Genomic DNA, 137312 nt, shown 5'->3' with positions numbered 1-137312 from the left:
GCGCTCCCTGTGGCTCTGCTGCCTGCCTTTGGCGTGTATTGCTTCTCTGGGGTGGCCATGCCTGGGGACAGTGCCGCCTGAAAGCGCTGGGACGGGAACACATGGCTTTCTTAGGGTCCCTGGCCCACCAGCAGCCAGCCTACCAGGTGGGAAGAGGCAGGCATGGCTTTGGGGAAGGGAAGGGAAGGGGCCCGCAGCACTGCGTCAGGAGCTCCCAGAAGCTCTTGCTGTCTGCTCCCCCCTCCATGTCCTGCTCTGGGCCTCTCAGCTGCCCTGCAAGGCCCAGGGCCTGGCTGGCCGGAGCTTGGAGCTGCTCCTGGACTGTGTCCCAACAGCGACTGCCTTTAGTGCTCAGGGTTGCAGGCAGGCTTTGGCCCTGGGAAGGCCGAGCCACCCAGTGGGGAGCAGGGAGGGGGAGGGGGGCTGCAGGGGCGGGTGGAGCAGTGCAGGCTCTGCAGGCTGCCGCCTGGGGCCCTGCAGTGCAGGCGCAGAGTCTCAAGGGCAGGGACCAGAGGGCCACCTCAGACAGCCTGGCAGCTGCTCCTTAGGTAGAGACTCAGGGCGGCAGGGTCAGCAGGGTGGGCACCGCAGAGGGGCCGTCTCCGTGGGCACTTGCACCTCGGACTGATCCACTCCGATTCTCAGGTGCTCAACTGAGTCTCAGGCCAGGTCTGCTTCCTGCGCTAAGGGGGGAGGGGTTCAGTTAGGTGCGCATGATGGTGAGGGCCAGGGACACGGCACAGAGGCACCGCCCTGGCCCCCGGTGTCCAGCCCAGAGACAACAAAGGATGGAAGGTCCCACTGCACCGTTCTGAGTGGAAAGGTCGCTGGATGATCCCATCCAGAGGCCAGATACTCAAAGGACCTGCTGGTTGAGAGGGTGGGGTCCCCCACCATGGGGTCAGTGAGGCAGAGCCAGTGACAATGCTGGGGTCAGAGTGTGTGTGTGCACACGTGCAAGTGCGCCCATGCATGGAAGGCAGGTGAGGGACGTGAGGGACAGTGACCCAGAGTATTTTTAAACAGCAGGGAGGGGAGAAGGCAGCTGCTCCAGAACCTGTCGTGGGGGCGGGGGGGGGGGCGGGGGGGCGGGGAGGGGATGTCAGTGGGGACTTGTGAAGTTGAAGGACACCCAGGCCAGATGCATGGTTTGGGCCCTTGTGCCCCTGGCAGACCTGCGTGCCGTTGGTCATGCCCACATATGGCGACCGGGCTGCCTGTCTCTCCAGCCGCCTGCCCGGCGCGGCCGGTATAAATAGTCCACGTTCTCAGCTGTCCTGTTGGAGACGCTGAACGCGGATGACTCCGGGCTGGGGGAGGCCCAGGGCGGCCCCCTCACGCCCTGCCTGCCGCCAGACTGCCCAGAGTCACAGCTGCAATGGCAACAACAGGAGAGGCCAGGGGGGCTCCGAGCTCTGTCCCCTCACCTGCCTACTTCACAGGCGTCGGATCCAGGAGGGACCTGGAGACCTCCTGCTGTCCACTTCCAAGGGCAGGGCACGGACTTTGCCCACCGAAGGGGTGAAGAGCGCCAGGACCCCAAGCCGGGGTTGAGGGCCGTGTGTGCGCTCTCCTACCGGCTCAGTCTTATAGTAAAAGCTGTCACCAGGGTCCCCTGTCCCCCTCCTGTCAGTGTTTCCTTGTCTGTCCCTGGCCATGGCCTCCTGTGCCGGACACAGCACTATGTTCCGGAGGTCACACAGCTGTAGAACAGCAGTTTGTCACCCCCTTTGCAGGGGAACTAACAAGTGAATCTCTAATGGTGGAATTTCAAACCGCCACCAAGGCCTGAGAGCAGATGACATTGAAGCAGGGAATAAAAGGGCGGGCTGAGCAGCCCCCATGCCTCTGCGTACTGAAGACCTCACTGAGCTGGAGAGCAGGGGACTCTAGGGACAGGTCAATGCATCCTGTCTGTGTGTGCACCTCTGGCTGCCCTGTGGTGGCCTCACCAGGTCCCCTGCTAATTTACCTGATGCGGTAACACCCCTGCGCTCTGACCTGCTTCTCTGCTGGTGGTTGGGTGCCTAGTGGCTTTTCCTTATCTCCGGGTCCATCAGCCATTAATTGTTCCCAAGCTGCCATCCCCTCCCCTGACCTCCTGGCTCTCTGATCTGGTCCTCAGCCAAGCAGCGTTCTGTCGTCAGATTAGACCAGCTTCTGCCCCGGCCCTGTCTTTGAGATAATAAGACACAAAAATCTATCTTGCCTTTTTTGCAAAGAACAGCAAAACAATCGGGTGCCCCCCCCGCCCCCACCTCCCCCTTGCCCTGTCCCCCTGCTCTTTGGGTCTATTTGAAGTGGAATTTATCTCTAGGAGGGGTCCCCATCAATTTGGCATACTCCTTTGTTGACAAGTTTATTAAAAACCTTTGCAACTCTGTATTAAACTTTTATCAGTGTTGAGAAATAATATACTTTTGTTGTGAATAGTCAGGAAAGTCATGGCGTTGGGCTGAGCGGGTCCTGCTCGGCATCTGCCTGGGTCAGCATGGGTGGTGATAAGAAACAGGGTTGTTTCGGGGGTGCTCCTTTAACCTCTTAATGGGGTTTCCCTTGAGACCCCCAAGCAGACCCCAGGAAGGCTCCTTCCGCAGGGCCCTGGTCAGAGCTGCTCATGCTCTCGGGGTAACCGTAATTCCTTGCTGTTTATTTTAATAATTAACCAAAATCTAGAATTAAAAATTAATTTGGTGGTGAATCTGAGTGCTAATAGGTAACCTTGCTGCTGGAGAAATATTGGGTTATTGATGTTTAAATTGTAAAAGCTCCATCGTAAAACACAAAAGGCACCCAGATGTGAGTTGGTGACACTCTCCCAGGGAGGGCAAGGGAACCTGTCATCGGGATGGGCGCTGCCCAGCCCGTGCGTGTGAGTGGGGCTGGGTGGGGGAGGGGGTGGCACGCGCTGGCACTCCCTGGCCTTCGTCTTGGGGACTGTGTCTGTGATGACTGGTGCGCGTGCAGCTTCGTCCCTACCCCGTGGTCTCAGAAGGCAGGTGTTCTGCTGTATGTGTGTCCAGGCTGTGGGTTGTCCTTGAGGAGAAGGTGGTACATGCTGGTCGTGGCTCAGTGACACTTTCCCCTGGGTAGTTTTTGCCCAAAGCGGATGCCGTTCCCTGAGGTCCTGGGTGACATGCTGCCCGCAGCCCTTGAGGGGCAAGTGGCCAGGGGCTCCCTGCTGAGCTGGGACAGTGGCAACAGGGGCATGGAGTGACAGCCGCCAGAGGCTGCATGGGGCTGGCACTGCCATGCAGGAAACTGAGGCTCAGGCCGAGGAACCCCCAAGAGCCCCCGTCTGGGCGTGTGGTGCTCCAGAGCCTGGGTCACCCTCTGCTCCACCAAAGGTAAAGCCTGGGGACAGCCAGGGGTGAAAGGTCGCCTGGCCAGCTTGTGTTGAATTTAGAGTCTTCTCGTTGTGTCTGAATTCTGGCTCTGGGGCCCTTATCAAATGTAGGAGGGCTTCCTGGATGCAGTGGTGCTGCTGGCAGCTTGGGCCCCAGGGCTGTTTGGGGCCAGCACCAGCGGCACCATCGCCTTCTGGCCCCCGTGCCAGCGTGGGGGCCTCTCAGGGTGATGGTGGCGGAAGGGCCCAGAACCGTCATCTGCAGGCGGGTGTCTGGGAGAACGCCTCCTGCTCCGGCTTTATCTACAATCACTGTTTTCTCCAATTATAACTAATTGGACACATATTGCATTTTCATAGCATCTAATTTTCTATCGATTTTAACAGGGCGGCTGGTGTTTTCAGCAGCGAGTCTCTGCGTCTAGTATCAGTTGCTGTTTAAAAATGCTGAGTGTACTTCCCATGTGGGGTGATTCCATCAGCAGATGTTTTCAAACCTAGTTAATTGTTTGGTTCATGAAATGCACAAACTATATTCACTGCAGCCTCACTCCTTCGTACTTGAGTGAGAAGAGAGGCGGGGGGGAGGGGGGAGAGGTTTGCAGAACCATGCGGCCAGCGGAGAGCAGCCAGGAGTAGGCCTGCCCTGGGCCAGCTTCCCTTCTGGCCGGACGTTGCTCCTGTAAATGCAGTTTGTGACAGGCTTGCAAGTCACAGTGAGGGCCTGAGGTGGCCCTGCTGCTTTCTCCAGAGCGCTCTATGCTCAGCCCTCTTTGAGTTTTTATCTGGCCTTCGGGTCAGAGGCCCTGGGAGCAGACAGGAGTGGCCGAGGTGGGAGCAGGACAGCCCGAGGTCCTTGGGGAGGTGAGTGCAGGGAGGGAGAGCTGCTGGGAGGGGCACTTGGGAAGCATCTGGCCTTCGCGCTCTGGGGCTAGTCAGGAGATGGGGGCTCCACAGCCAGTGGACCCCACTGTGGACACAGGTCCATGTGCCCTTCAAGTCCACAGTTGAGTGTGGTGACCATTTATTTGGCAAGGAATTGCTAGAACCTCCCAAGCCCTTGCTGGGCAAGGGCTATGGGGTGAGAGGAGTGAGAAGCTGGACATCCACTGTCCCCAGGAGAGCAGCATGGGGCTGACAGACGTGCTGTGCCCTGGGCTGGGGCAGGCGACGCCACCCAAGCCCTCATGCCCCGCTGACTGGGTGACATGGGGTTGCAGGCAATAGCGCCCGCAGTGCAAAGACCCCTGCCTGGTCCTCAGGGCTCAGTGTGAGCTTGGCCACGGCTCACTGCCATCCTCAGAGGCCACATGGCCACACCTCCGAGTTCTGCAGCCAAACCACTTGTGCAGGGTCCGCGGCTGAAACGCCTTAACCACTTGCTGTGCACCTGGGCAACGCCGACCCTCCAGCTCCTCACCGGAACTCGTTGGCCCTGGGCTCCAGCCCCCGCCTGGTGAGCCGCCTCCTTTTGCTTTGGTTTTCCGATGGCCTTGAGCAGGACCCAGCTGGGCCATAGGTGGACGGGAATGTTCGAGGGCGTGTTGGGACAGTCCCAGGAAAGCAGAGGTCTTGATGAGGAAGCAAAGGTCTATAATCTGGGGGCAGCTCCTCCAGACGTAGGGACACGTGGCATCAAAGAGCAGTGAGGGGTTAGAAGGGAGTGGCAGCGCCAGTCAGTGGGCCACGCTGCCCACGCTGGTGTTGGCTGAGGTTGGGTTTGGGAATGACAGTACCGGGTGCAGCTGCCCGGGGGTGGGTTCAACATGAGGCTGTTCGTGTGCTGTGAAATCTTCTGCTTCGTTAGGAATATGATAGGTGGTATCCAGTCACCCATGTCACTGTCTTCAGTGGGTGCCGAGAGGGGCAGCTCTGGGGGTGTCAGGTCTGCCCTCCTCCCTCTGTGGTACCAGGGTCAAAACAAGAGAGGTGTTTGCAGAGTTGGGTCCAGCCGCCCCCTCTGTCCTGCTGGGCCACCTGGCTGGTCAAGGGATGTGAGGCTGGGAGGGCTGGAGCCCACGCTGGGCTCCTGGTGAACTTTGGGGCGCTTGTCTTGAGGTAAAAGGCCACCCCCAGAGGAGGACCCTGTGCTGCAGCCCAGCTCAGCTCCTTGTGGAGAGGGCACCGCAGTGGGGCCAGGTGGGGAACGCAGGGGGCCGAGGTCACTCCTGCAGCAGCTGTGGAGGGTGGGCGTGAGGCTGTGCTGTGGTCTCCAGTGCCCGAGTGTCTGTCCCCACAGCCTCCACAGGGCAGGACAGAGAACAGCAAGCAGAGGGGTGACGCCTCGCGGAGGGTGCTGCCCCCACTCTGTGCGCTTGCCCCTCACCAGTCAGGCCCATCTGGCTCAGAGGGACGTCCACACACAGGACATTGTGTCCCCACCCTGCTAAAGCTTCTGTCCCCCTTGTCCTCGCTCCTGATGAATTGGGTGTTGGCAGGAAAGCTAATTGTCTAAAAAGGAATGTGTTCCCTCTGAGTCAGTGAGGGTGATCGGGCAGATGTGACCTCCACCAGCGCCATGCTGTTACCACAGTGACCGCAGGGTCACTCCTGGGAGCCGAGGGGACCGTCTTCACATTCCCTGTAGACTTAGGGGACAGGGCCCCAGACCCCCTCCTGCTTCACCTCCCACAGCCACACAGGAGGGCTTCCCCACAATATTCTGGCCTCTGCCCACCCAGAGCCGCCACAGCGTGTCAGAGCCCTGCCCCCCTCTGGGTTGGCTGGGTTGAGGCCACTGCAAGCTGGGCTCACAGCCAGCCAGGGCCGGAGGTGGCACTCAGGGAGACTGTCCTGCCCTAGCTCCAGCTGAAATATGATCAGGCTGGAGTGGGGTGCAAGGGCCCACAGCTGGAGATTCCCACCCGACCAGGGCGCAGGCCCTTGAGGGCAGGACCTGATGGTCTTGGCTGTGCCCTGGGGCTGAGACTAGCGGGTGCAGTGAGCACCAGACAGAAGGCAGGGCTGTTGAAGAATCAGTGGACAAGTGACAGGCAGGGTGGGCGGGGTGTCAATGCCAGGGGGCGGGGCATCTGCCCTCCACACCCTCCCCACATCCAGTGCTGAGTCCCAGTGGGGGAGAGGGAGGGTCCTGGGAATATGTGTGTCTGTGAGCGCGTGTGCGTGTGTCTGATGGTCTGTGTGTATCTATGCCTGTGCGTGTGTATCTGGGTGTGTGTTCCTGGTGTGTGACCCCTCACACCCCCACCCTGGGCGTCCCTCTCACACCAGTTCCTGCAGAACTCCAGGGGCCGCTCTGCAGGTGGGCTCTGCAGGGGAGCGTGGGGTGCATGGCCTAGGCACCTCCCTGAGGTCATTTGCTGTCACACCGGAAGCCCCCTTCATCGTCAGCAGCGCTGTTTCCTGTGGATCCGGGAGCCAAATGCTTTGCTAAAGCTGGTAAAATGGAACCAAATCAACTGTTCAATGGATTTGGTCCCCTTCAACCAGCTGTAGCTGCGCATTGATTGCACCAACACCCGGCTGGAGGAGCTGGCGGGCTCGCGGGGACCACGCGAGGCCACACGGAGGCCCAGCAGGGCCAGGTCAGCTCCAAGTAAGCGAACCCCGCCCCCTGCCTAGGCCCCTGACCGGTGACTGCAGGACCTGGACAGCCGCCTGCCCCCCTCAGAGACTCCCTCCCCACGTCCTCACCAGCTTATGGAGAAAATAAACGTTCGTTTTCACACCAGAGCGTTACTGGAGAGTGTGTGTCCTGGAGCCTGCCCCCAGCAGGCAGGGTCCTGGGAGGGGTCTGCAGCTGCCTGTGCCCAAGAGGTCGGCCCTCGCCCCTCCCGCCTTGGCTGTGCTTTGTCCTTCAGAGTGACCTTGGCCCCAAGAGCCCTCCACAGTGGTGGGCGTGACGTCATGCTGATGCCCTAGAGAATGTCACAGGGTCTCCGTGTGGTGGCTGGGAGGCTCAGGCAGGCGGCCCGCATGTCTGTGTCACTTCAGCCAGCCGGGTCCTGGGACGGCTGGCGGGTGGGGCTCCCGGATGGACAGGAGAAGCCGGACCTAAGCCTCTCGGGCACCCACCCACAGAGCTGCATGGGGAGGCCAGGGTGGGGTTCTGTGAGGGAACAGCCATCTGCTGTTAAGTGGTCATGAGAGGGCCACTGGGAAAACAGGCCTCGCAGAAGACAAGGTGGCCTCCATGTTCTCAGTTTTGGGGTGCTGGGCTTGAAGGACACCCTTATGAAGCACCAGCAAACAGGAGCCCTGGCCATGGCCCCTCGGTGGGGGAGGATCCAGAGAAGGCCATTATGTGCCAGGGTCCCATGCAGCCGGAAATGGCACCAGCCAGCGCTCTGTAATCAGCTGAGCTTTAAGAGGTAGCTGCAGGCATGAGCGGGGGGCATTGAACTTATGAATGGGGACCCCTGACACACGTGTCCCCATCCTACGCAGAGCGTGGCACTGAGGGCAGGGCGGCTGAAGCTCACGGGGTCCCCGTGGGCAGCCTCTAGGCATGGGTTTCTGAGGCCTGCCAGGAGTGACCCCAATTTCCTCCAGGAATGGTAGGGTTGGAGTCCCTTACCCCTGGGATCACCAGCTCTCACAGCACTTCCCTGCTGCCGCTGCCCCCAGCACTAGGGGAGAGCAAACCCCCAGGACCACTGTCCACCCTGAGGTCTGCCACTGGGGATATCTGTCCTGTAGGCACCCTAGGCGTGTCCCCAAGGGAGCGTGTGGGAGTCCCCTAAACCAGGAGCTGGGGGAGGCCTGGTCTGCCCAGCCTCCCGCCTCCAGTCTTGTGTGAAATGTGGCACCTGGCCAAAACTAAGATTGAAAGGACAACAACTTGACTTGGCCCAACCCCCCTCTGGTCCTCAGGAAAGGAGAACCCCGGCCCTTTTGGCAGTGTGCTCCCCCCGCCCCAAGCTGGTCTCCACTAGAAGCTGATCAATTAGCTTTACAATTGATTAGATGCAGTTCACATCCATCTCAATGGTGGCCAGAGCTGTCACAGCCCAGGCACCAGGACCTGTCCCTGGGGGTGCTTTTGTGCAAATACCACCCCCAGACCAGGGCCAGTTCTGGCTGGGCAGCCACGCACGAAGCCCTGAAACTGGCAGAGGCCCTTCAAATATGAGCTTACGGTTTGAGTCAAGACATGACCTGGCTGAGGACGGGGACACCTGCCTCCTCGGGCCTAGTCTGCCCCTTCCATCTTGTCCATGCCCCATGCAGCCCATCTCCAGCTTGGCACCCGTGGTCCTGATTCTGACCAGTGGGGATACTTGCCAGTGGGATGGCTGGGTGGCTGAAAGGGGACTCTGCCCAGCAGGCAGGGCCTCCGAGCATCCCATGATGCTTAGGACAGGAAGGGGGGACCCAGCTTCTGCCCAAACTAGCCGGGTACCCGAGGCCTCCCTGTTCCTGGCCTCAGCTCCCCCTATACATGAAGCATGACCCCACCTGAGACCTCCACCCAGGCCGTGGACATCAGCTCCTGAGTTGCCGGGAAGGACCACCCACCTGGGGCCTTCTGTGGGGTCCCCAGTGAGGCCCAGCGGTGTTTCTGCTCTGTTCACCATGGTGACCACACAGAGGCTGTGGGTGCAGTGAGTGGAAACACAAAACCCAAAGTGTGCCTGGCAGGCTGTGGGGGACCCGAGGGCTGGTCGAGCACCACAGGCCACACGTGAACCAATGGGCTGGAGCAGGGGGTCCAGGACAGACCTGGGACTTGAATCCCATAAAATTCCCACAGGTCACAACCTGTTACTCTTCCTGTGACTGCCCCTCACCCCAGTCCTTTGGAGGTAAAAGCCATGCTCCGCTCTCTGGCGGCATAACTGGCTGGGGTCTGGCCCTCGGGTAGGAGTTTGCCGCCTGGGCCAGCGTGAGTGGGTGAGTGAGCAGCAGACACGTGCTCAGTGCCCACACACAGTGTGGCAGAGGACTTGTGTGTCACAGCTATTAGCTGCGTGGTAGACTTTGCTGAATGGAAGCCCCTCACCCACCTAGCTTTCACAATGCCAGGACAGCCCCCCAGGGGTCTCTCAGAGGCGAGGAGGGGGGCTGAGCACGTCTGGAGGAGCCGGGCCTCCCAGAGCTGCCTGTGGACGAGGTTCACCCACAAGCAACATGCTTTCCTGGGGAGGAGGTTTTACAGTCACCCCATTACTCAGGAAATTGTTTCAGCCAGGGTCCCCATCCTCCTGAGGGTGGCAGTGGGGTGTGGGGACAGGCAGGAGACGGCTCCCCAAGTTGGTAGGTGAGACAGAAGGGGAATGAGGCAGACGGGTCACAGCTCTGCTTGAAGACATGGGGATGGCGTCCCTGAGGGGCTGGAAGCGTTGGTTGGAGAAAGGGGCCGGAAGCGTTGGTTGGAGAAAGGGGCCAGTGAGGACTCCAGGCCCAGCCCCAAGGCCCTCCTCCATCCCCCTTATTTGAGGGAGACACGAAAGACAAAGGTGCGCTGATGTCAGCAGTGGTGGCAGGGCTGGTGGGTCGGGGGCCAGCCCAGGCTGGTGTCCACTGCAAAAACGGAGCACCAAGGACACCTGACCTTTGTCACAAAACAGAGTGAAGGGCGCCGGGTCCCCAGCTCAGTTTGCTCAGGGAGGCTGGCTGTTTGTGGAGCTGCCCACATAGCAAACCAGCATCCCCTTGGAGAGTTGTTTTAATTCCTGGAAACAAGAAGAGGGGAAGTTGCCCCGAGGAGCGGGTTTCTCACATGCTCGCTTATTTGTGCCTGTGTGGGCCTCGGATAGCGGGAACCTTCTCTGGCATGAATCGCACAAACTGGAGCCTGACAGCCAGCAGGAGCTCATGGGGTGGGGTGCTGCGACGACTGCCCGCCTTGTCCACCCCAGGAGCTGCAGGCTGGGCCTCCGGCCTGAGTCTCAGTGCAGAGGCGGCCCCTTCACGGTACGTATCCATTAAAACTGAGACTCAGGGCAGTGCCGTGAGCCTGCCTGCCCAGCCTCCACTTGTAAGGGAGGCTTGTGCAGCCCTGAAGCCGCCTGGGCGTGTGAAGGTCTCCAGCAAAGTCCTGGTCTGGGACCTTGGGGAAGATGTCCCCAAGTCTGCTCTTATCTATAAATCAGGGCCACCTTGCACGCCTCCTTATGAGAGAGTAAAGGGAGCAAAGGTGCAGCGTCTGGGGTACACAGCCTGTATCCCCGTGTGGGTCACCTCCATTTCCCATCCCTGCTCTGTCCTATGCAGACTGACATGCAGCAGTCATTGAGGAATCTGGGAGCAGAGGGATTTGGGGAGCCCTTGGGGTCAGGATGTGCTATCTCCCATACTCAAATTCCCCTTGGGACTTGAGTCCCAAAGAGCCCTGTGGACACGGTTCTCTCACTACCTGAACACTGACCTTGGTCTCTTGAGCGTGCCTTGCTCCTGCCTGCCTGGAGGCCACCTAAGCTTTAAGCACCTCTATCTGCCCCCACCTCCCCGAAGTCTCTCAATGACTCCAGCCATCCCTGGGTGACTCCTTCCCCACCCACAGCACCGACCTTCTGGCCACTCTCGGTGAAGGTCACGTCTGCTGTTAATTTGGCACAGTTTCTAATCAACCCTGTCTGTATAATAATCACACAGAAACAGCAGCTGCATTTGTATGTCACGTGTGTCGGCGCCCCCGAGTGGGAAGTCCTCCCATGGCTCCACCAGGAGCTCCTGGAGTGGGAAGAGACTGCTCGCCGACTACATGGGGCACTGATGAAGGCTCGGGGCCGGGAAGGCTGGTGACCGTCTGTTTCAGAACTGGCTAGTGGTTCGCCTAGGGACCCTGGGTCCCTGATTAGCCATCTGCACCTGTGCGAACCCTGCCCAAGAAGGCCAGCCCTAGTTGGGTCAGGGAAGGAGGCATAGCGCTGTGTTAAACAGAGCGGTAAAAATGCAACCGAAAGTGCCTTTTCAGGACCTGTGTGCGGACAGCTCCCTGCAGCCACCCTGCTGCCAGCTCCAAGGTCAGCCCTGTGCTGGTGGCAGGCAGGACAGAGGTGCAGGGACACCCCAGAAAGGCAGGCTTGCAGGAACCCCGACTGACGGCGCCCGGCGGCCACAGGTAAGGCTGCCCTCCTTGTGTCCCGGTCCCCAGGAAAGGAGCCTCTGACGAACCCTGGAGCTAGAAGACGAAGGCCGCTAATGTGCGTCTCGGCAAGTTAATTAAAATGCTTTGCTAATGGTTCCCAGCACAGCTTGGAAGGAGGGTGTTAGCACAGACTCCGTAGGTTTGGGGACTCCCTGGTCTGAGCACAGGCCTGACAAACTTCCAACGTGCTGTCCGCAGCCCAGAGCTCCAGCACATGGATTATTCATGCAGCGCTGGATTAATTGTATTGATATATTAATAATTAATAACAACACGCTAATAACCGCCGTTGCGGCTAGCCTACTCACTCGTCCTCCCCTGCTGCCCTGCCCCGGGATGAGGGCAGTACAGAGTACAGCTCCAAGGGGCCGGCAGCTCACTGAAGGGCTAGTCACTGAACAGGGCCACCCCACAGGAGGGGTGCAGAGAAAGTGCCAATGGCATCATGACTGGGCCCTCCTGAGGGCGTGTCCAGGAGGGAGTCCAAGGCACAGCCTGTGTCGCCCTGAGCAGAGAACCAGGGACCACAAAGACCGTTTGCACAGATGTCCCACCTTCAGCTGTGAGCTCCGTGCTGTCAGGGCAGGCCCGTGGGGGGACGAGCTCCCGGAGAGGCCGGGTCCCATCAACTCCTCTCCTCCTGGCCATGAGGCTGGAGCAGGTATCTTCTGCTCCCCAAGTCTCCGTTTGGCCATCTGCAGGATGGGTATAGTAGTTGTGTCATCTTGTGGAGGGTTCAGACCCGGCTGGCGGCCACCAGCTGTCAGAAGCAGGCACTTAGAGTAACTGTAGTAGCCCCTGAGGGTTCTGCCTAATTTCTTTCCTTGGAAAGCACTAGAGTAAATTCTAGAAATCGCGACATTTCCCAGCATCACTACCCCCTCCTGGCTTGGAAAGGGGGTGAGGGCAGATGCATACCGTGTTTCCCCCAAAATAAGATCTAGCCGGACCATCAGCTCTAATGTGTCTTTTGGAGCAAAAATTAATGTAAGACCAGGTTTTATTTTACTATAATATAATACTGGCTCTTTATAATATAATATAATATAATATAATATAATATAATATAATATAATATAATATAATGTAATATAATATAAAAGAGTGGGTCTTATATTAATTTTTGCTCCAGAAGACACATTAGAGCTGATGGTCTGGCTAGGTCTTATTTTCAGGGAAACACAGTAGGTTTGTTTTAAAAGTAAAGGTCTGGAGGCTGTTTGGAGAACACATGATAGCCCCGCTGGAAACACCAGGGGACCCATAAAAATCCTGGCTCCCATGGCCCAGGCCCAGGCAGGTGCCAGGGGTCCTCCTGACGCCCATGGTGTCTGTCACCTTCATGGCCACACCACCCAGGCCACTGTCATTCGTCCCATTTTATAGGGCGGGCAAGTTAAGTAACTCGCCAAGGTCACTGTCCATGGAACAGCCAAACTGGGTTTCCCACACAGACAGGAGATTCCAGAACCAGAGAGCACAGTCCCGAGGTGCTCCAGTTGGAGAGGCTGGCACAGTGGGCTGTCCTGATGCCCCCAGCCCAGCTTCCCTCCCTCCCCTCCCTTCCACCCTCCTTCTTCGCCTCTCTCTCTCTCTCTCTCTCCCCCCCCCCTCCCCTCCTGCGTCTCTCTCCCCTCTATAATGATGGTTCCAGGATGGCTAAGGAGACGGTCCCTGAGCATGTGAAGCCTTCCTTTATGGGGCATGTACAAGGCATGCCCCCCAACACGTGTGGGGATGTCAGCAGCCCCCACCCTGCCCTATGCTCTTGTCCTTGACCTTCAAAGCTGGCTCCCCTGGGACAGCGTGACTTGGACCAGAGCTGGGTACATGAACAAAAGCCATGGAACTTGCTTTTGACAACTTATCCCAGCACGGGCTTCTCACCCAGCAGTATCCCCTTGGGGCAGGGTCATCAAGGACGCCATGAGGACGGAGAGGGGCTCAGTTAGAGAAGAACGTCTCCTTGGAGGCTCGCTCTTAGCCCAGCCAGGAAATCTGCTGAGCCCATACGAGGGCGGGGCTTCTGCCCAGAGTGGTCCAAGGAAGGGCCCACGGGCAGCGTCCATCCACCTGCATGGCTGCTGCGAGCCTCGAGCTGTGCTGGCACCACAGCGACCACAGGACTGGCTGGCAAGGCCCCTGTTTGGTGGCACCTCCCCTGGGGCTCAGCAACCATGCTGGGAAATGGATATGTGAGCAGGTGGGGTTTTCTGTGGGAGAGAAGTGGAGAGGGGCCTTGACGAGCACCATGGAGGGGAGCGGTCATGGTGGGGGGGCAGCGGGATGTTGAGAAATTCCAGACATTGTAGGTCTGTGATCTCAGAGAAAAGGGAGGTGGGGGGCCAGCCTGTGGCTCAGGTGGTTGGAGTGCTGTGCTCCTAACGCCGAGGTCACCGATTCGATTCCCACATGGGCCAGTGAGCTGCGCCCTCCACACACAGCTAAGATCGTGAACAATGGTTCTCCCTGGCTGCCGTGTGCTGCCCTGAGCAGCCAGTGGCCAGCGAAAACTGCCGTGAGCTGCTGTGAGCGGCCAACCGACAGGACAGTACCCGTCGGGCTTCCAAGCTGCCATCTCCAAGGACAGGTGGGATGAGAAGGGCCTGCCTTTGAGCCAGCTCTCAGCTCTTTTCTCCCTCCAGATTCCTGTGGTGCTTTTTGGGACCCAAGGAAACTGAGATTTGCAAAGCTGGGGACAAGGCTCTCAGGAGAAACAGACTTGAGTGTCGGTATCTGTGTCTGTATACAAGTCTGTCAGTCTATCTATCATCTGTCTGTCATCTATCACATCTATCTATCACTTATCTGTCTGTCTGTCTGTCTGTCTGTCTATCTATCTATCATCTATCCATTCATTTGTCCCAGGGGAGCCTGCAGGCATGGGTACTGCCCAGCTCTGCACCCACCCTCACCTTAACTCACCCAGGAAACACCCACAGAGAGAAAACCTGCTGCCCTGAGGCTCATAGTCCAGTGGGGTCAGGGCACATGGGGAGCCCACAGCAGAGCCCACACCCTAAATGCACACACCACACACACATGTCCCCTGTAGGTGACGGGTCAGCCACACCAACAAGGTGGTTGGCTGTCCAGCCAGAATTGATTGTGGGTGGGTCTAGTGCAGTGTCAATGGGACCAGAGTCTGCGGACATCCAGAATTTTCCTGGCTCAAGGTGGCCAGCAGGTAGCCTGCCCAGAGCTGTGTCTCAAGCTCAGCTCAGCCAGACTCTCAAAGGCAGAGTGAAGGGAGTGGTCTGGGGCTGAGGGCCTGGGGACTCAGATGGACCCTGCTTGTACTGTGCCACCTGGGCAAGTTGATACCTCTCCCCGGGCCTCAGTTTTCTCATCTGTAACACGGGGTGGCAGAGCAGCAGCACTCCATTGGAGCATGGAGCACACTCAGCAACTGTGAGCTCCATGATGACGGCCAGCCGTGGTCCAGCCAGTGCTGGGTGGAGAGATGACCAAGGCCAGTGCCTCTCAGATCCTGCCCGCCGAGGGTCTAGCTTCTAGGTAGGACCTGGCACTATGCACACCATCCTTGCAGCCGACACAAACTGGGTTGCTCGGGGTGGCTCTGGGAACACAAACAAGGGTGACGCTTTGCTCCTGCTCCCAGGATTTCACGGAGTGTGAACTATGTGTTCCCAGGACTGAGTGTGGAAATTGAATTTGGTGACTTCACACTATTTAAATGCACTAAGGAAATCCACCTCTGAGAGTACATCCAATCAATCCTTTGGTGAGCAGATTGCCGCTGGGAAGCACAGGCTCTGGGTGACGGGCTCACAGGGTGAGCAGAAGCAGGGTTTCCTGGTGAGTTTGTCCAGGAAACACCTGGCACTAAAATCACATGGCTCCTTGCGCTGGCACCTTGCACCTCAGCTGGCAGGGGCATCTCTGGGAAGCAATGTGCCAGGGATCTCGCCACACAGCTAGGTGCCTCTGGTGGGACCAAGTGTCCTGGGGACACAGTCTGGAAAGAGCTGCTTCCATGAGACTTTGACCGTGGGAAAACTGGCAATGTCGGCAGAGCCGTGGGGACTGTGAGCCTGCAGGCAAAGGAGGGAGTCTCCTGCATGCAACACTCAGTGTGATACCATCAAAGCCTGGTCTGGAATCAGGTTGTCACAGTGGCAGCACTGTGTGGGGTCCCTGGGCAAAGGTTTGGGGCACATAGTTAGTTGGAGGTGATATCAGCAAATGTGTTCCAGAGCTGAGAGGTGAAACTAGAGGGGAGGAAAGGCAACAAAGGGTGAGTTAGTGAGCGGTGACCACATTGGGCACCTGGGCTCAGGTCTGCAGAGGACCTTGTGATGCGCTGTTGAACATACTCGGAGCTGCCCCCCGAGTGGGAGGTGCTAGGTGTCTGTCTACCAATCTTGTGTCCCTGGTTGGGGACCTCTCTTGTAGGTGTGGACTTCCACACTCTCAGCCTGCCCCACACGCCATCCACTCATGGCCAGAAATGTTCTCGGGCAGCAGATGCCAGAACTGTCTGAGGTGGACTCTGGGTGGGTCATGGGGAGATCCACCGTCCCCTCCCCTTTGAAAGGCTCACTTTCAGCACCGAGGACAGCGGCCTCCGGGCCTGCGGCTGGTCCCACACTGGGGTCTGTGTTTCCCCTGCCACCCCCAGGCAGGCAGCGGCTGGCCTAGCCTGGCTTTGTAAATCACTCAGAAGGCAGAGTTTTATGCCGCTGGCCTGCCAGGCGGAACGTGCTGCTGCCACCGCGGGTAACAGCTTCTTAGACAGTGACTTATGTGGAGGCAAGATTTACTTTCCTTTTGGGCATGAATAACCAATTTCCTACAAATTTGCCAGGTCTTTTGAGTCAGATTTCCCACTAAGAATGACCAAACCAAATCTCTCTTCTGGGCCTTTTATAGGGACTCTCACTGCCATTAGTGGTGTGAGGTTGACGCAGCAGGCACCCGAGTGGGCTCCCTGGAGCTGGGGGAGGGAGGCTGCTCATGGGACATGGCCCCACCCCGGGAACCCACCATGCAGCCCAGGCTCAAACACTCGAGCCCCCTCCCAGTGTGCCTCTGTGTCCCAGGGGTCCTGAGTCCCTAGCTGTCACCAGAAGTGGGGGAGATGGGTCTGCAGAGGTCAGTGTGGGGGGCTTGGTGGAGGGGCAGGCACAGAGGGTGGCTCCTGCCATGCACGTGTGGGGGGCGCTCACAGCCTCTACCTGGCACCTGTTTGTTGGGGAATCGGGGACGGGACCGAAGGATGAGCTGCTTTAGGTGTCTGGGTCTCCCTGCTGTCCTGAATCACCCCCTGCTCCCACACCCCCTCTCATCACAATCAAGTTCAGGCTTGAGGTCACCCCCTCTGTGAAGCCTTCTGTGTCTGCACCTCCTTGGGCTCCCAAAGTACTTTCTTCGTGCTACTGTCATGGCTAAGCTCGGCACTCAGTGGCTGGCTGTTTGTATACTGGCTTTTATGGCTTGGGTCTCTGGCTTTGCTGGTGGAGAGGTGACCCCAAACCTGGCGTGTGCCAGCAGTCACCTCACTTTGTCCTCACCATGGCCCCACTGTGTTAGGTCGGCTTCCCCAAACCACAGATGGAAGTAATGGCTCAGAGAAATTGGGCAGCTTCCCAGGGCCACACAGCACGTCCGAGGCAAAGCTGGGGTCTGAACTCCGGCTGAGGGTCCGGCACAGGTGGCCTTGTGATGTCAGGAGCCTCAGGTGGGTACCTGGGTCTGCTGGGCTCAGAGAAAGGGTATGGGAGCCTCAGGGGTCCTGGTTCTGGTAGGGGTGTCTGCTGTTCTCAGCACCACATGCCCCTCACATTATCCCAGCACAGGCCTCGGTCACACAGCAAGAGAAGTGGCAGGGTTCTTGTGGCTCAGTCCACAGTCCACACCAAGGGCTTGAGGTGGCGTGGCCAGCAAGCAGCTGCACAGGTGACCATTAGGGTTTTATAATCGCGTCCACCACACTGGGAAAGGGACCATAGAGCAGGTGGTCTCCTGGCCTCGTGTCTCATGAGTGGACCACAGAGAGCCAGCTCTACCAGGGTCAGACCTGGTGGGGTTCTGAGCATGTCTAGCCAGTGGGAAAATGGCCAGTGGCCAGGGGCCATGTAAGGGAGTATCTGCCACACACAATCCAGTGCCTGGGATGGCTGGTCGGACGCGGACACAGCCAGGACTCGACCCCACTGCAGCCCCTGCCCCACTGTGCAGGTGGGGGTGGCCCGGGACCCCGTCCAGGCCCTCACCCTTGCCCACTGCAGCCCCTGCCCCACTCAAGAGCCGCCCAGCAGCGGCCTGAGGCTCAGGCTTCTGAGAGGCCAGTGGGGGCTCCTCTCCTCCTCTGCTCCCCCTTGTCGCTCTGTTTAAGGGAACCTCAACTCGCAGATGAGGAGGGGGTTCTCCCTGCAGAGCGTCCACATGAGGCTTCTTTTCACAGAACATCCGTGAGCAGCCCAAGACGGAGACAGCCCCAGGCTGGGTGGGGAGTCTGTAGCTGGGCTCTCCCTCTGGGGGCGCCGTGGTCCCACGACTGGGTCTCCAAAGGCTGTTCTGTGTCTGCCCAGAGTCCCCTCACACACCCTCCTGCCAGCCTGAGACAAGCTGGCGGAGGCCCATGCTGGAGTGGGGACGAGCTGTCCCTGAGGGCCCCTAGCAGGGGCGCCATGGCTCTCTTGGCAGACAGACCTTCTCCTCGCTTTCCAGGGCAGCACAGGGCTGGCAGGGGCTGAAGGGGCATGGGGCCCTTCTCTCAGCAGAGCTGATGCCAAAGGCTTACAGGGACCCACATATTGGCAGGGGTTTCTGGGAACCCCAGAAGGAACTGGCAAGTGAACATAGACCCCAAACCAAACCTGGGTGTACCAAGGCTGACCAGGCTGCAGCACACAGAGCTGAGCTCCAAATCCTGCTCCAGTGCGGCCTTTGCACACGTGTGTGTGTGTATATACGTGGAAGTGCACATACGTGTGCACACGGGAGTTAGGGCGAGGGAAGCCAGGTTGGGTGCAAAGTATTGCACACATGACACATGTGCACTATACACTCACACATACATATGCACACACACACCCCAAAGCAAACTTTCAATTGTCCTTTCTAAGCCCCTGGGAAACACTCTTTGAGAAAACAAGGCAAAACCAACAACAGTTCCAGCCCTGGGAGACTCACAGTCCGTTTCGTCCCGAGTCCTGGCCTGGTTGACAGTGGAGTGTGGGGTCAGTGAGTCCTGGCCTGGTTGACAGTGGAGTGTGGGGTCAGTGGGGACTGGCTGGCGGCTGTGTGTAATGCTGTGCCGGGTGCAGTGAATGTAGCCTTTTCTCCCAGAGCCAGCATGCAGAGGGCAGGACTCGGGCCAACTTGGGCTGCAGAAAAGGGAGGCGCTGGTCTGGCTGTGGCCGTGGGGGAAGGGGCCTGTGCTGAGGTTCCATTAACAGCACGGACGGAGGCTCTGAGCTGGAGCCAGAGATGGCTAAGAGCGCCGAGGGATGGACGCAGTCCAGGAGGACGCTCACCCTCCCAGGCCAGCCAGGGCCTGCCCCATGCCGAGTGAATAATTCAGCAGCCGACCCAGACAGGAAGTGGGCAGGCCTGGCTGCAGGCTGGACTCCAGGCCGGTCCAGTGAAGGGCAACCAGGGCACAGGTGGGAGGGGTGCATCTGCTCTGTGGGTTTGGTGTCATGCCCACGTCCCTGGCGACAGCTGTGCTTGTTTTAGAGTTGGGGAAATTGAGGCCTATGGGGCTCCCCCACGCAGCCCCTGGGCTGGCCCCCTGACCCAGGAGGGCTGCTCTGTCAGTGGCCGGAGCAAAGTGCCTAGTGGAGGCGAGCAGGCTCCCTGCAGATGTGGTGGCAGCAGCTGCACATCAGGTGCCCATGGCCCCAGGAGCACAGTGTACTTCCTGGAAGCTGCCTGGCCGGGACCCAATGGGGTGGGGGTTTAAATAGAGCTGTGTTGTTTCAGTGAAGATCAGTGCTTCATCCTTCCCTGGCCACAGCTCCTCTGACTGGCCCCTGACTTAGCTAGAGGACACCCTGAGCCCCTCGGAGACCTATAACACCCCTGAAGCCAGCCGCCCAGATACTCTCCAGGGCCAGGCAAGAGGGAGGGGGTGGGGCTGGGGGGCCTCCTGAGGCCGGGTCCTGGGCCTGGGCTTGGACACACCTGATGGGTTCCTCAAACACCTGGCTGGTGAGGACACACTTACCCCTGATCCAACGCCCTTTCCTATGGAGGTCCTGCCTTGCTCAGCCCAACAGGAGTGTTGCTGGGCCCTGGCAGCTGCTTGGAGCTTTTACAGGCCCAGCATGGACCCCACAGCAGCAGCCTCCACTCCCAGGACCACCATCCTGTCTGTGGTGTGGCCGGAGCATGGCAGAAGCCCCCATGTGACAAGACTGGGCTCAAATCCCGCCCCACCCTCCCCGCGGGTGCAATGGGAGGTTCCTGACCTCTGGAGCGGAAGCTGTTCTCATGCTCCTGCAGCTGGCAGTGCACCGAGGGCAGGGCATCGCTGTGTGGAGGGGCGTTTCTCTCGCTGTTCTTCGGATGTCTCTCTGGAGTCATGAGAAGCAGACCGGCTCCTCTTTGGGCTTGCTCGTGTTTTAAAGTCCTCCACAGACAGTATTGCCCTCGCTGGGCTGGCCACGCCACCTTCCCACACGCCCGGTAATTAACAATCAATCTCAGGAGAGCAGGGGAGAGGCTGGAGGCACAGCTGAAGGTGCAGCCATCCAGGTCAGACTCTGGGAGCCTCGACTAAAGTCAACGAGGGCAGCCACCCACCGTTCAGGCCCTGCTCATCCGAGACAATGACCTGACCCACCTGTCATCCTGATGTCCCACACACAGTGACATGGAAACCAGCCAGCACCCCTGGCCTTGGACACAAAGGTGGCTGTTGGCACCAGGTGACAAGGAGGGACCAAAGCCCTGGTGACAGCACATCTCGGCCTGAACAAGCGGTGCCTGAGCCAGCTCTCTACGGTGCCCGGTGCCTGGGAGCCGTCCCTGTCTCCCGGTGGAGCCCGTGCAGGCCAGGCCACCCAGGCTGGGGTGGTATTAGGGAGGGGGAGCCGGGAAGTACAAGCAGCTTGCAGCCATTTAGGACGACCCCCCACAACTGGCCTGTATTCTGGAGTTGTCACACTATTACATCCATGTATGTTGAAAAGTCCACCAGACAGTACTATTGGGTTTTTTCTGTTTTAAATGGTCATGTATGCTTTAAGGAACTTCCCGGAGGAAGCAGTTATTTGTATTATTTAGTCACCGTTCCTGCTGCTGCTCTCATCCCTGAAGACCTGCTTCGTTCTAGCGGCACCCCCTTCTGCCTGCAGCCATGCTGGCAGAGAAGGTCTGTGCTGAGACAGCCTGTCTCCGGCCTCTCAGAACACCTTCATTTTACCTGCGTTCCTGCAGACGCATTCGGTGGGCTCACAACACACCTTCCCTCGCTGCTCTCGAACGCTGCTGTCCCACTGCCTCTGGCCTCCACGGTCCCCACGAAACGTTTCAGCCACTCAGTCAGCGCTTTCTGTGTGACATGGTGCTGTCTCTGACTACTTTCAAGACGTTTTCTTTGGTTTTCAGCAATTTGATTATAATGTTTCCAGAGGTGGTTTTTTGTTTTTGGGGTTGTTTTTTTAGTTTATCCTCTTTGGAGTTCTCTGAGCTCCGTGAATGTTTCCATGTGTGTCTCTCACCAAACTTGGGATGTTACAGCCATTATTCCTTCAAATAACTTCTCAACTCCAATCCCTCTCTCCTCTCTTTCTGCTCCAAGCAAGTACTGGCCTTTTGATGTTGTCCCCACTAGTCTCTGGGCCTCTGCTCAGTTTTTTTTTTTTTTTTAAATCTCTATTCTTCAGATTGGATATTTTCTCTTTATCTTCAAGTTCACTGACTTTCCTCTTCCACCTCTATTCTGCTCTTGGGTCCCTCAGTGAATTTTTTATTTCAGACATAGGGTTTTTCGGTTCTAAAATACTCATCTGTTTATTCCTTCGATGTCCCACTTCTCTGCTGAGAATCCTTACCATTCGGCTCATATGTCAGTCACGGCCAGTGTGGGTGAGATCGCGTGAGGCAGTGACGGTACCTACTGCCAGCCCAGGCCATGCGGCTGCTATCCCGTCACTGCCCTTCCCCTCCAGGGTTGCTCGTCTTCCTGGTTTCTGTTGAGTAATTTCGTTTTGCATTCTGAATGTTGGGGTGCCATGCCGCATGGACTCGGGGTCCTGTTTTCATCCTCTGGAGAAGCTGATGGTGGTGTTTAATGGCAGGTCCATCTCTCTGCCTTCTCGTCACCATGCACCTTCCAGGTGGTTCTGAGGCTTGTGCAGAATCATACCCAGAATTAGGAGGTCTGTTGTCTGCTCTCTCTCTTCTGGGACCCACTGTTGTCGGCAGGGGCCCCTTTTCCAGTTCCTCTGGCTGGAAAGGTGTGGTTTCTATCAGAGTTGGAGCCTCTTGTGTGGCTGTACTGGTTTGGGACTGGGGCAAGTCATGGAGTGGCCTCCGCACAGGCCGCTCCACAACTTGCGCCCCCCCACCCCCCCTCAGTCTGTCTGCCTCACCGAGGCCTCAGCAGCTGTTTGCGTCTCGTCCAGATGTTAGTCATAATAGTGGAGGGATGGGCCCCAGACCAATCAGTACCGTGGGCATGAGATGCCACCTCCCTGTTTCTTTCAAGGGTTTCCTGACGAGGAAGCTTGTGGAGACAGCTCCGTGAAGCTGCAGGTAAGCGTGTGGGCACCTGGCTGACTGCTGGGCTCCTGGGCTGCGCCATTAGCTGGGGGCAGCGGGGAGCACCCCGTGAGCAGATCTTTATCTGGGGTACTGGCTGGAGCCGTCCTGCGTCTGGCAGGGGACGCTGTAGCCAGAAGCCCAGTCCGGTGGAGTGGGGCGTGGTATCAGCATGTTGACGCAACACTTTCCTTTTCTGCGTCAAAGTCGGACCAACATCCTCAGACACAGGCAGCCGTGCAGGCAGGGGGTGGGGCAGGGCAGGGCTCTGAGTCTGAGCTGGGGCCTCAGGACCACGTAGCCCACCCTCCACACAGAGCAGATGGGGGCAGAAGGGCCCCACCAAGCAGTCTTTGAACCACTCCAGCTGCCTGGGATGGCAAAGTCCCTGTCAGACCCATGTCTCTTCAACCCCGCACCCCAGTTCTGGGGTAAATAATTGCTGGCAGAGCCGATGAGCTCAGAGCTGGCAGCAGGGTGGCCTGGCTGGATGGCGGTGACTCAGTAGAAAGGAAGGGACAGGAAGCAGAGGCACCTCACATCAGTAACATGCAGGAGGGGACGACATATAGGGGCTGTGACAGCTTAATGGCCTTTGGTTGAAGTGTCCCCTGAATGGGCCAGCGCTAGGAGAGGCTCTGGGCTGACATGCAGTCCTGTCATTGTCACTGGCTGGCAGGGCTGGGAGGGCAGCAGAGGCGGAGTGGGCGGGGCCCCAGCCAGAGGAGGAGGTGCCTGGACCACTCCTTGGCCCAGACCTGCAGCAGCTCCGTCAGGCCCCCACCTGGGACCCAGTGACACCCCCCCCCAGGCCCTGCTGGCTTCATCCTCTCTCAGAGGCGGCCTGTCGCTCACTATGGGAGCCTGCAGTGCCCAGGAGGTTGGGGTGTGGGAGCAGGGTGCCCTGAAGGCCCATCCTGGTCTTGGCAGGGCCACAGGCCGGCTCACAGTGGCTTTACCTGCAGGTGGCTGGTCTATGGCATCATTGTCGCAGGTGTGAGCATCATGCTGAGTATGAAAGAGCCACCCAGGAGCCCAGAGAGGCCGTGATGAGCAATATTGCCTGTGATTGATTGTAAACTCTGAGGTCCTTCTATGGCTTGATTAATGACCGGGCCTGGCCTCCCAGGGAAATGCAGACTTTCCCACACTGAGTGTCAGAGCATTATAAAACCCAATACAGCCTCGAGGCCACCGTTTCTTTGACAAGGAAGAGAGCACTACAGTGACACCTTTATTTAAATGTGATGATTGACCCGTTTGGTGTTAATGCAAACGGAGAAAAAGACAGTGCGGGACCAGAGTGCGGGAGAGACCTGACGCTAAGAAATTCCTGCCATCAAGACAAGGGCCCGATGGCAATGTGACCACACTCCAGGCAAGGTGGGGGGAGGGGGGACGCGAGCGCTTCCTGCTCTCCAAGGACCCCCAGGTTGACCCTGCGCTGGGAAGTGCTGGGCTGGGGGCCAGCGAAGCACTCTGGAAGCCCAGACCAGGCCCATTTTTTAACTGGTGTTATTCATTAGCAGTTTTACTCAGCTGGCTGGCAGAGCCCCAACTCCGTACTGGCTGCCGCTGCAGCGGGTGGGACGTGGGACCCTGGGCCCAGCAGGGTGTACCACACACAGCACTTTGTGGCTACGCCCTGGGCGGGGCCTCCGGGGGGGGGGCCTCTGCACCCCCAGAGCTCACACCACCGCTCCCCAGGCCCTGCCCAGGGAGAGGGCATCGCACAGCTGGCCGCCAGCCCTCACTTTCGGTGAGAATTTGGAACCCAGGCAGGAAGATGAGGTTGAGAGGTAGACGAGACCCGCGATAGCTTCTAACCTCAAAACTCCTTGTGCATCAACGGCTGACCCCGAGCACGTCCCCTAGCTTGGGTGACCACAGTCTGCCTTGGAAACCTCGCTCCCGCCTCACCACCATGAGCTGATTCTCGGAGCTGTGTCCCCACCCGAATCCCAGCTCCGCTCAGCTCAGTGTTCGTGTTCTGAGGACTGAGGTGGGATGACTGGCATCAAATCATTTCATGGGGGAAATGGTCCTTAGGAAAATAAATCATTTAAAAAGGTCCCCATCTCCCCAGGTATGTCAAATGCCAGCACCAACCAAATGAGCTAAGAAGTGCTGGTGAGAGCGGCTGAGCCAGAGCCTCCACCCCAGGGCTGGGGGGACAGAAAATTGAGCCTGCATCCAGCTAAGAGGGCTCGGGAGGACGCCCGCCCAGCTTTCTCCCAGAGGAATCAGAAAGGACAAGACTTCCCATTGGCCAGGAGTTCTAGGCACAGGGAGGGGTGCAAACCCCAGTCACAGAGCACCCTCCCTCTGTCCCCTGCCTGGCCAGGCCCGGCCACAGCAGCATTACAGTAATCGGCAGAGAGGATGCTAAACATAAAAAGATTGCTTTCCGGGAAAACTGCTGACACGCGGGACGCTCTGGCAAACAGAGCGGGAGGGAGACGGGCCTCCCAGATCCATACGACGCGTGATGGTTCAGACTTTAATCAATTTTCAACCCTAGAAACGAAAATAGTCTTGATTTATGGAATTCTACAAGTCAGTTCTCTCCAACGCCCGGTGTTAGGAGCAGTGTCGTCCTTTCAGGCAGCCCTGCCTGGTGCAGGGGCCCCGACCCGAAACCCTGCCCACAGCACCGACCTGGGGACACTGTCTGTACTTTTCATTACTGGCATTTGCTGCTCGCCACTCTGAGACGTTGCATGTGCCACTGGGGTCAGCAGTGGCCCTGAGACAAACCCTGACCTCAGGGGTCACCGCCCAGTAGGTGAAAAGATGACCCGTCGAGGGAAAACAATTCTCCCCACTCCACTGACCGGGATGAACAAATCTGTGTCTGGGGGTTTGGTGGAAATCTCTGGGCAAATCAGATTCTCCCCCTCAAAACCACAGACTCACATTCCATCTGCAATCTCTGGTCACTCAGGGGAGACCCTCAGCTCATTACTGCAATAGTGGTTTGAAGCAAAGTTCGGAAGCCTCATGTCACCACCTACACAAATCCATCAGACGGACAAAGGCAGCGAGAGCAGAGATGAATCATTTTATTACTCTGGGATGGTGGGGTCTTTCCAAACACCACAGAGGGAAAGGTTGATACGTTGGACTGCACGGAAACTTAAAACATCTGGATGGTCAGATACCGTAAACCCAAATGGCCAACCAGGGGAAAGTGTTGCAATAGATACTAAAGGCAAAGAGTTAGTAGCGTTCTCATGAGGTGTTTAAAGGACAAGCACACCTGTAGAAAAATGGGCGAAAGACTGGAACAGACATGTCACAAACTGCACTCCAGCCAATAAGCTTGTGACAAATGCTAGACTTCACTTGAATCAAAGAAACGCACTGAAAGCATCGATGACGTTCAATTTATTTCCCATCAAAGTGGCAAATAATGTTTTAAATTCTAAAACCTATTCCGACCAAAGAACAGAGGAAAGATGGCCCTGCCCTTCGGTGGAAGGGTAAATTGGCGTGTCTTTTTTTGGAGGGTGGAGAGATGGGGCAATGGTGCAGTGAACCAAAAGCCCAACAAAATTCATAAAAATATGTCCTAAGGAAATAGGTTTCTGCATGGAGAGTTGTATGCAAGAATAGTCGTTATGTATCATACCCAAAGCTGGGGACAGTCTGCATAAGTTACAGAAATTATGGTAGAATGGTATGTGGCCGCTGAAGATGCTCAAAAGTATTGATGGCATGGAATGCCCGTGGTACGATGCTAAGTGGAATACAGGAGAGTAACAAAAGCAGAGGACATCGGGTACATGCTGTTTTCTAAGAATGGAGTGAATAATTCAATAGCTAGGTCATCCAGGGCACGTGGATGGATACTGGTCGTCCCTGCACACGCTTGCAGGTGACCAAGGGACCTTCATAAACTTTCTTGCTGTAAATCAGAAGAAATTACATGACAAACCGGTCAGTTTTCTAGCTCACATGCTGACTAATCGTCTTTCTGTTCCCATTGATTTTGTTCTATAAATCACTTTCAATTGAGTTGTTTGGAACCATTATGCAAAGAGGCACGCACTTGAACTAGACCAGCAAACAGGACGCGGAAGACGCCAGCGTCCTCTCAGCGGGCTCCCATCCAGCAAGTCAATCACTGTAATAACAAAGGAAAACACAGCGGGGGCGGGGGCACAATATTTTCCCTGCAATTAAAACGGATTTTTTAAAAGTGAAGGCGGGTGATGGAGAAGTGAACGGGAGCAGCCTGCCTGCGCCTGCCGTTCAGATGCCCGTAGAGACCCTGGGGGCCCAGCCGGGCAGGCTTCCTTCTCAGTCACACCTCCAGGAAGGAAGGGAGGAGGGGGTGGTGACAGGGAGGGGCGTGGCCCGGTGCTGGACACTGCCCGGCCTGCCCGGTGTCCTCGGTGGGCTTCAGGGCACCCCTGCCACGTGCGGGCAGCCAGCCGAGTTCCTCACCTTCCTGGGCGTCGTCTGCCTTGTCAGACCTGAGCTGTGTCATCTCCTTCTCAGATCCGAGAGGCAGGTTGTGAGGCAGAAGTGCAAAGTCTCCATGGGGATTCCGCTGACTTGGGCTGAGAAAAGGAGAAAGAGCTGGGACCTGGGGGCGGCAGCAGGATTCAGAGAACTCGTCCCCAAGAGACAGTGAGGTTTCACTGCAAAGAGCAGGTGAACCCGGAGGTCACCCTCCCGTTGCCCTAGCATCCCACACCACTGGTCCCACCCGTCCAACCTGCTGCTTCCCCTCTCAGGGTGCAGCAAGAGCTGTGGGGGCCACAGCGAGTCTGAGGCTTCCTGCTCCTCCCGAGAGATGTCGGCTGCAGGGGAGTCCTGGGAAGGCCACTGGCTGTGCCTGAGGTGGTGCAAAGAGACAGACATGTGCCCCCTACTCCCTGTGTCTCTGGGTGCCTGGGCTCAGCCTGGGTTCAGCTGGGGCACGGCCGCCCTCTCCTGGCACAGCGAGGCACTGCTCAGAGGGACTCGGACTGGGTTCCAGGCACCACACTATGGTGCTCTCTGTGCTGCTGGAACCCTGTGCTCTTAGGACAGAAGAGGACACTTTCAAAGGACGATGCGACTTTAGAATCCAGCTCCCTCATTTTCAAGACGGGAAACAGGCTGAGAGAAGCATGGAGTCTCAGCAAAGGCTGGCAAAAGGCTCTAGTGCTGGGGAAGGAGAAACAGGCGGAGTGTAGTGTCAGCTCAGGGACCAGACGTGCTGTTCACCCTTATACTGAGGGGATTGTACCGGCTGCAGGATCCCGCCTCACGGGTGAACAGCGGAGGGGCAGGGCTGCGTCTGGCGTTATGCTATGGGCCATCCTGTGCTGGGTCCTGGACACCATCCAGCCACACCCCCCTGGGGTCATGTGGAGGCAGGGCCTCACAGCCTTTAAACCCCAGGATGTGTGAAGTGTACGGGCTCCCAGGCCCAGGCCCCACATTTACCAGCTCTCAGCCACGATTTCTGTCTTCCCTGAATTTTAGGATCTGAGGTCAGAAGCCAGTGCCCCTGCTCCCGTGTGTTATGCCAGAGGCGACCTCTTTGGAGATATGACCCCAGGCCCCAGGGGGTGTTTGCCATGCAGCTTTCCTGGAACCTTGGTTCTCTGGCCACAGGATGCAGCGCCCGCACACTGGGAATGGAATGGAAGCCTGGCTCCCCTGGGGGCCACCCAAATCCAGAACTCTGTTCCGGCCGGGATCCAGCCCAGGCGTGTGAGGGTCAGTGGGGATATTCAGGGGGTCTTTCCCCACCATGCTGGTAAGTCCCACATTGGCCCATATTCTCCTGCACGTAGAAATCTTAAATTTTTGAAACATAAAGTATATGAAACATAAAAGGGAAACATAGGTGGCTGCAAATCCTGCCAGGCGCTGGGTGGGTGGTCCTGGTTAGGGTGCAGCTATCCGTGGGCCTGTGAACAGCCATGGCCGTCTTCCAGGCCCTTTCAGGTCACAACACACAGCCTGGCTGCCAGGGCTGGGGGGCATGGGGAAGCGGTGTGAAGCTACGTTCTTTCTATTTGCCTCGAGTCCCACTCTGTCACCCTCAGGGGCCATCAGGAGGGCTGCTGGGCGCCTCCTCGGGGCTTTCACGAGGTGGGGGACCAGGACACTGGAGCTGGGCTGCCGTGGGCTACCGTGTGCCACCATGAGTGGGCAGCAGCTGGCGAGAGCTGCCGTCAGCAGCCAAACCACGACCGGAGACCGACTGCCTCAGCCGGGGGGGAGCGCAAGGCTCATAATACCAGCATGGGCCAGGGAGCTGTGTCATACACAACTAGACTGAGAAACAACAAACAACGGCTTGAACCGGAGTTGGGGGGGAGAGGGGAGGCGGAAGAAGGGGGGAAAGACATCAGGGAAAAAAAAGAAAGGAAGTGCCCTCACCGGCACTTTCACCCACTAGTCTCCCTGATGCACTCAGCCCTCCTGAGGTCCCAGCTTGGGGAGAGTCCCACACCACCACCACCCCCAGTCCCACTCACTGTGGCTCCTCCGTGTTGTTCCGCCTCAGGCTGTGCTTTTCCGCTGTGGCCTCGCCTGGAGGGGAGGGGCGAGGAAATGGGGCGGATGCCCTGACAGATTTCCTGTCCAGCCTTTGGTCAGGCCTTTGCACCCTCCGTGCCTGTTTATAGCCTGGGGGTGACAGGCTCTGCACCAGCCCTCCTTTCCCCCCACCCCCTCAGTCTCCATCAGCCCTTAGCCACCCAGGGAGCCGGAGGGAATGCTGGGTCCACTTTACAGATGGGCAGACAAGGGCAGAGCACCCTCCAAACCCCCCACCTGCTGCCGAGAACCTCACAGCCCACACAAGACCCGGTTTCCCAAAGAAAGAATTAATGTCTTGTCAAACATTTCCACTCAAGCCCCTGATGATGGGTCACTGTGAAACCCAGCGACAGCCGCCTGACCTGACATTTCCTGAGCACGGAAGCGTGGGCTCTGAGTAATTCTGGGACACAGTTCCCCAGGAAGTGGCCTTGATATGATGGTAATGAGACCAAGAGCAGTTTGGAACCAGTGAAGTCTGGCCCCCACGAGGGCCTCCGAGTCCCTTGGAAATGTCCCCACCCAGGAAAACGCCCCCGCTCGGCGGTCTGCGTCCTGCAGGCAGATGGCCCCTCATGCACACTGGCTCTCCTGCCCAACCCCACAGGAACACACATGGACAACCCCCTCACACTCAGATGCACACACGAGCACTTGCACACCTTCTCACACCCGCCCGTACACTTGCAAACACGCCCATCAAGCAGAGGCTCGCTCAGTAACCGAAGTGCAGGCAGAGCCACCCTTTCAAAGTTTCCACCAGGTGGTGAATTACAACTTCAGGTTTTGCTAAAGTTTTGTGCGTCTGGATAGCACCGTCCAGTAAAAATATAATGGAGCTATGGATGTACTTTTACATGAAACAGGTGAAATTAATTTTAATAATATCTTTTCATTTAATTCACTATTGCAAAAATGATCGTTTTAACATGTAAGGCTATCAAGAACTATAAATGAAATATCTTTCCTTTTTTCTACTAAGTCTTCAAAATCCGTTGTGTGTTTCATGCTTACAGCACATCTCAATTCAGATACTAAATTTTTATCAGAAATTATTGACTGTACTTACATTTCATAGAAGTTATAGTCAAAGAAGGACTCTCATTTACCTAAGTTGTTCCAAACATGCTTGGTTTTCAGTACTGAATTGGGTTTCGTTTGAAATTTTCCATTTACTTAAAGGGGCGTGAAAGGGCTGAATGGCTGCTGCATGGGCCTGGGTTTCCAAGGCCATGTTGCCAGCGCCCCCTGCAGGCAGTGCTCCTGGGTTAACAGCCACGGGAGGACCTTATCAGCATTGCGAGGGACCAGCAAGGACTCTGAGCCTGGAAGGGCTGGGGCACCCGCGGGCGACCACCCTCAGAGATCCATACTAATGGGGCACCCAAAGGACTGAGAAGTCCTGCAGCAAGGCTCCTGGCTCCCCAAACTCACCTGTCCCCGAATCTCTCTTCCCAGGGAACCCTAGTGATAGCGCAGGGAGCCGGAGTCCTGCTCTTCTTCCATCACCTTGTCTTCTATGGCTACCACGGAACCAGCTGTGAGGGCGACAGCCCGGCTCCACGTCCGCCAACCCCTAGGCCCAGGCTTAGACCCTCTGCCACTGGTGGGTCAGCCCCATCCACGGCCTAGGGAGTTGTGGGAGGAGCAGAGGCGCCCTGCACACTGCTGGTCCGACCCCCTCTCCCACGCTCCCACGCTCTAAGATAACAGCTTGGCGCAGGGGGCTCTGTGTGCCCTGACCCTGGCACAGACCCCTCTCCTGGGTGCCAGCCTTTCCTCATTCCCAGCTCCTTCCAGCCACAAGGCTTTTGCACAGGCTACTGCTTACCCTCGTCCTCAGACCCTGGGTGCTCTAGGTAAGTATTGTGAGGTCACTCAGAGCCAGGAGGCTCTGGAGGCAAAGGCAAAGTGACAGTCTAATCTGTGTTCCCTAAATATGAGCACTTGGTGGGACAGCCCCGGGGGCTGCCAGCCCTTACTGACAGCTCACACTGCCTTGGGCACCTGTGACATTGTCTCTTTAACCCTCCCTCCCACTCTGCTGGTTCCCTGTCTCACAGATGGACAGCCTGAGGCCCAGAGCGCTGCTGAGAAGGCGGCAGCGTGGGCATCGTGTTTGGCCACCTGAAGAGAAGGGGCACTAAGGGGACAGCTGTGTGACACTGCTGAGCCGGGGCGGTGCGCCCTCCCAATCACCCCACTAATGGGTGGCGAGGACCAGGGCCTGTTTCCAGTCTTTGTGCTCTCAGGAATCCCTGATCTGATGAAACCAGAGGCCCACCCACATGTTTCTATGCCTTTGTCGATGCCATTTAGTACCAAACGTGGCCTTGAATCCCCCCCTTGGGAAGCCCGGTCAGGCCGCTGGGTGTCCTGGCTGGCAGAGAGCAGGACAGTGGTCTAATCAAGGTTACCGACCAGAAGCCAATGTCACTAGCTGAGACCCGCCCCTGAAATGTCTCTCAGAACTGTCAGGGGCAGGAACTTCCCCTGCTTTCTGGCCTGGTGATTTTCCAGAGCAGAAACTTTCCTCTCAGGGCAGAAAGGACATTCAGCCACAAACAGTTCAAGCAGAAACTGTTGTGCCTGACCAGAAGTCACAGTGCTAGAGCAGGATGGGGTGTGACTCAGCAGGCAAGGGAGGCAGGCAGAGTGGTGACGGGTAGGAGCAGCGCAGCTGCATCTGGAGCCAAGCTGCAGTGCTGAGTGGTCGGCCATCCCCCACCTTTCAGACCGCATGCATCTCTGGCCACACACGAGTGGCGTTGCCCACAGAACATTAGGAGGAAGGAGGCCCTAGTGGGGGAGCACCAGGTCCTGGCCAAGGTGGGAGAGAGGGCTGCAGAGGTGACTGGAGGCTGGTTCCCACGCGGTGGGAACATCTGGGGAGAGAGAAGCCTCAGGTGGTGGCGGCTCCGTCAGCCCTGAGATCTCCGGGCTCCGACTCACTGCGCACATGACAGTGTCTGTGCTGCTCACGTCTATCCAGCCTCCCCAAAATGACCCGAACGAAACAGGCTCAAGTGTTATGCGGAGCCGATGTCACTAGTCCTTCTGCACCCTCAGGGCCTACGGCAGGAAGTCACCTCCACGCCTGAGGTCCCACGTGGAAAGTGACAGGAAATGACACATCTCCCATTCAGGTGGGAGCCATCAGGGCCCGCTTCTTCCCCTGACCTGGCAGCTGACACCCTCAGGCTCCACCGGAAGCCCCGGGACCTCGACCTGCCCCTGACAGTGACCGTTTGTGTGACTGACACTCCTTGGGCCCAGGCTCAGCCCAGAAGTGACTGTATCAGAGCAGAGCCCCCCCCCCTCTAAGTAACTTCCGGGCAATTCCGTATTTGGATATTTTTAAGGGAAGTTCTTTTTTATTATTACCCGAATATGTCACTGCCAAGGAGGGAAATGTCCACCTAAACCACAGCGCTGCTGATTCCCCAGACAGGGCGATTCTGCAGAACCCGGAGCGTGAGGCACAGCACGGCCTGCAGTCCAGGGGGGAGGAGCGAGGTCCTGCGTCCCAGGGGGATGCAGGCTGCTGTCTCTGGCCATGAATCTTTGCAAGGGACACCAAAAATGGGGACAATGCAGACTGTCCCCGCGTCCCCATGTCCCCGTGTCCCCAAGTCCCCAGTTCCAGCATCCCTGCCAGCCACCGAAAGTTACAGATGGGTCTAAATAGAAGTGCACTGTGTCCACGCAGGTCAGCAGTGCCCGGCATGAGCTTCCAGAAGCTCCCTGCACAGGCCCCAGCCTTTGCTTTCCTCCCCAGAAATGAGGGTGTGGGGGACAGAGTCCCAGAGAGCAGTTTCCAGGCTCTCGGCCTCACGTGGGAAGGTGCTGGCTCGGGTAGTAGATGGTTATCAGCTGTGACTAGCTGGCCGTCAGCTGTTACCGGTTAGCCATTAGCCACTGATGTAACTGCCGTGGCTACGCTAGCAAGAGGGGATTGCAGCTAGCAAGTGAGGTTGGTTGGTTGGCAGAAAAGTGGATGGCAGATTGTGGATTGTGTGGATCCCACTTCCTGTGTCTCCTCCGGCTGCCAAGGAGACTGGGGTGCAGGAAGACCCCCTGTTGGGGTACTTGCGGATGTTTGCTTCTGTGTCTCGACCAGCCACCAGAGAGAATATAGTGGCATGACTCCCCTATCTGTGGCTCCATTGTTGTTTCTTTTTGGCCTCACCGTGTCCTGCGTTCTTATGCAGGGAGCGGGAGCAGAGACCCCACATGACAGAGGGACAAAGAAATGGGCGTGCATATCCCTGTTTCCTGAGCTGGGTTCTCACTAAAGACTGTCTGTGTCCCCATTTCCTGGTGGTGAATTTGCCTGTGACCAGTGTCGCAGGCAGAGGTCAGAGCTTCAGCCACATGACCACAGCAGAGGAGGCAGTGTCTGGGATGGGGAGTGACAGCAGGCTCATCCCTGCCCCCATCCCATGGGCCAGTGACCAGGATTGTCACCCTCATAGGAACTCCACTCTCATCGGAACGCCATGCACACTGAAATTTCCAGTTTTTCATCCTTCGGTTTAAGTTAATGCCGCCCCAAACCCCAACAGGACAAAGCACGGCATTGAGAAGCCCACCCAGAACCCCTCTGTTTGTGGCTGCAGCTGCAGGAATGCAATTCCTGGTGGGCGGGGTCCTGCCCAGAGTGTCCGCAGTAGAAAGCAGGGCTGAGGAGGGAGCAGAGGCCCCGCCCAGCCAAGGCCCTGGGTGGCCAGGGGCAGTTGGGCTTGAGACACCGGTTGTGACAGGGAAGTCAGGATAGGAAAGATGGGTCTTGTGAACGGGCTTTGCTCATGAAGCAGCTGAGCCAAATTTGGGACATGCGGGGGCTGTTCAGAGGTGGCCCCAGGACATGCGCTGTCTTCAGAGTGAGGAGCTGGGTGGAGGACAGCTGACGGTGACGCAGTGAACAGCAGGGCGGCGCCTCCTCCCCCGAGGCCGAGCCCTTTCCGGGTGGGTGCCCTTCCTCACGGCCCACTGAGGCCTCAGCCCCGGGTGGGGGTTCTGCAGAGCCGAAGGTGTGTCTGGGGCGGGGGGGCGGGGGGGGACCCAGCCGGCGGGTGAGGTAATGGCCCATCCTGTGTCCTCCACAGCTACTCTGTCTGTCTGCCTTAATTCATTGAGGTTCCGCCAGAGTCCGGCTCTGTCGCTTTACAAGTGGGAAAACTGAGGCTCTGAGGAGGCTTGTGAGCTTCCCAGGGCCTCTCAGGACTCCTGATGAAGAGCAGGAACTGGCACCCTCGCAGTCTGACCTTTAGGTGTCTTCCTAAGTGACCTGCCAGCTGGTGCCATGAGACCTGCTCCCAGACTCCAGCCTGGCCCCCAGCCCCAGTCCTGGTGCAGGGTAGACCATGCCCCCTTTGCCCTCCCGCTGTCCTCCCAGGCTGCCCTCAGGCTTGATGGGACCCAGGGCTTCCTCCTAACTCTGGCATAAGCTGGCCTGTAGCTTAACACGTTGCATACAGATCACGAGAATCTTCACGAGGGATTTAAACCCTGCCGTACGCAACGTGTTAACCTCCCCGGTAGAACGGCAGCCTTCCCTGGGGCTCCTTGGGTGCTACTGGCAGCTGCCAGGGTCACGTGCTGACACTCCCTCCCCTCTCCATGTCCCAGCCACCCTCTCCTTCAGCCCCCACTCAGAGAGCCCCAGCCTTGGTCCCAGATAAATGCCACCTGATTGCTACAGATGACATGCCACATCTCACCTCCAGGCCTGAATGTCCCTGAAACCCAGAGCTGTATGTCCAACTGCTGACTCACAGTCACCTTTGCGTGTCCAGCGGGCATCTCAGAGCTGCCTAACTGGGGAAACTGACTTCCACCCAGATTTGCTGTCTCCGTCGTCCCCTCATGGAGGACCCACTGTCGCTCATGTCTGTCCCAAGAGCAAGTCCTGGCCCCCCCTCTCGCGTCTGCTGCCTTATCTCCACCTCTCCAGCCCCGTCACCTCTTGCCCGACCTCCGTTCTCATCCTCTGTCCCCACCAGTCTCACGCCACACCACTACCGCTCCTAAGAACACACTTCGAGTCATGTCGCAATGCAGTTAGAGCACCTCAATGACTCTCCATCATGCCTCAGATAAAGTTCAAACTCCTTTCTGTGGGCTGGGAGGAGGGCTGGCACGAGGGAGACCTCCGTCCGTCCTGGTCACCATCACCATCACCATCATCATGGTTTGCCTACAAAGCAAGGGAATACATGTCTCCCTGGAAGTGGGACCCAGGAGGCAAGCACCCCAGACAGGGCTTCTGTCACTGTGAGTGAGACCTGGACAAAAGGAAATTAACACCTCCCAGGCCATGGAGAAACAAAGGAGGTTATGAGGAAATATTTATTAATACTCGGGGTTTTTCCATTTCCCTGATCTGAGGCAACTGGCTGAGTCACTCCTCATTAGAAGTTGAGTTACCCAGTTGGGGCAGCCCCCACCTCACTCAGCCAAGTGTGAAACCGTCTGTCTGGAACTCCTCCCTGCACAATGGCCCCGCGCCGGCGGCTCCGGGAGCCTGCGTTGTATCCCATAGACACACGCCTTCCACTTACCCATTCAATCCTCAGCGGGCATTCGGGTTCTTCTATCAGCTGTTGTGACTAATGCTGGTATGAACATGGGTGTGCAAATATCTTTTCAAGTCTCCGCTTTCACTTTGAGGGGATAGAGACAGCAGTGGGATTGCTGGGTCCTAAGGCAGCTCTGGTGTTAGTTTTCTGCAGGACCTCCACACTGCTTTCCATAGCGGCTGCACTATTTGCATTCCCACCAACAGTGCAGGCAGGCGTGCTTTTAAGAAGTCCCCAGAGGGCAGAGGAGGGTATGGGTGTCCCCACTAAGCCTGGGCCTCCCCAGCCTCTCTCAGAAGCCTGATCCTCTGTTACCTGCTAACACGGACAGGATGTTAGGCGAGGGTAGGAGAATCCCACCTGGGCGGGAGGGGGTCCAGGTGAAGGGCAGAGCCCTAGCATACTGGACTCAGCCAGGAGGAGCCGAGCCCAGGAGGGTGCCCAGCCCAGGCCCAGGACATCTGGTGAGCAGCCTCTCTGTCCTCTCACCCTGAGAGATGCAGCTCCTGGGGCATCAGCTTGAGTCTCTCCCTAAAACTGCTCTCTGGGTTGCTTGGCTGGGCTGCCCCGTCTGCCTGGGGCAGCCCCCTCCTGGGAGTTGTACCCCCATCTACCCAGAAGCTGCCAGGGCCTCCCAGAGGGGATGGGGTAGGATGGGGCCACCTTCTCCGGGGGATTCCAGCCCTGGGACTCGGAGGGGATAGAGCGTCCTCCCGGGATAAGTGGAGCCTGGCTGGGAGCTGGGGGCTGGGGGCTGGGAGCTGGGGGCTGGGGGCTGGGGGCTGGGGGCTGGGGGCTGGGGAGAGGCAGGAGTATGTTGGAGGCTGTGGTCAAAGGAGGTGAGGAGACCTGAACTAGGACGGGGGCAGAGGGAGGAGAGGGAGCCAGATCACACCAGGTAGAGTCTCCTGACAGGCTGGATGGTGATGCCACTGAGCAAGGTTGGGGGGTGAGGGAGGAAGTGGGGGGAGACAGAACAGGGGGAGGGAGGGAGAGCGGGGCTGCAGGATTAAGGAGGAAGGGCTGGAAGGAGGGATCCCAGCCCCTTCCCTGGGTGGGGGTATTGACTGAGGGCCATGCTGGGAGATGGCCAGGGCCCGAGGCTGGCCTGGCTCAGGATGGCGATGAACGTGGGAGGTGATTGTGGGGCTAACTGCTGGGTGCAAGAGGCCCCCCAGGGAGCCGGCACCTGTAGAGAAATAGCCCCCTGCCTCAGGACGGGAGCCCACTTCAGAACCGCCATGTCCCGGGCCCAGGCTGGACACCCTCCTGGGCTCAGCGTTCACAGAGAAGCCCCCTTCTCCTGGCTACTTCCAGTGTGTGCTAAGCTGGGGCACTCGGCTTCGGGGGTGCCTAGGCCCCCTCTGAGGACCCAGCCCTGCACCCCCAATGGATTGCTTCAGACAAAGGAATATACACCAGGGGAGGAGGCAGGGTGTGGGTGAAGGCCGAGGCATGGCAGGGCCTGCAGACGTGGCCACCCTCAGGCCCCCAAAGCCACGAGCCACCCCACTTCCTGCGACAGCACCAGCCATCTGGGCTCCGGAAATTGCACCAGCTCCCAAATGCCCTCTGGGGCTCCATGTTCCTGGGGTTAGTAGAACATTCAGGCCTCCCGCTGACCCAGAAAGTCGCATTTGTCCCCTAGGGTGGAAATGAAAAATTCTGCTAATTGGGAGAGTGCTCAGCAACCCCGCCGGGACGGGCTGCAGGCCACGTGATCAGACAGCTTTGAAAAGGTTTCCTCACCCTGGAGTGCACTTAGTGCTGTCACTCACCTCTGAAGGCTCACCTGGCCTGCCCGACACACTGGAGCAGAATATCCGGGTCACAGCAAGTTGGCACAAGCTGGACAGGGTCTTGGTGGCCATCAGGGCTTCTGGCCTTGCAGACAGCAGACACTTCTCAGAAGGAATTGCGGGGACCACAGGGCACCCCTGGGCTCTCTTGCCTGACTTCCCCCAGCAGCCCTTCCAGTGGCCTCAGCCAGGCAGCTCCCTACGCACAGCCAGGGAGCTTGGAGAGGGCCAGGCTGCTCACTCTGACCCAAGCGTGGCTCTTTGGGGACACACACCCCTTTGGGCAAAGTCCCAACGTCTCAGCTTGTCCCACGAGGGTGGCCCTGAGCCCTCAGGGTCTTCTCCCTGCCTGCAGTGTCTGCTGTCCGTGTGCATGCCTGAGAAGCTCCTCGGTCCTCCAGACTCAGCGGTCCCCCCAAGGAGACAGGACCCTGTCATGTGCTTGCAGCCCTTTGTGGACAGCGCCCACTGATTCTAACGACAGCTGCGTGGTGGTCAGCGGCCCTGCTCTCCTTTCCCGCGGCTCGAGCACCACCTCACACCTCAAGACCACAGACACACAGGACTTGTCCAGACCCTGGGGTAGTGGCCTCCCAAATATGGCCTCCCCCCCACCCTCAACCTCCCAGCGCTTACTGAGAACCGCAGGAGGGATGCCAGCCCCTGCCTTGTGGAAGCTCTACCTCTGAGTTAGAAGCTCCCAGAAGTCGGTTCCTCGGTTGAGAATTTGTGTCTCATTTTCCAGGAGGGCAGGTGCCTGGCAGCTTGCCTCAGGGGAGGGGGGCCCAGGCCCCTGCAGCTCGTCAGGGATCAGGTGGAGCGGGATTGTCCAGAACACCTACCAAGCCTGCCCCTCAAAGGTGGGGAGGAAGGTGGACCATCCAACCTGGCTCAGCCAGACTGGTGCCCTGGTGACTCGTAAGCAGGAGCAGCAAGGAGGGGCTGTCCCAGGTAGCAGTTCCGGGACAACAATAAGGCCATTCTGAGCAGAGTGGACCCTGGGGGCTGACTCCAGGCTGTGCACGTCCAGGACATTTCCCAGGACTGGGGAAACTGAGGTAGCCCCTTGGGATCATGTCTCGTGAGCATGCTTCCCCTTCCTCCCACTCCGAGTGCCTCACCCAGGGATAGTTGGATGACCAGGTTGCTTGAAGGTTCTCCATGCAGCGTGGCAGGGGCCAGGGAGAGCCCTACACCTTCAAAACAGTGAAGAGCTACAGAGAGTCCAGCTATTCGGCTTCCAGGAGTGGAGGAGAGGAGATAGGAGACATGGTTCTGGAAGACACCCTGAAGGAGGCAGGATTGAGATTTGCATAGCTGGCAAAGGAAGACATTTTAAGAACATTGCAAGTGCAAAGGCACAGGGGTGGGGGAGCAACTTATGGGGTGTTTGTGGTGCAAGGAACATCCTGGCTGGAGTGGCAGGGCGCACTTAGGCCTGCCAGACAAAGAGCCACGCGGGGCAGGCAGGGGTTGAGCTCCAGTCCCAGGCCAGTGGGAGACCCAGGAAAAGGACACTGAACAAGGGCGGGTGTCGTGCGGGAGACCCTGCTCGCTGCACCATTTGTCGTGCGGGGCGGCCTGCGGGGTCTCTGCTCCCGCTCCCCATACAAGAACGCAGGATATGGTGAGGCCAAAAAGGAACACCCACGGAGCCATAGGTAGGGGAGTCATACCACTATATTCTCTCTGGCGGCACTATACTCTCAATGGAGGCTGGATCCACACTGTCCGCAAACCGCCATCCACGCTTGCCAGCCCAGCCGCCATCTTCTTGCTAGCCCCCGTTCTTTCTCTCTTTCTCCCTGCTAGCGTAGCCACAGCAGTTATATTTTGGCCAATGGCTCACTGGTTACAGCTGACGGCCAACTAGCCACAGCTGATGGCCATGCAATCACAGTTGGCCATTTACTACCTGAGCCAGCACCTGTCTATGTGAGGCCGAGAGCCTGGAAACTACTTTCTGGGGCTCTGTCCCCACAGCGGGTCAGGGCCAGAGGGGCATGGGGGACCTGGAGGGCAAGTGCAGGTCAGACCACACCGCTCCACGCTCCACGGGAGAAGCAGAGGCCATGCCTCCCCGGGCCTCTGTCTGTCCCTGCCAGGGGCCTTGTGTTTGTTTGTATCGGTTGTCATGAGTAGCAGCTGGGGCATCTGCCTCCTGGGAGTTGGCAGCTTGGGGACAAAGGTGCCCCCAAAAGTTCCCACCAAAGTACAACACGAAGAAATGCTTACAGTAGCTGTGGATGACTAGAATGTCTGTGCTTAATGTTTTTAACACAAAACACTCTCAATGCAACATCACCTGACTAGTCACAAGGCAATTACAGGATTTACAAATTCCATTATGCATTGCAGGTGGGTGGGCCGGGCGCCGGAGCCAGGAGGAAGGCCTGACCGGGCCTGTCTCTCGGCCTTGCCAGTGGGTCCTGCAGCTGGCCGTGCCTCGCTGTGTTTGAAGCTACCGTAAGGACTCACCTAATGGGAGGTCCTCCTGGAATGTGAGGTCGTGCCAAGTGGACCTTCTGATCCCACGTCCACACCACACTGGCAGGGCAGGCCCGGGCAGTCTGGAAGCCCTCTGGCTGGAAGAGACATTTGCCTCTTTGTAGACGTGATGCACAGGACTGCCGAAAGGACCCACGGTGACATTCAAATGCTGCTCACAGGGCAGAGCTGGGTCTGGACAGGGTGGGCTCTGCAGGCACTGGGCCAGGCACATGTCTTCGCGTAGCTCCTGGATGCCTGTGCCACGGGGCCACCTACACGGAGGGGGGCTTCTCCCCACTCTGCCAGGTCTGCCTTTCCTGGAACATAGGGCATCCCAGGTGTCCTCGCATGGTGTCCTCAGAGCTCAGAGCTGTTTGTCCAGGCAGAGAAGTCCAGACTCCATCTTTGTCTACCCCAAGCCGAATGTGTAACACCAGGTTCTCCAAGCAATGACCAGTTCATTGGTGGCCTCTAACACGTATCGCCTCTGCCTGTCCAGACCCTGAAGCCAGAGCCTTCCCCGGCGGAAGAAGCCCCAAATGCTTGTGAATGAGGCTGCTATCCCAGGCCCAAAACTCCATCACTGCCGCCGAGCAGGGCCACCTGAGCTGGCATGTCAAACGCATGGTACCCCGTATGAGTTATCTCAGCATCTGTCACCCCCAGGATAGTCTCCCCGGCCCACCAGCACGTGGAAGAATGCCGGGATGCGTGCAGTGGAGTCAGATTCCCCGGTAACTGCTTCTCAAGGCAGCAGACACTCTGAAAAAGACAAAGAGGGAATTGAAACCCCGGTGCCCGAGAGCCACCTTGCTGCAGGAGACAGAGCAGGAACAGCAGGGACCTTTGTGGCCCGGAGGCAGCTCCTCATCCTTAGCAGGTCACTGTCACCCAGGCCTTGTGCAGAGCTGGCCAGGGTCCCAGTGCAGGGAGGCCACCATCTCAGTTCACATCACAGGTTAGCAAATCAGTGTGGAATGGACTACGATGGCTGCTGAGGACGATGATGGCTCACACGGCTTATGCATGTGTGTGCCCAGCATGGAGCTGTGTGCTGTGAGAAGGGGAAACTGAGGCCCAGGGAAGCGAATGAAATGCCCCAGGCAACAGTGAGTGGCCATGGAGGGCTCCAGAGCCACACCCTGCTCTAAAGGGGCTCTCCCCTCCGGGGGTGGAATTGTGACTTTGAGGACAAACATGCTTTTTACCATCTGTGGACTCTTGCTACCAAAGACCCTTCCAGTGGCCCAAGCCCTCCCCTGTCCTGACAATCTTAATCCCCCATGAAGCTCCGCCTTCCAGGAAGTTTGGACTCCCAGTTGAGCCTCTTCCTGGGACCACTCCGACCTAACACTTCTCTTCTTTGTGAAGCCATGTACCTGCGGTCGGCCCACACCTGGACTGCGATGATGACAATTCCTTCCCTGAACGTAGCGTCTGATGGACCACAACAGCTCACACACCTTCTCTCTGACTGTGCTCGTGAAGTTGTGTTTCACCGTGAGCTCCATCCGATCCTCGTATCCTTCAGAAAAACCCTCTTTCTCACGCGAGACAGCAAGAGCCTAACTTTAAGCGTTTTGTTTGTTTTTGTTTTTAATTTCTCCAGAAACTCCACCGTGGTCGCAGCCTCGACTTTGCTCCCAACATGTGCTCATCATTTCCGAGACTTGGTATCAATTATGCCTAGGTTGAAACGGCCATCTTGAGGAGTCGAAAGGAAAAACATTGGCCGTTCCCAACGATTCAACTAACAGATAAGCAAAATTCACCAAAATAGAAATGACCCCAGGACAGCACAGCAACACAGGTTTGTTAAGTTTTCTTCAAATACAGCCTCGCCAGCAGACAAGACATTTTTGGATGCCATGCCTGGTGTCCTGTTTGTCGTGCCGGACCCCTAGACTGGGGCATAGGGTGTCGGGGGCACTTCCGGCTTGGCCGTTGACTTGTCCCAGGAACAGGAAAAAGTTTCTCTCTCTCTCTTCACTTCTCTTCTGACCTTAGGAGGACACACACTTTGCCCCGAGTGAGTTGTCCAAGAAGCCAGCAGAGTCTGCAGAGAGAAGGGTGTGTCAGTACAGCCTGCACTCTTCAGTTTACTGGGGTGCCTCCAAAGATGACGTCAGAGAACAGTGATGGACCATGAAAAGGCACCTGCTCTGAGCCTCCTCAGGTGCCTGACGGGCAGCAGTGTGTCCCCCAGAGGGCCACGGGGGAGCCACTGGGACTTGGGTTCTTTTCCTTCTAATTGTTTCCTCCCCAGACAGAACTTATTGAGTTCAGAATGTTCTAGGGCACTTCATCAGGCTGATTCTCAAAGGCTGCCGCGGCCGTGGGTGCCCTTTTAGGCCTCCTCCCTGCCCCTCCTAATTCCTCTACCACCAGAGGAAGAGTCGGCTGTGTAGGGCAGACCCAGCCTGACCCACAGTGTCGGTCAGTGCCTGGAGTCTGGGCCAGATCTGTCACCCCCCTGGGTATCCCAAGTCTCAACCCTGCCCCTGCGGGCAGGCTGCACAGGGTGGGGTCTCCAGGCACAGGCACTCCCAGGGCTGGGATGCTGACTTCCCATCTACCCTTCAAGTTGTGCCTGTGGATGAGTCTCGCAAGAGGGACCCCAGGTGGGGAGACCCTTGAACGACAGGATGGGTTTGGTGGGGCCGACGGGGAAGGACCATGAGCCCAGGCTCCTTGGGTGGCCCAGGGCCAGTGTTTCCCAGAGGTTGCGGGCCCCCATGACATGTGGGCAGGAGAGGCAGTGTCCAAACAAGACTGCAAACAGCGATGAATCACAGAACGAGAGTTGCTTCTTCCTCCCTTCTCATTCCATTGTGCTGACCACATCCAGGGGACGGCTCTGTTCCCCACAGCCACCCTCACACCTGGCTGGCACCAACCGGGAGGAAGTGAGTCTGAGGCTCCGCACTCTCAGCAGGCTAGAATTTAAGACCGCTTTCTATTTTCTTTTATCTATTTTTATGGTAACCTCGCTACGGTCATGACACAGATTTACCTTTTTTTAAAATGAGCTTACCCTTTTAGTAAAATACATGAATTGTTCAAAGGAAAAGCATGATGTAAATAACAGTTTCAAGGAATCAAATCTAAAACGAAGCTTGGGAACAGAGTCCAATCCGGCTCTGACATTTGAAATGCTTTCAGAGCACCCCCAGTAGAAGCTTGGCTGGCCCCGTTCACACGCCTCCCCGATGGCGAGCTCACTCCCTATGGAAGGCATCTCCGTGAGCTGGGAAATGCTGCTCCCAGCAGGCTCCGCACCCCAGGCCAGGGCTGCAGAGTGTCTCAGTTCCCTTTCCTCGTGGGGGAGTTGGGGGGCAGCTTGTGCTCCTTCCACCCCCATCAGGTCCTTAGCCTCTCAGAGGCGCCTTCTCTACCCCCAGTTACAGCTGGTTGTCTTTTTCTCTTAAAGGGCAGTTCCAGGAATGGAGGCCAATACTCTAGGTGCAGCGGACCCTGCCCCAGCTTCCAGGAGTAGACTCACCTGGAGACAGCCTGGGGCCGAAGCACATCAGCAGGGACTGCCCAGGACAGAGCGAATGGGCATAAGCCCCACCCTCTGAATAACCGGGAATGTGGACGCCTTCCCATGAGGCCCAGCACCTCCTCCTCCCCTCCCCCAGCCCCACAGGAAGAGGCCCGCCCCCTACACCTCCTCTGTGTGTTCCCTTACCAGCCTAAGGTCACACGTTGGTCATTTCCTCCTTACCCAACTTATCTCTCACACACACACACACACACACACACACACACACACACACACACGGTTGACTTTTGTAGACTTCTTTTAAAATAAACTCATTTTACAGAAACCGAAAAAGAAAAAATTGTGGGGTGCTTTTGTGATCAGCTGTTAATACATTAACTTGGCAACCCCGGTGAGCTCCTCTGTGGGCAGACCTCAGCCCATTTTTCAATGGCCATTCAAGGAAGCACTATCAGTGGTGCCATTTTACAGATGAGGAAACTGAGGCTCAGAGAGATGCAGTGTGTTCAAGGTCGCACAGCAGGAATAGTGGTAGTTCAGCCTCCTGCTGCCGGCCCTGTGCCTAGTACTCCCTGTGGTCTGACATCAGCGTTCACGTCAAGAGGAGGATCGTTTTACCCAAAGGGCAACAGGCGGGGAAACACTGCATTCCCCGGGTGGCCCACGCCCACGGGTAGGCGTATGCAAGCCTAAGGAGGCTCGCACAGGTGGGCATCCCAGGCTGGACCTGGGAGCCAAACCAAAGCCGACAGTGACTGCGACCCCTGCGCCTCCATCTCGACCCCCATCCGGCCCCCTCCATCTTTCTAAAGGGTTAGGGCGGGAAACTTCACTCCCTCCCACGGCCTCTCCCACCACCTAGGCCCCACAAGCCAGGGCCCAAAGTGCGAGGCAGTTCGGAATTGAGTCGCCGCGCGGCCTGGGGAGCGGCCTTCCCCTCTCGGCGTCCGCTTCCCACCTTCTGCTCGGTTGCCCCACCTGTGGGGCTGCGGAGGGATTGGTTAGCGGAAGACGCGAGGGCGCCTTTGGTCGGTTCCGAGGGCGGTGGGCTCCTGGGCGATGGCCACCTGGGAATGGAGAGGCGTCGCCATCCGGGGCCCCGCTCCGGCCCCCGCCCCTCACTCCTCCAGTCTCCAGCTCCCTCCCTCCCCCTGCGTCAGCCGGGGCCCCGTTCCGCGCCCCCCCTGCTCAGCCCGCGCCGCACCCGCCGCGTGCTCCAGCAGCTGTCACTTCAGGGGGAGGGCCGGACCACCCCGCCAGGCGCAGCCATTGGAGGGAGTAGGTGAGCGCAGGAGGCCGCCTCTCCACGGCGGGGGCGGGCCCGAGAGCGGATGAATGAAGCGGGAGTGAGCTACTAGCGGCCGCCAGAGCGTGGTGCGCAGAGCGGCGGCCAGGACCTGGGACGGTGAGTACTCCCGGGAGCGCACGCAGTGTGGGGTTGGGGGGAGTGGAGGCGCCACCCAGGTGCGCCGGGCCCGGACCTGCTGACGTCAGGAGCGCGGCAGGTGCCCGCTGCCATTGGGCTGGGGCTAGCGGGATGGAGGTGGCGCGGGCGCCGCGGGGGATCCGGGCGGGGTGAGGGCCCAGGGTCTGCGGAGCGAGGGCCCAGGGTCTGCAGTGCCCCCGAGACCCTCCGCGGGCCGGAGGGCGGGACCGAGCGCAGACCAGCGCCCCACAGCCCGGCTGCCTCCGCGGGATCCGATGCAAAATGCACCCCTTCTCGCCGCCAGCTCCCCAGGCGGGAAACCTTTGAGGAGAAGGGTGGAGGGGAAGGGGATGGGTGGTGCGTGGTAGGGGCTCAGGCGCGGATGGATGGAGCGGCCAGGGCGGGTGGCCGGGCGCGCACGCGGGCGCAGGCCACGTGGGTCGGGCCAGGGACAGATGCGCTTCCCGGAGCTGCCTGGTTGCGCCAGGCCCCCCACCTGCGGTGGATGCCGCCGCCGCTGCTGAGTCAAGGAGGAAACCGTCAAGGCACAGAACTTTCCCGCGGGCGGCCGGGCTTTGTTAGCGCCATCCACGCTCCAGACACCTCCGCGAGCGGAGCGCGGGCGGAGGCGTCCCCCTGGGCCGGGCTGCCCGGCGGGCGTGCGGGTCTGGTCCCCAGCTACAGCGATGCCGGCCGCGCCCCTATCCCTGCCCCATCACGCGACGTCCCATGCCGAGCCCAGAGCGGCCCGGGTGCAGGCGGAGAGCGGGGAAGGATGGAGACAATGGTGCGGACCCACCCTCGGGGCCGGGTGGGCGCACTGGGCACCAGACGGGGAACCGCGAGCCGGACTCCGGTACCTGCACTCCGTGGCGGCAGCTTCGGCCGATCGGAACGGGGTGGGGGAGCCCGCTGGGGCAGTGGGGTCAGTTCCGGGGGTGGGGAAGGATTGGCGGGGGGAGGCCGGCTGGCCCTGGACCCCCAGGCTTCCCAACTCAGAGTGCCTGGCGCTCCCTCGTGCGGCGGTGGTACTTGGCGTCCTCGGAGCCTGTAGGACCCTCAGTAGTTTTCCACAGGCAAGAAGCCAGCTTCCAGTCTCGGCTCCTCCCCCTGCTGTTTAGAACTTGGGTTTCCTTGGTCTAATCAGAAACTGACTGGGGAGCAGGCTGGGACACGGTGAACTGTGAGCGGTGGTGCTGTGGGTTTTACTCTGTGCAGGGCAGAGCAAGTGGACCTCAGGACAAAAAGCACCTGTTTTCTGCTAGCTCCTTTTATGAACCTACAACAGCAATAATAATGAAGACAACAGCAGCTGTCTACTGAGCACTTAGAATGTGCCAGGCCCTGTGCTAAGGGCTTTGAGCAGCATCTAACAACCACCAGAGGCAGCCACCATGGCTCCCATTTTACAGATGAGTAAACTGAGGCATGAGTGGTTAAGTGACCTGCCCACAGTCACACTGCTAGTCCAAGGTGGAGAGGTTTGAATCCAGGTTTGTGTGACTCCATATGTTTACAGCTGTTCCTGGGGGTGTGGGAGCAGACCTGACAGAGAAGTGTCCCAAAAGGTGGGCCCCCAGCTAAGCAGACAAGAGCCTTTGGCCGTTGGAAGCAGGGAGGATGCCTCTCAGAGAGCGAGCCTGCACAGCCAGGCTTCCCATGTGCTGCTGGAGGGAGGCAGGAGGGGCGCTTTTGTCAGACCCCACACTCCTGCCCGCCCTGCATGGCGACCTGTCCTGCTTTCCTGCTGGGCAGGGCCGCAGGTGCTACCTGGAAATTCTTCATGGGGCTGCTTCTCTCCCGGGTGTCTATGACCTAATCTGTGGTTCCCTCAGTGTGGCTCCTGAAACAGGTGCCAGGCAGGTCCCACCCAAGTCCCTCCCTATTGCCACTGTGAGGGGCTGGGCACCTGGAGTCAGGCAGGATGATGGCCTGGTGAGGGGGGTCTTGGGGCTGACCTGTTCCTGTCAGAGCACCTGATCCACAGGGACTCAACTCCCAGAGCCCGGCTCTCCTGGCCCTGGTGGATCCTGGACTCGACAAACCCACCATGCAGGGTGGGTTCTCAGCCAGGCTGCCTACCTCTGGCTTCGAAACAGCTAAGGTTTATTCTGCTCGTTGTGAAATCTAGTTCACTTATTGGGCTTAGCACGGTCTCTACAATACTCTCCACCTGAACTCTCTGTGAATGTCCCTTCCCCAGGTCAGCATGGCTGGGCAGTCATGGATTCACAGACGCATGTACCCAGGAGGAGTGGCTGCTAGTGGTTAAGTCCCTCAGGCCCCCCCGTGGGCGGCCGAGAGCTTTCTGCTGGCACACAGGAGGGACTGGGCCGGGCCAGCTGGCCCCTCAGGGGACCTAGGGACTCGGCGGCCATACCCCTGCTTTCTCATTGCTTTGTCCCACTGAGGTGTGGACAGAGACCATGAAAATGTCCCCTCTCTCCAGTCACATGGCATGGCAAAGAGCTCAGTGTCTGCTTTTTGAAGTGGATGTTCAGTAATCCTTAGAACCTCGCGGCCGCTTTTGTTCTGGGACGTCCAGCTACTCATGTAGCCTGGTGTGGTCGTGGTGGGTGTGAGGGCTGACCGGGACAGGACCCGGTCTCCACCATGGTAGGTGATCTGACAGGCCCGCTGGAATTCCACCGGGTATGAGGGCACCAGCTCAGGCCTCAGGTGAGCAGGGCCCTGCTGGAGGGGGCAGAGGAAACCGGCCTGGCTGCCTGCACACTGGACCCCTGGTGCGCTGGTGGTGAGAACTCTTCCTGCTGCTGGCCCTGGCTCCGCCCTCAGCCTGCTGTCCTCATTTCCCCTCAGTGGCCACGGTGCTGCCCTGTTTCCACCAGCGTCACACAGAATTAGCCTGTTGGAACACCTTTCTGGGGGCAGGTGGGCGCTTTCACAAACCACGTGTCTTTTGTAAAAGCCACTCACGGTGTGGCCAGGCAAGGCCCACCAAAGACCAAGCATAGGGCGGGGCTTACTGACCAAGGTCCAGCTGGCTCCACTTATGGGTGTCCAGAGAGTCATGGGCTCCTAGGGGGTGGGGCTTCAAACAGGTCTTCTCCATGTGAGCCGGGCTCCAGGTGAGACCCTCACCCAGGGGAGCTGCCTTTTCTGAGTGGCTTTCTTATCCAGCAAACCTTGGAGGTACCTCAAGCATCGCCGCTCAGCCTGAGCCCCAGAGGGCTTGGGACCTACTGGGCTGAAGGGAGCACATATCCCCGCCCTGGACTTGTCTGGGGTTTATGCGTTTTGTTGTTGGCAGGTACTAGAGGCCTAGGAGGTCACCTGGAAATGGCCGAGCCCAGCCTGTGCCTGGGCAAGCCTGTTGTGTAGACAGAGCCTGCTTCCCCCAGCACCCCCAAATCCCATGAAGGCCTTCTGTAAGTCTGTGTTTCTCACGAGCTTCAAGTGGTGCCCGGACCCATTTTGAATAGAGGGGCCGGTCCTTCACCTCTGGGGTTCCTCCCCATGACGTCACAACCATTCCAGTCAGGAAACTGAGGTCAGAGAGGCCAGAGGCCGGAGGCCTGGCCGAGGTGGGAGTACCTGCCTGGCTCCGAGGCAGCCTCTGCGTCCCCTCTCTGCCTCCCTGTTGTCCTGGAGTGCCACAGGACAGCTTGTTTTGTTTTCACCTCCATGGATCAAACATTATGAGTGGGAAAGACAATAAGCTGGCACAGGCCCCCCTCCCAGCTCATCCCCCCCCTCCGTCCTCCCATGCTCGGAGAACAAGGGACAAGGGACAAGGGTGGGATCAGGGCTGTCGTGCTGAGACAGCAGGACACTCCCTGAGGGCGTTTCCGGCTCTCCCAGACAATCCTCCGTTGTTGACCTCCATGCAAAACAGCTCTGCGGTCACCAGGTATGCAGATTAGGGTGGACTGGGCACTGCTGTGGCAGCACCAGCTCCTGCCACACCATGTCACATCTGCTCTGTAAACAGCTTTCAGCCTCAACTTCAAGAAGTGAAAACCCCCTCCAGTCACCCACTCAGGAAGAGACACCAGGGTGGGTCTAGAAGGGGCGAGAAGACAGACGCCTGGAGAGTCCCATGGATCATGGGGGCAATGACAGGGTTCTAGGGAGTGGGGGTGGGGACAGGGGCTGCCGTGTCTGCGTGGGACATGTCACATGGTACAGATGGTGGCTGCCAGCCTCAGAGCCACCAGGTGCAGCAAGGAGGGAATTTACTGGTTGGCACTTAAAAAAAAAGGAGAAACGAAACCTGTGAGTCTCCCCTGAAGCCAAGTTCCCAGCAGGGTTCAGGATGGAGCCTGGGGTGCTTGTAAGTGAAGGGCACTGCTCGCCCCGCCCCAGACCCAGGCCTCCCGGGAGGCTTAAAATAGCCCTCCCAGGAACCCTCGTTTCCTACCTGCTCCACTTTGCAGACAGCCTCTGACCAGGAGATGGAGTGATGCCCGCATTAGGGCCTGCGTAAGCACCTGAGGAGATAAGTGAGGCTGTGAAAACCTCTTCAGTCCTTTACTGAAGGCGGGAGCCCAGTTCTCAGGCTGGGCTATGGCGAGCCACCCCCAGGGGCTCCTGACTTCTCAGAGTGCAGCTGGGGGCCTGGGGAGGAGGAGGGTAGAGGAGGGGAGGAGGAAGTGGGGGAGGGGGGAGTGCGGGCCTGGATTCCTTCACAGCAGGCTGCGGCTGATGGGCCAGGGCAGTGTGCGGACTTCGGAAGAGATCTGTGGTCTCCTTCTAAGACAGCTTGCATACGTGAGCACACGTGCACACATATGTGTGCACACACGTGCACATGCACGCACACAGCCTCGCCCACCCCACGAAGCCCCAGGTTCAGAGTCCACGTCACCCGCCCTGCTCACTGTCCTCACCTGGGAGACTGGCTTCCCACCTGATGCCTGACTGGGATGGGACTGGCTGGAGGATGTGACTGACCCCACAGTGGGCTCCCCAGCTTGCAGTGCTGCTCTCTGCAGCTGGAAGAGGGAGATCTCTCCTTCACAACAGAGGGGATTCTGCTCGGTAAGCCAGCTGAGGCTTCATGAGGGCTTCCTCCATCTTCCGACCGCTGTCCTCCCTGGAGGATGAAGGCAGCCGAACGGCAAGGACAGGATACGCAGGTGCCTCTGGGGCACCAGGCAGAGCCACCAGCTCTGGGATCCCGTAGCCAGAGCCCCCGCAAACTTTGTCTCTACAGGGTTGTGGGGAGTACGCGTCCGGATGGGTCTATAAGTGGGGGCAAAGGACGCTGTCCCCAGACGGTCTGTGTGTACGTGGGACAGGCTCAGCTGGTGCCCAAACAGGCCACGTGTGTGAGAGCAGGAATTTCCCCACGGTGCTCAGGAATGAGGGCTCCTCCTTGTGGCTGGAGATTCCTGGTCACACAGCCCTGCGCTCACGCAGGATCCCATGGTTGGGCATGTTTCCTTCCGAGCGCCCCTTGCACCTCAGCTCCTGAGTCACCGAGGGCCCCACGCCCCCTTTCTGATCTAGACACACTGATAAGACCCCAAACCGTTTAGAGAAAGGACTCCACCTTCAGATGGGAACAGACCTCGGAGCACGGCAGCACAGCTGCTGGCTGAGGGAAGGCTGACTGGGTTGGGGGGAAATGGGGTCACAGATGAGGTGGGAGCCACGGTTACCTCCGCTGCAGTGGGTCTTACTGTCTAAAATAGGATCTTCAATTTGCTGGCTTACAGGTCTGTGTTGTGTGTGATTTTAGGTTGAGCTTTATCTGTGTATGTCAGAGACTCAGCTTTCAGTTCAGGTAAAGCTTTATCGCTGACTTGGAGCTGTTGGGACCACCCACCACTGGTGCTATATGGCTTTGCAGTGGCTCTGTTTTCAGATAGAAAGTTCTGTTTCTTTGTGGCCATTCCTAATGATGAAAGCTAGCAATCTGGCAGCCTCCTGAACCCCATGGAATGGCGGGTCCTCTATCACCAGTCCTCTGTCCCTGTGTGAGCCACGCCCAGAGCCCAGAGCTGAGGGGGGGGGTGTGCAGAGGGGGGTGTGGGCGGCTGTGGGCAGCCAGCATCTTGGTCCTCGGTTTGTAGATCACTTACTGGGAATGCCCCCTCCCCACCAATAATTCCTGAGGTCCCAGTCCTGACCCCTAAACCCCACAGGCCACTGAGTGGCCTCTCTGAGTGCCCGCTGGCCTTCAGCCTGGCTAGGGCCCCTTCCCTGGGTACACTCCAGCGTCCTGTGGTTTGTGTGTGCACATGTGGATGGTCATGTCTGTATGCACATGAGTTGATGTATTGATGCGTGTGTGTGCATGTGTGTACATGCATTGAGGGAAAATTCTAGAGGGGAGCACACCGCCTCATTTCCACAGAGTGGCCTCTGGGCCTGGGAACTTCCAGTAGCGTCACGCCCTCCGTGTATGTCTCCATGTTTCTGCTTCAGCAGCCCATCGAGTTTCGGGGCAGGGGCATGGCACAGCCGTCCTGTCCCAGGGCTCAAGCCTGTCACTTTCCATGCCGTCCACAGCCGTCCCAGTGCTTGCATCCACCGTGTGTGCTGGATGTCGTCTGAGTGACAGCCAGTCTGGGCAGCTCTCTGCTGTGTGAGGACGTGCATGTCTTCCTCTAGGAAGCTTTGACTGTTCTCCTTGGGCCTGTCTTTCTAGCTGTCTTATAGCCCAGCCTGGAGTGCCAGCTCACAGAGGTGGTGGCACTATAAATAAAATGCTGGCACCAGGAACAGGCCCTAGGGAATGGCTGGTGGTTTCTGCTGTCTACCCACAGCTTCCAGATACAGCTGCTGATAGCCTGGCAGTACCAGTTTCCAAAGTAAACAGCCAGCCCTGTGTGTAAATGCCACTCCATGGGTCACGGTTCTGTCAATAAAATGACGGCAAGGACAGTTGTGATACACACACATGGATCTGAAGCCAGACTGTGTGGGCTGAGTCCTCTTTGCCGCTGGCTGACAGTGTGGCCCTGGGCAAATTGCTGACCCCTCTGGGCCCACTTCCCTTACCTGGAAGATGGGCGATGTCCAGGTGTACACGAGTGACACGCACAGAGGGCCTGGGAGTGTGTGATGTCACCGTGAGGACGGTGCTCAGACATAGCTGAAGTGGGGTGCTCCCTGCCCACTGGCATTTACACCCACTGCCCGTCCCTGGGGAAGGCCAGAGAAGAGCCTGGGTGAGGCTTAACTTAGCTAAGAGGGCACAGTCGTCCAGTGCTCAGAGGAGCATGGTGGTGGCCACTTGCCTGATGCCTGCGGCCTTGGTGAGATGGCTGCTCAGGCAGGGCTGAAGAGCAGAGGAAGGTCCTGATGCAAGGATCCGGAGCCCCAGCCTCTGAGGCTCAGTCCACAGGGTGTGGGGGTCACTGTGCCACCTCAGGAGGGGGCCAGGGACAGGCAGGGTCTCCAAATGCAACACTGACTCCTGGACCTGGGTGAGGTCCCACCTGGGCTTCTGCTCCCATTGCTGTTGGCAGGTTCCCAGTTTGTCTGCGAAGACCCCCACCAGGTCTGGTCCCAGAGCTGCTGTGCTCCTGGGGAACAGGCCCTGCCATTTCCGCCCTTCCTCATTACCCACCTCCTCCAAGCTCGGGACTCAGACGAATCTCTTTTTCACACTGAAGGGCTCAGAAACCTAGCAGGGTGTGAGTTTGAGAGAGGAGTCAGGCGGAGCCGTGTGGACAGAGTGCCTGCACAGGGTCCTCTCTCAGGCACTGTCAGCTGCAATGGCAGAACGCACAGCTCAGCCAGCAAGGCAGAGGTGGTGGGATTGGTGCAGTCATGGTGATCCAGAGGCTCGCATGGCCTCTGACCCCGTCCTGCCATCTCTGCTCTGCTGTGAGGTCTCCTTCAGGAGAGGATGTGCCCAACCCCCGGCCAAGCTGTTGGCTAGAGATGTGCTTCCCTGAATGTGTGGGTCCAGGTGGGGCCCTGGATTCGGGGAGGGGGCTGGTCAGGGAGGGTTCAACCCCACCAGACAGGGTACCAGGCAGCCAGAGCCATCCACTGCCCCCAAGGAACTGGGCGGGACTGCAGGCGTATTGCTGAGATACGAATGCAAATTCGCTCACCAGAAATTCTTCTTGCAGAACAAACCGGCCACTGGAATACCGTTTGGCAAATTCCGTTGCTGTCAGTGTCACGCCCTGGGTGGCCATGCCCCAGCACACGATGGGGGACAAGCCCCTTGCCTCGATGCCAAAGCTGGTTTTCTCCAGCCCACCCTTGACCCTGGAGGACGGATGTGGCCTTACCCCCCCCAGCAGGCTGGCGTCTCTGGGCTCGCCCCGGGGCCACCTGCGTCCAGCGGCCCACAGCCCCCTGGACTCCAGCAGCCAGCCTCTGTGTGAGCCACCGGCTGAGAAGCACAGCGCCCGGGCAGCCCGTGAGGTGTGCTACGTGTCGGCAGGGCCACAGAGCATGGAGTGTGGCTGGTGGACCTTCACCCCCAAATGCCTGCAGGCCTTCAACACGCCGTGGGGCTTCCTGCTGTTCCTGAGCGCGGCCTCCTTCCTGCAGGGCATGACGGTGAATGGCTTCACCAACACGGTCATCACCTCCATCGAGCGACGGTTCGACCTGCACAGCTACCAGAGTGGCCTCATCGCCAGCAGCTACGACCTGGCCGCCTGCCTCTGCCTCACCTTCGTCAGCTATTTCGGGGGCAGTGGACACAAGCCCCGCTGGCTGGGCTGGGGCGTGCTGGTCATGGGGGCGGGCTCCTTGGTGTTCGCTTTGCCCCACTTCACCGCCGGCTCCTACCAGGTGGAACTGGACCAGGGCATTGGGACGTGCCCGTCCAACCACAGTGTGGCGTGTGGGGACAGCACCTCGGGCCTGTCCAGCTACCGGCTGGTCTTCATGCTGGGCCAGTTCCTGCACGGAGTGGGCGCCACGCCGCTCTACACGCTGGGCGTCACCTACCTGGACGAGAACGTCAAGTCCAGCTGCTCGCCCGTCTACATCGGTGAGTGGGGCCGGCGGGGCGGGGCAGCGTGATGCTGGCCGACACTGGCCTGGCCCCGTCTGAGCCCTTATGGGTACTTCCCCGTTGGCCACACGTGGACACATGTGGCCCCAGGTGAGGTGGCAAGTGAGCGCTCGCCTGCGTTTGGCCTGAAGCATCTCAGGTGAGGACGGTGGTGCTGGCTGACCTCAGCCCGACCCCCAGGTGCATCCTGAGGGTCCCTGAGTGCATGGAGTAACTAGTCACAAGGCCACTCCTGCCACGTCAGCCTGGCTGCCCACAGGGGCTCATCCAGAGCCTCCGCCTTCACCCCCAGACCCCCATAGTTACCTGGGGATGAGATTTCCAAAGGCAGCCTCATGCTGCCCGCGTCCCCCGTCCCTCCGGCGAGGCCAGGCGAGGATCTCGCTCAGGGACTGGCTGGTATCCCGGTGGCCCGGCCACACTGTTAGCTGACCTTTAGCTTCCTTCCATCTTGCACTCTGTTCGTCTAAGTCACTCAGCAGTTGCCATCCTGGGACGAAGGGGGCATTGGGGCGACATCGCTCCAGCGAGCAGATGTCCCACCGGCCAGCCTCCCAGGGCCCTTGCCGCACACGCAGCCTGGTTTTTCCGGAGGCTGGGGGGGTTCCATGGTGCCCTCGTCCTGCACAGCAAGGGTCTCCGGACCTTTGCTCTTCCAAGGGCAGAGTTCCAATGGCACCTGCAGCTGGCTCTAAGGGAAATTTTTAAAAATCCCCTTAAGAATTTGACACAAGTCGGATTTCAGATTCAGTGCACAGATGAAAACCCTGATTTAAAGGGGTCTCTCCCCAGTGTGGGGCAGACAGATGCAGATTCTGAGTGTCCCACACAGGGAGCAGGCATGGCAGCCCCCCAACAGCTTTGCTTCCCTTCCAGCCATCTTTTACACAGCGGCCATTCTCGGCCCCGCAGCTGGCTACCTGATCGGAGGCGCCCTGCTGAACATTTACACGGAAATAGGCCGATGGTGAGTGACCTGGGCCCGGTCCTGCCCTCACAGAGAAGTCGCCACGCTATCCAGGCAGGAGGACCCGGGTGCCCATGGAGCGGGATCCCCAGCGGCCGAGGGCCGTGGCCCCAGCAGGAGGACACCCAGAGCTGGCCTTGCTCTGGCAGACCTGCAGGGTCTGTGGTGTCTGAGCGCAGCCTAGGGAAGGGGACAGTATGGCCGGATGGCTTGAACTGAGAGTGGATTTTCCTGCTGCCAATGTCAGATTCTTTGGTATGCGTTTTTCCACACTGAGCAATTCCCCAGTTCTCCGTGGACACCAGCTGGTGTCCCAAATTCAATCCAGCATCAGCACAGACCCCACCGGATAAGGGCTCAGTCCCACTGACTGCCCCCACTAAAGATGCCAGCCACAAGTCGTGGGTCCCCAGTGCCAACTCCCGGGGACTTTCACCACCCAGAACCTCTCCGAATCCCTTTTATGGAGGCCTCATTCCATAGGGGTGATTAATTAAATCATTGGACATCAGTGGCCAACAACTTCCCTAGAGGCCCGGCAGTGGGGCTAAAAGTTCCAACTCGCTAATATCACGGTCAGTCTTTCTGGCAGCATTAGAACGGAAGACGCTCCTATCACCCAGGAAATCGCAAGGCATTACGGAACTCTGTGCCAAGAACCGTGGAGAGACCAAATCTGTATTTCTTACTCTGTCGTGTTGTGTTTCTTCCATTTCCTTGGATCTCTTGCTTGTGATACTAGTTTTTGTAAATTTGAGCAGGAGAAAGAGACAGCGATAGAGACAGAGAGGCTGAGGGAGGGAAGAAGGAAGGAGGTGTGTCCTCCTGGCCGAGCGGGGCTCGGAGGCGGCCCCTGCTCCACGGGTGTCACCCATCAGGGATGGTTTCCCTAAGGTTTGCTGAGACGCGTGGTGGGCACCGCTAGCTACACCTTGGACTCTCTCTGCGGATGGCCCGTCTCTCATCGAGGTTTCTAGTGCTCTGACCTGGTATAAATGCCACCTCTGGCCTCAGGTTGACTAAATTGGGTGTCAAATGCGCATGTTCTGTGCAGAGAGTGCAGGAGGTAGGTGGGGCTTGTGCCCTCACTCTCTACGCGCTTCCCCGGGCCTGCATGGGCCAGCAGGCAGAGGGGCGCCCTGCTCATGTGTCCTGGATGCATATGATTGGGACACTGAGTCCAGGCGCTTGTTCCCACAGGACGGAGCTGACCACCGAGAGCCCGCTGTGGGTCGGCGCCTGGTGGGTGGGCTTCCTGGGTGCTGGTGCTGCCGCCTTGCTCATCGCGGTCCCCATCCTCGGCTACCCACGGCAGCTGCCAGGTGAGTGCACCCGCCCCAAGTGTGCCAAGCCCTCCTCCTCCTCCCTCCCTCCCGGTCATGTGGGACACTGAGGGACACAGGAGAGTCCAGGTCTCATCCAGCGGTGCAGCCGCCCCCCCTGCTCAGGGGCCACAGAAGATGCCATTTCAGCAGGGGGAGGGAAGCACCCCTTTCTTTCCCCTCTGGTCCCAGGTTGTGCCACTGGCTCTGTCCCACCTCCTGTTCCCTGCCAGCTGGCCACCGTGGTGCATGCCCACTGGGTATCTGCTCCGCACCCTCTTCCCGCTGGACATGCACAGACCCGGGAAGGGCAGGGCCAGGGGTGCACCTTTGGTCCCGGCCTCTCGCCGACACCTCTGTCCTTCCAGGCTCCCAGCGCTACGTGGTCATGAGAGCATCTGAAACACACCAGTTGAAGGACAGCAGCCACACAGTGGCCAGCAACCCTGACTTTGGGAAAACCATCAGAGACTTACCTCTGTAAGGACCTTGGGGGAATGGGTCGCATGCCGTGTGCCTCTTATCTGCGCCTGTGTGTCCTGTAGACCTTTCGGGGGCCCCATACATGCTGAGTCTTGGCCCCAAACTAGGAGCATTCACGTGACCCTCCAGCGCCACAATGTGAACTCACGGCTCCTAAACCCCCTTCATGACCCCCGGTTCCAGGGACATGCGTCTGACCCTCAGACCATTGCCCGAGTTGCCCCTACCCAGTCTCAGCCCCTCGCTCTGACCATTTCATTAGGTGTCACCTGCTCACAGCTCACAGGGCTCCAGGCCGGTGCTGCCCTCCCTGCCTCGGGGTCTCTGAGGACCACGAGGGAGCAGCCCATGCCCGGTGTCCACCCTCTGTGCAGCTTCTTCCCTCCGTTTCCTCCTCCTTGTTGTGGAGGACATGGCCTTGCATTGTTGTCCTCCTTCAGTGTTGGGACAAAAAGAGCCCTGGGCTGCCGGGGTCTCAGAGGGACGTGGGGCCTGGGGCTCCTGGCTGCCCAGTGACCTCTTCACAGGACCGGGCCTTCCATGGGGCTCTCCCTCCCTGTCTAGTCCTCGGCGCCACGGAGTGTCCACCGGTCCCTGCGGCACCCTGAGCCGGCCAATGGCAGCGTCTAACCCTAACCCAGTAGGACCCTGTTTTTGAGTTGGGGACGTTTGAACACAGACACACACAGGGATAATGCCCTATGAAGATGGGGGCAGAGACCGGACTGGAGCATCTGCAAGCCAGGGACACCACAGATCGCCAGCAGAGCCCTGGAACCCAGGGAACAGGTCTGGAGCCGGGTCAGGAAGTTTATGCCCAGGCTTCGTTCCCCAAACCAGTTGCTGGTAGTAAAAAAAAAAAACTCCCGGAACACGTGTCCTCTGTTAAGGTCATGACTAGTTCTCTGAGAAAATTCAACAGAATTTCAGACAAGCGACCTGCAGGCTGAGAAGAAGAAATGAGGAAGTTTGCATGTTCCTGGGGAGAGTCACCTCCCTGTGTAGCCAAGGCCCCAACGCCTGGGCAGGTCTGGGCAGGGCCAGGAAGGGACCGGCCGCACCCAGGGCTCCTGTCTTGACAGACACGCACACAGGACCCGAGAGCTGTGCCGGCCAGAGAAGATGCTGGGGAGTTCCATTGCCCCAGCCCCGCAGCCACACCCACTCGTATTTCCTCCACAGCCGTCTTCTGTCCTTCATGGGCGTGGGACCCAAGGAGTTGACCTGAAGAAGCCTTTCCAGCACTCGAGTTAGAAAGTCAGTTTTTCAGGACTCGAGTCCCCCATTGGAATCAGAATGGGAGCGAGGCCTTGTGAGCCCCTCTCCGAAGTTAACCAGAAAGAGTCGCCTCTCTGAAAAGAGGAGGGGGCGTGTCCCTCGCTAGTCACCTCCCGCCAGGCCTCCTGCTCTGAGGGACGGGCTCAGAGGCACCTCCTCCTTCTTAGAAGCCAATTTATTGTTGGCCTGTGTCCTCAAAATGAGGAGCTTTGAGTGTCATGGTGTTCGAAGTTGCCTTGACAAGTGCTGAGAGGTCCAGCACTAATCTCTGACCTAAGCGGGGGCACTTCTGGTGTGAGGGTGACAGATGGGTCTGTGGAAGCCGGATCTCGAGGGAGGAGGCCAACGAGGACAGATACAGCAACTGCTTCCCTTTGTAACAGCCCTCAGCTGCCACGCTGGCGACACCGAGACTGTAAGCGCAGCAGACCCACGTCAGAGCTGCTCCGACCGTCTCCAGACGATAGTCATTTATTATGGGATCTGCTGTGTTGGTGCTCAGAGCGAGACTGTCCTGTACCCAACCCACGTCCCTCACCACTTCTGGGGACGGGGACATAACCCCATCAGCAAATACCTGCGCTGGGCCTGGCACCTAACACCTGGTGGTTGAGGGATTCGGACAGAGTAAAGCCGTGTGTGTGCTGGGCGCCTGGCTGCCCTCGGAGGCCAAGCCTCTTATTTCCAGACCCCCAGGGGCTGTGACTTCTGTGTTTCCCACTTTGAGCTCTGCCTCCTGCATTGTCAGGAAGGCTTTGTCGGTTTTGTGTCACACATGACATTTTCGTACTCTCTGAGCGTCTTCCACGTTTAAACAGCGTGCTCAGGCAAAAGCACGGCTCCAACCCCTAACAGGGCAGGACCCCAGGCTCCCCGAGTGACTGGCCCTCAAGAGCCTTTGTGCTTATGCCACAAGCTGACTGTGGCCTGGGGCCGAGCCTCGCTCTCTGTGACACTGATGGAGCAGTGTCAAGGCCACCTCCCCAGCGAAGCTGCAGGGTGTGACGTGGACACCTCCAGGCTCACAGCCCACATCCAGCCCTCCCGAAAACCATTCTGCCGAGTCGGCCATCTCCTCTAGTGAACACCCTTTCCCCTTTCCCAGGGGCCTGTCCAGTCTGGGACTTGGTGACAGCTGTCCCCAGAGGTGATTAAACAGTGTCACTGGTCACTCAAGGTCTCTCGTCGTGCTGAAGCCAAAACTCTGGACAAGGTGGTTTTTCCATAATCAGTGACAGCAGTTTTTACAACAAGCCACACAGCCTCAGAATCCTGGTGCCAGTTTTTTACCTGCCATGGCCCAGCCTTGCACACCCTCTTGGTTTCTGTGGAATGAATGTGGGGTGTCCCCCTCTCAGCTCAATGGCACCCCACTCAGCTCTTCTCTCAGAACCGGGGCTCCTTATACTCAGGTGGGAGGGGCGGTGGCCTCAGGCACTGCGGCTCGCTCAGGCCCTGGCTCTGACCCACTCTGACCCTCTGTCTCCTCTCTGGTCTCCTCCCCTCCATCCAGCTCCATCTGGCTCCTCCTGAAGAATCCCACCTTCGTCCTGCTCTGCCTGGCTGGGGCCACCGAGGCCACCCTCATTGCCGGCATGTCTACCTTTGGCCCCAAGTTCCTCGAGTCCCAGTTCAGCCTGAGTGCCTCAGAAGCGGCCACCTTGTTTGGTAAGAAAACTCCCGAGCCTGGGGGTCCTCTCTTCTTGTTAGTTCTCAGGCGAGAGTGGGTCCTTGAGGGTGTCTTCTGGAAAGGCCTAGGCAGCACTGCTCCACGTGTGGTCCAGCCCAGGCGGGAGAGCGAATGTCGGCTTGTATACAAATGATGTCACTTACGGACCTGATTGTGTTATAAGAGCGGGCTGTCTTTTTCCTGCATGGCGTGCTGACCGGTCTCTCTGAGGATCCTCCGAGTGGGACCCCGCTCTAGCTTGGGGGGTGAGCCGGGGGTGGGCTCCAACTCGCCTGTGCCACCGGCTCACCACCGAGGGCCTCGGCCTGCGTCACCCCTGGCTTACTGCAGGAAGGGTTTGGGTGGCAGCACCCCAGTGGACACTCAGACCCTTCGGCCTGGCCGTCGCTGTGGGCCAGGGTCTCTCGGGACCGTGAGGCTGGAGGCCCTGGACCTGCCTGGCTGCAGGCATTCTGTGGCGAGGAGGTTGGCCCTCCCAGAAGAGTGAGGGCCCTCTCAGACCCCTCCATCTGCCACTGCTCACAGGGCAGCCATAGCCTCGCCGAGAACATGCCTGGCAAGAGGTGGGGGCGTCGTCACAGGGCAGGGGGTCAATGCCATGTGTGGAAGCTGGGGTGTGTCTGAGCAGCACGCAGGCCAATCCAGCTGTGCCCACCCCTCAGGGCTCCATTTCCTGCACAGGAGACCCCACCCCCTTCTCTGACTAATGGCCCTGGACACCCATCCTTGCCTGGCCTCTCAGCTGACGCCACATGCCCAGAACCCCACCCACAACAACTGCCTCCCCTTCCTTACGGCAGCCCCTTCTCCCTGCAGCAATGCCCCCCTCCTGGAACAGCCACATCCCCTGGATTCCCCCTCTTCTGCCCCCAGAGCTGGCTTTGGTCACTGCTGGGGAGATGGCCCCACTGCCCCTTGGAGACCCTACTCCCATCCTGGAATCCCTATGCCAACTAATCTCAATTTCATAGTAAAATGGCCATGGCTGTAGGCTACAGGTGTCCCCCACAGCTGGGCTGGGCAGAGGCTGTGGGCCGGGCAAGGGGCCGCGACCTCTGCTCCTCCGGGCCCAGCCCTGGCCCTGGGCCAAGTCTCCGCCGCAGCAGAGTGATGGCTGAGAGCTCCGGTCAGGGCTTCGGGCAGCGACAGGGGTCGGCTTCCCCTCTGTAAAGTGGGGATCATAGGACATGATGGGTTAAGGACACTTCTGAGCCCCGCCCTCTCCCACAGGGTACTTGGTGGTACCGGCGGGCGGCGGCGGCACCTTCCTGGGTGGCTTTTTTGTGAACAAGTTTAAGCTCCGTGGCTCGGGCATCATCAAGTTCTGCCTGCTCTGCACCCTGACCAGCCTGCTGGCCACCTTGGTCTTCTTCACACACTGCCCCAACGTGCCCATGGCGGGTGTGACAGCCAGCTACAGCGGGAGGTAAGGCCCCAACACACCTGTCGGGCACAGTGGTCCGTGGGGGTCGGGAAGGCCACTGTTTGCAGCAAGGACCCTCAGTGGGGCGCACATCACACCAATTAACAGTCACTCATAAAGGGCCCCTGGGCTGTGGCCCGGCTCTGAGCCTCAGTTTTCCACCTGTAAAATGGGATAATAATAGCCCAGCCTGTGTCTATGTATTGACCTGGAAAGTGGCTAAGGATCAGCCCCATGTGTCACCGTGTCCTGGGAATGTGAGAGGAACAGCCCGTCAGGCGTTCATTTGGAATAATCTGAAATGGAAGCAGGGGACCTGCCCCAGGGCCCAGCAAGTCCTCTCCCGGGAATTCCTGGTGGAGGTGATGGCGAGACTGCAGAGCAGAGGTCGTGGTAACTGTCAGGGAACCATGGTCGGGAGAATCTAGGTCGGCGGAGAGTGGGCTGGCTGAACGGCCAGCGTCCCCACGCGCAGGGCTCTGCCACCACCAAAGGGAGGACTGTGGTTCTTGGCCACCTCCAAGACACAGTGTTGAGCAGGGAAAAGGAGCAGGGCAGTGCGTACAGTGTGGTTGGTCTGAGTAAAAAGAGAAAGCGTGTGTGTCTGTGATCACTGACGTGTGCACGGATCAGCGATCTGCACACGTGTGGCCGGGGCCCGTGTCGTGCAGGACTTCTTGTCTCTCATTCTGAGCCGTGTGGATCCGTTGCCTGTCCAAAAAACAAGCCAGCTGGGGTGTGCATTGCACATGTGGTTGGAAAGCAGCGTGGGGCTGGGTTTGCTCTGCTGTGAGAATTCCCAAGGATCCTGGGGGCAAGAGGCAACACATGAAGCTCCATTCCATGTAAACCCACAGACCTGGGCCAGTGGGGACGAGACCCAGGCTGTCCCTGTGTCCATGGGCGCCCCACCTGGCTCTGGCCTGCGCCCCACCGCCCGAATCTTCCCTTCTGCAGCCTCCTGCCCGAGGGCCACCTGGACCTGACTGCCCCCTGCAACGTCGCCTGTGGCTGCCGGCCAGAACACTACAGCCCCGTGTGCGGCTCCGATGACCTCGTGTACTACTCACCCTGCCACGCGGGGTGCTCTGAGGCGGCCGTGGCTGGCCCGGGCGGCCAGAAGGTGAGTGCGGCCGCTGCCCACGTCCCGGCCATTGCGCCCCGGACCCTGGGAGGGCCCCTGCTTCTTCCTCCTGTAATCGGCACTGTTGTTGCGGTCCTCAGGTGTACCGAGACTGTAGCTGTGTCCCTCAGAATTTTTCCTCTGGTTTTGGCAGTGCTACTGCAGGGAAATGCACTTCAACTTGTCAAAGAAAGCCCCTCCTTCTGGTTTTCATATTCGTTGTAATTATCTTTACATTCCTCAGCAGCATTCCTGCGCTAACGGCGACTTTACGGTAAGCCTCGGGCCTGGGTTTCACTGTGGTCCAGAACCTTCCCTTGCAGCGTGCTAAGGTGGAGTTCTGCAGTTCCTGCGGGGTGCCTGCCGGCCCCCGGCAGCAGTGGCAGGAAAGAACCATGCCTCTGTGAGGTGCTTTCCACCTGGGGAGGCGGTGACGCAGCCTGGGGCTCATCAGGGCCTGTGGCTTGGGGGTGTGACTTGGCGAGCAGCCACACTTCCCTGGGCGTGACGCTGTGTTTCCCCATTTCAGGTGCGTCTGTGACCAGCAGAGATCCTTCGCGCTGGGAATCCAGTGGATTGTGGTTAGAACTCTAGGTACTGTGCTGTGTGAGGAGTCCTGTACAGTTGTGCACTGCGTTCGCTGCACAGGGGCACCGCCAAGCCGGTGCGCATCCCTGCACAAGGGAGGCTGTGCCCACCTGGGCAAGGAGGCCATTCCCTAACAGTCCACTAGAGGGACCTGTGGCCGGTTCTTTGCCCAGAGGGTGCCTTTTCCTCATTAACACAAAGGCCCTATGGGAGTCAGAGGTCATGGGGAATCACCCAGCCAGATGCCAAGTCCCCAGAGAAGGCACATTTAAGACCCCCTGCACCCTCAGACAACACCAATGGCCGAGATCACCTTTCTGAGAGCCTGGGCATTCCGGGTCTCTGGCACTGCCCACCACACCCTTCTGCCCTGGGTGCTGGGGTTCTGAGTGGGCTTCTCTCTGCAGGTGGCATCCCGGGGCCCATCGCCTTTGGCTGGGTGATTGACAAGGCGTGCCTGCTCTGGCAGGACCAGTGCGGCCGGCAAGGCTCCTGCTTCGTGTACCAGAACACTGCCATGAGCTGGTACATGCTCATCGCCGGGCTGGTGTATAAGGTGAGTGGAAGGGGTCCCGGGTCTCCTTCCACTGTTTGGGGGTCTGGGCACTCCACCAGGACCTTCCAACAGTTAAGTCCCCCAATCCCAGGGGCCAAAGGCACCACTCCTGCTGCCTCGTGTGCAGAAGCGGTGTCCTTCCATGTTTAGAGCTGTTGTTGGGACCCTGGTGATGTGATGACAGCAGAGGGGGCAGGAGGAGAGCAGGCCAGGGTCATGAGTACCTACAGCTCACAGCTCCGGGTGTGGGGAGCAGCCCCTCCCCTGCCTTCCAGCCTGGTGCTTTGCCCAGTGGCTCTGGGCAGCTAAGGTTTTGGAGAAATAACACCCGGTCCCCTGCATAAAGCAGCCTGGCAGCCCCGCACACGTTGGGCCAGGTCAGCATGAGGCGTCTGTGAACAACAGAACTCTAACGTGCCTTGGGCACCGTCCCGTTTCTAGCCTGAGCCTCTGTTTCAAGCTGTGTAGAGAAACTTCCAGTGTAACTCTTGGCAGATGCCCCTGGGGTGAGGCACAGAATTTGTTTTGAATTCTGTCCCCCCACTGGAGGAGAAGGCACAACACCTTCCAAATAAAATGAAATCCTAGGGCCAGAGTGTCTCCACTTTCTTCCTTGGGCGGAGGGTGGACTCAGGAATGGCCCCCTGGCAGGAGCCTTTTCATGAGGGGCCTCAGAGATAGGAGTCTCAGCTGAGCCGGGTTTATCTCCCTGCACGTTAGGTAAAAATAGCCGAGTGTGACAAGGGATTGTGAGGCTCTGCAGAGCAGCACTGGGTCAGTTTTAAAGAGGCAGGCCCTTCCCGGGGAGCTGGCCCTTGCTTTTCCTGTTTTGTTGCATGGCCCCTGCCCAAAGCAGCAGGCTGGTGCCGGGGTGTCTGCCTGCCCAGGGAATCACCTGCGACCTCGGCACAGCTAACCGAAACCACAGTGGTTAGGATGGGCTTGTACAGCGTGGGCTAATCCCAGCAGGGGGGCAGACAGGTGCACCCCTGAATACGGTCCCAGGAATTTGATCACTTTGCAGAGTGGAGACAGTCTCACCCATTAGTGCAGCTTCAGGCCCGTCAGCCTCAAGATGCTCTAGGGAGCACGGTGGGTGTTTCTGCTAACACCAGCATTTACATGTTAAATGTGTGCACATGTGCACAGAGGCCAGCACACGTGCTCCCACAGTCCTTTGCAAGCCCGTACATGATCCCTGTCAGGACCAGTAACGCCAGAGCGATGGTGCTGACCCCTCTGAGCTAGGTTCCCGGGGCCACTGTGACAAAGCACTACAAATCAGGTGGCATAAAACCAGGAATTTATTTTCTTAGTTCTGGAGGCAGGCGTCTCAGATCAAGCTGTCACAGGGTTGGTTCCTTCTGGGAGGGACCCTGAGGGAGGACCCATCCCAGGCCTCTCCCCCTTGACACATCGCCCCATCTCTGCCGCCATGTTCCTGTGGCCTCCCCCCGTACGTATTTGTGTCAAATCGGTCTCTTTTTCCTTGTAAGGACACCAGCCATGGGATTGGGGGCCCACCCTAGCCCAGTGATCTCATCTCGAGATCCTTAACTTAGTCTTATCTACAAAGACCCGACTTCCAAGTAAAGGTCCCGTTCACAGGTTCTAGGGGTCAGGACTTGGACATGTCTTTTAGGGGAACACTGTTGATCCCACAACAAGTCTCCCCCTCCAGTGCCTCTGGTTTTAGTCAAAAGGCTGATTTCCATTCCCTCATGAACAGTATCGGTGCCCAGGCTGGGGCCTGACTAAGCAGGAAAGGCGGGTCTTCTCGCCACAGCAGGCGTCCTCAGGACCTCAAGAGGAGCCCAGGTCAGATGGGGGCTCAGAACTGCGAGTGTTGGGGCCCCCGGGTGGGCAGCTCCAGTGGTCCAGGAGCTCCATCCAGCAGCTCCTTTCTCCCCAGGTGCTGGGTTTCCTTTTCTTTGCCATTGCCTGCTTCCTGTACAAGCATCCCGCAGGGTCTTCCCACGGCCTGGAAGCTTCTCTGCCCAGCCAGTCCTCGGCTTCTGACAACCCCACAGACCTCCAGGATGCCTCCTCAGCCCTCCAGCTCCAGAGTGACGTCTGATGGCCCACCTGCCACTCCAGGGCTGGGCCAAAACACCATCCAATTTCTCCCCAGAAGGGCTGAGCCCTCACCAACGGCTCGCCCAGCACTGAGGACCCTTTGAAAATCTCCATTGAATTCTGGGGAGCCCAAACCAGGGGTCACACATGTCTGAGCCTCAAAGGCAGCAAGGAGAAAGAATGCAAGACACATCCAAAATGCACACGGCAGGGAGCGGGCTGACCGACTGGTTCAGAAGGAGCAGGGCCAGCAGTGCCCACCCTGCCACTGGACCCCTTCCCTGAGGGACATGGCGCTGCCTCCCTCCCCTCCCCTGCCTTCCCTTCCCCTCCCTTTTCCCAGCCATTTCACACTCTGTGGCTTTTCCCCAGTGGACGTAGCCAAACAGCGTTGATGGAACTCAGGAGCCCTGGACACATCGGCCGAGCTTTTAAAAACCTGCGCAGTCTTGACTTAACTCCGCTGGTAGCTATAAAATGTGCACAGACCGAGCTGAGATGCATCCCATGTCCCTCAATTCTTTGTAAATGGCTGCTGTGGGAGGCTGGTGGTGCCACAGTTTATCCGTTGTGCTATGAGGTTGGTGCACACCGGGCTTGCACACGTTCTCACTGATTGTGCAGACACTGGTGATGCCACTCGGTGGAAAGTACAGAGCACTGTCGCCCACCGTGGGGCGCTGGTGTCCCGGTGGTGCCTCTGACGGAGCCCACAGCTTTGCAGCTGCGGCCCTTGACTTCCTGTGTTTGTCCTGATGGAGGGGAAGCTGGCGTGAGACCATTTCCTGTGATCCACATGGAGCCTTCAAAACCTGCTGTCACCGCCTGTCCTGGCATGGGAGCAACTTGCATAAGCGTATCTTTATGGACCCATATTTTGCATAAATACTTATTTATAGAACTTGTTTTCTACCTGATCGTGTGGTGGGCAGAGGGCACATGCAGCAGGCACCTGGAGGGCATCGTCGGCTTCTCTGGGATGTTTGCCCCTGGATGTCCTCAGTTAAAATTGTGTGTAAATATATTTTAATATTTAAAGCATCTCCCAGTGTGCTTTATTCTATGAATATGCAAACTTTGGTAGTTCTGCACATGCTTCATGTGAGTTTTTGTGAATGTACGTCAGGCTGCGTCAATAGCGCTCGCTTGGCCCAGGGCCTCTGGATGGGTGTCCCCTCCCCCACCAGTGACCCCCCTCCCCATTGTGACCAAGAGTCTCCTCCCTCCAGGGTCTAGCGCCCACCTGGGTCCTCAATGTGGGGTCCCACTTCCCTTTTGTAAATGACCTGGACTCCATCTGGGAGCATGAGACTTAGGACAGGTAGCCAAACACTGCCCCTGGCACGTGTGTGTGCACGCGCCCATGCGTGTGTGCATGTGTTTCAAGAAACAGGACAAAAGGAGCCCGGTACTAGGTTACTCTTCGGACATGTCCAGTTCTTATGGAGCGATCACCAGGCTGGGCGATGACCGACTCCCACGTCCACTGTGTCCATATATGTGCTCGGGAGCTCGCTGTCAACACGATGGCACATGGAGGAGTAGGTGCGGGGGTGGGTTTCTGCCCCCGGGAGGCTCCTCACCGCCCCACCCCACCCAGGCAAGCAGGTGAGAGACTAATGGTGGAGTCCCCGGAGCTCCATCCTGGCCTCACCTGGCATCTCGTGTTCCCACCATTGCACCCACACCCGTGGTTGGGCTGCCCCAGGGCCAGGTGTCACACCCCCGCCTCTCCCAGGAGCACCTCCTCCCTCACCCCCTCTGCCTCCTCACCTGCTCCTTGTGACACCTCTGTGCCTTGGCCACGCTGGGTCCTTGTTCCCGTTTCACCCCAAAGCTCTTAAACGGCTTGTCCCCCAGCCCTGGGCACACGCCACCGCAGGACCTGCCCAGTGGTCCAGCTGCCACACCCCTGGCTCCCATGTCACCGTCTTGCTCCAGCCAGGACATGCATGGAGCCCTCAAGTGAGGCGACAGCCCTGGGCTCCGCACCTTCCCTCCCACCCACGAACCATCTGTCTGGACCATACCTTCTGTCTTCTGTCCCCCACACCCTCAGAGGCCCGGGTCAGAGTCAGTCTTTGGGGGTGTTTTCCTCCCCAGGCCCCAGGTCCCACTTGGCCCTGAGCAGGGCCCAGCTCTCCAAGGGGTCCTCTCGCCTATGGCTCCTTGGAGGGGAGTCTGTCAGCTTCTCCTTGAGGGTAAGGACGTGACTGTGCTCAGCAGACCATTCTTAGTAGCGAGATCTAAGCAAAACCAAAGACCTTGTTTGGGGCACCGCCAGCGGGAGGCGTCTCAAAGCGTTGGCAACGCCTGGTACCTGTCACTACGAAGCCAAAGGCAGGGGCCTCATTCCCCCGCCCCCCCCCCAGTGAGTTCGGGTGTCCAGGGCTGGTGTCCTGTGCGAGTGGCCCCCTATTTCATTGCACCCCTGCCCCTTTGTCCCCTGGGGACAGTGAAAGCGGGAGACCATGGCCTCAGGGATCCAGGCGCACCCTGCCTTCCCCAGTGCGGGGCGGGCAGAATCTGCTGGTTGTGTTCTGATTCCTCCCGGGACCTGGGCTCCCCAGGCACCACCTCTGGTGTGAGCTCTGAGCTCAGCACCCCAGCTCTGCCCTCTCCTCCGCGGTGCCAGGAGGCTCAGAGGACCTGCAGTTGCAGCCGCTGGGCACCAGGGAGCAGCATAGACAGGTCCTGGGTGTCAGGCTCCCCGGAAGCCAGAACCCAGCCCACTGGCCCCGTGGGCAGGACCCAGGTCCCTACTCCCAGCTGTCTTCCCTCCTCCACGAAACAAGCCACAGCTGGCTCTCTTCTTTCCACTCCTCTGGGTGACACTTCTGTGACTGAGCTGCCCACGCCTCCTGACCCAGCCACCTCCATTTGACAGGAACTCGGCAGGGTGTGGGGTTGAGCAGAGAGCCAGGAACTGACAGGCTCCCGGGCCTGTGGATGACATTCGAGAATTAATGGAGCGCCTGTCTGGGCCCAGAACTGAGAGACAGGGAACCTGGGCCAGCGGGAGGGCAGCGGGGACCTGGGACAGAAGCTCGGCGGGTCGCTGGGACTGACCCACAGATAGTGCCTGGGGACCCTCTTAGCTCCCGGACACCCTCTCCCCGATGGAAGACCCCCGGCCCCCTTCATGGTGTGGGAACCCAGTACCTGGCAGAAGCCAGTGCTTCTGGATTTCTCCTCTCCTGGCGTTGCTGTTGAGCAGGGTGCAGGCTGGGATGAGTGCTTATTTAAAGCTCACATTTTGTTCCAACTGCATTATTGCAACATAGCTCACACGCCGTGTACCTCAACCGTCAGTGTGTGCAGTCAGTGGGTTTGAGTGCCTTCAGAGTTGTGTGAGGGCCACCACCGTCAGCTAGAGTGTTTTCATCACGGCAGAAAGAACACCCGCCCCTGCCCCCTACCCCGGCAGCCACCTATCCACCTCCTGTCTCTGGATCTTTCCTATAAATGGGATCACACTCCACGTGGCCTTTGACTCTGGCTGTGCTCACTGAGAACCCTGTTCTGAGGCGCATTCACATGGTCGCAGGTGTGAGCACAGGTGAGGATGAGCAGATGCGTCTGTGCAGAGCTCCGAGGACGCCTAGGAACCACGGTGCTGACTGCCATCCTCAGGCTGTCCCAGGACCCTGAGGTGGACCCTCTCTGGTCTGAGGCTGGAGGCCTGTGGTCCCTAACGGATCAGCTGGGCTGGTGGGTGAGACCTCCGGGCTCGAGGCACTTCCTCTCTGTACAGCTCCTTGGGGACACAGAGATGAACTGTGGGGAGCAATTGCTCCGATGATAATTGCTTAGATTTAGTCTAATCGGCAGCACATTAGAAAGGCACATGTGATGACCGTTTAATGACTGTTGTGTGTATAATGCATTTGATTCTCAGCTGGCTCCCACGGTAATTACATTCCGTTGTGTTTAATTCATAACTTGATCGTTTATTCCAAGTGGTGCTGGACACCGCAGGTTCTGGGGAGCTGCCGCTGCAGGGCCCAGCCCTGCGCTCTGGCCGTGCATGGAGGGCACGGGCCCAGGCTTCTCTCGGGGGCTCCCGGCAGGTGGTCCCTGACTCAGTGAGCACAGAAGCCAGCTGAGGAGGCTGCTGGGCGGTGGGAACAGTGACTAGCACTAGATGGGAAAGCAGAGACTGATACAATATCAGATACATTGTAGCTATAGTTTAATAAATCAGCGTGTCACGTGTGCCCACAACTGCAAGGCAGGGGACCAGCAGCGCAGCATGACTTTCGGGCCTGGGGCAGATCATGTGAGTTCAGACATGTGTGGTCCTGGGCGTTTTACTTAAGCTTTCTGTGCCTCAGCTTCCCCACCTCCAAAATGGGGAGGATACCACAGAGCGAACTTCACTGGGGTTTATGGACTCTGGATGAGTACCTGGGCTACAGTCAATGCACTATAGGTGTTCCTTAAATTATTAAAATAATCATCATCCTTGCTTGATAGGTAAGGAAACTGAGGCACAGAGAGCTGAGTAACAAGCCTGTATCAATTGGGGTTCTCCAGAGAAACAGAACAAATAGGGTATGTGTGTGTGTGTGTGTCTGTGCGCACGTGCGTCCACGTGTGTGCAGACCCTAACTGCCTCCGGCCTCCGCTGCTCACCCCAAAGGCCCAAAGAACTTGGTTTGTAGCTAACGACTGTGTCTTTGCACAGCAAGAATGACAACTGCTTTGTGCATTTACTCCCACTTTCCCCAGAAAATCTCCGAGTGACAGGGTCAGCGGGTGGTCAGGCCAGGCACACGAGGTCGGGTTGTGGGTGACCATTCTTCTGTCTAAGAGCATCAAACAGGGGTGGTGGGAGTGCCACCGAGGACGGATGTGTGGGGACGGTGGGTCATCTGAAGGAGAAAGAGAGCGAGCCCAGAAAGCCTGAGACTCAGCCTGTCCCCAGGGGAGGTCACCCAGGCCATGACGGTGTCCCGTGACCACTCCAAGGCCACTTTCTCTGGAGGATGAACTGCCTGCCTTCTCCTCTGGAAAGGATAGCATGTGTTTCCGACACCCAACATACAGAGGGGCCAGATACAGACAGTGACAGTGAAGGTTAAAGCTTCATTCTGGGGAACACCAGGCACATTCGTTAAACACTAGGTTTTATAAAACACATGCCGATAAGCCTGTTCCACTATAACAGGATAATGGCTTGGCCTTCCTTAGCCAACCTTGGCAGCTTAGCCGGGAAGGAGGGCTTGTGGGAGGGTTTCTCCAGGTTTCCTCCTCCTAGATGCCTGTGGGCCCCCCACACTCCCCTCGCCTGTGGGGGACGGCACCCTTCTGGGCAGGTGGGTGTCATGCAGGGTGTCATGTGGGGTCTCTGCTCCCGCTCCCCACATAAGAACGCAGGACATGGTGAGGCCAAAAAGGAACACCCACGGAGCCATAGATAGGGGAGTCATACCACTATATTCTCGCTGGTGGCTGGGTTGGAGACACAGGAAGCAGGAGCCACACTGTCCGCAACCCACCATCTTAACTGCAATCCGCGCTTGCCAGCCACCATCTTCTTGTTAGCCCCCATTTTCCTGCTAGCGTATCCACGGCAGTTATATTAGCGGCCAATGGCTCACTGGTTACAGCTGATGGCCAACTAGCCACAGCTGATGGCTGTCCAATCACAGTTGATTGCCATTTGCTAACCGAGTGAGCACCTTTCCACGTGAGGGCGAGAGCCTGGAAACTGCACTCCTGGCTGTGTCCCCACAGTGAGCTTCCAGGCTTGAGAGTGGTGTGGTAATCCCAGTTACGTCTGTCTGGGCAGAGCGATGTGTGCGTGGGGAGAGAGTGCCTGCATTGTTTCTGGGAAATGCGCTGAGTGTCTGTGTGAATGAAGCCCCAGGAGGAGCTTCCCGGCTCGGGATGACAGAGCTGTCTAACGCTCTGCGAAGCACCAGCCTGAATGAGGCGCTTCTCCGCTCCCCTCCAGCTGAGAAGTGCAGTTGCTGCCTCCCGCTGTCTACCCAGCACAACAGTGGAGGCGCGGAGTCTATTACGCGTCTCATGTCCCAGCTGTGACTGAATGTCATGTTCCACAGCTCAGGAACGAAGAAAACAGCCCCACCGTGGCCGCGGCGAGAGGCGGTGGGAGACTCCGTGCAGCCTTCACAGCTGTGGGAGGGGCCGGCCCCTCGCTGCCTGAAAAGCCAGCACCATTTCTGAGCCCTCAGGAGCTCTGGCCCCTACACACTGTCCCCACCAGCTGGCCACCATTCCACACTCACATTTTTCTATTCTATTCTAATTTTTAAAAGAATCCTTTGTAGTCAGATATAAAAAAGGGGGGGCAGTCATTGACCTTTTAGTCTGAATTAGCGTCACTATTTCACCAGGGGGATGATGTAGGGGAGGGGGAGGGGGCCTGAGTACACAGGGCCACAGAGAAAAGGCAGCTGAAGAGGGCACCACCTGCAAGAAAAGTCCCCCAAACAATGTCTTCATTTCGCTTCCTAATTTGGAGCAGCCTCTGGCTCACCTCGCAGGGCCCCTGAGCTCCGAGGTCCCTGGAGGTGGCAGAAGGCCAGGCAGCCACGTGACACTACGTGCTTAGTGCACTTGGTCAGTCAACGAACACCTGCCGAGCATCTTCCAGAGGCCAGGCCCTGTGCTGCTGCCAGGGACAGAGCCACCAGCAGAGTTCCGCCCCTCAGTGTCCCGACCTGCCCCAGGGTATGTGTCCACACCTACCAAGTGAGCAGGGCTGAGGAGGAGGAGCTCCGTGGGGGCAGTGCTGTGATGTGTGACGCGTGAGCTGACACCTGGGAGGGGGCACAGGCGAAGGGGGAGCAAAGGAACGTTCAGGGCCAGGACCGTGAGGGGCACTTAGGGAACTGCAGACCAAGGCCTGTGTGGTGGGCGGGAGGTGACACCCCTCCTCTGTCCCCCAAGGGAGTACTTACTACGCCTCAGGAAGGGGCAGGTGAGGAGGCAGCCCCCAGAACCTGGGTGACCTTGGAGGAAGGAGGCCCCTCTCCCGCCCTCTGCCGAGGTGGGGTCCAAGGTCCCGACACCCTCCTCCACTGTGCCCAGTGCTCGTCTCATTGGCCACCTCCCCGCCTGGCCTCCCCTGTGTGCCCCCAGAGCTGCATGCACGTGACTCCCTGTCCCGAGTCTGTTTGGGGGAGACCCCCAGAGACACAGACGGCAACAGCACGGCTCCCGGGGCGCCAGACGGGTTGAGGATGGACAGCAATGTCAGCTAGGTTCCCAGAAGCCTTATTGGAAAGGAGACCCTCAGGAGAGCTGCCAGCCCTGCACACCTCCCAGCGCTGGGTGACAAGCCTGGGATCTGGGGATGGGGGCGCAGCTCTGAGCTCTGAGCTCCACGCTCCCAGGCACAGCCCAGCATGGGGCGAGGGGGCGGGCGGCAGTTCTGTGTTTCTAAGGAAGCAACACTAGGGCCTACAGTTGTTTTCTCAAACAATTGTTTTGGAAGGAACTTGGCTTGTAGGTGAGTCAGCTGGAGAGGCTGTCACAGGAAGCAGCAAATCATCTCCACGCAGGTCCCATCAGACCCAAACGCCTCAGGACCTACTGTCATCAGCATCAAGCCTTGAAATTTCAAAGACAAGAACCTGTTCGTCTGTGACACCATTTCCGTTTTCCAGCTGGTTACAGAAAAACGGAACCGTGGACTCGCCCTCAATGCTTTTCTGCCATTTCTCCATCTACTTATAAAGGACTTAGGGACCAAGTGGGTTAAACCTCACAGGTAATCATGGAAACTCAGGTCAAAGCAGAGTTCTGATGGAGAGCAGTGTGGCTGGTGGGAGCTTCAGGTACCAGGGGTTAAAGCCATGTCATCTGGGCTCTGTGCCTCTTCCCATCCTCACCTCTGCCTAGAACCAGCTTAGCAGCCAGTGGGAGGGGCTGGCCCTTCCCCACAAGCGGAAAGGACTCTGAGTGTCCACCTTGGATGACACGTATATCCTGGGACCCATCCCCAGGCTGTGGGAATGGTGGCTCTGATGACTGGGGGCAGGGCAGGTGAGACCAGCCCTCCCCAGGCCATGCAGGTTCGTCTCAGGAACAGAGACCCACATGACCCAGCAGAAGGGGCAGGCCTGGGGCGTGAGGGTGGGGGCACCTTTGATATGGACAAGCAAGACCAACAGATGTCAGCTGTCCCCGCAGACCCATCGTGAAGACTAACAAAGGAGACACAGATTTCTCAGGCAGAGGACAGGCTGTTAAACAAAAGTGGCATTTGGAAAAGATTGCAGGAGCCAGACTCAGGATATCGACAGCAAGATTATTCACTTGGGACATCCAGCAGCCTCGGCTCTTTTCAAAAGAAAAGCAGAAAAGCATACCATCTCCCCTAGCCATCACACCCATTGTGTGTGGGTGTGTATTTCACATACAATCTGTGCCGGAGTGTACGTGTGTGTGTGCACATGTGTGCATATCTGTAGAGAGACAGAGGGAGCGTGCGGATTCAAGGAGCCCCTGCGTGTAAGAGCACCCAGAACAAGGCCAGCACAGGGGCTCCTATGGTGACAGTAGGCAAGGGGCCGTGTGTTTCCGTGCACGGCAGGGCGTGCGGTCTCCGAGACCCAGCTGGAGGCTCGCATAACCTGCTTATAACGCTCGTCTGTGCCGGAGCACGTTCCCCGCGCGTGCTAGTACTGCGCCTCCTTCCCCAGGGAAGATGTGTCAACACCAGATTGCCCAGATGCTGCTCTCGCGTGTGGAGTGGGATTTCCGAGGAGAACACAACCAGACACCCTCCATGTACTGACGTCACGATGCCCACGCTCACACCAGGGGTGGACTGTGTGTCCGCACAGCCCCTGACCCTGCCCCAGGTGAGGGCTTTCCCAGGTCTGGGCCTGAGGCAAGGTCCATGCTCATCCACTCCGAGTGCCCTCAGGGCCACCCGTGACCAGGGACTGGCGTGGCTGTGTGGCACCTCTGCAGGGGTGTTGTGCCCCCAGAGAGAGAGGTTGCTTTACATATACCTCGCATTCAGACTGACAGGATGCGTCCCCAGGGCGCTGGTCATCGGTTCTGGTAGCCCCTGGGCACTCACAGGGCCGAAACCGGAACTCTCCGAGAATCAGAAGGTCCAGAGCAGCCCCTCGGAGCCCCGCTGGGCCGGGCGCTGGCTGGCTTTGCCCGCCCCACCCCTCCACGAGTCTGAGTATCTGGAAGGTATCTGTCTGCTTTGGGGTCTGTCTCGGCTGAGGGTCCCGGCTCTTCAGACATTTTGATTCAGTCCAACCAACCAGTGAAGTCCCTCCGATCCTATGTGACCGTCCTGCTGTCACGCCCAGAGTGCCCTTCACCCACCCTGAGTGAGGCTGCGGACAGCTTCCCATTGTGGCTGTCTGAGCTCCCAGCCCCCAGAAGCAGACCCCCATATGCAAGTGGGGTGCCAGTGAGGGGCCACGGCCCTGAGCCCCCGGGGAGCTCAGTGTGCCCATCTCGGAGTTCCGCCACCATGAAGACCTGTCAGGCTGTGGCAGCCAGAGGAGGACCTGGGCCTGCTGGAGTGGGGGCCCCTTCTCTGCACACCTCCTGGCCAGCGCTCGCGTGCTGGCAGGGGAGGCCAGGAGATGGACTCTGGCTGTGTCAACATCTGAGACTCAGGTGAAGGTAAGAGAGGACCCAGGAGACCACCTGAGCCCCATCGGCCCGGCCATCACTCGCTAGAGTCCCAGACTTGCTGCAGGGACGGGACGGCACCTGGTTACTCATAGGCCACCTGGCCAGCTGGGGCACCTCTGAGGGACCGTGCGTCCTGCTGCAAGGGTGCCCTGGTCTCCTGCCCTAGGCCCGTCTGGCGCCTGGCTTTGCTTCGCCTGTGGGTGTCGCCTAGAACGGCAGTGCTCCAAGGCAAGAATGAAAAAAGAGGCACCAATTCAGGCTTTATTTTGGGGACTCATATGAAGTCACTAGAAGATGAGAGACCGTTTTCCTATTTAAATATTTCTAGGCAACTAGAGCTTTTGATTGCAGGCAAAGGGGCAGTGCTAGAACCGTCAGAAGTCACATTGTGCAACCTCCATCTCCCTCCCCACCCTCCCCAGCAGAGGAGAGGTTGGAAGGGCAGAGGACAGATGCTGACACACAGCTGCCCCTTTGTGCCTGGCAGAGCTGCAAGGAAAAGGTCCCAGGTGGGGAGGGCCCCCCTCCTGGCCCTCACAGCCCCGCTCAGGTTGTTGGGACCTTCCCACCCTCCGCCCAGCTGTCGAACACGGCCATCCTATCCTCTGCATGGCTCCTGACAGTGCGTGGAAGAGCGATATTAGCCAAGTGCAACCCTTTCGCTTTTCAGACCCAGTGTGTTCACGAGCATGCCTGGGAAATCTAACCGCAAATTGGTAAATTTATAAGAGGCAAAAACTGTCAGCTTCCCAGGATGAGAGCTAACAAAATACTGCTTTTCTTCACAAACTGAACAGATGGACTTTTTGGCCTTCTGCGTTGCGTGTGCTGTTTGTGTGTTTGTCATTTGTTCAAGAGCAAATCTTCGAAAGAAAATGCCTTCCCCGGGGGCGGGCACTTCGGGACCCTCTTTCCAGCATGACCTGAGGTGGGGGAACCAGAAGGCCATGGCCTTGGGGGTACTCTGTCAGTTTCAAACCTGGTGCAGAGAAGTCCCTGTGCCACTTCAAAGGAAATTCTGACAAGCATCTTTGTGCCAATCAGCCAGAAATGCATGTTGCAGCACAACCTCCTCCAGAATAAGTTAGAGGAAATGGGGCCGCACTGAAACATGTATTGGAAGTTGGATTTTCTATTTCCTTAAGAGATGCCTTAGGAGATGTCTGATCGCCCGTTTCCTCCAAGACACTGTCTCTGCTGGATCTCCAGGGCCTCCATGGAGGTCACCTGTGCAGCTCTGCCCAGCTTGTCCCCAGCCTCTTTCTGCTGCGAGTGCCAGTGGCTGCCATCTTACTATACTCAGAAGTGCTCTGCTCAACCCGTCTTCTGGAAAAGTGCTAGGCAAGATTGCTTCGATGGTTAGGAGAAAGGGCAGTGCTTCTGTGGGGGAAGCAAGGACGACTATGGCCATGGCATCCCTGTGGTCTGTCCCTCCTCCCAGACACCTCACTAACTGCTTTGGAGCTGTCCCAGAGGGCCAGCCCTTCCGCTGCAGCCTGGCACTCAGCCTGCTACACACGTCGTCCTCCGCACAGACCCTGCGACGCACGAGAATAAAACCCACGTCTGCACGCGCCAGGGTCCCAGGAGCTGAGCCCCTCTGGCCTCACCGCTCCGTCCTCACCTCTGGCCATCCGTGCTGCTCCCAGACGGCCCCCGCCCCCATGTCAGCCGGGCCCCAGCCCTCCTCCCACCACACCCATGCTCTCCGTCCTGAAACGAGCTCCGCGCAGTGGACTGTGAGCTCAGCAGGCAGAGCTGCATCACCTGGCTCTGAGCACACGCAGTGACGGTGGGCAGGCAGGAAGCCCTGAGCAGGGGGCGGGGCCTGCGTCCCTGGGTGTTCAGTGGGGGAAAGTAGTCTTCACAGTCCAGGCTGGGGAGGGACCTGGAACCTCAGGGCACCTTTTCTCCCACCTGCACTTCCTTCTCTCACCCCACGTTTCCCTTTAACACCTCCAGGTATCAAACAGCTGCAGCCACCAGGACCTTGGCCCCCTCGTCCGGCCCCCTCAGCCCCCTCGGCCAGTCGCCCGAGACCTCCCTCTGGCCTCATTCCCACGGGAACCTCGGGACAAGAAGAGGGTGCTTCTCAGCTGCCCAGGGAACCCACTCGGAGCTCACCCACGGTCCTGGAGCTTTGCCCTGGAAACAAAGGTGGGATCCCCTCTGCCTGCAGTGGACAGGGGGCTGGGTGGGCCAGCCAATCATTGTGGCCTCAGCTCAGCTCAGAGGGGAGAGGTGTGCTGCTTGGTGACTCCGTAATGGCACACGCCACACACCAGACTCCAGTGCTCTCCTCTCATCTTATCAGCTCTGCCCTGTGCCATCATTCATTCATTCATTCATTCGTTCACTCAGCAAATATCCGTTGAGCATTCTCTTGTTCCCCCACACAGCCGGCCAGGCCTTCTGACCCTACTTCTGAACCAAGAGCCTCTGTCCAATGGAAACGCAGTCTCTTCTTCAGTGTTTGTCCCCAGAGACGCAGGGGTGACCAGCCCTGGGAGCCTGGGCAGCGCCTCTTTGTGAAGGCGCCCACAGTTGTTGTTTTTTAAAACTTTTATTTATTTAAGTGTGTTTTTCCAGGACCCATCAGCTCCAAGTCAAGCAGTTGTTTCAATTTAGCTGTGGAGGGCGCAGCTCACACTGGCCCATGCGGGGATTGAACCGGCAACCCTGTTGCTCAGAGCACGTGCTCTAACCAACTGAGCCATCCGGCCGCCCCCACAGTTGTTCTAATGCACAGTTAGCGGAGAGGCAGCCCCGTTGGGAGTCCGCACACCTGTGCCGGGGCCGTGGGGAACACTGGACACGTGCACCTCCACTCCAGACCCCACGGTAGCAGGCGGCACTCTCAGCAGCCACGCCCTGTCCCTCTTCTGGTTCCTCCTTGTGGCCAAGGGCCGAGGGGACCCCTGGAAATGTGAGGGAGGGTGGCCGGGCCTCGGGGCACCAACAGCCCAAACTGCCGTGAGCCCAGGAGGACCCAGGCTAGAAGGAGCCCCTGCCACCTCCCTCCAGCCACTGGTCCTCGCACTTTGCTGACATGTGTACATGTTGTTCTATTTTTAAATACTTCTGGGGAATACTGCACGTTCTGGGACGTGGGTAATTTGCATTATGCGGGTGGGAAAATGTACAGCTAAATGCTACAGGCTATGCATATTACGTCTCCTTGCTGTCTGTAAACAGACCTACACTGCCCTTTCCTACCTGTAGCCTTTTAGGAAACAGTAATGGTGATAATTACAATATTTGTCATTTTGACCGACTCCGTTTGGGGTATTTTGTTACGCAGCAATAGATAAACAGATGAGGGATACAGGCATTGTTGTGACATTGTTTTAAATGTAGGAAAAAGCCTTCTGGCTAGCAAGAGTTGCCCAACCATGCCACAGGGACCAGAGGAAAGAAAGGGACCTCCAAGGTGGAGGGGACCCGCTGGCACTGTGATTCCAAGGCCGGAATTCGCGTAGCCAAAGAAGTCAAGCCCTCATCGCAACCACTGCTCGTCGCCCTGACCAGCCACCCCTCCCACAGCTGCGGGCCTGAGGACAGCATGGGTGGCATGCGGCCACCTGTCTCAGGCCCCTCGGCACGGCAGCCCTACCTTTGGAAGCAGCGACCGAGGCATTGTACATTCCTGCCACGCTGTCCATTGTCTTCTCTCTTCTATCTCAGCAAAAACCCACGTACTAGGCAGCACCCAGGGAACAAAGTAGCCAGCAAACAAGGACCTGGCCTTGGCTGTGGCCATCCAGGCATCTTTCCTTTGGCAGCTCTGGGACTTGATCTCCACCCCAGGACACAGGTAATTCCCCTGCTCAGCAAACAGGCGCCCACATCGCCTGCATTACACAGGGACTCAAGGAAACCTGGAGCCATCCTGGCCATCCCCTGTGCCTGCTGCCCTCTCAGCCAAAACTCCTGCTTTGTCCCAAAATGCAGACCCTCATTAATGAATCTCAGCCCTCGCTGCACACGAGCCAGGCCAGCTCCTGTCACACGCAGCAGTTGGAGGGCCGGGCAGTAGATCCCCAAGGCTCAGCAGCCACCCTGGAGCAGCGCAGGCCACAGAGCTGCAGGGTGAGACCCCCCCGAAGCCCTCCAAGTGCCAAGGGTATGCCACTCACCAACAGACACACCCCATCCGGTGCCCGGCCCTCCCGAGTGACCACCAACTCTTTCTTGAAAGGGCCCCGGCTGTTTAGGAAACGTTGGCATTGGGGGATCAGGAGAGAGAGGGGGGCCAGCCCCCGAGGAGTTGGCAGCCGCCGCTGCAACGTCCAGGCTCCTGGGTGCACAGAAGTGCAGTTCCCAGCCAGCCGCCAGGGAGCCGGACCAGGCCTGCCGCCCACTTTGTAGGACAAGGCCTCCAAGTGACATTTCCCTGGTGGTTTTAAGCAAATGCCTTGTCATAATATTTGTTCTAGGTTGCCTTTTATGATTTCCCAAGCTCCTAGGCTGGCTCAAAGAGAAATCTTTGAAAAGAAGCCCAGCTTAGCAGAAAGGTCAGGGGTTTGAAAACCAAACAGTGAGCTTAGGCGGCCAGATGGGACCATGTTGCCATTGCCATCGTCCTGAGCAGCCACGGCTACTGGCTGGCAAAGGGACAGGCCCCAGTGACCACCAGCAGATGCCTTTCCCTCTGGGTGCTCGCAACAGAGGTGGCCAGGGGGCACCATTCCTGGTCAGACCCAGCATTACCGTGGGTGCTGAGACGTCCGTGAGCACACGTGGGTCTGACACAGTCCGGCACCATCACTTCCTTTGGTGACATGGACACAGGTCCCAATGCCAAGATGTGTTTACTTCACTGGTGGACGTATCGTCTCCCAGAGAACAAACCTGGTCTAATCTAGTGGGTTTGAAGCAACTTCTGTTGGCCTGGGCACTTCACCCTCCACCCTCGGAAGGTGCTGCCCAGCGCAGCCCATAGCGTTCACTGCACAGCTGCTCACTGAGGGCCTACTGTGTGCCAGCCCTGGCGTCATCAGTAACAGCCTTGGCCCACGAGCATCCGTCTGTTCAGCCACTATTCCCACTTATCCAGGGACTAAATGAGGCACCGAGAAGCTAACACACACACCCAGCTGCTAAGGAGCAGTGCCTAGCGTAAGCCACGAGTTGCCCAGAGCCTGCTGTGCTGGTTTCCAGCAGAGCGGCGCTAGTGTTTGCTTTCACGGCTAAATTTTTAAGCATGAAATTTCACATGGTAGGACTCCCTGGTGACAATAAAGTTTTGGTGGAACAGGCAAGCCCAAAGAAAGCTGACAACAGAGGAATAAATATGGACCCATGCTGGCCATCAGCTCATGAGTCTAAACCTCTCCCCCAGCTGGGTGGGGCTGGGCCCTGGGCTGGGCAGGTCTTCTTCAGCCTCACCCTCTCCCTCAACACCCCTCGGCCCCTCTCAGTCCCTCACTGTCTAATTCCCAGCACAGCAGGTGCAGCCAGCCAGGTCCAGGCCCTGCAGTGTGACTCCAGGCTGCCCCTCCCAAACCTTGCTGGCACTGGCTCTGAGGGTGACTTCTGATGACCAAATCCAGGCTGCCCACTTGCACCCACAGCAGCACAAGTCCACCCCAGGGTGCTGGGTGCAGGTACCCAGCCTTCACAGAGAGGGGCTGCTTTGTTCCCTGCTTTCTGCCCCCGCATTCATCTCCCCCACCTGTGCTAGAGCTCCTGGAGGCCCAGCTTCTGGCACCAAGTGGGCACCCCAGGAGGGGTGGCTCAGCCATCCCAGCGGGAAGCCCCGCATTGCCCCCTCTCCCCCGCTGAGCGATCTGGTGTAGCAGAGGGGGAGGGGAGGCAGCTCCCTTCCTGGGGGCGGGAAAGTTGAGAATACAAGGAAAAGAGGGCGTGCTGCCTGGGGAAGGATGCCTGGGAAGAGCCGATATCCCGGGCGCACCTGCTGGAACTCCGGTTTCCTGGGGCGCTCACCCCAGCCCGGATTGCCTCGGAGCACGCGGGGGGCGACCGCCAGCCCTGCACCCGGGTGGGGCGGGGACAATGGCTGGGGCCGCCTCCTCCCCCCTCCAGCGCCCCCCACGGCTGGGCACGCCCGCCGCCAGCTCAGCAGAGGCGCGGAGCCCCGGAGGGCGCGGGCGTGGGGGGAGGTGTGCCGGGCGGGAGTGCGCGGAGAGCGCGAGGGTGACAGTGAGCGCGCGGGGCAGCTGTGCTTGCGCTCCGCTGGCGCCACAGGCTGGCCCGGTAGCCACAGCCGGCCGGAGGGGCCAGGAACCACCAGGTGTGGAGATCCGAGGAAGCCGGGGCCATCGCGGAGCCTAGAGCCCCGAGTCCGGAGCAGGAGGGAACCGCGAGACCCAGACGAGCACAAGCCCGGAGAGCTCGGGGGTGGCGAGGTCTGGGTCGGGCACTTCGTGCTGGAAGGCGTGCCCCCTCCCCTCGCTCTCTCGCGCCCTCCCCTCGGGTTTCTTCTACCGGGCTTCCTGCCTCGGAGGCGCTGGACAGACCGCGGACCTGCACAAGCGCGCCCACCATGAGCCTCAATAGCTCAGCGCGCGCTCCCCAGAGCGCCCACGCCGTCCCGCTGCCCCCATCAGGGCTGGAGGCAGCTCTCCTGCCCCCGGGCTTCCGCAATGGCTCAGGCAACGCATCCGAGCCCATCTCCACTGCGCTCAGCAGTGACCTGGACGTGAACACGGACATCTACTCCAAGGCGCTGGTGACAGCCATGTACCTGGCACTGTTCGTAGTAGGCACGGTGGGCAACGCGGTGACGGCGTTCACGCTAGCGCGCAAGAAGTCGCTGCAGCACCTGCAGAGCACGGTGCACTACCACCTGGGCAGCCTGGCGCTGTCCGACCTGCTCATCCTGCTGCTCGCCATGCCGGTGGAGCTGTACAACTTCATATGGGTGCATCACCCCTGGGCCTTCGGCGACGCCGCCTGCCGCGGCTACTACTTCCTCCGAGACGCCTGCACCTATGCCACAGCCCTCAACGTGGCCAGCCTGAGCTTGGAGCGCTACCTGGCCATCTGCCACCCCTTCAAGGCCAAGACCCTCATGTCTCGCAGTCGCACCAAGAAGTTCATCGGCGCCATTTGGCTCGCTGCCGGCCTGCTGGCAGTGCCCATGCTGTTCACCATGGGCCAGCAGAACCGCAGCGCCGATGGCCAGCATCCCGGCGGCCTGGTGTGCACACCCGTCGTGGGCACTGCCACCATCAAGGTGGTCATCCAGGTGAGCAGCCGCAGCTGGGGGAGAGGGCTGCAGAGAAACGGGGGTCTCACCTGGGGGCAAGGTTGGCAGGCACACCCTCAGGAAAGCCTGAGCAAGTCTGTCTCCTTCACCCCAAAAGTAGTTACCCATCTGTGTACCCTCAGGATACAGGGAGCAGGAGAAACGCCAACAAGAAATTTTACTCCTGGGAAGCTGGGAAGAGGGTGGGGGGACGGGACGGGGCCTCGGGAGCAGCCTGACCCCCCTTCTTCCCACCTTCCACTCCATGCTTGCCAGGTCTCAGCCCCCATATCTCGTCCCCTCCTTCTATCAATGGGGGCAGGAACCTCAGATCATGACCTCCCTGGGGGGCCATGGATGGGCCTCTGCTGTGTCCAGATTCCCTGAGATATCAGGTAACTTGCGTGCTGGTACCGGCCTCTTCCTAGAAAGAGTCCCTTTCATCAGCTTTTCAGAAAGCATTGTGTCCCCACAAGACTAGGTTTGCCTCCTCTGCAGCAGGTGCCCCCAGACTGCTCCCCAGTGCGTCCTGGCTGCCCTGCCCCTGCCCACACTTGGCAGATGGAGCTGAGTCTGATGCTTGGCTCAGCCTTGGTTTCCCCATCTGTGACATGGGGCAATCATAGCCCCGACCTCAGCAGACAGAACCTTCCAGAGAGAGCTGTGGGGAGCGCTGGCCTGGCTCCTGGTGCCGAGGAGAGCTTGGTGGCACTGTCATTGTTGGTGGTGACGATGTTGTTTCTGTTGCAAGACCCTGCGGTGTTGGGCGTGGTGGCAGCTGGGAGCCTGTGTGCGGTGGACGACACAGGCTGAGTAGCCAGCCGCCTCTGCGGGGCTGAGTGAAGCACCAGGAGAGGCCAGGCGGGAGCCCACCCTGGGAGTCGGTTTGGAGGAGGCAGCCTGGCCAGGTGGAGAATCCGACCCTGGGCAGAATGCTTGTCAGGCAGGGGCCACCAGACAGGGGCATCCACAGGGGGAGTTCTGACAGAAATGAGACTTTTGTTGTTGTTGTTATTTAAATTATTTCTTTTTCAGTTACAATTGACATTCAGTGTTATTTGATATTAATTTCAGGTGTACAGCCTGGTGGTTAGTCTTATATAATGTATGTAGAAGTGCCACTTTGAATGGCATCATGACCCTAGGACGTGGGTAGCCATGGCAGGGCAGGGAAGGCCAGGGACAGAGGGCCTGGGGGGTGGGAGGAGGGGCCAGAGCAGCCGCTGCCCCTGTCTGGCTGCCCCCTCACTGCTGAGCCACAACAACCTCACAGAACAACCGCCCCCTATGGCTGCATCAGAAGCGCAGTGGGACAGTGTGCAGGGCAGGGAGTCCGCAGAGTATGGGTCTGCACGTCCATCCCTTGGCTGTGGCCACGTGGGCAGAATTAAGCTGCGGGGCTCACCTGCACTGAGCACTGTGGCTACAGGTGCCCCTGCGCGGAGAGCCACCCCTTTCGGAGCAGCCACACATAGCGGGGGGATGAGTCACAGGCATGGCTGCCACCGCGGCCATCTTCCCTGAGCTAGAGGCAGACAGAGCCGGGAACAGCGGGAATCACCTTTCCGCTTCCTTCTCGTCCCCAATCGCCTGTCTTCGACCAGCGCTGCCCAGGGGCCTCTTCTGGCCCACGTTGTGGATTTGGGAGGCAGCAGCCATGTCACCTGCCTTCGAAGGTATGACGTGGCAGGTACAGGTCTGCAACTCGCTGCCCACACAGGAGATGCCTCCACTCAGGCCCCCGAGGGCGTGGCCAGAAGCCGTCTGGGTTTGCGATCAGCAAAAACAACAGAGCAGGGGGAGTGCAGCCTCACGCCCCCAAAGCGCCCTCTCTCACTCCTGTGGCCCCCGGTCGGTCCCACGGAATGGACATGTGACCCTCATACCCCCCCTTCCCAAAGAGCCGTTCCTCTGAGTCCTCAAGCTGGAGGCTGTGGCAGCCACAGCCTGGGGCGGTCCTGGCCGTCCGTCCACTCAGCGACAGTCTGTTGAATGTGGACTGCCGGCTGGCCCAACCTCGGCACCTGTGTTTGCCACATACTTGCAGGCTGCCCGATGCCCTCAGAGAACGGAGCTTCCATTTTTCTGTAAAGGCATCTGTGTGCTTGGGAGCGAGTGATGGGCTGTTTATAAGAGACGCTCGTCCATGTGTTGCTGACAGCTCCCAGGGGCTCCTGGGGTCCCACACACCACCATTCCTTACAGGGACATGGCCTTGGCCCGCCGCCTTCCTCTCTCTCTTCTGCTTGGCCAGCTGCCATCGCAGGAGAGATTTCCCCAGGGGTTATGCTCCCCACTCAGGCTTCCTGGCAACTTGGCAGGTCTGGGCAAATGTCCACTGTTTTTAAAGTGACATCTGGCCAGAGAGGGGCTAGAAGCCTGCGTCCATGTGTCTCTGTCTTGTCCACCATGTTTGGAGGTTTTGGCCAATCAAAATGGCCCCTTTCCACCACAGGCCCTCTCCCAGCCTCCACATCTGTGAGAGCGTGTTCTGGGCACTTGCAGACAGTTCGTTCATGTTTAGAAATGAGGTGGTTTGGTGATAAGATTTCGGAGCAACTTTGAATACTCACTGTGTATACGGGCGGGGGCTGGGGGGCCAACAACAGGCTGAGCAGAGCTCTGGGGAGGGCAGGGTCGTCTTGAGGCCAGCAACGTCCCGGACCCCGGGCCGGTCTCTCTTCTAACCCCAGTCCTCCCAAACAGAGAGTCAGTCACAGAGACGATTCAGGAGTGGAAGACACTGTTAGGAGCCCCTTTGAGAAGCAAGGTGCCTCCACCGTCACTCAGGCGGCTCCCTGAGGTGGCAGCTGACCACACGTGACCCTGCCTGCGTGGGCTGACGTTGAGCCATGTTTGGTCTCCTGCAGTTCAGGCCGTGCCCCTGCTCTGACTTTGGGTGTGAGGTGGGTCCTGCTGTCACAGGCTGGGCATCACTGGCTTCAGGTGGGGCAGGGCCTGTGTCTCAGTGACTGTCCACTGAGCACCGTGTGCAGCAGGGAGCTGAGACCTGCAGGGAAAGAGGCCTGGGGAGAGTTAGTCCCCTCAGAATGGACTGGGCCAAGGGCTCGGCCAGGCTCCTTTCTTCCCAGGGCGCCTCCCTCAGTCCCCCCAGGACTCAGCCCCAGACATGCTGCCTGCCCCACCCTGACACAGCGGGAGCCCATGAGATGCCGGCTGAGGGCTCTGTGTCATCACGTTATTATTGCCATTTTTCAGGACCCAGGGGTCTCACAGCAGGTCTCTCCTGGGGGCTCCCTGCAGCATTGTTTGCTTTCGCAGAAATCCTCTTTCATGTTTAGTGCTAACAGAAGTGCTCCTGGCTGCGGGGGCCAGTGGGGGGGGTGCCCCTCTCCCCGGGGCAGCCGCATCGTGCGGAGGTGTCTGTGTCCCGTGCCCACCTGCTCATTCTCCATGGGCATGTCAGCCCAAGGCAGCATTGTGAACACCAGGCCGTCAAAGGCTGATGTGATTCCACAGAGACAGAGGCAGCCAAGACCTGTCTCCACAAAGTGGGAGAAAATTGGTTCCCATGAAATCAGGCCATCGATGTTTCTCTCAGTGTTTCTGTCCTGTGCCACTTGCTGTGGCCAGAGACGTCCTCCCCATTCACTAATTCATTCTCAGCCTTCACCTGCCCATGAACCAGGGGCTCAATAATCATAGCCCCCTCAGCCTCGGTGATGCTGTCCTTCATGGGTGAAGTTTGACGGGTCACAGGGTCCCCACAGAAGTAACATAATATTGGGGATATGTGGTGACACCAAAGTGAACACCCCGAAACCAGTGCCATCATTCCAGGCACTGAGAGCACAGCACCCAGCCCAGAACGTGGACCGTCTATCCCATCCCTTAGTCCCCTAATTGAGGGACATTCTAAAATCAGCTGGCCTGCACTCACCACGTGCCCAGGTCAGGCGGGGCCGAGACAGGCTGTGCTGAAGGAGACCCGGAGACACGGCCACTGCTCACAGTGCCTGCTCACGATTGGTCCCTGGAGCGGAAGGGAGTTGCTGTAAAGACTGTTGCTGCCACAGTCGCTGAACTCTGACGCGGTCCAGTGTGAGATGCTGCTGCTGGGTCAGAGTGAAGTTTGGTGTCTGGGTTTTGAGACCTGCACTGAAGTTAGGGAAGAGCACGCACTGTCCGAGGCTCGGGCGGCGCCCAGGGCAGTGAGAGGCCCAGCGACCCCGTGAGGGGTTCATTCCCAGGAGACATTCATGAGCTCGGGGACAGCAGCCCAGAGCTGTTCTCATCACAGAGCTCAGTCTCAGCTCTGGGACAGGACTCGGGCTGATGGGTTGTGACCGGCTCGGGAAGGCCAGGCCAGGTGGGGCCTGTGAGGGGATGTCAGACCTGTGCACACCTGGGGCGGGGCTTGTTCTCTCCACCAGAGAAACTGGAGCCAAACTTCCCCCCTGGTACCTAGTGGTTTGTGTTAGGAGGGGGAAAGGAGTCTCTACCTTTCTTTCTTCTATTGTGGGAAAATACGGTAACATGAAGTTTACCATTTTAACTGTCTTTAAGTGTGACCTGCACCACCATCCATCTCTAGGGCTTTCCATCATCACCAGAGGGGAGGCAGGGGGACCTGGAGCAGTCTGTTCTATGTCCTCAGTTCACTTGTTTAGACACGCCCCTTTGTGTTTGTTCTTGTAATGGCTACTCTCAGCTGTCGGCTTGCGTCCTTAAGTTATCGAAGTCCTGTGAGAGCTCGCGCAGTTCTTGGTCACACCTGACGCTTCCCACTTCTCACAGTTCACTCAGACGTCTCTTCACTGACTGCTTTCTTTCTTATCAAGGGGTCCCATTTTCCTATTGCTTTGCATCTAGTAATTTTTATTTATACTGGACATCGTAAGTGACACATTGAAGAAACTGTGGATTCTGGTTACCGTCCTTCAAAGAGTGTTGATTCTTGTTTCAGCAGTTGCAGACTTGAACTTGTACACACTCGCCTTTATGCCTCATTAGTGCAGCTTGTAACTTGGGAGAACTCAAATCCACACTCAGTCTCCTCGGCAGGTTTCATCAGCTTGTCTTGGGCTTACTTAGGGCAAGTCTAGAGTAAGCTTTCCCCCAGGGCATGGTCCTCATCCTAAGGTGTGGGCTTGCCGGCATCTCAGTAGGATCCTCGATGTGGATGAGGCCTCGCCTCTCCAGCTCTGCCTGACTGCCAGCCACCCTCCCATAAGCCTTTCAAGGTTGGGTCTGTGCACACACCCCTGCCAGCCCAGAACCCATAGGAGAGCCCCTCACATGCTTCTGAAGACCCCCCACCATGCAGGTGTCCATCTTCAGTGCCTTGCTCTGCAGATTCAAGCCACTTCTGCAGCCCCAATCTCTGGTTTCTATCTCCTTAGCTGGAATAGCCACGCTCTGCTCAGACCCCAGCTCTTACCATCACCATCAGGAAAATGTCCCCAAGAAGAGAAGTGGGGCTCACCTCATGAGTTTTCCCTGCTCTCAGGGACCACAGTCTTGCACTGAGGCTTATCCAGTGTCTATAAATAATCACCTGATACACTGTACAATTTTATGGTTGTTCCTGACAGAAGAGCTAGTCCAGTACCCCCAGTGGAAGTCTTCCGTGGAGTTTAAACACTGCCTACTTTCAAAACTATCTGAGGCAGTTTATGATAGAAGACTTCGGTTCAAAGGAATTGTTAAAACAATGTTGCAAAAGAAAACATAATAAGAAACATAGTTATCCCAGAAACAAAGTTGAAGGTAACCATTGTATTTGAGTAAACTTACAGAGGCTTATGAAAAAGAGCAACATTATTTGTACTTAAACATTTTTAGCTCATTGTCTGTTAAAAGGTGAACTTATTGTAAATTTCAATAACTCTCCCTTGACATATTTAAAGGTTAAGAGCATTCTTCAGAGTTTTGTGGTCTTTTAACTCCTGAATGGTTCTTCTATTTAAAAAACCCTCCACTTCCAGCCTCCTGGGTTTTGGGGCTGTGTGGGAATAATCCAAGTTTAGGAATTATTCAATTGTAACTGCTCACAGCAGGATGGGGTGCTGTTATCCGGGGCAGAATTTCCCAGTTGTTTGGCAGGACCGCAAAGCCTCCAGCTCCTGAGGGTCAGGAGGGAGTGAAAAGGCATCGGGGTTGTGTCATTTGGGAGCCCCATGGGTCAGACCATCCAGCACATGCTGGTCTGGAGCCAAAATCAAGGTTGTGCTCGGTGTAAGTCAGTGTGCTCTGGCCCTTCGCCCAGCAGGATGTGCATAGTCGGAAGCGGCTGTCGAGGGTCACGATTTATTCCCCGGGATGAGGGAAAAGCAGTCACACTGGCACTGACCCCGGACCTGGGCTCACCTGCCATTCCTGTGGCCACCGGCCTCTCCTGAGAACCCTTCCATGAAGGGAGCACCAAGTGGGGGCAGGGTCGTTCCAGCCCAGGGACCCTCTTGGACACACAGCCTGGAGACCTCCCTCTGGATTGTCGTCATTCTGGGGCGCCCCGTGACATTGCCCCTTTATTTCCCCCTTCAGCGATGCACCTGGGGGAGGCAGGGCCAAGCCACGGAGAAGCCCTTGGACTTCTGATGAAAGCTCTCTGGTGGCCTCCAGGTGACCTGTCCGTCTCCCCATGACAGCAGCTCAGGAGCACAGGCACCAGTGTCCAGGGCAAGAGGCAGGAAAGGAGAACCCGTGAGCCAAGGCTCAAGTCGTTGTGCCCCCGCCCCCGCCCCACAAACTCGCCTGCAGACCAGACGCAATGATTACACAGCTTGTTTAAAGACGCCGTCTAATGTATTAAAAATACCTGCATTTGAATCAGATCTGTGATCTCCTGAGATCTCTTTCTGAGAAGACACTCAGAAAGCTTCTGTTTAAAACCACCAGGGCGAGTGCTCATGTTTTGAAAATGCTGGGACCTGAAACACCTTTTGTGCTTCTGCCTGTCATGAAAGCCACAGAAAGGCTGCAGGTCTCCCAAGCCAGTGGATGCACAAGTGTCCTGGGGCCACCAGAACAAAGCCACACCGGCTGCTCCAAACAACAGAAATCATTTCTTGCACAAATCTGAACACCTGAAGGCCAAGATAAAGGCTCCGCAGGGCTGCGCTCCCTTCAGAGGCTCCGGGGGAAGCTCCTTCCTGCCCCTTCCAGCTTCTGGTGGCCCCAGGCATCCCTTGGCTTGTGACTGCATCACCCCAACCTCTGCCTCCATCTTCACATGATCTTCCTCTCTGTGTCTGAGTCCCTCCTCTTCTGTCTCTTCTAAGGACACCAGATATTGGATTTACCCCCCCCACCCCCGCCCCAATCCAGGATGATCTCATCGTGAGATTCTTAACTGTGTCCACAAACACTTCTTTTCAACCGAGAGGGTGAGGGTGCCAGGCAGCAAAGCCAGGCCAAGGGTTGCCCGCGTGCTCGGTCCACTGTGGGGTGCCTGTGCCGGAGCTCCCCGGCCTCAGCACCGGAGGGCGCCGGGCAGCTCTACCTGGAGCCCTGAAATCCCTGTCCACCCACCGCCTGGCCCCAGCGTGTCCCAAAGTTCCCGAGATCTTCCACCCTATCCCAGCCCCAGGGCTTCACCTGACGGGCCTCAGGGCCTCTGGCCTGGGACCTGCCACATCCCACCCCCACCAAGACTTGACAGGTCAGCAGCCCAGGAGCTGCAATCACTGGCAACCCGCCCCAGCCCCAGGGGGAGTGTGTGTGGTTGGCGTTTAAAGTATTTAGAGCCAAAACGATTCCAACCCTTGCTGAGTTTCAGTGGAATCCTCCCCCGACTTTTTAAACTAATTCAGAAAATAGATGGATCAGCTCTCCCCCTCCCCATATGCTCCCTGAAATGGCGTTCTGGGGTCACGCAGTGAGGGAGTCACAATTAAACCCAAGCACCAACGTGCCAGGAATCAGACACAGACAGATCTCCAGGGAGGCTCCAGTTTCCAGTAACCAGTAGCCAGGGCCACAGCTGTCTGGGAACTTCCGCTGCCACTGCCAATAAATTAAACTCGCCGTCGTTTCTCCTGCCCTGGAGACATGGCTGCTGTGAACGAGCAGAGCCCAGGAAACGAGCAGTGCCAGAAGACAGGCCCCGTGGGACCCCTCGCCTGACAGGCGGGTCCGGGACCCGAACGCTGTGAACGGGGCTGGTCCCCAGGCCAGTGCTTCGCGGATATGGACGGTTGTCTTCATCACTCTGCTGATCTGCGGTCAAGCTGTGCCGTTGTCCACAAACAGCGGGCGCCTGCGGCACAAAAGCCGGATGCCTGCTCGGCCCTCAAGGCTGACGGTGGCTGCAGGTGCGAGGAGCTGCTCATGACCCAGTGTCTCTGCCTGGAATGTCGCACGGTGCAGAGTGGGGCTGCTTGTAAGCCCCGTGGCTGTGCCTGCATTTGTCCCTCTGCGTCTGGACAGGGAACTGGCTACACTGACGGGCTGGGGGTGGCTGTGGTGCTGGCAAGAGAACCTGCAAGAAGGAGAGGCTGAGCCTCACCTGTGATCGCTGATCCTACAGGCTCCAGGTGCCTCTGGAATCACAGAGACCATCTCATCCGCGCAGGAAACGTTCGCTCTGTGAAACCGGCTCAGTCACACCGGTACCCAGTCAGGTGCAGGGCCTCTGCCTGCACCCCATGGCCCCAGATTGTCACTGTGGGCTCTTTGCAGTGACCCTGCGCTCTCCCCAGCCAGCTTGGCACAGCCCCCAACCCCATCTCCATGCAGGGGGAGCAGCAGGGGAGGTGGGGAGACAGGATCCTGCAAGGCCCAGCACAGAGTTTGCTGGGGAACAGGTGGTCCAAGTGCTGGAGTGCAACGTGGCGTGAACAGCTTGCCTCTGCCATCGAAAATAAACAAGGCTGTCAGCACCTCAAACCGCGTCTTCCCTTGGAGACAGAGCCCATCCAGCAGGCGGGTCGGGAGCCAACTTCTGTGCTCTGCGAGGCTGCTGGCGTGCACCAAAGTGGCTCTGCTCAGTGTCCCTGGCCACGGGCAGAGGACCCCTGCTGCTGCCCATCGTGCTGGGTGTGGTTCGTGGGTGTGGTGTGCCTCAGGGAGCCCACAGCCTCATCCCCCTCCCAGGGGATGTCCCAGAGCCAGATAAGGGAGCCCTGGGGCTGTGTCTGAGCCCACACAGCCACCTGGGGTTAAAACAAGCAGGCCAATCAAAGGGAAGGTGTGAGTGGCCCGCTCCCTCCTCCCCACATCCACCCTGTGTTCCCTGACCCAACTTCTCTCCTGCCCTTCCTCAGCCTCTGTCCTGGCCTGTTGAGGTCACAATAGGGTGGCCCAGGCTGACATCTGGGTGACAGGCCTCTGGCAGCTGGCAGTTTCCAGGTTCCAGAAGGTTCAGTGAGAAGCTACCATGCGCATTGTTCAGAATTGTCACATCACTGCAGCGAGGCCTGGCACCCCAGTCTGGCTGTATGTGTCCTGGGAGCCACAGAAAGAACCCCAGCTGAGTATCCCGCAGTATGAATATTCATGTCAGCATTGGACTTGCAAATTCAAGTGATTTAAATGTCGTAAACTCTGTGAAGGACTTTTTCAGGAGGTTTGTCAGAGAAAATGAATCTTGATTACCAGTCCTAACAGAGAAGCAGCCTCCTCAGTCCTGGCAAGGCCCCCTGAGGCCCCAAGTCACAGCTCTGGGGGGACAAAAACTAACACTAACTGGGGTGGGGGGGTGGGCGTTGATCCCTCCTGAAGCATTTGAGTGGCCTGCACACCTTCCTCCCCTCGGGGCTGTAAGTACCTCCTGGTGCAGGGACCCTGCTGGTGGCCCCCCCACGTGGAGTCAGTCCCACATCTCTTCCAGCTTTCTAGGTTGAGAAGTTCTAGAAAGCTCGGCTGCAATTGACTTGCTCAAGGCTGCCCCACCTGATATGCAGGGTGGGCAGCCTCAGAGGGCAGGGTGTGCTAGTCTGGCTTCTTGGCATGGAGAGATGGAAGGGAGCGGGCGGGGACATCACCCACACAAGGAGCCATTACAGTGATGAGCTGTGCGATTAATATATTAACTCAGTGAAGCGTTGTGACAGCTGACATGATTGCTCAGCCACTGACTGTGACCCCTCACAGCCCCCCTCTGGGCTCAGGTCCCCATTTATGGATGAGATGAGGCTCTGAGGCTGCGGTTGGAGAGGCCCCTGCTCAGCCTGGGGGCCGTGGGACTCGGTCTGTGGACATCGAGTCTGTACCATCCCCTGCCCAGCCTCCCGTCCTGAGCCTCAGCTCCCGCAGGTCACACAGGTCACACTCTGGTCCATTTTAGAGGCTCAAAGGGCGATGGGGGCAAGAGAAGAGGGTGCCCTCCCTGGAGCGAGCTGCAGGCCCTCACACCCATGAGGTCTTCAGTGTAATCTGCTCTTCAGTGTACTCTGCTCACTCACGCTCTGGTGCAGGTGGGTGTTTCACGGGGGCACAGAGAAGCCAGGTGCAGTTTCTGGAAGGCGTGGCCCCAGATGGAGGCTGTCCTGGGGGCCCCTGATGTCCTCACACGTCCCAGGGGGCCTTCCTGCCCCACCATTCTTACAAAGGGGCTCCATTTTTAATACAACTATTTTCTTGGGTCGTTTCAATTGAATAAGCCGTCCTTGACCTTGTGCAAATTCTGGGTGTGACCTGGGGGCTGGGAGCTGCCCCTCTCTCCTCTGCTGACCAGAGGTGGGGCCAGGAGAGTGCCGGTGCCAATGTGCCCACCTAATGCCACCCGCGTGGGGCCGTGGGGTGGACGCCACCTGGAAGCCGCCAGGGCCACTCTGTCCAGGGCGGGGGCCAGTCTGAATCGTGAGAGGCTTTTGGGTGAAATACCCGTGACACCAGAGCATCCATGTGAAAGGAAGAATGGGCAACATCTCGCTAAAACTTTCATACGGCTTGCACGTTGACATGATGGTATTTTGAATATATTGAGTTAAAGAAAATATATTATTGAAATTATTATCACCTGTTGGGACTTTTGTAATGTAGCTGCTGGAAATTTTTAGATCCCCTGTACGGCTGGCGCGCTATTTCCGTTGGGTTGTACTGGCCTGGACTCCGCCTCCAGGGGAAGAGGGTGGGTCCCTGTCTGACACGTGGAATTCCATGCATGCTTTGTGCCGTCTCCCAGAGTCTGTCCCGACTTCGCCGGGTCGGGGCACCCCCATGTTGGGTCAGCCCAGCCTTCCCTTTGCCAGCTGTTATGGTCTGAATGTCGGTGTCCCCCCAAATGCATATGTTGGAACCTAACCCCCACTGTGATGATGGTAGGAAGTGGGGCCTTTGGGAGGTGAGGACCCAAGCAGGTGGCCGTGTGAAATGGGAAGAGGCCCCACAGAACCCGTCCCCACGGCACGCAGCCTCCAGAGCTGTGAGAATTAGTTTTCCATTGTTTGTAATCCCCTCCAGCCATGGCACTTTGTTACATCAGCCCAAGGGAACACGGCAGCCATTCCTTCATTTGTTCACTCAGGCAGCATTTGAGTGACAGTGGGGTGCAGGCTCTGTCCCCAGACAGTGAACTGTGGGTGGCAGTGGGGGTAGCAACCAGGAGAACAAACGTACCTGTCCTAAACAGCCATGTGCCAACTGTAGGGAAAGTGGGGGCCCTGCTCCACCCTCTCCCTGGCGCTCAGCTGACACCTGGCCCGCTGGGCCCACACCTGGCCTGCTGGGCCCAGGCAGAGGGGCAGCACTGGACACTCAAGGGGGCCAGCACGCCTGCCTCATCGCGCCAGAGAGGTCAGCCTGTCCCCACGCGGTCCGCGTCCACCTGTCCACCTGGAGCTCCCAACGGGCCCAGCTCCCCGGCCAGCCCCAGCACAGCTTTCAAATTGCCGTAATTGCAGCAGGCGGAAGAGGTGGGGCCCTGGCAGGGAGAGAATGAATGCCTCATTTGCTTCCCTCAAAGGCTGGTGGTGGTTCAGCTAGATTACCGCTGTCATCAACAAAACCTCCACAAAACCCTGACGTTCTAGGCTTGAAGCACTCCGTGTCTAACAAACGAACCAATTATGTCTTTGTGGCAAACTATTATTATGAGGGAGATTAAATCCTTTCCGTGGGTGGGGGAATGGTGCAGACAATGTGGCCTGGGCCAGGCAAAATGCCTGGCCCCGGGGAGTGGCCTCCAGAGCCATGGGGACGAGGCTACCCGCTCCCTCAGGTGCAGTGGGGACAGAGTCTCAGACAGCAGTTTCTAGGCTCTCGGCCTCACGTGGAAAGGTGCTGGCTCAGTTATTAGATGACCATCAGCTGTAACCAGTCAGCCATTAGCCACTAACATAACTGCTGCGGCTACGCTAGGGGGGTGATTGGTGGGTTGGCAGAGAAGCGGTGGCGGCCAGCAAGTGCCGTTAGCAGGATTACATTGTGGATCGTGCGGGTCCCACTTCCTGTGTCTTGCCCGGCCACCAGTGAGACTGGGGTGCAGGAAGACCCCATGTTGGGGTATTGGCGGAGGTTTGCTTTTGTGTCTCCACCAGCTGCCGTCGAGAATGTAGCGCTGTGACTCCCCTATGCATAGCTCTGTGGGTGTTCCTTTTTGGCCTCACCAGATCCTGCGTTCTTGTGCGAGGAGTGGGAGCTGAGTCCCTGCATGACAGTGCACAGCCACTGGGAGCCACCTCTGTCCCTTGGCAGCTCTGACAACACCAGACTGGGGCTCGCAAACACTAGACAGGCCTTTCTCAGTTCCAGAGGCCGGACGGCCAAGAGCAGGGTACCAGCAGCTCCTGTTCACAGTGGGCGTCTTCTCAGGTGGGCAATGGCTGAGGGCGCTCTCTGGGGTCTCGTTAGGAGGACACCGATCCCATCAATGGGGGCTCCACCCTCGTGACCTAATCACCTCCCAGGGGCCCCGCCTCCTGACACTGTCACACGGGGAGTTAGGATTCAGCGTAGAAATTCTGGGGCCCAGACATTCAGTCCATAGCAGAGTCACTCCCCTCCGTCTCATGTGAGGAGTGGCCGCCTCCTAAGGTCACACAGAAAATAAGAGGTGAGAGAGAGCGCCCAGGGACGTTGGCTGTTTATCTCCGTCTCAGCAAAGTCAGCAGACAAAGCCAGGTCACCATGAGTGGGGACAGTGAGTGGGCACAGCGGGAGGCCACCCTCAGTGAGCCTGGGTGACGCAGCCAGGCTGCTCGCTCCTTCAGCAGAGCGTCCAGGGGCTGCAGGAAGCCCCGGGCGGCGTGTGACAACAACAGGGGACAAACGGGCCTCTGTGCCCTCAGCCTGTCAGGCGTGCATCACCTACCTCCATGGAAAATGGAGGCAGCGGGTTCTTGTCCTGTCCCCCCACGACTCCCACATCTGTGCGGAGAGGTGGCATTTGTCCAGACGTGGCAGGGAGGGCAGCTGGGAGGACGCCTGTGCTGCAGTGAGCTCCAAAAGTCCAGGGAAGTGGAATGTGTCACTTTCCATTAATGCTGTGCCCTTAACCGTGAGTGCTTATGGCGGTGGGGGTGCCAGCTGGGGCAGCTCAGAGGAAATTGTGGAAATTAGGGTGCAGGTGCCTCCAGGAAGATGGGCCTGCACCACAGGGGAAAGCATCTCTGCTCAGGACGTTTCCATGGGAAAGAGACCCACATTGTTGGAGGAAAGATAGAAGGAAGGACCTCAGACCTGGGGGGTCATTAGCTCATTAGCAGCAAAGACACCTGTTGGAGGTTTATCTAAACAGGAGTTGGCGTCTCGGTGATGGGCCCACAGGGCACCAACCACCACGCACGGCTCCGGGGCCCTGAGAGCCTGGGAGCCAGCTGGGGTCGTCCTCGGGCGTCACTCTCGCCGCACGTCCACCGACCCCAGCTCTGCCCCAGCCCCCCACTCCCTCCCGACCTTCCACTGTGTCCACTCTGTCCAGCCTGTGGGCACCACCCTGATGCAGGCTGCCATCACCTGCTTCACTCCCTCCTCCTGCTTCCACCACCTGTCCCCTGCCTGTCCGGCCCCCACTCGTGAGGTCTCATGTGCCCCCCTCCTGTCTCCAGCCCTTGGGGGCCTCTTCTCCCTCGGGTCTCTGCCCAAAGGTCCGTCCTACGGAAAATGGCTCCTTGTTCCCACAGCCTGCGTCTCCTGCCCACCTCTGTGTCGTATGTGTTTACGTGTCCTCCACACTCAGCTTGGTCTACATGCAGAGGCCTCACATACAGCAGGTGGTCAATAAAAGCTTGTGAAGTTTCGGCAAGGGGAGCCTGGGTGCGTGGGACATTCAGAGAATGGAGGATGGGCCCGCAGGCCCAGGACAGGTGGGAAGACAGAAGAGAGGCTGCAGCCACTAAGAGCTGGGAACTTTCCAAGAAGAGATGCAGTCTTCCCGCTCAAGCCTGTGGCTCCCAGGCTGGGAAGAAGCCGGCTGCCCCTGGGCCGTCTCCAGGGCCTGACTCCTGGGGACGGGGTGGGGTTGGGGAGGGGACGACAGCCTGGTTCCCTGAGTTCCCACAAGAGCTAAGACGGGCTAGTGAAGCTCAGTGACTGGAGAAACATAAAAAATGTTGGCAGTCTCTGGGCGCCATCTCTAGAGGGCAGGCTCCCCTCAAAGCCAGTCAGCCCACTACTGGCTCCCACAGACTCCAAATGTCAGCATTGCCAGGCACCCAGGCCCACACGGCCTGAGTCTGCCCAGGCAAGGGGCGCAAACACCAGAGCCAGGAGCACGTCCAGGCTGGTCCTTGTGCACGGAGGCTGCCTGCCTCCCGAGGGGCAGGGTCTTCAAGGTGGACCAGCCACCTGGGCAGGAAACAGGCCCAGTGTGAGAAGGTGCCGTGCTCAGGTCGCTTGGCAAGACCCAAATGCTGGCCTGACTTGTCCTTCACTCCAGGTCTAGAAATCCAGGCCCTTCACCCACAGCGATTCGTCCGCCCCATGCATGTGCGTGGGCAACAGCGGCCTGCAGTCCACTGGGCCCACACCACGTGGGGGCCCATCGCAAAGAGGCGGCCTGTAAAGGAGACGGGGTGAGAGGGACCACGTGGAACTGGCCCCTCGGGAAGGAGAGAAGATTGACATGGTGTGGGGTGGGGGGGACGTGTTTTGGGACAATGCCAGTCCCTCTTGCTTTGTTGATTGACTTTGTCCTAAGAGAGAACTGCCAGCCAGGCTCACGTGCACAGTGGGAGCTGAGTTGGGGGAGGGGGGCACAGGGCACTGCGTCGTTTCTATGGTTGAGCTTGCTTCTAATCACAGATGCTGTGGGGAGGAAGTCCCAGGAGGGGACCTCGTTAAGCCCAGAGCACATGGTCCCCTCCAAGCCCAGGGGCTGGTCAGGTTAGGAAGAAACAGCCAAACGCTGGCTGAGCTGGGGTGCGAGCCTCCATCGGGGCCCTGGGGGGTGGGGCTGCTCCCAGCCCTCCTCCCTCACATCAGCCACTGGGCTCTGGATCCAGCATAATCAGGTTTTACCAAAAGCGGGGACAGGGTGCTAATTCTATTGAAAGGAGCCAAGACGCGGGCTGCAGAGCCAGACGTCCACGTCCCGGGAGCACGGGGACCAGCTCTGCCAGCGGACGGTAATTCGTCATCGGGAAGGAGCAGGACATTTGCTAAACTGCCCATGCAATTACATGGCAGGAAAACACTGAAATTGGGGGGCTGGAAATTCAGCTGCCTGCGATGATGGGAACATGGAGGACACACGGCAGCCGGCCACGCCCAGGGAGACCTGTGCCCAGGCCAAGCGTGGCTTTGGCTGCAGCTAGGGTCAGGGCTCTTTTCCAAACACGCTTTCTGAAACAGCATCAGTGCCTGCTTGGAACTCTCACCCACCAGCACAGCGTGTCCCAGACTTGCAAGAGTTCACCGTCCCACAGCTGAGGGGTTTGCACAACTCCCCAGAAATCTGCTCCCAGCACCTGCGTGGCCCCTAAGGGTCCTGATCAGGACCAGGTCCTCAAGTTTTCCTGGCGTGGAGCAGAGAACGTTATTTGATGGCTTGACTGCCGTCAAGGGCACATGTGAATCCTCCGGAACACTCTGTGCTGAGTGAGTTGGCACCACTTTTAATCCCTCAGAGTCAAATTTGTGCCCTGCACCTTAGAAAAACACAAACAAAAGGCTTAGCGAACCCGATCGAGTCGGCTCGTTTGCGTAGTGGGGTGAGCAGCAGCCAGTTCTCACACACTGGGAGCCACCTGTGAGACAGACTTTGTCATGAGGAAGAAGCGGGCACTGTCACAGTGTGAGGTGTGAGTGGGACAAGAGTTGGGACATCTCATGTGGGCCTGGGTCTCTGTATGTTAGGTGACCACTACGGCGTCTTCCTGCCCAAATCCTGTCGGGCACAGGGGTGGGGGCTGTGCCCCGGGGTCAGACCTCCACCCACATGCTCACTGCTCTGCCACCTGTCCTTGTCAAGGATTTTTAAAGCCCCATTTGTTGCTACTTAGCATACGTCCCACTGATTTGAACATTCTCGTGGGCTTTTTAGCCAACAGATATTTGAAAACAGGCCTCAGCCCACACTCTGGCTGCCTGCTGCATGCTGCCGACGGTTTCGATGCAGTTTTGAGACATGCAGCATGACCAAACAGGAGCTCACCACCCGGCTGCTGAGCCTGGAGCAGCTAGCAAGACCCCCACCCAAACTCATGGCCAAGGCCAGACCCCAGGGCCTGTCCTGTGTGCTGCCAAGGGGCGGGGTCCCCTCCAGCCCCTCCACAAGGACACTTCCCCTGGCACAGGTGGAGGAGGCAGGCATGTTGGGAAGGCCATTTCCCTAATCTAATTGAGGGTCTCCCAGCAGCCTGGCTGGTGCCAGCACTGCAGCGCAGCCTGGAGTACACAGGATGTGGCTCCAGAGGGGCTTCTGTTCCTCCACGTTCACTCTCAGACTGTGGCCTCTGTGGCTCCAGCCCCCAGAAGGGAAAGGCTCCCTCATACAGGGCCTGGGTGGTGGTGGGGGCGGTGGCTCCTGCACCGGTTGCAGGCTGTCCACCTGCCCCTCATCAGAGGACGGGAAAAGTCTAGGAACGGGGTGGAGAGTTCCTGATGGCCCCTGCCCCTGGATGGCATGGGGAGCCCCACCCCAGGTCCCTGCCCACCTCAGGTTTGTCCTACCAGGTCCTTCCTCACTCAAGACCCACCCCACCAAGGTGCCCCTTCAGCTTCACTGGTCACTGTCCGTGGTGCTGATACCCAAGGCGGCTGGGGTCTGAGCACCCTCTCTACTGAGTCTCCTGAGACTGGTTCAGCCTCCCCCAGAGATCCAAACGAGAGGAGCAGGGGTGCCAGGGCAGAACGGAGGGGAGAGCAAAGAAAGGAGATAGACAGAGGTTCAGCCCTGAGAGGCCACCGAGGAGCCATGGCTTCTGGACTAGAAGTTATTCTCAAAAATCGGCAGTTGCCCCCAAAAAGTGTTCCCTCTGGGAAGCGAGGGGTGGGCACGCGCCCTGAGAAGCTTTGCGGATGAGGACGAGGTCCTTGCCCTTGTCTGGCTCTCGCCTGTGCTCTGTGCACACTCCTTCCGTTCTTCTGCTTCCTGCCAGTAGACCGGCCCTGTGACGTTTGAAACGAGCACTCCGCTGTGGGTCAGACTGGCCTGGGCTCATGGCTGGGTCTGTGAGTTTTCTTATATGAAGTGAGGACGCCAACAGCTTCTACCTCATGGAGTTAACGTGTGTATTCAATGAAGTGACACACAGAGTGCTGCGCGTGGCGTCTGGCTCACGGAAAGCACTCTGTTAACAGCTAAAGGCTGTGCACCAACTGAAAAGTGGGAGTTAGAGGCACTCAACTGTCCTTTTTTATAATTGAGCCAAAATCTGTGTATTATTGCTGCCTGGTAGTGGGCCGGACTGTTGGGAAAGGCTGAGACCTGTGGCCAGGTGCAGCTCAGCTCAGCCCTGACCTGCAAACCGTCCATCGAGTGAGGACCCCCCCTTTCAGGCACTAAAGAAGCTCCACATATCCCCTCCAGGTCACATACCTCGTCCTGTCTCCTGGTCCTCCATGTGCAGCTCAGAAACACCGGCATTTCCGGGAGGTGTGCAACTCCCCTCTGAGCCACACATTGACTTCTCGGACATTCGGGTCTGTGGTCAGAGCTCACCCACAGAGCAGCATGCCACTCAGAGCTGGTCTGTCCTATTGTCCAGACATTTGTCCACTGTGGACTGTGTGTGTTCTGCTGGGTGGCAGACCTTTGAATTCTGGGTCCCAGCAGCATCTAGGGCTGGTCATCTGCTGGGGGAATCCCTTGCCAGGCCAGCTGAGGGGCTCCCAGCGGTTGCTACACAGGAGGGTTTGTACAGGAAGCTGTTTATCTCAGATGCCGTTTTACGAAGCCGGTGGATTTTACAAACACCCTGAGTGGTATTTTGTACCTTCTCACTCACCGCGGGCGGTTGTGGAGCTGGGAAGTCATGGGAGTCGGGGGGGGGGGGGGTGTGTCTCTTTACCTAAACACAATGGGATTAATTCGAGCAGAATGGCCCGGCACAAAACCAGCGATTGTTCTTCAGAAGAAAGGTAGAACGGGGCAGCAATCCCCTGGCTGACCGGAGGCCCAGGGGCCCGGCCAGGCTGTGTCTGAGTTCGGCCCCGTCACCTCCCAGGCCCAGCACACCTGTTTGCAGGCACGGCATAGTTCCCGGGGTCAGCCCTCCCCTCCAGGCAGAACTGCTGCCCATCCAGCTGCCCCTAAACACTCACTTCCTTATTATTTAATCATTCCATTCTGTCTTCTTCACAAGAGACCTGGGGGTGGGGCGCGTAGTCCTAGGAACATTTGGAGGGCAAGACAGGAATTTTTCCCAGGGCTGAAAGAATTTATTTTCCATCATTACATTTTATAGCAAAATTTTACAGCAATACCTGAACTACATTTTTTTAAAATCCCAACAGTGTAATACATATAGTGAAAAGTCAAACTTCCGTGGTTTCTTCTAGTAGTCTTTTCTTTTCTTTTTTTAACTTTTATTGATTTTAAATGTGTTTTTCCAGGACCCATCAGCTCCAAGTCAAGTAGTAGCAGTCTCAATCTAGTTGTGGAGGGCACAGCTCACAGCGGCCCATGCGGGGATCGAACCGGCGACCCTGTTGTTACAAGCATCGCGCGCTAACCACTAAGCGAACCGGTCATCCTCTTCTAGTTGCCTTATGGCTTTTGTTTCTATGTTTTCATCTTTGCTCTATCTGAATATTTTTGGTGTGAGATCTCTGTGAGTTAGGGTACAAGTTCCAGGAATTAATTCAGGTTGTCGTAAGGAGAAAAAAGGAATATTTATTTTGCTCAAGAAAAACTAAGGTCAGGAGTGGTGGCTGCAGGCATAACTGGATCCAGGAGCCAAAACAATGTCATGGTACATTGGACCAACGCGACTGGTGCAGGATGACACGTGGGGCCTGCGTTTGTCCAATGAGGGCCCACCCAGACCTTTTCAAATGTGCTGATTGGCCAGGTCTGGAGAGGAGATGGGTGGAGAGGTGGCCGGTTCCTAGGAGGCACAGGGGAGGTCCCTGGATGCTGGACAGCAGAGACAGAGGGTTGCGGGTCCAGCCTCCTGGCTTTGCAGCAGTCACCACCTTCTCCCCTGGTTTAGGTGCCATCTTCACTACTTATAAAGGCATTTCTGGATTCTCTCCCATCAAACTGCTCTCGTTAAAGTCTCTCTTCAGGCACTCCAGTAGCTGCGAAGGCTGATGTCTCCTTGTCCCCATATTGACCTGTCACTCTGCCTTTCCAGAACTTCCCTGGCTATTCCTGGATTAGTGTTTTTCCATTTGAATTTTAGAATCAGGCGGTCTATTCCCGAGTCGCTCCATGTTTTATTGGGACAAACGCATAGACCAGGCATAGCCTCTCCGAGTCTGGGCTCTCTGTCTCGGGGGCCCTGGCTTCCTCTCCGCCAAGCCTCTTCCCTCCTGGGGTCACATTAGCAGGACTTCCCAGAGATGTTGCACATGGTTCATCGGATGTATTCCTCTTTGCTTGTTGCCAGCGTGGGGGATGGGCTGCTTCCCTGTTCCCAGAGGCAGGGGGTAGAGTACAGGAAAAGGGGTGCAGGCTGAGCTGTGAGCCTTGTCAAGAGAAGGTTACCCCGAGAGTCAGCCGGCACCCCCAGCACCCACCCAATCCAGACTGTGTCTCAGTCTCCAGGCTGGAGGGCTGGGGGGAGTCAGGGGGAAGGCACCTCCCCCTCTGGAAGCCAGCACTGGCCGGAGCCTTGTCTCCAGGCCCAGGGTTCCAGTGTCTGGGCAGGCAGGCCTGCAGGGCTGGGGCCCCCTCTGCCTGCACCCAGGACCTCAGGATCAAGGATCTGGATTTTTTCTAGCTGGGGGAGCCACTGGGGTCCTTGGGCAGACCTCACAGCCCCACAGGCCAGGCTCTGGCCCATGGCTTGCAGCCCCTGCTCGGCCCCAAAAGTAGCTATTTTTGCTGCCTGCACTCAGCGAGGTGTGGTATTTTAAATGTTTTGACATTTAAAATCTGTGTTGGATACATTCGTTCTGTTTAAATAATACCTGGTTGTGGTGACTCACAGGGAATCAGTTTGTCTTCTGGGCCCAGGCCCGGTGTCCCCTTGTGCCCCCATCCAGCCCCCAGCCTGGCTGGGAGCCCCAGAAACCTTCCCAGAGCTGCCCCTCGGCCACATCAGCACCTCACTGTCCTGTGGAAAGTGGACTCCAAATGGAAAGCAAAGAAGGGGGATGCCCCCAGCCTCTGGACCTGTACCCTAGCCTGGCAGGCGCAGGACACAGGGTGCCTGGCAGGGGCGGCTCCCAGGAACCATGAGGGTGAGCAATGCGTGATGGGTGCTGGGGCCGGCCAGCAAGCAAACACCTGTCTTCCCAAGGGACTGGGTGGCCCTCTCTGGTGTTTGTCCTCTAGTTTATCAGAACCTTGTTCCAATGGAGCTAGAGACAAGCTGAAGCCGTGCCTCCTGGAAGGCCTCGAGTCCTCCCGACTGGGGCCGGTGTACCATGGCAGTGGGCAGGACACACGCCCCACTGGAAACAGGCCCTGGAGTGACCCCGCCGCATTCTGGAAGCTCTGGCACTGCTGGGAGGCTGTCTGGTGTCGGTGGCCACTGCCCGCCTTCACAGCACAGAGCTATGGTTGTCCTCACCTGGTGACAGCGTCACGGCCACATTATTGATGCCTCAGCACAGGACCCTCAGCTCTGCTCTCAGGGCTGTGGGAAAATCCGGAAGAGGAGGCAGCAGGAGGGGCAGGCTGGAGCCCAGGGGACCCCAAGTGCAGACACCCTGGGAGGGCCCAGGCTGTAGGCAGTGCAGACAATCTCTCCAGGTGCAACCAAAAGCTGCCCTGAATCTGAAGTTCAAAATGAGCATTAAGAGCAGCTGAGCAGGGACCAGGCGGACCAGCTGCCCCATCCCCATCACTGGGGCGCGAGCTGCAGGTGCTGACTAGCGAGGGCCCCAGCACACGCCTTGATGAGAAGAGCGGTTAAGAAAGAATGAAAAGTCACCATGTCTGTGACCCACTCAAGGTGGTTGTTCCACAGCCCAAGAGGTGATGCTGGTCGTACGAGCAGCAACGTGGGAGTCCTATCAGGGCCACGTGCAACCTGGCTGGTTCCCGCGGGCTCATGTCTGCTCACCGCTCAGCCATCCACCGACGCGGTTCTGTTCCCATCGTGAGCCGTGCCATCCCCAGGACGAGGCCTGGCCGCCCCTTCCAGAAGCCCACAGCTGCTGGGCTGAGCAGGAGCAAAGGCTGGTCTCAGCCTGGTGCCATCGAAGGTCAAGTCCAGGTGCAACCACTTCTGAGCTGGTGACTTGGGCAAGCCCCTTGGCCTCTCCGAGACTCGGTTTCCCCAGATGCAGAATAACGTGGAATGAGAGGGGCCAATAAGAAGCACCTTTCAATGCTTCAAGAGGCAGTTGGGGGGCGTGGAGGGGGGAATGGTCTTCTGTTTGTTTCCAAATGTGAACTCACTGCAAACAGAGTGAAGGATGCAGGGCTCAGCCGTCCTAGAGAGAGATCAGGGGGGTGGCCATGCATTCAGGGGCCGCATCCATGGACGCTCTGTATCCAGGCCTGGGAACAGAGAGCCTGGCTGCTAGCCACAGGCAGACACCCCAGACTCTGCTGCCTACACAGCGTCTACCGGCTGGACCCTGTGCAGACGGCTCCCCAAGGTGCCGGAGAGTCTTCCAACCTCATCTGAGCAGGGCCAGGGCAGCAGATGTTGATTCAAGGCTGGAGATGGGCGCCTGTGTCTGCCGGCCACCGCTATAGACCGAGCGCCTCCTGCACTCTGGGCCCTGGGCCCCCAGCCAGCGGGGCAGGAGCCCAACGGTGTCCCTGCACACGGGTCTGACGAGGGGCCCTTCTCCATGTCTCACAGATCAACACCTTCATGTCATTCGTGTTTCCCATGGTGGTCGTCTCCGTCCTGAACACCATCATCGCCAACAAGCTGACCGTCATGGTCCGCCAGGCGGCCGAGCAGGGCCCGGTGTGCACCGTTGGGGACCAGCACAGCTCGTTCAATATGTCCCTCGAGCCTGGCAGGGTCCAGGCCCTGCGTCACGGAGTCCGGGTTTTACGTACGTAACTGCTGGGCCCTCTGAGGGGAGGAGGACGGCCAGGGGCCAGCAAAGCAGAGAACCCTGCTGCATTCATTCATTCACCCATCCAGTCGTGGTTCACTCACTCACGCACCCATCCATCCTCGCATGCACTCACTCATTCACTCATCTATTCCTTGACTTATTCGCTCGTCCATCCACTCACCCACCCCACGAGTCTCCTGAGCACCGGCTCTGGCTCACACAGCTTGCTCACAAAGCCAGAAGCAGCAGAGCTAGGATCACCCCTACATCCCACTGGGAGCATAGGCTCCACCAGAGGAAGCAAACGCACATCACACACGTTCAGACATGGACGAGCACAGAGAACGTAAAGCCATGTGACTGGATCTGGCAACGGCCATACTGTTTTCCACAGCGGCTGCACCATTTCACGTTCCCACCCACAGTGTATAAAGTCGTTTATTTCTCCCCAACCTCATCGGTGTTGTTTGTTTCTCTGGATAGCGGCCGTCCTGGTGGGTGTGAGGTGGTATCTTTGTAGTTTTAATCTGCATTTCCCTGGTGATCAGTGATGGTGAGCGTCTTTCCATGGGCTTATTGGCCATTTGTCTGTCTTCTTTGGTGAAGTGTCTGTTTGAGTCCTTTGTTGCCTGTTTTTGAAGTGAGCTTTTTGTTTTGTTGTTGAGTTTTAGTTCTCTATATATTCTGGATATTAATCCATTATCAAGTATGTGATTTTCAAATATTTTCTCCCATTCTGTGGGTTGCCTTTTTATTCTGGTGTGTTATTGACGCACAAATTTTAAAAATTTTTATAAAGTCCAGGTTGTTTGTCTAATTTTTTCTTTTAGTGCCTGTGCCTTTGGTAACATATCTAAGAAGTCATTGCCAAATCCAATGTCATGAAGCTTTTGTCCTATGTTTTCTTCTAAGTTTATAGGATTAGATCTTACATTTAGGTGCTTGATCATTGAGTTAATTTTTGCATATTTTGTATAATTTTTGTATGCCAGAAGGGTCCAGTTTCATTTGCATGTGGATGTCCAGTTGTCCTTGCACCATTTGTTGAAAAGACTGTCCTTTCCCCATTGAATGGTCTTGGCACCTGGTCAAAACCATCTGACTGTGTATGAGAGGGTGGATTTCTGGGTCTTCTATTCTGTTCCATTGATCTGTGTGTCTGTCTTCCTGCCAGCACCATGCTGTTTTGATTAGCTTTGTAGTAAGTTTTGAAATCAGGAAGTTGAGTCCTCCAGCTTTGTTCTTCTTTCTCAAGATTGTTTTGGCTATTTGGGGCCCCTTGAAATTCCATATGAATTTTAGGATGGGGTTTTTTACCAAAAAATGTCATCAGGATTTTGATAGGAAGTGCATTGAGTATGTGGGTCACGTTGGGTGGAATTGACATCTTAACAGCGTTAAGTCTTCCAGTCGCGGCCACGGGCCGTCTCCCCTCCCTCCTCTGAGGCCCGTGTCTCTGTGCCAGGCGCTGTGGTCATCGCCTTCGTGGTCTGCTGGCTGCCCTACCACGTGCGGCGCCTCATGTTCTGCTACATTTCAGATGAGCAATGGACCCCGTGAGTACTGGGGGGCTGGCATGGAGGGCGTGAGGCTCCTACGGTGCTGGGGCTGCCCCTCAAAACAGGTGGGTGTGGGAGGCGGGAGCCCGGAGAGGGGCAGCTCAGGGCAGGGCTGTGTGCAGGTCAGGTGTCCCCCAGAGGGCCCTCCGGGGCAGCGGTGACTGGGCTGGGAAAGAAGGATTCCATGTAGGAACAGACACTGGGAAGCTGCTCGGTAGGGGACAGGTGGCAGCAGGAAAGGAAAGCAGGACCTAGGAGAGTCCGTGCTGACGCAGGTTAGAGACATCCAGAGATCGACGAGGAAGGCCTGGCTCTGTTGGATGTGGGAGGAGAGGTGGCAGCTGGAGGGTCCCCTAGACCACCCTGGGCTGGAGAAGTAGCTAGGAGGACACCCAGGACTTAGAGAGCCACACCCATGCGGTGATGCATTGCAAAGGACACACCCCAAAATCCTAAAAGGGAAAAGCGTGCGGCGGAGTCTGGGAGACCAGGCGCAAGCTTCCAGAACCCTCCCCAGCTAACTCCCCCAGAACGTCGCACCCCAGGAAGCTTGCCTGAGACCCGGCACCCAGGCTTTTTCTCCTGGGGGCCAGTCCCGTGGGCGCCCCTCCCTGGCAGGCACCCAGTTCTAGACTCCCAGAGGGAAGCATGCGCTCAGTACAAACCACGTTGTTTGCAGGCAGTTTAGGCCCAGGGAGCCCCTCCTCCCAGGGGGGTGTGGGGACCCCCGAAATGCACGTTCCCAGATGGGTGAGGCAGCCTCGCCAGCAGGCCTCCTGAGACGGCAGCCTCAGGCCCACCGTGTGAGCTCTTCCTCACTTCAGGGCTGCCAGCTCCAAGGTTCACGGGTTTTCAAAGTGATGAGGAAAGTTGAGGACAAATCTAGGACAGATGAGAAGTTATAGAGAGCAGAGCACAGCCCCAGATACAGGGTTGCTGAGACTGGGCTGCCTGGTGCTGATGTGAGCTGCCTGAGAGGGGTGAGATCCCTGTGGGTGGAGGCAAACAAGCCAGGGCAAGATGCATAGCTGTCCTGCACGCTTGGTGGGGGACCCTGGCTGTTCAGTTGAGGCCAGGGACTAGCCAAGCCCTGCAGCCCTGGGGGCTGCGATTCTGCTCACGGAGGGGCAAGCAGGGTGCTTCAGGGAGACGTGAGGATGGGGGAGGTGGCGGGGGGGGGGGCCATGCCCTGCCAGGAGGGCAGCCCCTTGTAACTCAGCCCTGCTGACCGGAGCCAGACGGGAGCAATCAGGACTTCCAACTTCTCAAGAGAAGCCAGAACCTGGCATTTGGGATGAAATGTCTTCAGGTCCAAAATGTATGAGTAGTTTGTAAAGTGTCCCGAGCCAGCATGTGTGCCGGCAGCTGTGGGCGTGGTCCGAGCGCCCTGTCCCGCCCCCCGGCAGCCGTGGGCGTGGTCTGAGCGCCCTGTCCCGCCCCCCGGCAGCCGTGGGCGTGGTCTGAGCGCCCTGTCCCGCCCCCCGGCAGCCGTGGGCGTGGTCTGAGAGCCCTGTCCCGCCCCAGGTTCCTCTACGACTTCTACCACTACTTCTACATGCTGACCAACGCCCTCTTCTACGTGAGTTCCACCATCAACCCCATTCTGTACAACCTCGTGTCTGCCAACTTCCGCCAGGTCTTCCTGTCCACCCTGGCCTGTCTCTGTCCCCTGTGGGGGCGCAGGAGGAGCAGGCCTGCCTTGTCGAGGAAGAGCAACAGCATGTCCAGCAACCACACCTCCAGCAATGTCACCAAGGAAACACTGTATTAGGGCTGGGCCAGGCAGGGGACTGCAGTGCCAGGGAGGGGGCCGGAGGGGGCCAGGAGGAGGATGGGTGGAGGCTGGGAGGGGGCAGGGGGAGCTGGGAGGGGGCAGGGGGAGCTGGGAGGGGATGGGGGAGGCTGGGAGGGGCTAGAAGGAGTCTGGGTGGGGCTAAGAGTCTGGGTAGAGGTAGGGAGGGACAGGGAGGAGGCTGGGAGGGGGCAGGGGGAGGTTGGGAGGGGGCAGGGGGAGGCTGGGAGGGGCAGAGAGGAAGGTGGCCTGCTGCTTGGCCTCCATCCCACCTCCCCACTACCTGGGAGCTGGAATGGGGGTCAGTTGGAGGCCTGCACTGGGGCATCTGAGGCCTAGGACCTGGCACCTACACCCTAGAGGCCCCATTTTTTTCCGCTCCTCCTCCTTCACCCCTCCCCTGCCTTACCCTCCCCTCCATCCCCATCCCTCTCTATCCCTCCCTTCTCTCCTCTTTGAAAGTCAGAGAAGAGTACTCTTCTCCCAGACCCAAAAAGGGCCTTTAATGAGGAGCAGTTAGTGTTGTGTGAAAGGCAGCCTGGTTCCTAGACTAATGGATGTCCAGAGAGAGGAGAAATGAAAGGTTCGGGTCGGAGCTGGGCCCTCGGGAGGAGACTCCAGGATGGGCGCTGGGAGGACCCAGGCTGGAGGACACCAAGCAAAGGAGAAGACCCGTGTCGCTGCTGCCTCTGGCCCAGCTCAGGAGCGAGGCCCCCATGTGCATCAGGCACCGGGAGCCCGCCTCTCTGAGGGTTAGTCCTGCGAAGCTTGGACGAGCTCTAAGGACAATGATGGTCAGCCTGGTATCCCGGGACCGAGCCCCCCAGCCAAGACAGCCGGGCTCTGCAGGGACACTGAGGGCTCAGCCTCCAGTCCTGCATTGTGGCCTCTCCGGCTGCATCCACAGGGCCTGGCCTCCCCACGCCCAAGTGGCCCAGGCTGACATCGGGCCGTGCTCTCACTCCTGCTGTGCAGGTGAGCTCCCAGTCTCGGGACTCAGTCGGCCACAGGTGAGGAGGAGCAGCTGTGGGCCCAGGCCGCCCGCTGGCCGGCAGCCAGGCTGACTCCCAGACTAGTTTGTCACCAGCTGTCAGACAGCGGCCCCAGCCCCAGGCTCCAGGCTCTCAGAAAGGCAGGCGCCTCCTTGGTCTGTAGGAGCCAGTTTCCAAACAGGACAGGACAGCCTGGCCCCGAGAAGGTCCCCAGAGCCAGGGGGAGGTGGGTCCCGAGGGAGCTACCCTGGACCAGCTGAGGCCTCAAGGGGCAGAAAGGGCCCAGAAAGCAAGATGCAGGCCTGTGCAGTAGGTTCACCTGGGGCATGGGGTTCCCGTGCACAGAAGGGAGAGCCTGATGGGCAGCCAGGACTCAGTGCTCAGGCCCTCGTCGTAGCCTGGGGCCCAGACTCAGTCTCCCCTCCATAAACACAGTGAGTCGGATGCTACAGAGTCCTGTGTCACTTCGGATCTTGTCACTCTGCTGGCATTGTGTGTCACCTGAACCCCACCATGTCCTTCTCTGAGCCACAGCACCATTCTGTCCACCGAGAACGGGGCCTGTGGAGTCAGGTCCACGAGCTGGTCCTCGGCCAGAGCTGGATGTGACTGTCCTGGAGGATCCAGACAGACAGTTTCCGAGGTGGGGCAGAGTGGATGCAGGATGAGACGCCCCACCGCCCCAAACCCTGCTGGACGCAGCCGGGGTGCGTCGACAGCTGCAACCCCAAGTCCACGTCACTGCTGTCATTGCATGTAGGGACGCATGTCCGTGTGCCGTGTCCACCCCTCCTTGTGCCACCTCAGCACAATATCGTCAGCTCCTGGCCTCGTCACTGTGTTGCTCCAGAAGCCAGCTCTGCATGCTGTGTGCACGGGTCCGGTCTTGGAGTCCAGTGTCCTGTGTGACTGGTCACTAGGATGGCAAAACCCCATCATGCTATTTCCCACGTTGCTTCCCCCCCCCACGATGTACGGCTAAGGACGAGGACGAACCCCCTGAATCTCTCCATAAAGGAGACTCTGGACCCCCATGGCTGGACTCTTGTGTTGAGGGGCCAACAGGCCTGTGTGTACCCACTCTTCACTCCCCCAGCCATTCGCACACCCTGCCATTCACTCGCCTCCCATTCAACACAATTTACCGGCACTGTAGACAGCCCTCCACTGGGGCTCTGGAACCAAAAGCACATGGGCTTAGGTTACGTCCCCCAGAGCTGGGGGCCATGACGCCCCTGCTCAGGTCCTGTCCACCCCTCCAGAGCTTCAAGCAGCAGCAGAGGAGGGAGCAGCTTTTGCAGGACCCTGTGAACCAGGGGTTCCCTTCAAGGCCTGGAGCTGGGGAGCTCTGGGCTCACACTGGGCCTTCCTGAGACTCAGTTTCCTCATCTGTGGTCTGGGCACAGAGGAAAGCTGATGAACCGGGGATCCCATGACCATTGACTCTGGTCTCCACCAACCCAGGGAGCTGAGGGAACAAAGCTGGCTTTCCCTGCGGGTCAGCAGGTGGGGGGCCTGGGGACGGACGGAGCGCTAACCCTGTCCCCTCACATAGCTGCCAGCCAGCACACCCTCACAGGAAGTGCCTTCTGAATAGGGGTGTCCCCACCTCCTCTCCTTTCCCACTCCCCCTGCTCCGAGGCCCTGACCTGGGGGGCCCTGACCTGGGGGGACCTGACCTGGGGGGTCCTGACCTGGGGGGTCCTGACCTGGGGGGACCTGACCTGGGAGGACCTGACCTGGGGGGCCCTGACCTGGGGGGACAAAAAGGAAAGCATCTTTCCAGACTACAGGGCCCCAGGAGAGCCCTCTGACTTCCCCCTCAAGACTCCTGGCAGCCTGGGCTCTGCTGGGGGCTGGCTGGAACCAGAACCACCAGCAGAGCTGGTACAGACGGGCTTTCCACGCCTCCGCCTGCTCTGCGTGAGCAGAAGCTTCGGTGGCCCTGGAACCTGCACCCTTGACAATGTGTGCAGCAAGTCGCAGGCCCAGTGAAGTGCAGGACCCCCCACCCCATACCCTCTCACCTTCCCATCCACCCAGCTGTTCATCTGCCAGGAGCTCCTCAGGGCCTGGCTTCCTCAAAGCTGACACGGGCCCCACTCTGATTGGCACAGGGAGGAGGCGCAAGGGTCCAAATGCTCCCAGCCTCTGTGCTTTTGAGTCACCACCCCCACCTCCACCCCATCAGCAGGGAAATCTCAGGACTCGCATTCACTCCAAAGTGTAAGGGACGCACTGCAAGCTCCAATAGGTGCACTGACATTTTACAAAAATATCCAAAGGAATGAAGCTCGAATGGTGGAATTTTAAGCCAGTCGTGGAGAAAGACGTTTGGGGACAGTGATGAGGCAGTTCTGAACACTAGCCACAGCTCAATGCCACTGTGCCATGAGGCCAGAAACCCTTCACACCTCCTGCAGGTTTTCTGAGGTCAGGAGAGGAATCGCCACTCAAAAGGGAGGGCACCTCTGATTCCATTGCCGTCGCTAGGCAACAGGAGGAGGGCTTGGAGGACAATTCTATACATTTGACAATACATTTGAAGGCATAAAAGGAAAAACAGCTTTTGGCTGGCTTCAGGATCCCGAGTACAGGAAACACTCCCTCCCTCCCCACCGCCTCCCTTCGCCCACTCCCTTCTCCCACTCCCCCTCCTCCTACCTCCTACCTGCTCCCACTGCCCCATTCTACTCCCTACAATTATGATTTGAATTCCAATTTTTATCAAAATACCATGGAAGCCATGTCCAGGCTGAATTTATGAAAGAAATGGAGTCTGCATGGAGAGAATGGAGCCGCAAGCCTGGGCAGCTCTGGCACGCACGCGTGCGCACACACACCCAAGCCTGCTCTGGCCTCCCACCCCAGTGGGCCTCATGGCTGGGCTCTGAGAGGTTGCTGGTTCTCAGCCTGTGGTTCAGCTCAGGAGGTGGTCAGCAGACCACTGGTGCCTGGATACCGCCCTCCTGACTGCCCGGGGCTCTCCAGTCCCACCTCCCTGGTCCTTTTGGGATGAAGGGAGATGTGGGGGGCTGGGGAACCCCCAGCCGGACCCAGAACCAAAGCCAGTCCCCAGGGCCTGGAGCATGCTCCCCAGCTCAGTCTCTGCTCCCCTCTGGGGGCCAGACCTCACTCAGCACGCACAAGGCCCCTGGGGGTCAGTGGCTGGCTCTAGAACCTGCTGGATGGAGGTCCCCAGTGCCAGCCACAAGGCGTCCCATCCAGTTCCCCAGACAGGGCTCTCGCTCCCATGGCTCAGGCGGGTGTTGAACAGGAAACATTGGGGACATCTTCATGGGGCCATTGTGTCAGGGGACATGAGAAAATGCAAGCCCCCCATCTGAGCAGAGGGAGAGCAGATGGCAGAGCCAGAGTCCCCTGGAGGCAGGTGACCATGCATGGAACCTTTTGGTGAGCGTTCCTGTAAGGAGCCATGGCTGTCACAGGAACGTGTTGCTGCCCGGCCCCCGCACTGGGCTTTCCAGCAGGGCAGTGACTATGTAGTCTCAGCGCTGCGCTGGACAACGAGCTTCTCGCCAGGTGCAACCCCTACTGCACGCCCACTGGTCCACACACCTCCCTGCCTGCTCTTTATTCTTCCAGGAATGTGCGCTCAGGCTCTGGGTCGCGGAGCAGAATGTGAGAGGGTGTGACTGTGGCCGGGCAGCAGGGGCCCTGGATCTGGCCCCCACCCGCTGCCCCGGCCTGTCCAACGCACTGTGTGCACGTCACCTTTCAAGACGCAACTCCCTTTTCTTTTATTATAAAAGCGATTCATTCTCCAGTGAAGTTTTAAATACCGTGAAAGAGCGTAGGTACAGAGTGAAGTCTCCACGTAGCCCCGCCGGAGACGATCATGCCGGCCTGGCGCTGTGGGCTCCTCCAGCTGCTGCTGTACAGAGACACCCATCCCGCACGCACACACACAGACACATGCACAGAGACACACACACACGCACGCACATGGTGCTCCTCCATCCTTCGTGTGCGCACTCCCAAAGCCATTTTTTTAGACAAAAAATTAAAATAAATTCCTGACATTCAGATGTTTCCTAAAGCAAAATGGCCTGTCCTGTGCAGTCTCAAGGCCTCCGTCCCTGGAGTGTCCACACAGAAGACATGCCATGTCTGCACAGGCCTCAGCTGACCCCATGGGAGACCAGGGATGGGGACGGACCTTCAGGGGGGTCTTGGGGGCTCGGATGGGGGGCCAGGCATTTATGTCCTTCCCCCCTTTATCTATCAAGGCATCACTAGAGGCTGCCCAGGTGAGCCTGACAGGCCCAGCAGGGAGGGGACAGGAACAGAGCCGGGGTACAGTGACGTGGGAACAGCTAGAAAACGGTGAGGACATCAGGGAAGGCACATGAAAACCTCTACTGTCCTCTTGTGAGTTTTGTGACCTCCAATAGTCACTGGGCCCTCCGTGCCTCAGTTTCCTTGTCTGTCAGAGAGGGAAGGGGATGGTTTCTTTTACGGATGATGAAACTGCGACAGGGAGGGGAGGCCCTGCCTGTGTCCTCGAGGTCAGTGGCAGAGCAGAAGGCACTCTGGGTCTCCCAACTCCTGCGCAGGCGCTCTAGCAGGGCCCCCATGCAGGGGTCACCTTACTGTCCCTTATTCCTCTAGCTAAGCTTTTCCCTGGACTACTAACGAGCACATGCATTTCCACCTCTCATGCCCGAAGTCATGGAGGAGCCTGGTGGAGACATGGAAACCCCATTTCAAAATCGGCTGCATCACACTTGGTGCCTCATAGGGAGCAGAGAAGGGGCGGGAAGCCCGAGAAAGCATCAAACTCCCACCCCACTGCCCCGTCATGGCCTTCTGCTCATGCACACCCCGAAGGTGGGCCCCCTACAGGGGATGGAGCCTCCAGCTCTGTTAGGAAGCAGACCCTCCACTCACCCCCAGGGCAGCGGTGCCTCTAACCCGGGGAGGCTGCTTGGAGGAGGCAAGGAGGGGTGGGCTCAGCCTCCTTCCCCCAGAGCCTGCAGAGCGGGTGGATTCCAATGGTCAGATTTCCCTGAGTCCCTGTGAGTGCCAGACCCTGTTGTGTGGGGACCATGGGGAGCAGGGCAGGGCCCTGGGGCTCCCATGGCTGCGGGAAGGGGGTGGGGGGAGGAACGGGAATCAGGAGAAAAGACAAGGAGATGAGGCAGTCATGGGTGAGAGATCAGGACAGAGAGAGCGGCTGGGAGGGGCATGGTTCCGTCCGCAGTGGCCGCAGTGGGATAGCGAGGGCAGTGGGAGGACAGGTGGACCAGGGCCCTGGCAGGATGACGCGGGTGTGGTCTCACTCCGAGCTCCTTGGGGATACGGTGTTGACTTTGCAGGCCCCTGAGAGCCACTGCACCCCAGGGTCGGCCCAGCCCTGGGGACGGGACGCTGGCACCCGACAGCTGGGTCAGCACGGCGGCCAGAGCTGGTGACTCTGTTTGTCCACATCAATCACCTCTCTTGGGCCCAAATTACCCATAATCACTCAGTTCCTTCTAGTTCCTGCCCCCGGCAGCAGGCAGGCTCTTCTGAGCAGCCCAATCATTTGTCTACATTAGTGAGTGACGCTTACAATGGGCCTCAGAGAGGACACTGACCAGTAATGCCGCCACAGCACGAGCTCCCTGACAGCAGGGCAGAGTCCCCGTCCTGTCCCACAGGCTGGAACCCAGAGCTGAAGCAGGCCAGGCGCCACCCTCCAGGTCCCCTGCACCCACAAAGTGCCCCCATATCTGACTGCAGTCCCCTGGGGTCTCCACAACTGTCCCCACTACTCATCTAGTGTGTGTGCCAAGCCAGGGAGGGAGCAGCACGGGGTCAGGGTGTGGGGCCTTGGCGGCCTCAGTTCAGCGCCCCCCCCCCCATCCGCCCAGAAAGCCAGCCCCACACGCCTCAGGGAACAGCTCCGACAGCCTCAGTGCTGGCTTCCTGCAAACACCAGGCTGAGCTCGAGGTTTTTCAAAGTCAAGTGCCCGTGAGTGACTGTAAACAACTTTCTGTTAATTACTTGCCAAGGAGCCCCAAACAGCTGCCCAGTCCAAGGCTGTGTGTGAGCCCAGACTTGATTCTAAATCTTGTCTTTTCATTCTTTGTGCTTTGAAAACATCATTTTCAAATATATATGCTCATAATTTCCAAATGGGTAATGTGTGCACAAGGCACAACACAAAAGAGGTACAAAGCTGCTGCGAGAAATGTCACCGTCCCTGCTCTGCCCCTCAGGTCCTCCCACAGGCAGCCCCAGGAGGGCATCTCTGTCCTGGGCAGGGACATGGGTGAGTAGCACTGAGCCCCCCGCCTCCAAGGGCAGCTCTGGGTCCTTCCATGGCAGGTTCACAGGGCCGCCGCCCGTTCTCAGGAAGGTGGCAGACGTCCACGCCCCAACTCCCAGGGCCTGGAGTATGTGTCGTGTTATGTGACAGGGCAAAGGGACTTTGCAGATGTGATTAAGGCCACAAACACTGTGGGGCAGAGTGTCCTCAGTTACCAGGTGGCCCCACGGAGTCACATGAACCGTTAAAAGCAGAGGAATTTCTCGGGCATCTCCGGAGCAGGAGGGAAAGTCAGGGAGACTCAGAGTGTAAGAAGGACCCCACCTGCCTTCACTGGCTTCCCTGAGGCGGAGAAGAAGGGGACAGCTGCGGGCCACAGCCAGCAAGGACGGACCCTCAGTCCTGTAGCTGCGAGGAACTGGATCCTGCGCACAGCTGGGGTGAGCGGGCAGCGGCTTCCCCCAGAGATGCCCAGTAGGCACTCACCTGTGACACCTCGATTTCAGCGTGTGAGACTCTGAGCGGAGACCCAACCACACCAGCGTGAGACAGTGAGACGGCGCTTCGGCACTGCTACATTTGTGGTCATTTGTGGCAGCGGCTATAGGAAATCGATACAGTGTCTGCTGGACTGACGACCTTGCTACGGCTTGGTACCCGTGGGCTTTTCAGTCTTTTGATAGCTCTGTGCTACTATCCCTGCACATTTTTCTGTGTGCACGTGTAGAGGACAAACCACACGTGAGCCCTGAGCTCGGCCTCTCCCGTGGCCCAGTGAGTGACACACAGTCACCACCCACAGGACGGGGGAGCTGGCTCAGCCAGCGCTAGGAACACACAGGGCCCACTCTTGCAGATGCCATCAGATGCCAGGAGTTCTGTGGCTGTCCCCTGCCTCATCCTGAGCAGTCTGCGTGCTGGATCTGAGTTGGGGGCCACGGGTGAGGCAGGGTGGGCCCCTGGTCACCTCTCTGCAAGGAATGACAGCTCCAAGCTCCTGAATCAGCATGTCCCCACTCCTCACGGTGTTCCAAGTGCTGCTCATGAGGAAAAAGATGCAGGGGGCAGGACTGGCCTGGGCCAGCGTGGCCAGCAGTGAAGGGACACAAGAGGCAGGACACAGGGACACGCACTCCTGTGCAGTGGGGCCCCTGGCCGGGACCCGCGCCTTGCCAGCCCCTTCCTTCCGCTGCTGTGAGCTGTGGTTGCTACCCACTAGTGCTCACCTCCTCTGGTGACCAGCCCTGCCGAGCATTTGGCTTTCCCAGGAAGGACCTTCATAAGCCCCAGGGCCCGGCTGGGACACAGGCCCAAGTTTGTGCTCAGATGGGCTGAATGTTCTGGGTCCATGTCTTACTCAAGCCCGAGAGAAAGCGTTTGCTTTTCAGGAAGACGTTCCAGGCACTTTCTCAATACACAGGGCCTCCTCTGGCGGGTACACGGGGACCCCAAGTTCTGAAATGGAGCAGCTGGTGTCAAAGGGCAAACAAAGTATCCTGGGGGTCCACCACGACATGAGGTCAGAGTTCTCTCTCCTCAGTCAAGGTTTCCTGGGCTTGCTGCACAGAGACCTGCCCAATTTGGCTGTCGGTGGAGCCCCAGACCCCACAGAGGGGCACGGGCCCAACTCCACAAGCCAGCGGCGGTAGGAAAGAAAGGACTGTGGGAAACTCAAGCGTCGGTTCTTACAGGAAACAGAGTTCTCAATGGCCAAGAGTCGGGTGGTTGAGGAAACCACGGCACACAGATGGGGGAACCTTAGCACCATTTGTGTGACTGCGGTGAGGTGAGCAGACCGGGTCGACCTGGACGGTACAGTTCTAAGGGAGAGAAGCAGCCCTCTCCCTCACACAGAAAGATGAGTGTGGCAACAGACTAAAGACAACGGCAGGTGAGCATCTGTGGCCTCTAGGCAACCGACCCCACCCCCCTTGGCCCTGTCTGCTTTTCTCCACTGTCTCTGCAGTGGCTTGTGCGCTTCTCATCTGTCTCCCTTCTCTCCAACACAGCAGCCGGGCTGTGTTCACACTTCGGTGCCTGGCACGTAGCTAGTGGGTGCCCAGCAAATGTCTGTAGGATGCATGGAGAGATGGATGGATGATGGGTGGAGAAGGCGACGTTCAGTACACTACACAGGCTACAGAGCCTGGCTCAGGAGAAGTGCAGGGCAAAAGGAATTTTATTTCAGAATGACTTTTCCTGCCTATAAGAAAAATACTCCCTTTCACAAAGGGAGCATTAGCCATTCTCCACACTGACCCAAAGAACCATTTCCTTTTGTTGCATGTGCACAAGAAAGCAGAACTGGCCTTTGGAAGCTGAATTAATGGGGAAAGATTCCATCTTTTTAAAATAAATTCAGCCCCTTGTTAGTGCCCTTGAAACTGACTTGAGAGCTGAAATGGATGAATAACCCAGGCACAACCTCTGTGGCATTTTGTAACTGTCACATCACCGTCCTGCAGCATTTTGAAGTCATAATTGTCCCAGGTTTCTAAGAGATCCAAGGAGATGAGACTAACAGTGGGAAATGATGCATGGCACCCGCCATCACATGACCGTGTAAAAGGCTTCATCTTAAAATAAATAGAATGGGGCAGGGGACGGGGTGAGGGGAGCGCATCTGTGGGGCAGGGGCATTGCTGGAGTTGGCTTTGAGTCATCTTGGGGACAGGAGTCTTCAAAGCCAAGTTCAATAAAACACCAGCCTCTGGAGATCAAGGGTCCCCTCCTTGCCCTGTGGGACGGGGCTGCATTGAGCCAAGAAGCTGAGACTGTCCCGATCATCCCCATCGACCCCATCGTCCCCATGGCCCACGTGCTCTCTCTTGCTTAGAGCACCTGCTGCAGCAGGGCCCCTCATTGGGTGGGTTCCCGCACCTCACCAGCTCTCTACCACCCTCAGCATTGACACCCCTCCTGGAGAAGGGGCTTCCTGCAAACTGGGGGCCACAGGAGGGAGGGAAGAAGGGCTGGATCAGTCAGTCCCAGCAGGGAAAAACGAGTGGTGACCCACGGGACCCCATTCTCAGAAAAGGCGAAAGAGTGGGGGTTGGCGCTCTGGGGTCACATGGGCAGAGTGCAAAGCTTGGCCCCTATCTGGCATAGTGGACCTGTTACCCAGCATAATTCAGTTTCCTCAGTTTCCCCAACACAAAGAAGATAATAACAGCCAGTGACACAGAATAACCAGGAGACCCTCTTATTTCCTGATAGCTTGGTCCCTGAAGGTGAAGATGAGGCCATCAGCTTTCACAGCCACCATTTGCCAGCTGGACAAAGGTCCTTCCTGCAGAGCCTGGCTCTAATGACAAAAGGCTGTGATCAAGGATTTGGAGGACCACACGTCCCACAGCAGGCTGGGATTCCCAAGAAACTGGAAAATGTAAAAATGATAAAAAGCAGCTCAGCCTGGCCTCCCTGCCCGTTGCAAGGCAACGTGGGAAAGCGTTGGAGGTAGTTGGGTGGCCCCTCCCCCCGTGGGCTTTACCTCCAGACCCCTGGAGGACTGCTGCCCACCCCCAAACTGACTCAGCAGAGCGGTGCTGTGTGTGCGTGCTGACATGTGCATGTACACACGTGCAGATGTGTGCCTGGGAGAACCTGCAGTTCTGACCCACGCCCGACTGGTGTGTGAGAGCCGGCCACACACACATGGAGAAGCCCAGGCCTAGCGGACCTTGCACCCTTCTCCTCCACCTGGCCCATCCCACCCCCCAGGCACAGGAGGCGCATGTGAAGACAGGCTTCCAGCACAAATGCACAAAGACTGTCCATCAAGGCAGGAGGTGGTGAAGTCAAGGCACCCTGACCTGGGGTCCTCGACACCCACAAAACCAGCCCTGGGGAGCCAGGGCCTGGGGTCTCCCCTCGGCCATCACAGCCGAGCTTCTCACTCCCTCTACAAATCCTGATAGTGCCACGCAGTGACAGGGCCACCCTGTCCCTCACTCACACAGCTCACCCCACTGAGGTAAGTGGGATACTATGGACCTGGCGGCCCCCATGTTTTGGGACAAATCCAGCTGCCGACCAGAAGGCACTTCAGGCGAATTCGGGAGCATGACTATCAGATAAAACACAAGATGCCCAGTTCGATCCTAACTTTAAACAATGAATGCTTTTTTATGTAAGTGTATCGCATGCAATTTGGGGGACATACTTATTGCAAAATTATTCATTGTTTATCTGAAATTCAAATTTAACTGAGCGTCCTCTATTTTTATATGTTAACTCCGGCAACCCCCCAAAATAAGCCACCCCCCCCAAACACACCAGTCAGGAATGGCCAGCAACTGAGCCTGGCAGCCCAGGGCTCCCCACGGCCCCTGGGCCCAGCTTAGCTCTACAGGTGACGTGGTGGGGACAGTCATACCATAGATAGGACCAGGACAGAGTGCTGTGAGCATAAAGGGAGCTGCCCACAGACCTGATCCCCCAGCCCCACCCCCACCCCCACCCCCAGGGCGGGACACACATCCTGGGGGTCCTCACAGGGATTCCTCATATGCCCCTTCGGAAGAATCGGACTTCCTTTTCAAAATGCTGTGACTGGCGACCTCTGGGTGGGCCAGGTGCCAGGAGAACAAGCCTTCGCTTGGTTCCTGTCTGCACATTTTTGAGTCAGAAGCTCTGGTTTGGGTCCCAACAGTGGGTGGGAGGCGCCCCCTAGAGGTGAGCTGTGTGGGCTACAAGCCCTGGCTGGTGCTGGAGCACAAATCTCACCACCCAAGCTGGCAGTGCTTGATGGGTCCCCAGGAAACTGGGGGGAAGAGGCTCTCCACTGGGAGAAGGCAGGGATGGGGTGGGGGAGAGCAGAGAGTGAGCCTGGCAGACGAACCGGGCCCCCGAGGTGTCCAGGGCACAGTAAGGAGATTAATAATGAGGAGGCCCTCCCCTTGAGCTTTTACTGAGGGAGCAGCCTGTGTTAAGTGGCTGTGGGCCGAGCTTCATCCCCGCCACCTCGCGGCTCACATGACGGCTAGTGGCCCTGGGCCACTGCAGAATCCTCTCTGGGCCACCTCTCCCACCTGGCATTGTGGGGACTAGCGTCGCCAGCCGCCTCCTTCACAGATGGAAAGCCGAGATTCAGGCCCCGGCCAGTTGACCCAGCTTTGAGTCCACCAGGCTGTCCCGGGGGATGAGGCTGCACCGCCAAGAGGCAGCCTGCGCTCAGCAGCGAGCCTCCGGCTGTTCACCATGAAGCCTGAGCTGTGTGGGGCCACAGAGCAGACGGCTGGCAGGGTAGCCCACCCTCATCAATAATACACCTGGGAAATGCGCCCTTGTTGGTCCCATCGCACGCAGGAGGAAACTGAGGCCTAAAGAAGCCCAGCGCGTTGCTCGACGCGCAAGCTGGCAGGCCCCAGAGGAAGAGGACCCGGAAGCCCCATCGAGAGTCTACACCACCACTGGCAGGCGAAGAGCTCCCTGCGCAGCGGCGCTCTCCGCCAGGGCACGGGGGGCGTGGCTTTGCGGGCACGGGGCGGGGACAGGAGGGCTGGGGGCGGAGCCGGAGGCCCCGGCGGGCCTTGATTGGGTGCTGCCTTGAATTCGTCACTGGGCTGCCCCAAGTTGGCGGCACGGCCCCGGCCCCGCCCCCGCCCCCGGTGCCGACCAGCCATTAACACGCACTCGGGCCCCACCCTTGCCCCCGCCCGAGCCGATCCGCCGCCCGGGCTAACCCCAGTCATTCACCCCGGAGGCCGGCGGTCACAGCGGCTGGGCCCTTTACGCCCCTGTCCCGGTGCGCAGGAGCCCCCTGTGCAGCGCTCACGCCAGAGGTCAGACACGCAGTCGAAGCCCTTTTAACTCGCAGAATTGACAGTTACCTGTTCTTTTTTTTCTTTACCGCTTTATTGGGGTGTAATTTGCAATTCCGCCATTTACAGTCAGTGGGGTTTACCCAGACTTGTGCAGCCCGAGCGCCACAACCTAATATAGAGCGGTTCCATCCCTCACCTCAAATCCACTCCATTTCCGGAGGTCCGCGGGGTCTGACGGTACTGCGCTTCAGGGTCGGGCCGCCAGGGGGCGCCGCGCCGCAAGGGGACACCGCGGGCGCCCGCCGGGACCGAGCCTCCGCTGCGCCTGCGCCTGCGCCGGCGCCGCGGGCGAGCCCGAGCGCGAGCCCGCCGAGCGCGCTCCCCCCGCGAGTGCGCCTGCGCGGAGCCCGTGGCCGCGCCCGCTCCCACCCGGGGCTCGTCGCTGGGCTGCCGGGCTATGGGGGAGGCTGAGGTGGGCGGCGGCGGCGCGGCGGGCGACAAGGGTCCGGGGGAGGCGGCCACCAGCCCAGCCGAGGAGACGGTGGTGTGGAGCCCCGAGGTGGAGGTGTGCCTCTTCCACGCCATGCTGGGCCACAAGCCCGTCGGTGAGCGGAGCGCCGAGGACCTGCGTGGGGGCGGGGCGGACAGGGCAACGGCCGGGGGGCGCGCGCGCAGGGCGGGGCCCTCCCACCCCCTCGCCCGCTGACCCTGCGCCTTCCTGCACCTCCCGCCGTGCACCCGTGGGCCCAGGCCCCTCCTACACTCCCTGTGACGCTTCTCCCCTTCTGTGCCCACCCACCACCCCCTCCTACAGCCCACCTCACTGCCTGCCCTGCCCCCATCTTTACCCGACCCCGGCCCCCCTTCCTCTCTCCTCACCCCCACCCCGTGGCCTCCCCCAAGCTGACCCCTGACCCCTTCTCCCGCAGGTGTGAACCGCCACTTCCACATGATCTGTATCAGGGACAAGTTCAGCCAGAACATTGGCCGGCAGGTGCCATCCAAGGTCATCTGGGACCACCTGAGCACCATGTATGACATGCAGGCACTGGTGAGCTGGCCCCGCCCCTCCAGTTCCCAGAGGCCAGGGACCCTGCTTCCCTCAGACGCAGCTGGCAGCGGTGTCCCCTCCGGGCTCCTGGGTCTGTGCCAGGCCCTGTCCTCAGAGAGCCTGCCATGCCCGTGGGGACTTGTCATTAAACAAGGGAGTTGCAAGCGGTTCTACAAACAGCACAGACCCTAGTGATGGGAGCGGGTTCCCTGTACGCAGCGCACTTGAGATGGGTGGTCAGTGGAGGTTCTCTCCCGGAAGAGAGCCTGGGAGCCCAGGCCACCGAGGGTCTCATGGGCGGTCCCAGAGTGCTCTAGGCAGGAAGGTGACCGGAATGCAGCCAGGTTCAGATGAGAACCAGGCAGGCAGGGTCCAGGCCTCGTGGAACTCCCAGCTGGCCAGGTTACCTAGTAACCAGGATGGTCAGCAGGGACAGGTGGGTGTTCCCTGGCAGAGGAACAGCAGGTGTCAGGCCGTGCGGCAGCAGTTGGGGGCCGAGGAGCTCAGAGGAGCGTGTGCATCAGGGGGGTGGGGTGGGGGCCTGGGCTGGGGTTAGGGATGGCTCTGCCTCCCTGCTGGACTCTGGGCCACACCAGCTGTCCATCCTAGACCTGGGTGCGCATCAGAGATAGAAAGCGTCCAGATCCCGTGCTGCCCCTCGCTTCCTGTTGGCCTTGGACAAGTCGTTTGAGTCATTTGGGTCTCCTTGTTGTAGGTAGATGGGATAAAGGTGATACTGTGCCCTGGACCCCACCCGCAGGGTGACCAGCAGGCAACCCAGGATCCTGTGGGGTTTTGCAGCTCCCAGAGCTGCTGACAAGCACATTCCCGGCTGGCTGCCTGGTTTAACACGGCTGCTGAGAGTGGCAGGGTGGCATCCCCTCCCACCAGCTCACCTTCCTTCATCGGGCACTCCCCGTGTCCGAGTTGCTCTGCCGTCTGGCATGCATGCCCTGCAGGACAGGTGGAACCTGACAGGCTGTCAGTGGTGCCCGGCGCCCTCTGCTCTCCTTACCTGCTGTCTGCGGGTGGCTTTCCCGGGCGACACCCTCAGTGTCTTCAGACTGCTCCCACATAGACAACCTCAGGGCTGTCCCTGCCTTCTGAAGGCGACAGCTGCTGCCCACGTCTGCCCCTGAGGGCTTGTGTCCCTGAGGGCCTGAGTGTCGTCTCAGGTGACACTAACCCATCTTTCTTCCCCCTCCTGACTCCTGCCAGTGTTGGCACTGTACTTGTGTCTTCTCTGGGCCCATCGACTGCGCCAGCAGAAGAACGAGCAGTCTTCACCCCTTCATGCCCACCTCAGCAGCCCCCCAAGATGGCTCTGTGCGTCCCCGCGGTGCTCCTGAATTGGCTCATACGCAGTTTTACTCACTTGCCAAAATCACCTTTTCTTTTTTGTTTCTTAAAATAAAATGCCTTATTTGCCACCAGCATGAGTCTGAGATTCTTCCATTCCCGAACCCAGAGAGGAACTTCGTCCTCCCAGAAGAAATCATCCAGGAAGTCCGGGAAGGTGAGACTCAGGCGAGGTCAGCTTTGGGAGCTCGAATAGCAGGCTGTGGTGTCAGGGTGAAGGTCCTGAGCCTCGGGGAGGAGTTAGGGCGACTGGCATTGCGGCTCGGCCCCCCGGGGTGGGGGAGGACTTGCTCAAGAGCCGCCGGCTTCTCTCGAAGGGGCCGGGCAGCCTGCGCCCCCACCAGTGTGGGCCTTTGGGAACTGTCAGCCATCTCCCTCACAGGAAAGGTGATCATTGAGGAGGAAATGAAGGAGGAAATGAAGGAAGATGTGGACCCCCACAACGGGGCCGACGACGGTAAGTACGGAACACACCCCGTCCCTCCCCTGGGGTCCCCGGGGGACATGGCACGGCACCCCACCCCTGGCCGGGCCTCCCCACAGGATGCAGCCGCAGATCCCGACCTGGATTTCTGGTCCCTGGTAGCCAGAGCTGCTCTGCCTGGTCCCACAGTTGAGAAGTACCTTCCATGTGCTCGGGCAGGAGCCTGGCCCTGTGGACAGCACATGTGTGGCTGACATGTGGCCGACACCATGAACGCACCACGGTGGCCTCGGGCACTGGGGCCCAGTCAGGCAGACCCAGTATGCAGGGCAGGCGGTCCGGCCGTGTGAAAGTGTGTGGCTCGTCTCAGTACAGGGTAGGCCGAGTGGCAGCCGGTTCCCCCAGGCGGGACAGGGTCCTGCAGCCTGAGCCAGTGCTGCCCAAGGCACGTCCTCAGGAGGACCGGGCCTCGTCAGGACCGCCCCCAGCTCAGGAGAAGCTTGTGGGTTCAGAGCGTTGTGTATGTGGATGCAGAATGTCTTAACTGAACAGGAAGATGAAATAAAATTCTGGATATTCTGTTTTCAGCTAAATGATTTTGTCTCCCAGTTTTCTCATCTTCAGGAAGCTTGGGGAAAGCAACCGAAAGGTCTGGCAAAGACAAAGAGAAGAACGCCTCCGACTTGGGGGCCAAGGAAGGGGCGGACAAGCGCAAGCGCAGCCGCGTCACTGACAAGGTCCTGACCGCCAACAGCAACCCCTCCAGCCCCAGTGCCGCTAAGCGGCGCCGAACGTAGACACTGCATGGGTGCGGGCGGGCGGTCACGGCTGTGGTCACCAGGTTCCTAGGGGCCGGGGGCTCCACTCACCATCTGGGGCTCGGGTAGACCCCAAAGACCAGGACCTCCCCGCCCAGGCCTCAAGAGCTTTGTGACCCAGGCTCATCTGCGTAGCTCGTCTGCACGTCCCAGAGGCCACACCCGTCCTACAGCCCACGCAGGCTGAGGGTCCAGGGCGTGGGCAGCAAAGGAGGCCTAGAACAGCAAGCAATAAAACCCCACCTCCCAGGGCCGCGAGTCTTCCCAGGGTCCGTCTCTCGTCTGTGCGCTGCTCTTGCTCAACTGCCTGCGACCTCAGGAGAAAGTCAGGCCATCGAGCCACACACAGCGGCCTCTCCGTCACCGCCGGAGAAACGGGACTGGATGTGTTGCCTCATTCACTTGTACTGTAATGATGTATATAATTTGGTTGCTATTTCACTATTTAATTTTTAAGAAGCCTATTTTACTAGTGTTTTATATGAAAAACATACTGCAGAAGTGAAAAACCTGTGTTGTATTTTTTCTGAGATGTTTTCTTTTAAGGTAACGACCACTGAGACCCTTTTTGCTCAGTTTTTATATGCCAGATACAGAGAATTTGTAGTGGTTATTTTTGTATCGCCGAGTAACTTGCACACCAAGCAGTGAGTGAGTGGAGGGAGGGGCAGGCACCTGCTGGGCTGACAGGAATACACTCCGTTTTGCCGAACATTAAAGCAACAGAAAGTAACCCGGAGTCGTGTGATTGTGGTGCCAAAATCAGTCACTTTGCCTACAGTAGGGGGATTTTGTTTTCCCGAGATTTATAACTGACGCGTACACTTAGATTAAGTACCTGACTCACTTGATACAATGCAGACACGAGCGAGTAACAGCTGCGGATGTGACAGGCCCTCGAATAAGAACTGGTGAGGAGCACCGAGGCAGGGCTGGCGCCACCTTCCAGTGGGCCGTCCCCATGGGCCCGGAGCCCAGGCCCAGCCGTGCCTAATGAGCCAAGAAGCGGGCGCAGTCCCTCCTGGCCGGCCACCACGCCCGCTCTCTTCATCTGGACGAACCCTGAGGACGCTGAGGTCCTGTCTGCCCGGGAGCAGCAGTGGGAAGTCAACTGCAGCCTGAGCCCAGGCCACGACCGCGATGCCGCGGACCCCAGCGAGGTCAGGCTGGCCTGCACCAAACCAGTCACTGCGGGGCCTTGATGACAGTGCTGCAACTGGCGTCCAGTTCCCTGCAGGGCAGGGCCAGCGGTGTTGGGCACAGCTGCTTGTCCAGGGTCTGCTGAGCAAGAACAGCAGCTGGTCAGCCGTCACCCTGTGCTGGCACCTGCAGCAGAAGCTTGCACTCGGTGGCTTGAGGGTCCCGTGAGGTGTGTGTCCAGCAGAACACCCGCCACAGCAGGAACCTGGACAGAGCCCAGGGTGGAGCTCAAGGCCAGCCTTTGCCCTGTACTCCTGCCACTGGCACTTCTCCTGAGATGAAGTCTTATGAGGTCTGCTGTCCAAGCACTGTAGGCACCACCCCCACCCCCAGTTGCCTGGACATGCTAGGTTCTGTCACCTCGTCGCAGATAGGCAGCAAATCTTCAAGGGAAGAGAGTGGAGGTTTGCCTAATAGAGACTTCTAGAACAAACTGGGCGGGAGGGGGAACACACCATTTCACTACCAGTGTCCATCAGGCCTCACTCAGCGCCCACTCTGTGCCAGGTCCTGTTGCCAGAGTTGTGATATATGAGAGAAACCTGGGGAGGCCACCAGACTGGCAGAGAAATGGGCAGAGAGCACTAGGCTAGCCCCTGGAGTCAGAAAAGCAGAACGGGTCTCACTGGTAAACCCCCTCTGAAAGTGTCTTCAGGGACCTCAGAGCATGCTGGAAAACCTCGTCAATAACACAAGCCTGCCTACTTTCCATTAACACTTTACTGCACTTTGAGGAGAAGGGCAGCCAGGTGAGCAGGTGGCCCCCAGCCCTGGGCATCCCAGGCGTCCTGGTCAGCCCGTCTCCCATGTCCCCGTACCCTCGGGGCTTCAGTTCTCGGCAGGGGTGAGACCGACCGAGCATCCCTGCCTGGGAGAACACAGACACCCACGGCCTCCCCGGCTCCTCAGCCTGACCGGCTCACAGGATCTCCGCTTCCCTTCAGGTGGGTCCAGCTCCCACCTGTGTTGGTCTGTGCAGGCCAAGTTCACAGGCACCTGTGGCATGTAACTGCTCCTGGTGGCGTAGGGATCCATCCTGTGATGAGGGTGTCTTGTGTGCACCCACCACATAACATAGAAGGCGCCAGTGGAAACCACCCGAATGAGAAAACAGCTTGGATGCGGCTGGAGGGGTGGAGATGGAGACTCAAAGGCCTGCAGCTGCAGAACAAGAAGAAACGTGGTTCTTATGCAGTTCAGCCTGTTGCTGTAAGACTAGAAACCCCTGCAGAGGCTCTTTATGCCAAGGGCACTGAAACCTGAGCCCCTGTGCTGCGTCGCTGCACATGGGAACCAGGTCACCAGGTGGCTGTGGCCTCAGCACTCCCTGCTCCACATGGGGGAGGCAGAGTGGGCTCCTCAGTATTACTGAGCAGCAGCAGGCCCCCCCACGTGGCTGGCTGAGCAGGGATGGGCAGACTGTGCCCAAATAACGTGACCACAACTATTTTTGCCCGAGGAGAGTGTTCAGGCGGGTCTAACCTGAGCCTGCCTCAGCCAGGCTCCTGCAAGGCCCCAGCAGGACAATGCTGCCGCTGGGCGTACCAGTGACTGCTGGGCAGGAGGAAGGCCCTTCCCTGCGTGGCCACGCATGCATGGCGGTGTGTGCGAGGGTCGGTGCTGCATTCCTGGCCCCCTGGCCCAGCCTGGGCAGCAAGCCCCTCGAATGCTGAGCTCACAGTGGGCATCCCAGCACTCAAGCTTGTTCCCGCTGCAGAATCTGGGGTCCCTGGGTTAACACCCCCTCTGAGATGAGCTCTGTGCAAACTGTGCACAAAAGCAACTAAAGGTGCAGTTGGGTGCGACTATCCCTTGTAAAGCAGAAGTTGGGCAGTGTCTTAAGGACAACCCCGGGGAGAGCTGTCTGCGGCCTCAGTCCTGGCAGGACGGTCACAGATGGGCTGGGTGGTGAAGCCAGGAGACTCCCCCTCCCCTCCCCACAACATGCTGTCTCATGTGAGAAGGGGTGAAGCCTGCCAACCCTAGTGCTCTCAGATCAGCCAAACCCTGAAGACCACCTGCCCCACACCCATCAACCCCTCCATCTACCTGGATATCACAGCCAGGGGCTCCAAGGCAAGTGCCAGTCGGCTAATGAGAAGGTCAGGCTGTGGCTGCAGTGGGTTGGCCTCACCAGGTGCCCAGCAGCTGCTCCGGGGAAATCTACTGTGGCCATTGGGGACAGACGACTTGCAGAAATGCCTAAAGGGAGTCACCACTGTGCTTTTAGAAAGGGAGCTAGCATGTACGCAGGTTCCAGCCAGGTCACACCGTGCCCTGATTAATGAAGATCTGTCCCAGCACCCAGGGAAGCCGTGCGCTGTGCTCACAGCCAAGACTGGAAAACTGTCCAGCTGTCACCAACGGCGCAGTGCAAGCCATGTCGCCATCCCCAGGCACAGGCTGGCGGGGCCAGGAGGAGTGAGCGCCCTGTCAGGCCTGGGCTGTGGCCTCCTATTTGCCCCCCTCACCCCATAGGCCGCCTTCCCAGAGCTCTCCTCATAACCGAGTAGAAAAGCCAGACTTGGGTTTTAGCTAATTGCTTTGAAATGATAAATGGTATAGTAGCTACAGAAGATGAATTTTACCTGGGTGGCCACCCCCAACCTCCATGTCAAGGGTGAGTCACCAACTTTGCTGGAGGTCCTGTGTCGCCCAGCAAATGTCAGAGGCAGAAGTTAAGGAGGGGACCCACAGGCACTGGGAAATGTGAAGCTGCTGGTGATTTTCAGCTGTCTGGAATCTGCCAATGCGTGTAAAGAGGCAGCCACCACCATCCCTTCCCAGCTCCCAGAAAGGCCCCTAAGGGGGCGCTTAACTGATGTGGGCCTGTGGGAACAGCCCCCAGGGTGACCCCCAGTCACTCCCGCCCCCTGGCTCCCAGGCCTTTGTTCAGTCAGTGCCCCCTCAGTGCTGCTGGCTCCTGTGTTGTCCTCATCATCCTCAGAATTCCCCAAAAGTGATGGGAGGTCAGGCCCAAGGGGGTGACCATCAGCACGCTGGCCTTGAAGAAGCAAAATGCCCAGTGTGAGCGGCCTGTGGAGGGGACACAGGGGTCTTTGTCCTGTAGCCCCAAGATGAATTCTGCCAACAATCTTAGGGAGCTTGGAGACAGATCGCTCCCCACACAAGCCTCTCTGATGAGACTGCAGCCCAGGTGACACTGGGAAGTCTCCCAAAGGAGGTGTCCTGGGGGAACTTCCTGGGAGGGTCACCTTCTGGGGGACATTCACCTGGGGCACAGCTTCCAGGCAGTATCCCCCTTGGGACATCCTCCAAGGAAATTCTCAGGGGAGGGAGGGAGGGACATTTTCGAGGGGTCACCATCCTCTGGGGAGAGCATCTGCCAGGGTGGGGGATTCTCGGAGGGGAGGACCTTGAGGGAAATCCACGGGGTTGGGGGGTGACCTGGGAGAGGTCCTGGGGCAGATACTCTTTGGACAACCTCCAAGGGGCATCCTTGACGGGGATTCTCCCTGACCGACATCTCCAGGCCAGCATTTTTGGGTGGGCGCATCCTCTAGCGGGGACGTTCTTCCAAGAGAAGGGATAATCTGGGTGTGGGCATCCTTGGCCAAACGGTGCCCGCAGCTCAGGGACGCTGGGCGCCCGCCCCCAGGCCCGCCCCCGGCCCGCCCCCTGGCCCGCCCCCAGGCCCGCCCCTGGCCCGCCCCCTGGCCCGCCCCCTGACCCGCCCCCGCGCTTCCTTCCTCTTTCACTTTCGCTTCCGCCGCCGGATCGCGGTTCCCCGCTGCCGCCCGAGAATGGACGATCGGCACTGCGACTCGACCTGGGAGGAGGACGAGGAGGAGGACGACGAGGGCCCGAGCGCCAGGGGCGATGAAAATAGCGAGGCCGACGCCCCGGGGGACGCGGACGCGGAGGACGAGGAGGAGGCGCGGCCCAGCGCGCTGCAGGTGCAGTCCCCGCGCCCCGCGCGCCCTCCGCGCCACTGGGGAGGCCTGCCCGGCCGCCACGGAATGGGGAAGCCGCCCCGCTCCGGGGAATACTGTCCCCTTCACTGCACCCCCACCCCTCGGGGCCGGGGGCGGAGGCACCTCTTGGAGACTCGGCTTGGGGCCCAACTCTCCCGGCCCAGCTCTGGCCCTCTTCCCGACCCCCGTCCTTCTCGTGCTCCCCTGATGAACCCCTGGACACCTCAAGATCTGCCCCTACTTGGGCTCAGCCAGGGGACCTTGCATGGAGATCCAGGGCCACCCTAAAACCGGTGTCCCCAGGACTGAATTCGCGTGATGACATTTCCTCAGGAGGATGCCCCGCACATCCTAGACCTCCCTCTCTCTGTCATCCTTCTCCAGGCCTGTGGCTCTGTCCTGTGCGCTGGCCACCTCCACTGCCCCTGCCAGCCTCTCAGCCTCCCCAGGCCCCTCAGGGAGCAACTTGCCCTGCTCCCCGCCCACTCAAGACTCCCCTGCACGCTCAGGCCCCAGTCCCCAGTCTGGCCCACCCCTGATATTCCTCACTGGGTGCAGCACCCACCTTCTTGGGCTGGGGCTGACCTCCTGCCCTCTGGGGGAGGTGGCCTTGGAAGCTGCATTTCCGAGCCATGCGCAGTGGTTACTTGTGATTACCAGTGGTTACCATTGGTTTTTCATCATTACCATCAGTTACTTTCATTACCACTGGTTACTTTTAGTATCACCAGTTACTTTTGTTGCCACCAGTTACTTATTGGTACCAGTGGTTACTTTCGTTGCCACTGGTTACTTGTCCTTAGCAGCAAAGCCGTTCCTTGTTCACACGGACTGGGGTGTGCTTGCCTTTGTTCCAGCTGGGGTTCCAGGAGTCATGGAGGGCCCAGAATGGTAGCACTGCCCTGTGTCGCAGTTGTTTTTGGATGAAGGCATCTTGACACTGTGTCTGGAGAGTCTCGAACCCCAGTCTTTGTGGTCTCTGGGTTGGATTCTCCTCGTGGCAGATGAGAGCGCTGGTTTGCAGGTTTATCTCTCTGTCTTGAAGGGGTCACTGGGAGGGAGGGGGCCTGAGAGGCTCCTGTGCTTCCCTGCAACGCCAGTGGCCTCGGCACATCCAGTGTTTGGGGTGGGTGCCGGTTCCCTGGGCAGTGGTCAGGGTCATGGGCTTGGAGTCCCAGGTCAGGAATCTGGGTCTGTCTCCCTGCGGATACCCACAGGTGTGGCAAGGATTAGGTGAGAGGACAGTTCTCCCGTAGTCCCACAGGCCATGCTGCTGGAGCTGTGCTCTGCTGCCTTGACCACCCTGGGAGATGCCCAAGATCATCTGACCTCCCCCCACCCCTTACCCCCCATCTCCCTCCTGCCACGGCTTCTGTCCCTCCACAAAGTCCCAACCCCCTCCCCCCAAGGACCCCCATGACACTCCCCAGCTGCCCTGTCCTGGGTCCTGGCACAGTTGTTGCCGTGTCCTGGGCTGTCATGTGTGTACCTGTGGGGCTGGGCCAGTGTCTAGTCAGGCCCCACCCTCTTAGGAGGAGCAAATGGGAGGCCTGCAGCTGGGATGGCCCAGAGAGCAGAAATAGAAACCGGCAGACCTCTGCTGAGTTTCACTTTTGCTTACTGGCCCTTGGCTGACAGGCGAGAACCTCAGCAGCTGGCCCTGGGGCTCAGAACCATTGAAGGGTCTTGGGGGTTCGGGATGGGATCTCGCCAGGGTACGCAGTGGCAGGCCTGGCCTTCACTCCTCGGATCCTAGGACCCAGGTGTTTCCCCAGGATGAGTTGTCCCCTCCTGTCATGCCCAGGGTCTGTATCTGCCCTGCCTCCCCCCCCCCCGCCCATCACCCAGCTTCAGTCAGACAGCTGGGCTCAGCTACCCTTGTAAGAAGGTGGGGCAGGCTGTGTCTACCTAGCATCCTTGTCACCAGTTACCTCCCGCCGTTCCAGGCCTGTGGAGAGAGGGCTACAGGGGTCAGGAGGGGAGCAAGCAGCCTCTTACTTCTTGCCGAGAAACCCTCCACCTCCACCCTCGATGGGGTTGGTGGCCAGGAGATAAGGGGTCTGGTCAGTGAGCAGTGGGGTTGGGCGGGATGGAACTGGTCCTTCTTTCCTCCATCAGACTGCGACAGGTGTTTGGGGCCCCTCCTAGTGCTGTAGGTGGCAGGCCACTGCCCTTGGGGATACGTGCCTGGTGACAACTTAGAGCACAGTGCAAGGAGAGAGCACTAGGGAAGGTGGAGTTTCCTTGGGGGGAGGTGACAACTGTGGCCCAAATAGGGGCGGCCAGCAAACACGGAGGAGGAAGTGAAGCTGGAGCTTGGAGGGCTGCACCCTAAGAACGTGCATGTTGGCCTGTGGGTGACACGGGCTGAGAAGGGGGCAGGCCTGGCTCCTGCCACTCCGGGCCCCTCTGGTTTTATTGACATCTGGCCCAGGTCCTTGCTGCCCTCACCAGGATGGGGGCTCCCAGGGGTGGGTCCTGCCTGCTAGGGGGCCTCAGGGAGTGGGGAAGGGCTCCCATGGGGGTCTCATCCCGTATTCTCTTCCCAGTCTAGGATGACAGAGTCCCGAAACTGGCGAGCCATGCAGGACACACGCAGGTACCGGCACCACTACCCGGTAGGTAGCTGCCGACAGCGCCCTCCACCCTCAGCAGCCCTGGGTCCAAACCCTCCACCTTCCACCGGGAGGACGCCAGCGGGACGATGTGGCCCTCGGCCCCCACCTCCTGAAGCCTTAGTGCCCGTGTCTGTATAACGTGGTTACGGTGCACGCACGTGAGGGCCCGCCCGCCACTGTGGCGGTCTCATCCTCAGCCCTTACCCTCTGCACCATGAGTCTCAGGCAACCCTTAGGTCGCCTTGGGGTACAGATGAAGCGGGTGTCCCAGCCCTGGCCCACACTGGTGAGGAGACGAAGGACATGGTGGGAAGCGGGTGCTGACCCCGCTGTGGGTGAGGGGCCCAGGCTGGGAGCTTGGGTCTTTTCCGGCCTCTGGGATGTCTGGAGGGTTTCTGGCCGAGAGCAGACGCCCCCTCCCCCAGGAACACTGGTCTGAGGGACCCTGGGGGGCAGCCTGTTTCAGCGATGTCCTCACTGGCACTTCCTGTGGTCCTTCAGGATTTGGTGGAACAAGATAGCAACGGTGACATGCCAAACCTGAGTTTCTACAGAAACAAGATCCGGTTCCTGCCTAACGGTGCGTGCCCACTCATTGCAGGCAGTTCCATCCTGCTGGCGTGTCCCCTCTGCCATCTGCTGGGACCTGGTTTGGGAGGGCTGCATGTTCAGCCCTAGGCTTTCAGGTAGCCCCACAGTGCCCCCTGGAGGCTGCTGAGGGGACACCAGGGCCCCAACCTGTGGCTTGGACTCCGGGTAGCAAACTTGCTGTGTAAGAGGCTGGACAGTAAATATTGGTGGCATTGCAGGACCCAACGTCTCTGTCACATCTACTTGGCTCTTCTGCCACAGTGGGAAAGCTGTTTATGTCAACTAACAAGTAAGGGGGGATTTTTACATTTTTAGATGGTTGGGAAATTTTAAGGTACAATTATATTTTGTGACGTGAAAATTATATGAAATTAAAATTTCAGTGTCCATGAGTGACGTTTTATTGGAACCCCCATGCCTGTCCGTTTCTGCATGGTCTGTGGCTGCCTTCCCCGCGACACAGCATAACTGCAGCCGAGGCCGTGGGGCCACAGACCCTTCAATATTCAGTGTCTGGCCCTTTGCAGAAACAGTGGCTGCCCTCCTGTGGGAGACCAGGCGATGAGTGGGGTTCAGCTGCAGGTTCTGTGTGAGGACAGAGTGCCGGCTAACCGGCTGTCATTTTAGGGGGGCAGTGAGGCCCCCCTTCTGCAAAGACAGGTGCAAGCCTGGGACCACTTGTCCTTCTGCTGGGGCCTCTGGGCCCTCTCACGGGTGGGGTCTTCTCTCTCCTGTGTGTCTTCAATCAGCAATGGGGTTCTCCTTTCCAGATGGCAAAGGGGCTGAGAAATTTGGGGGGTTAAAATCACATGAGATGTACAGAAGCTGCAGAGCCCCAAGGTCCTCAAGCAAGAGGGGCTGGGGCTTTGAATGAGTTCACACTGACTCCTCCCCATGGGGCTCCTAGGCTGTTACATTGAGGACATGCTTCAGAACTGGAGGGAAGACTACGACCTCCTGGAGGACAATCATTCCTACATCCAGTGGTGAGTGGGGGGGCCTGGAGGCTGTGGGGGTCTGGGAGGAGGGGCTTGGAAGGGGCGGGGTTAGGGCTGCAGCAGGGAGGGGCTCCAGGCAGAGGGGGCGGGGCTGGGACAGGGGCGTGCAGGGACTCTGGGGAGGGTCTCCAGAGCAGGGGCCGGAGGGCCTGGCTCAGGCGGAGCCTGGGACTCTTCCTCCAGTCCGTGCTTAGGGAGCAGGCACACTGGGTCCTTTCCCAAGCTGCCCTTTGCTCTCACTGCTGGGCAGTGCAGGCTGGTGACCATTGAGGGAAGACCCTTCAGTCCCAAGGCTGTGGGTTCTTTAGCTGTAACGGCCTCTGTGGCTGGCTGGGAGCAGGAAGAGCAACAGACACACTGGCTTTCCGGGGGGCCTTGTGGGCCCAGAGGGTGCCTGGTGCTGGCCTATCCCACGGAGCCGCTCTGACACATGTGGTGGCAGGGTTCTGATGGTCTTGAGGTGACCCTTGATGTATTTACACAGTGTGTCTTTGAGGACGCTTGCAAAGTCCTCTCCTTGGCGCAGGGTATCGCGGGAATAGTTCTGCGGCATCAGTGACAGGAGAGAAAGAAGAAGTAAGAATAAAAAGGAGAGCCGGCAGCCGTGGGTGGAGTGGCTGGCTGGCCCGCCCTTGCTGCTGAGCACGCACGCGCCCGCCCTCTGCCCTGGCCTGTGACACCCTCCCTGGAGCTCTCCTGCCCTCACCCCTTAGCTTTATTGTGACAGCCTGTGGCATGTGTTGGTCTTAGGGTTGAATGGTGAGCCCAGAGAGGGCAGCGAGCCACCCCAGGCTGCCCAGCTGGCTGGGGGACCGAGTCTGCCACTGATGGGAACTGTGTCATGTTTTCTCCCACAGGCTGTTTCCCCTCCGGGAGCCAGGAGTGAACTGGCAGGCCAAGCCCCTCACAAAGCGGGAGGTCGAGGTGAGCTGTTGGGCTTCCCCTGGCCAGGGAGGGGCCATGTCTGGCCACAGGCATTTGTGTGCCCTTAGGGAGCCACTTGGAGTGCAGGAGCCAGAAGACCCCCCCTAATTATCTTCCCTCTACAGGGGTCCTCACCTCTTCCCCCGGCGCTCCTCACGGGCCTCTAGAGAAATCAGACTGCAGAAGGGTGTGCAGGGCGGGGCTAGCCTTTGCGCCCCCTGGTTGGGGCTGGAGCTGGAGAAACAGGTGCTCTGATGAGATGGTGGGCCTTTCCTGCCACACGCCCAGCTCTGGGAACCTGGGCTCCTCCCAGCAGCTCAAGGGATTCCCCTCAGGGCTAAAGCACACGCAGCAGCCAGGTGTGTGTCCGGCTCCTTCACCTGTCACTTCACCTTGAGTCTGAGTCCAGGCCTCTAGATGAATCGGGCTGAGGGGGGCACCAAGCAGCCTGACATCTGTGCCAGCGATATCCCCTGAGCTCCCCGCTCTCCTCCGGGTGCTTCCCAGGCATTTAAAAGCTGCAAGGAGGTTGGGGAGCGGTTTGTTCAGGCCTACGAGCTTATGCTGGGCTTCTACGGGATCCAGCTTGAGGACCGAGACACCGGCAAGGTGTGCCGAGCACCGAACTATGAGAAGCGCTTCCAGAACCTCAACCGGTAAGGGCCGCCCCACCCCAGCAGCTGGCACAGCCTGGTCTCTGGTTGAGGGGAGGGAAGGAGGTTGTGCTAGGTTTCAGGCAGGTGTCGGGGGAGCATTTCTGGGAAGGAAGGACAAGTGACTAAGGCTCTGAGCACCCTCCTTTCTGCTGGCAGGGTGGGGGTTGCCCCTGCCTGGTAGGCTGAGGACCTGCTGGAAGTCCTGCTCTACCAAGCCGCCTCCAGCCATAGTGGGGGAGCGGGGTTCCCTGGGACCAAGGGGTAGTAACCCTTCTACAGGATGGAGGATGCATCACAATCCCCCACACACCAGGCTCCTGGAGGTGGGGGTGGAGCCGGGTGGGGGAGGAGGGCAGGCCTTGGTTGAGAACCGCCCACCAGCGTCCCCTCTGCTCTGTTCACCCGCCCCCCAGTCACAGCCACAACAACCTGCGCATTACTCGCATCCTCAAGTCTCTGGGCGAGCTGGGCCTGGAGCACTACCAGGCGCCGCTGGTCCGCTTCTTCCTGGAGGAGACGCTGGTGCACGAGGAGCTGCCGAGCGTGCGGCAGAGCGTCCTGGACTACTTCGTGTTCACCGTGCGCTGCCGGCGCCAGCGCCGCGCGCTGCTGCGCTACGCCTGGGAGCACTTCCGGCCCCGCTGCAAGTTCGTCTGGGGGCCCCACGACAAGCTGCGGAGGCTCCGGCTGCAGTCTCCGCCCCGCCCGCCCCTGCCAGCGGGCCCCAAGCTGGCCGAGGGCCAGGACAGCCCTGAGGACCCCCTCGAGGCCGAGGCCGGTGCCCAGGGACGGACCTGCGGACTGGGGAGGGAGGGGGGCGGGGACACTGTGGCTGAGGGTCCCCAGCCGTCTAGCGCGGAGACCCAGGAGGTGGGAACCCTGGAGAGGGACCCGGGAGAGGTGGCCGCTGGGATCCAGGGGGAGGAGAGCCCAGAGCCTTCCAGTCCCAAGGAGAGCAAGAAGAGGAAGCTGGAGGTGAACCTGCGGGAGCAGGCTCCCGCGGAGCCTGGTCCCCAGAGTCCCTCGGAGGTGGAGAAGATTGCCCTGAACCTGGAGGGCTGTGCTCTCAGTCAGGGGAGCCTCAGTGCGGAGACCCAGGAAATGGGCAGCCAGGAACATGGGGAAACTGAGGAGTCCTGTCCCCCGGCCCCAGGGGCCAAGGTGGCCAACGACGAGGTGAGGAAGCGAAGGAAGGTGGACCCCTGTTCGGGAGAGGGCGCAGTTGTGGCAGATGGTGGTGGTAACCAGACAGTAGACCCCACCTGCCCCCCTGCCCCCTCAGGGTGCTCTGAGGACGGAGCAGGCGAGAATGGGGTCGAGGAGGAGGCAGGAGGCCAAGGGGGGCCGGAGCAGGGGGCCCCCAGGAGTCCAGCCCCTGCTGGACCCGAGGAGAGGGCGGAGTCTGTGGAGGCGGAGCCACCTGCCAGACCCCAAACGCCTTAGGCAATAGGCAATGGACGCCAGTGGATAGCCTGGTGGGGGAACCAGGCTGCCAGCTGTCCTAGCGCCCTGCGTGCTGGCCTCTCCCTAGTGGCCACTACAGCTGCTGTGAGCACAGGCTCCACCCTGGGAAGGTCAAGGACTCCAGACCCTTACCTGACCTCATTTCCTGCCTCCCTCCTCCCTGCCACAGCCCCATCTTTGTAAATTGGCCCTTAAAGGTGTGGGTGTGGGAGTGGAGGCTCACTTTCTTAGTCTGGCCTTTTTCAGAATAAACTCACTTGACTTTGAGTGTTGGAGTGTGGATGCTGGTCCTGCCGGAGGCTGGGTGGTGGTGGGGCTGGTTTCCTGACGCTGCCCTCCGGACTCTGGCCGGGCCTTTGGCACCACTTTGCCCACGTAACGAGTGGGCATGCAGCGGGGCTGCAGCCCTTCTGGGCACACTCCCCGTCCAACACACCCTGACCACATGGCCTCCCAGAGCCTTGGTCCCTTGGCTGCGTTTTGTCACCGGTTTAAGAGTAAGCCTGGGGACTCATGCACAGTTCCCTTGAGTGGGCTGAGGGGTGCAGTGCCAGGGAGCAGACCCTGACTTTGCCTGCCCTGGTTCTGGGTAGAGTGATGTGTCTTGGGGAGCAAATGCAGCTG

General features: G+C 58.6%; 4 protein-coding genes and 2 long non-coding RNA genes across 9 annotated transcripts; 4 read left to right on the top strand and 2 right to left on the bottom strand.

The window, feature by feature from the left end:
- Positions 1–25173: 25173 nt before the first annotated feature.
- On the bottom strand, positions 25174–29181 carry LOC141568329 (uncharacterized). 2 transcript variants are annotated; one of them, XR_012491481.1, is made up of 3 exons: positions 29042–29181; positions 28616–28670; positions 25174–27290 (listed from the first exon to the last, which is right to left on the bottom strand). It is a non-coding gene; the product is annotated as an uncharacterized LOC141568329 (long non-coding RNA). The 2 variants fall into 2 exon arrangements; XR_012491480.1 differs by having other exon boundaries at positions 25174–26698.
- Positions 29182–31858: 2677 nt separating this feature from the next.
- Positions 31859–47646, bottom strand: LOC109459168 (uncharacterized). Its single transcript, XR_012491407.1, has 10 exons — positions 47638–47646; positions 47071–47171; positions 45280–45453; positions 44259–44801; positions 44013–44121; positions 39538–40311; positions 38181–38346; positions 37743–37906; positions 37039–37144; positions 31859–34878 (listed from the first exon to the last, which is right to left on the bottom strand). It is a non-coding gene; the product is annotated as an uncharacterized LOC109459168 (long non-coding RNA).
- On the top strand, positions 44320–65980 carry SLCO4A1 (solute carrier organic anion transporter family member 4A1). The gene is made up of 12 exons (XM_019753441.2): positions 44320–44459; positions 52532–53409; positions 54310–54400; positions 55601–55722; positions 56091–56202; positions 58997–59151; positions 60404–60599; positions 61554–61719; positions 61821–61993; positions 62249–62313; positions 62715–62863; positions 64776–65980. Exons 2-12 carry the CDS (start codon positions 52599–52601, stop codon positions 64938–64940), a joined length of 2205 nt encoding a protein of 734 aa, XP_019609000.2. The 5' UTR covers positions 44320–44459; positions 52532–52598; the 3' UTR covers positions 64941–65980.
- Positions 65981–80574: 14594 nt separating this feature from the next.
- Positions 80575–107624, top strand: NTSR1 (neurotensin receptor 1). The gene is made up of 4 exons (XM_019753357.2): positions 80575–81788; positions 104060–104261; positions 105733–105823; positions 107351–107624. The coding sequence occupies exons 1-4, from the start codon at positions 81084–81086 to the stop codon at positions 107595–107597; spliced, it is 1245 nt and encodes a 414-aa protein (XP_019608916.2). The 5' UTR covers positions 80575–81083; the 3' UTR covers positions 107598–107624.
- Positions 107625–120585: 12961 nt separating this feature from the next.
- Positions 120586–125041, top strand: MRGBP (MRG domain binding protein). Its single transcript, XM_019753497.2, has 5 exons — positions 120586–121255; positions 121580–121701; positions 123136–123217; positions 123443–123517; positions 124094–125041. The coding sequence occupies exons 1-5, from the start codon at positions 121108–121110 to the stop codon at positions 124279–124281; spliced, it is 615 nt and encodes a 204-aa protein (XP_019609056.1). The 5' UTR covers positions 120586–121107; the 3' UTR covers positions 124282–125041.
- Positions 125042–129205: 4164 nt separating this feature from the next.
- Positions 129206–136955, top strand: OGFR (opioid growth factor receptor). 3 transcript variants are annotated; one of them, XM_019753491.2, is made up of 7 exons: positions 129206–129419; positions 131987–132055; positions 132557–132635; positions 133554–133632; positions 134502–134568; positions 135076–135224; positions 135638–136955. In XM_019753491.2, the coding sequence occupies exons 1-7, from the start codon at positions 129267–129269 to the stop codon at positions 136665–136667; spliced, it is 1626 nt and encodes a 541-aa protein (XP_019609050.2). In that variant the 5' UTR covers positions 129206–129266; the 3' UTR covers positions 136668–136955. The 3 variants fall into 3 exon arrangements, with proteins under 3 accessions (XP_019609050.2, XP_019609051.2, XP_074174221.1); XM_019753492.2 differs by having other exon boundaries at positions 129211–129419; positions 131992–132055; XM_074318120.1 differs by lacking the exon at positions 129206–129419 and adding an exon at positions 130098–130461.
- Positions 136956–137312: the final 357 nt, after the last annotated feature.

Source organism: Rhinolophus sinicus, linkage group LG13 (genome assembly GCF_036562045.2).
Source record: "Rhinolophus sinicus isolate RSC01 linkage group LG13, ASM3656204v1, whole genome shotgun sequence".
In the NCBI taxonomy this organism is placed as follows: Eukaryota; Metazoa; Chordata; class Mammalia; order Chiroptera; family Rhinolophidae; genus Rhinolophus; species Rhinolophus sinicus.
This window is presented reverse-complemented; position numbering and strand designations above follow the sequence as displayed.

What these genes read in the sequence shown, in the direction of transcription:
- NTSR1 (XM_019753357.2), top strand. Translation starts at nt 81,084, where the DNA reads ATGAGCCTCAATAGCTCAGCGCGCGCTCCCCAGAGCGCCCACGCCGTC. An exon ending in CCATCAAGGTGGTCATCCAG is followed by an intron (nt 81,789 to 104,059) that starts GTGAGCAGCCGC and finishes CATGTCTCACAG; the next exon opens with ATCAACACCTTCATGTCATT. An exon ending in TCAGATGAGCAATGGACCCC is followed by an intron (nt 105,824 to 107,350) that starts GTGAGTACTGGG and finishes GTCCCGCCCCAG; the next exon opens with GTTCCTCTACGACTTCTACC.
- OGFR (XM_019753491.2), top strand. Translation starts at nt 129,267, where the DNA reads ATGGACGATCGGCACTGCGACTCGACCTGGGAGGAGGACGAGGAGGAG. An exon ending in CGCGGCCCAGCGCGCTGCAG is followed by an intron (nt 129,420 to 131,986) that starts GTGCAGTCCCCG and finishes TTCTCTTCCCAG; the next exon opens with TCTAGGATGACAGAGTCCCG. An exon ending in AATCATTCCTACATCCAGTG is followed by an intron (nt 133,633 to 134,501) that starts GTGAGTGGGGGG and finishes TTTCTCCCACAG; the next exon opens with GCTGTTTCCCCTCCGGGAGC.
- SLCO4A1 (XM_019753441.2), top strand. Translation starts at nt 52,599, where the DNA reads ATGCCCCAGCACACGATGGGGGACAAGCCCCTTGCCTCGATGCCAAAG. An exon ending in GCGCTAACGGCGACTTTACG is followed by an intron (nt 61,994 to 62,248) that starts GTAAGCCTCGGG and finishes TCCCCATTTCAG; the next exon opens with GTGCGTCTGTGACCAGCAGA. An exon ending in GATTGTGGTTAGAACTCTAG is followed by an intron (nt 62,314 to 62,714) that starts GTACTGTGCTGT and finishes TTCTCTCTGCAG; the next exon opens with GTGGCATCCCGGGGCCCATC.
- MRGBP (XM_019753497.2), top strand. Translation starts at nt 121,108, where the DNA reads ATGGGGGAGGCTGAGGTGGGCGGCGGCGGCGCGGCGGGCGACAAGGGT. An exon ending in CATCCAGGAAGTCCGGGAAG is followed by an intron (nt 123,218 to 123,442) that starts GTGAGACTCAGG and finishes TCTCCCTCACAG; the next exon opens with GAAAGGTGATCATTGAGGAG. An exon ending in CCACAACGGGGCCGACGACG is followed by an intron (nt 123,518 to 124,093) that starts GTAAGTACGGAA and finishes TTTGTCTCCCAG; the next exon opens with TTTTCTCATCTTCAGGAAGC.